We start from the raw sequence: 105,331 nt of genomic DNA, 5'->3' as shown, positions 1-105,331 counted from the left end.
TTCGCTACAAGAAACCTTTTGTTTAGACAAGATCCAATAAAAGCAAGTATTTAGAAGAGGCCAGTCAAATATAAAATTGATTCAATAATCGGATAAAATTATGTGGGCAGAACTAAAGGTTTTAGTTACGCAGCATTATTCAACGGAATAAAGAAATTGAGCAATTGGAACGATATTTCTCTTACGTTTTATTACGTTTTATTTATTTGACCTTCTTTCCTAAAACCTATTTTAGACTAAATCCAACAAAAGCAAGTATTTAAAACAAGCCAGTCAAGTAGAAAATTGATTCAACAATCGTATAAAATTATGTGGGCATGGCTAAATTTGCTATATAGCTGAGAATATTCCACGGAGATCAAAAACGAGGAATTTGTAAAATAGAATTTGAATTCGTCAGTATATTTACGGTATATTTTAAAAATGACACGGTATATTTTGATATATTTCTTAGGGTCGGACGGTATATTTTAACGATAAATCCGCGGTCACACTGCTCGGAACAAGAAAATAATTAATAAAAATATATTTATTTTTATTTATATATATATACGTTCTTGTTGCTAATTGCCGCATGTAAACTATTGCGCTATAACGAATTTCCGAAACGTCAATCTACAAGTTTCACGAAACAAAATAGAACATTTGGTTTGGCGAAGACAACAGTTTAACAAGGATAGGATGTTTTGATAGAGGAAGTTTATTTTTGAGCTATGAAGGTAAGTAAACTTGCAATTCCCCTTCTATGCAAAGCCGATTGAGCACCTATTTATTGGTTATTAAAACCATCATAGCATATGTTTACTTATCGTCAATACATACATACAAACACAAGCATGCCTATACATGCGGGTGTGTGCTTTATTTGATTGATTAAACCACATAGTATGTATGTATGTACATACATATCTTTGTTATTGTATCTTTAAAAGCGTTAACTTGCCTGGCAATAGTTATAAGCAGTGAAAAGTCCACATAATACTCAGGCCATGCCATCAACATGTTAATGGCTTCCGTAAATACCGAGAATAGATAGGAATAGGAATAGAATGAAAGTCGCTGGAATTGTTATGTCGTCATGCATGCACACAAGCGTACATGTGTTCGTGTGACGGTATAGAACATTAATTTAAGCAATTTAACCTTTATAAACCCTTAATAATCAATTTTCTCGTCTCGTTACAGTTGTATCCTGAAAGCACCTCGAAAGGAATTTAGAATTGAAAGCTACCTCAAAATATTACCACCATGATTGGGCCCAGTTCACAAGTCAGCAAGATACTATTAACGCTACTGTTTCTGTTGATAATATTCTACATTTTTATGGATGTGGAGCTTTATTTGCGGATTCATAACTATGTTATAGAACGGAATTACCATACGAACACCTCGACAATATCTGCACCATCGCCGCTTGCACCAGCAGCCACATCAGACCACAGTAGCAGCACAAAACTTCCCACCGCTGAGAAAGAGCCGTCCTATGAAGATCACACATGGATATCTTGTGATATTAATCCGCTCTGCCATGTAACTGTCAAAGCTATATTGCTGGACCACACGAACCACTACCTGTTTGCACCACTGGCCACTATGTTCGACAATGTCATTGGATTCTCCCGTTCCACGTTCATCACGCCCAATATGATATCATTTTTCCATGTGGGTGTGGCTTGTTTGTCCGGAAAACTGGTGGCATCCGATAGCCTGGGATACAGACGACTGGGCGTGCTCCTCTTCCAGATACGCACCTTCTTGGATGATTTGGATGGACATGTGGCCCGAGTGAGGAAGCATATTCGGGGGGAGCGCTCCGAAATTGGCACGTCGGGCTACTATGTGGACGGCCTCTGCGATGGACTCGGCTGCATTGCCCTACTGCTGGGCATATTCTTTTACCTGAAAAACAACCCGCCTCGACGGGGCTACTCGATCATACCAATGAGTGACCCCAAAACACCTGAGCCGACAATGATTCCAAAAATGAAGGCAACCACGCGAAAAGTGGCCAAAAATGTGATCAGCTTTACGGGACAACTCTTGCTCAGTTCGACTGCTTGGAATCGCTATATAGCCGTCTACCAGAACATGTTGGAGCGTGAAGACGTTAGCAGCAGTCAGTACCTTCATTGCCAGAACTACGTATTCAAGTCCAATTGGTTCTTTTGTGTGGCGTGGATGTGGCGCATTGTTAATGTACACTCATTGCTCCACCTCGTGCTACTCAGCATTTTTTGCGACAAGCTGTGGGACTTTTTGAGAACGATACGTTATAGCGGTTACATTATATTGTTAGTTGCAATTTGCTTAACTGAAATGCACATTTTGGAGGCACAGAACTACATTTTTAATTCGACAGCGTGCAGTAATATTTCACTGTGATTTTATTAATATTACGAGAAAATACAATAATATTTCTGTAGTGGAATACAACGATGCCTTTTTTATTATTTATATGTATATAATGATTGATGTCTGTGTATTTTAACCATATTTCTTAAACATCAATATTTCAAAACACAAAACAACTAATGCATCTTTTCATACAGAGATACTTTTTGTTAAGGCCGACTACAAGAGCATGTCTTCAGCTGTGATAACAATGTTATTGATCAATAAATCTATAATAAATTGTTATAAAATCTTATCAAATCTTAATTCTTGGGGCCTTGTAGCTTGTAGATATGGTATCAAAGATCTGGGTCCTTAGAGGAATATTAACACTATTTAGTTCTGTAACATAAGCAGGAAAACCCCTGATATAATTATATTCTTAACATTTTTCTTGGCTACAATAAATGAAGCAAAATTAAGTAATTTCCACTCTGAGTGATATATGTACATATATACTTAAAAAAATAAACGAAACGTAAATAGACAGTGAGCGTACATTCTTGACGTTTTTTTGTTGTTCACCAATTATTTAATTATAATGTAATAATGTACAATTTTATTATTTATCTTTCAGGAACACTATAATTATTTATTTTATTGCAAGAAAAACCATATCAATGTTTAAAAATTCTTGTTTCGTTTCGACTGTTCCAAAAGAACGCATTTTAAGGGAGGTGAAGGTATGGTAGGAGGTTATGGTATATTGGTATATTATGGTATATTTTGCCAGTTTCATCAATCTATTAAATTTCATTTTCAACGTTATATAGAAATCCATTAAAAGCAAGTATTTAGAATAAACCAGTTAAGTAGAAAAATTTTCATAAATTGTATAAAACTATGTGGGCATGGCTAATTGTGCTATATAGCTGGTAATATTCGACGGAATATCAAAAACGAGGAATATGTATAACAGAACTTGAATTCGTCAGTATATTTACGGTATATTTTTGAAATGCGACCGTATATTTTGGTATTTATTTGAATCGGGTAGAATCTGTAATAACCTGGGGGAAATGGATGTTATAGAATTGTGAATATGTTTGTCATCCCATGCAAAAACAATTTATTTTCAATATATTTTAATATTATTCAATATTATTTAATATTATTTTCAATATTTCAACGATATTTTAAAGCTTATTGTCTTCTTGCAGAGACCAAGAATAGGTATCAGGATCGAGATATATATACAAAACACTCATCATATACATGAATATGTCTAAAAAATCTAAATTTGAGAAAAGGTCTTTATTAGTTACGTTTTATCTTCATATCAATATTTATACTCTCATATAAAATTAACAAAATAGGGTATACAAAGGCCTATACTACGGCTTACACGCAATATAGCGACTCTTTTTGTGTTGAACTTTTTCGTTTAAACCTTTTTTTACAATAAATACAATAAAAGCAAGGATTAAAAACTATCCAGTCTAGTAGAAAATTTATTCATCAATGGGATAAAACTATGTGGGCATTGCTGAGAGATTTAGTTAGTCAGCATTATTCAATGGAATATCACAATTGAGCAATTTCCTTTTTCGTTTGTCTTGATTGACCTATTTCGCTACTTGTTTTTTGTTTGACCTTCTTCGCTAAAACCTTTTTTTACGCAAAATGCAATAAAATCAAGTATTAAGAATACACCAGTTAAATAGAAAATTGATTCATCAATCGTATAAAATTATGATGGCGGGGCTAAATGTTCTATATAGCTAGTAATATTCGACGGAATATCAAAAACGAGGAATATGTACAACAGAACTTGACTTCGTCAGCATATTTTCGGTATATTTTTAAAACGAGACGGTATATTTTTGAGGGTCTTATCCATAAGCGGCGGCCATAGTGATATACATACAAGAAAATTTTTTCAGCAAATCAAAGGAAATATGGTGTTATTTACTAAATCAAAGTCATTAACAATGAAATTGTAAATATTCTTTGTATTTATTACGCACTAATTGAAAGTGGATGTGCATATTTAAATGGCGTGTGTTGTGTCGAAAAACTAGCGTGAAAAGAATGCCTAATGAATGAATAAATGCAAATTCATACCATATAAAACATTACGTGTGCAAGTGCTACCAGAAATCAGATATTACAGGCACTACGTCTGTGGTGTTACGTTACATCTAACCCCTATCAATAGTGTAAGAATTGTTGTGTAACCAAACCACCATTTAGGATGCGCTATATGTACATATGTATGTACCCACATGTCATATGTACATAATGCTTCCTCTAGGCCACAATCCCCTTCCCACAATTTTCCCATTGAAATGTTGAGTTTAGAGAGATGTTTGCTTTTTTCATATACATATAACCTCCTAGGACTCTTCAACTAATCATCGTATTTAAATACCCTTTATTTATTAAATCAGTTATGCCAATTTGTTTTTATCTAATTCAATTTTCATGAATCGATATTTTCATTTTTTTTTGTCGAATAGAAAACATGCTAGCGTTTATTGTCATAGAGAGATCTTACAAAAAGTACACTTTTTCTAAGGCATTTATAATTCCTTTTCTTTGATTTGAATCTCTGAGCATTAAATGGTTTGTTTGTTTGTTTGTTTGGTTTATTTTGAAAGAAAGTATGAGACGAATCGAATGAGTGCATTTCGTGTAATGTATGTAGCATAGATAGAGTCTGATCTGAATATGTACGAGTATATTACCAAGTGGGATGCTTCAGTTGATTGAATGATGGATCAAGAATAGAGCGACAAGTGAACCGCTTACGCAGAATGTTGGATTAACTTTCTTGTCATTTTAGAGTTACTCAAAGAAGCCATAGTTATTATGGATTTTGTTCAAGTGTCGGAGGAGGAGGGTGACGAGCCCATCGAGCTGCCGGCTGAGGAAGATGGCACATTACTTCTGTCGACCCTGCAGGCACAGTTTCCAGGCTCCTGCGGCCTCAAGTATCGCAACATGGACACCAAAGCCGTGCGAGGCGTACGGTCAAACGAGGGCCGACTATTTCCGCCAAGTGTCGATTCCGGGTGGGGAGAATACATTTATTTTTGTGTGTTCCCCAAAGGTAAACCAAATACAACATTGTATTCGTTAAAACTAGCTTTTATCGGAGCCAATTCCCTCTCACAGAAAATAAACGCAAAAGCGACGACAATTTAGAAAATTCAACAGCCAAAACGAAACGCATTGAAACGCGACTACGGTGCACTGACCTCATTGTTCTGGGACTCCCGTGGAAAACAACTGAGGATAGCTTGAGAGAATACTTTGAGAGCTATGGAGAAGTGCTAATGGCGCAGATAAAGAAGGATGTCAAGTCGGGACAGTCAAAAGGCTTTGGATTTGTACGTTTCGGTTCGTACGACGCCCAGATGCGCGTACTCTCTAATCGTCACCTCATCGATGGGCGCTGGTGTGAGGTGAAAGTTCCAAATTCAAAGGTATATACAGATCCAGACATACACTACTGGCCAAAAAAATAAGTACATCGGTGTCGTGCTAGTTTGTTATGGAATAGCTCGAATGTTTGTAAATGTATTGATGCCAATTGTTTATATTCGGAAGTGTTACAGTCTTGCCAATTATTTAAATCAAAAATTAAAGTGGGGAACCATCTTAGTAAAGTCTATGCATACATTTTTGCTGAATGGGCATTTTTGGTCTGGCCAAAATAATAAGTACACTGGTGTTATTTATAAATTTTGAAGGATTAGATAAGGATTTGGTCAAAGGATTGTTGGTTTTTATTGAGTTCTCTCATATTTAAGTACATGAGAGTTTAAAAAAATTCTTTAGTTAGGCCCTACTCCTGAAGAAAAGAAGTTTTCCATAAGTCTTCAAAAAGAAAGGAAAATTCTCCGGGAAATTGCGAAAAGTCTTGGACGCTCGGAATTTTTTGTTCAGAATGCTTTAATATCTAAAGTGGTTATTGAAAATCGAGGATGGAAGAAGAAATCTTTACAAACAACGGACACCCGCATAATCAGTCTTGCAAAAAAGGATCAGTTCATGTCTTCCAAGGCCATATCCGCTCAAATTGGCAAAGAAAAATCAGGTCTGATGGTTCGTCGGAGACTTCAATATATAGACATAACAGGACGTATAGTCCGAAAAGTTCCCTTACTCCGAGTAAAAATTTTGAAGATGATGCAAAAAGTCGTTGAAAATCATTTCGCATGGTCTGGGTCAGATGGGTCTTAGAAGTGGAATAATATATTATTGAGAGATGAAACAAAAATAAATCTTTTTGATAATGACTCCAAAAGATGTATACAACGACCCAAAGGCAAAGAATTCGACTTCCGGTACACAAAGAAAATGGTTAAGAACGGAGACCGATGTATAGGTATCTGAGGCCATTTTTCTTGGCATGGCGTTGAGCCGGTACATCGCATAACTGATCATGTGATCCAATTCGGGTATAAAAACATATTGACAGTCATTATACAACCTTAAGCTGAGGAAAACATGCCCTTAAGATGGGTCTTTCTAACGGAAAATTACCCAAAGCACACCTCAAAGGTGGTGAACGCTTGGTTTACGGGAAAAAATGTAAACGTTCTGGCTTGGCTAAGTCAGTTTCCTGACTTAAACCCATTTTAAAACCTTTGGGGTGACTTAAAACGTCGAATTGGTAAAAATTCTTTTCGAAAAGAAAAATAATTGTGGAGAATTTGTGCAAAAAACGTGGTATGAGATTCCAGTGGAGACTTGCCGCAAACTTATTGCTAGTATGCCAAGAAGAATGGCCAAAATCATTCAAAATAAGTGTGGCTATATAGGATACTATTAAAAGATTGTAAATTATAAGAAAAAAGTGTAAAAAATTTGAAACGCTTTTAGTTTTTCGCTTTGGAGAATTGCTGTACTTATTATTTTGGCCAGCCCTTATTTATGATTTTAAGGTTTAATCGATCATAAAATATATATTTGAAATGAAAAATGCTTATGATAAACATTTTTATAGTCTATTGTAGGTTAGAAAACTAAAAGTAATTTTGATTTTTTAATTATGTTTATTAGAAAAGTTTTATAGGAGATGAAAGAAAGCTTATAAGCGTGTACTATATACTAGCTGGGTCGAGTTTTAAACTAAAAAAAATTATCTTCTAGGGGGTAGGTCACCAGGTGCCATGCAAAGTCTTCGTTGGTCGCTGTACAGAGGACATCAACTCAGATGACTTGCGCGAATATTTTTCAAAGTTTGGAGAGGTTACCGATGTGTTTATACCCCGACCATTTCGGGCCTTTAGCTTTGTCACATTTTTCGATCCGGATGTAGCCCAATCGCTGTGTGGAGAGGATCATATAATTAAAGGTAAGAGCAACGTTTGCGCGAGGCAAAGACAACTATTGCGATAACAGAAAAGCTTTGTGACTTCTATAGGTGTATCAGTTCATGTTTCGAATGCCGCCCCTAAAGCCGAGCAGAGCAGAAGCCATCAAGGACAGAACTACAACTACAGCTCTGGCAACAGTTATGGCATGCATTCGTATCATCCTCAAGGCAATCACATGTCATCACATCCTGGCCGAAGTGGGCAACACAGAGGTAATAATCAACACAATGCACACGGTGGTGAGAACCCGATTATCGCCAATAGTCACAGTCACAGTCACAGCAACAATGCCAGTGGTGGTTACGGAATGGGCGGACATTACGGAATGGGTGGCAATGCGGGTGGGGGCTACCATAATAACAGTAGTAATCACGCTAGTGGTGGGCACCGTCAGGATGGTGGCGCTCCCTACAATAGAAACTTTCATGGAATGAACCAGCCCCACAATGGAAACGTAGGCAGTGGCGGCTGGATGAACAGGGGACCCTTGGACATGCCTAACTTACAAGCATTAGGCATTAATTCGCAAGGATCGAGCTCGTCCAACCAAGGACAGAACATGAACAACCCTTTGGGGGTCGGACTTAATTTAAACTCATTGCCGATCAACCCTGCTTTGGTTGCTGCTGCGTTGAATCAGTGGAGCCTTGTGGGCAATCAGCTGCAAAATCAAAACCAGGACCAGCAGGCAAGCCTTCTACACTCTATCATTGTTTCAAACAAAAAACTCTCTCAGTTACTTTTCAGGGTGGAAATTTTTTATCGTGGATGGCTCAAAACGGCGGCCACAACGCCAACAACTATGGCGGTCGAAAAGGATCAAATAACCCAAATAATCCAGGACCTGGTGGAATGATTAAAGCCGACAACTCTACTTGTAACGACCAACAGGTTAGTTTCCCATTCAAATGATATCCACAAATACAAATAATTTATTTTTATTCTCTATATTACAGAATGGCTGTGCACCTGGTAACGCTGGTTGGTCAAATCAAAGCAGCTCCCAGAATTCTGTGGAGAAATCCAATTTTCTTTGAGTATATTTACCAATTAGGTTTGGTAACAACCAATTATTATTTAAGAAGTAAATTTTTGATTAAACCATAACTTGTGTAGCTTATTTAAATGTCTATTCTATTCTTTTATTAAAAATTCAGGAAATATGACATCGGCGCGCCGAAGTTTATACACCCTTTGCGGTTCAACGACCCATAAATAATGGTTTATCTACTTAGATCTGAAAATCTGTTACCATTGGATTATTTCCTTGTTTTGCCAGACCTACATGGCTAAATCCATCAGGGTTGTTGTTTAGGGAATGCTTCCTTCTGTGGGGTACCAAATTTAAACACCCTGCAAGGGTGCAGTATTTGTTTAAGCATGCATATGAAAAATGTGCACTAGAACTTTGATATAATGTCGAAGAAATAAAGAATAAATCAGTGTAAATTACAATTATCACTTGATATAGAGTTCAAAAAACAAAAAAAATTAGAAACTTATTGATAAATAAAATCAATACAAGCAAAAGCCAATTTAAATTTGTTTAACTGGGATAATTCGGAGAATAGCTCTTATAGTCTCTGAGCACTAGGCGCTCATAGGGACTGACAGAAGGGACGGTTGGACAGACAGACAGGACTCAATCGACTCGGCTATTGATGCTAATCAAGAATATGTATACTTTATAGGGTCGGAAACGATTCCTTCTGGACCTTACACACATCCATTTTCATCACAAATCTAAAATACCCCAATACTCATTTTGAGTATCGGGTATAAATATATTAAAATAATAAACATATCCGAATATGTACACATATACAGAGGAACACAGAGGCAAGGAACAGCCAGGCAAGCTGCAGTCAAGGCTGGCTGAAAAGTGGCTTGTCCTTACTTCATTAGTCCCAAATCATCATCGAAATCGCCCATTAATCCCAATGCCCATTTTATTTCTTGTCAAATCGTGTTTTGGTTAAATTTTAGGAAAAAGTTTTCTCGAACGCAAGAGGATAAATCGCGAACGCTCACATACATACGTGCTCAATGATCAAACTATAATCCAAATGATCGAACGGAACTAATGGTACACGAATATTTATTTATTGAAAAAATTAAAAAAAAAAAAACAACAGAAAAAACCTGTAGTTTTATTTATTTTCCTTAGTAATGATTCCTATAGGGATCGCCTATGTTTTGTGAGTGGCTAATGTTAGTCCCCTCCTGGATAGCCATGTTCTGGCTCGCTCTACTTTGTATGTATGTCTATACGATGATGGCTCCCCGGTCGGCTTATTTCCCTCACGTATACGAACTAGTCGCTTCATATAGTTTTTTTTCTTGGACGTTGACATGCAATGACTGCATCTTTCAAGAGGCGATGCAGTTACTGCACCGTCAAGTGGCCCGTGTGAAACCAGCAGAAGGCTGTTACGCGCGGATCCCAGGCAAAACGCAGCCCTCCTCCCGCCCAACCGACCGAGGGGCGCTGCCGCATGACGAACGGTGCGAACGAGATATTTATACGAACAGGAAACTAATCATAAGCGTAATTAGGTCTAAAACATGTCAATCTAAGAAAATGTCAATACTTTTGTTTTAAATCTGATTGGAAAACATAATTTTTATTAATTGAAGGAACTAGGGTATTGAGGTATCCATACCACCGGTTGACAAGCAACAAGTGCCCAAGTGACGTATCAATTCATGCTGACTTACTTTTTATGTTTTCACCTTTTTTGTTCAAACCTTGGTTTAGACACAATCCAATAAAACGGGGTCCTTAAAATTAGCCAATCTTATAGACCAAATGATTCATCAGTCGGGTAAAATTATGTGTACAGGTCTCAGGACCCTAGCTTTTTAATAATATCAAAGCGAATATCAAAATCGAGGAATGCGATTTCCGAACATTTGAACAATTAACCCAATGTCGACCCAATGTTTATACCCTCCACGAAAATTATGAATCTTGAAGAATTTAAGCGCAGTTCAGGTAGAAGATATCGGTTAAAAATGGGATGGATCTACAAGAAGTATTATCATTATTATTATTAGTATTATTTTCCGCGACTTAGCTCAAGTTATTATCCTTTTTAAAAAAGGGGCCTTAAGTGGGCTAAGTTCGTTTCTTCATCAGTACATGAGACGGTATATTTCGGTGTACTTCGGTATATTTCTGAGGGTCAGCCACACTGATTGACGCGCACAAAATTTGACATCAACGGTATTTACGGTAAATCGGTATATAATGGTATATTTTGTCGATTTCATCAATCTATTAAATTTAATTTTCAACGTTATATAGATATCCAATAAAAGCAAGTAATAAGAATAAGCCAGTTAAGTAGAAAATTGATTCATTGATCGGATAAAATGATGTAGGCAAAGCTAAGGGCTCTATTTAGCTAGTAATATTCAACGGAATATCAAAATCGAGTATTTATTGGTGAATAACCGGTTGACAACAATAATTACCGGCAACACTAGTTCTCATACCCTAGTGAAAAGAATATTATAGAATTGAGAAAATGTGTCTCTATTATTTAACAGCAACATTGCGACTGTTTTTTTTGTAGAACTCTTTTGTTTAAACCTTGTTTTAGTCAAAATACTATAAAAGCAAGGATTAAAAACTAGCCAATCTTGAAGAAAATTTATTCATTGGTCTTAGTTAGCCAGAATTATTCAACGGAATCTCTAAATTGAGCAATATGAACGACTATCCTCTTTCGTTTTTTTGTCTTGACCTATTTCGCTAAAACCTTTTTTTACGAAAAATCCAATAAAAGAAATTATTTAGAATAAGCCAGTTAATCGGTTGAAATTATGTGGGCATGGCTAAATATTCTATATAGCTGAGAATATTCGACAGAATATCAAAATTGAGGAATATTTATAGAACTTGAGCTCTTCAGTATATTTACGGTATATTTTTAAAGTAAGACGGTATGTTTCGGTATATTTCTGAGGGTCACACTGGTCACACTTGACGCGCACTAAATTTGACATCAACGGAAAGCGCCGCCATTTGCTATTGTGTGAAAAAAGTTTCAGTTTTGTAAAATCGTTTGATCAAAATGAACGAAATTATTAAAGATAAGTTTATTCCGCAGCAACTGCTGTACTTTATGGCTGGCCGGCGATGCTGCCAACAATTCCCATGCACATTTCGGTCGTCAGAGCACGAAATTTTCATGCGATTCGCCAGCTCTTTGGGCTTGCGGGCGCAGTTCGTGTTTAATAATGGCGAAATTGTCAAAGTATTCAAGCAAGCTTGCCGCCATTATTTGGAGGAGCCAAAAATAATGACATTCTCGCCTTCAACGGCAATGAACATTCTAACCATGTTGGGACGATCAAGCAACTTGGGAAAAGATGAACTAATATTGAGCTCAGATTACATTCCACAGCGTGGGTTTGTTGCTGAAATTTCGGGGCGTCATCTACCATTTCCGACAATCATGGCGCCTACGCCGCGTGTCAAGGACGTTACGCAGCGCAATTTAATGAAAAAATTTCCCGGCTATCCGATTATCGACAACGTCATACAGACCCTGTATAAACAGCGGGTAATGGTGTTCAGTGCAGATCTCTCGTGGGACAAATCGCTATATATGCCAATTATCATTTTTGAAGATTGCGCATCTAAAAAAACAAAGGCGAAGATAATTTGCATCGAGAATGAAAACGTTTTGGCAATGTACAATAGCAAGCGCCTGGCTCATTACTTCGCCGAGGATTTGGGTGAGACTGTGGGAGTTCAACTGCCGCATACCAGCAACATCAGCTCGGGAACGCACATTATATGCTCCACGGCGCAGTATGTGTTACGTTCTCTGACAAGCCAGAAATGCCTGAACATCAGCCACTTCATTGTTAACGATGTGCACCGGCATGATCCCTATATCGACGTTTTGCTCAGTGAATTGCGAAATGCCCTGACCTTGCACCAAAATCTTCGAGTCATACTGCTATGTCAAATGGCCGACGTGAAGAAATTTACCGACTATTTTGGAGAAGGGACAGAATTGATGCCGAAAGGAGCCCAAAAACCGGAGCTCCGCATTTCGTATTTGGGTGATATTCACAGCCGTATTTCAGAGGCTGGCATTCACAAGGGGCAGGACATTTACAAGGAGACTCCAGAGGTGTACAGAACCAAAACCGCCAGAAATGAGCAAATGGATAAATGTTTGGATGCCTACGAGGAGCTCGGCACTGATCTTTCTATTCGTCCATTTCTGTATGCCGTCAATTACGACTTGGTGCCCGTCAACTATCGCCATTCGACCAGCGGCAAGACTGCTGTGCTCATTGCGTCGCAGCAGAACAATGCTAACCACCTACGCATCTTGCTGTATATGGGTGCTGATCCGTACGTTGTGGATGAGCAGCACCAGAACGCGATCACAGTGGCCGCATCAATGGAAAACAATGAGTGCATTGACGTCCTGAACAATTGGAGCCTGCGGGGCAATGCAATTAAAAGCACCAAGCCCGATTTTGTGGACTACGATCTTATCATAGATTTGTTTTACTTGTTGCGAACCAAGCCGGAATATCCGTCAGGTAAGACAACTACTATTTTATTCTCTACTTATAAAAAGACGGTATCCAGCGAGGGGTATTTCCATTCCCTGCTGTTTAGTTAACGGTAGTATATTCCATATAATAATGGTTATATGATTAATCGTGAGCTGTGATAGTTCGCAATAGTTCCATCTCCAATGTGCCTATGTATCGCATCCATCGATACATATCGCCCTTTGCCATTTAGCATTGTTTTTTTTTTTGGAATATAGAACCAGGGTAGCAGGCTTTGGTTGAAACGTAAAAAATGAGCACTTACCAGCAAAGCAGCGAGGGGAAATTTATCCCGGCCACAAAGCGTCCAGATGGCACTTGGCGCAAGGCGCGTCGTGTAAAAGATGGGTACGTGCCGCAGGAGGAGGTGCCGCTGTACGAGAGCAAGGGCAAGCAGTTTGTCGCCCAAAGACAGACTGGAGTGCCGCCTGGCATGTGTCCCATTCTGGCGGCAGAGTCAAAGAAAGAGCGCGAGAAGCAGGAGAGGACGAGAACAAAGAAGCTGGACAAGGACAAGGAAGGAGTTGCAGTTGCCCTAAGTGGCCCCAGTGGTTCCAGTGGCGGGTCGCCGCTTAAGGTTTGCCAACCTTCGTCTGACAGCAAGACGAACGTCAATGTGATATCAAACGCTCTGGCGGATAAATTGAAGCTTAACGTACCCGAAGATGTCGATACTGAGAAACAATTAAAAAAGCTTCGCAAGAAAATCCGCGAAATCGAACAAATCGAGAGCAGAATTCAGGCCGGCGAGCATAAAAAGTTGGACAAAGACCAGCTCGACAAGGTGAAAAAGAAAACCGAAATCCTAAAGCAGCTATCGGCATTGGAAAACAGCGACGCAGTGCAGCCAAAGCCACAATCATAGCGAAATATCGAGCTCAACTCAACTCTGCCTCAGCCACCAGGCATTTCTAATGCTTACACTTAAATTTAAAGAGAGCACACTGACCTGAAGATGTCGCGCCGCTCTGCCCGGAAACACACAAACCAGCACACCACACCACACTCACTTATGCCTGTTAAATAGTTCTACATATTAGTTATAGCTTAAGAAATGCCATTTTAGAATTATGTATCAGATAATTGTATCATTGTGCATCTGTCTTGTAACGTTGTTCATTTGATTTGATTGGAGGAATCGCCGGGTGTATTTGTCTAGGAAACAGCATTGTAAATCAGATTTAATAAATCAACTCTCTTTTATGGATACAACTAAATATTTGATATGGCTATGTTTAGGTATCGCTAATCTATTTTAATGAATCTCCATCTCTTTTCAGGCAACATTTTGGTCATTTTGCCCACCTATTATCATATTGTTAAACTGAACTATATGCTTCTCAGTCATTACATGAGCGGCAAACTGCAAGAATTTTCAATATTCTTGCTGCACGAAAATATGGGCGGAGAGTACATTGACGATGTGGTTAATGCTCGCGACGACACTGACAAAGTGGTGTTGGCCACAGATATAATTGAGTCGTTGGCTCTTCAGGTGCCGTTCAAGTACCTGATCGACACTGCTTGCAAACAGTATACCATTTACAATAGCGGCAGCTACTGCGCTGAGAATCGATACGAATGGGTGGCCAAAGACTGTCTCTTGAGAAGGGAATCCATCGTCGACGGTAAAGGTTCCCCGTTCTTTCAGAACATAACTCTTGATTTACATTCTGTTTTTTTGCAGGAGCTGCTGCTGATTCACAATGCTTTAGATTGTTATCCAAATGCGCATACAATTCGCTCAGTGAAAATAGCACACACCTGCTTCAAAGAATACAGCTGGACAAGATCTGTTTGACGGTGAAAGCATTGTCGCCGAACATGATGGTCAGTGAATACCTAGGCTATACCATTGCCCCACCGCCATTCATTAATGTGCACCATGCCGTGCAGTTCCTGAAAAAAATTGAGGCCTTGAACGAGGTCGAAGATCTCACATGGCTTGGCTGCCGGCTCCTAGATATACCAGTCCCTTGCCAACTCGGACGCCTTTTAATTTTTGGGATTCGTCTTCAATGCCTGGATCCAATACTGACCATAGTGACCTCGCTCTCGACGACGGATCCGCTGAGTATTCCCTTCACTGAGGACATTGACAACTTGTGGGATCGATTCACGATTTATATTCAAAATCTCATCAAGAATGAACGTAGTCGCCTGGCAGACAATCAGTTTTCGGACCACTTTATGTTCCTGAGATTGTTTCAGGAGTGGCAGAATCGGCAAAAGAGCAAGATGCCGATTCTGTATTTAACCAACGAATACGACTTTATTCTGAACGGACTGATGGAGCAGCTGAGTTTCATCCGCTCCTATATTGTGTCCTCCCTACGAGCGGCACAAATGATTCATTTCCGTGGCATGCTTAGCATTCCAAATCTTAATTTGTTGTCGGGAAATTGGCACGTGGTAAAGGCGGCCCTAACCGGCGGCATGTATCCAAATATCTGCGTGCTAGATGTGGGAAAATCGTGTCTCAAGTCGGCTTATTCAGAGAAAGTACACTTGCATCCCAACACAGTGCTGCGGGACTTTCTAGAGCCATTTAGCAGCTCGGCTCTTAATTTTCGCAGTCCCTGGATTGTCTGCACCAAGCAGAAGAACTACATTTTATACGCCACCGTGGTTCTTCCCCTAGCAGTGGCTATGTTTACTGGTAAGTTGGCGTGTCACGTCTTAGAGTAACTGATTATTTAAATGTATTCTTATTTTAGGTCCGAGCAGAATGAGGTCTTCCCAAATGAGTCTAAGCCAAAATGATAACGTCAATGTCTATATAGATGAATGGATCTGGATGGTTATGCCAAAAACTGTAGCCGAGTTGGTCATAAAAGTACGTCAGTGTTTCTTTAGTGGATATCATGAATTTTTAAAGCACTGTAGAGATCAGGACAAATGGAACGCCGACGCAACCATTATGGCCAACCAGGTCTTGCTGAATGAAACATTGGCCAAAATATTTGAACACGAAGATGTGGCTGCCGGATTTTCAAAGACTCCGCCTATTTATTATCAGCCCATTATAAAGCTGCCAACCTCTTATCTGCTGACTGTAAATCGCCACTTTAGCTGGAATAAAGAAGTAGAAGATAGCAAAGAAGATCTGCTGAAACGACGGACATTACTACATTTCGATATCAATTCGCACTTTGTTGAGCGACAGTTCTTCGTTCTGCACACCAAAGAATCCTGTGAGGATTTCTACAAGAGCACCAGTACTCCCTACATCGAATCCGTACTAGGAAAGTTTGCCAGACCCATCGAGACGCCCAATCGACACATTTTCGTGATTCTGTATAAAAAGAATGAGGATGAAATGCTAAGCATAAGCCGAGCAAAAACTACTAACGGAGAATTTACATTGAAGGAATACTTTCGAAATGTTATTCCAGTGTATGAAATTATGTGAGTATATAAATGAATTTGACGACTCGACCTAATGTATACCATCATCTCTTCTAGCGATGCTTGCCGATCGTTAAGTGTTAGCATGCCAAACTTTGACGGCCGTTTAATATCCAGTCTAATTGACAAAAGAGTTGGAAATTTAATTATGGACTTGTTCGCTTTTCGCAATCATTGGATTCATAAGCGATAAATTTAATCTTTGTTCCTTATGGGATGTATCGGATGTACTGCCGACCCTCAAAATCAAATAATCATTTAATGATGTACTCCTTTTGTTAAACTTTAAGAAAGTTGAAGTGCTATTTTTTTTAGTTAATGCCAATGAATTATAACATCTCCAAATAAACATCTCCATCACTCCAAATGAATGTGAAGTCGAATTTAATAAAGAGATCCTGCAGAATCAATGCTCCGAGGTTTTAAGAAATATATACTACAACACGACACACTGTTAGTTAGGCACTGCGTTTAATATTTCTATAAAAATATTCGAGATTAGTACAGACATCTACACAGAAATGCTTTAAAATGCTTAGGTTAGATTACAAATTGGATTCAATGGCACCCGCAGGATTTCACAATCATATTTCTATACTTCTTGAGGTTGACATTCTCGTCATTGAGATGATACAGCACAGGCAAGGCCCCCAGCCTCGTCGGGGCACAGCAAGGCTTTGGCACCTTCTTGGGCTCCAGCAGATGCACCAGTGTCTGCACAATGGCATGATTGGTGGCATTCATGTGTGCGTTGAGAGGGAAATTGCATTCGCCGCTGCAATAGAACGCCCCATAGCCCTCTGGGGCGATTATCCAATCGTGCCAGCCCAAATCCTTGAAGTCGATGTAGAGGGTCTGCATCTGGCAGCTGCGTGTATTCTCGATGGGTACATCCAAAAAGGGATGCACTGGCACCGACTTCTTTTTCTTGCGCTGATGCAGCGTGCTTCGCTTGCTTCTGTGGTGACTGCTGTGCGAGGTAGTCTTGATCAGTTCGGGCCCCCTAAAGAATCCAATCATAAATGGCTGGTATTCGTCATCCACTTTGCGATGGATCAGTCCAACGTCGTCCAGTTTGACTTCTCGATCGGGTCGGTTAACAGCGTGTGCCCCGATATATATGCCGTGGTTCTCCTTGGAATGTACCAGCCACTCGTGCAGGCCCTCAGTCACGTTCAGTTCCAGCCAGCCGACGTAGTCGCCAGTGGTATTCACCGAGGACAGTGATTCCATCGTATTCTGACCCGACTCTCCCAGTCCCATTGAGTACACAGTGATCGTGAATTGCTTGTTTGCTGTGAGCCATTTGCCTTCGTTGGAGTTCTGGTAGATACGCAACTCCGCCATCACCAGATAGTTGTCGCTCGGCACCTTTGAGACGTCAAACCACAGGCGGCGGCCGTGTTCGTGACGTAGCTCCTCCACGTTGTGATTGCGTTTGTTCAAAAAAGTCATTATAATATCGCTCTCATCAATGGCGCGCTTGTCGAGGTCCGTAATGAAATTTTCCTCTCCATCTACGTTTCTTTCATCGGACATGTCGGCGTTGCGCTTTGAGCGATGGCTGTGCACAGTTTCATCGTCGGTATGGCCGCCTCCCAAGCCTTCCTCTTCCGTGATGCGGTGGTAGACGTCTAGCAAGAATTTCGGTGCAGACTTTCTCAAGGACAGCTGATGGCTGCTGTGGTGGGTAGGACGCTCGGCTATGCCCAGGAACTCTAGGATCTCGTACGAAACATCCAGCTTGTCATCGTCGCTTAGCACGCGGTGCATGATCGTCTGATCTTTGCCATTGTCTATATAGATCCCTGACTGGGTGGCGTCAATCACAGTTGGCGTCGTAGAAACGAATATAATCAGAACAAGTCCCAGTCCCAGTGAAGCGAGAGCCGCTACAGCTTCCGAAGTATTCCTCACACTCGAAAACATGATGCTCATGCTCCGGAAGGATCACAGTAATTGGTTAATGTGTACTGGAGCTATCTCGTGCACGGTGGCATTTAGTTGTCCATAAACATTTATTAGTTTTTAATCGTTTTTTAATGAGCAGAAGATGTGGAAAATTCTGACGCACTTGTATACAGAATCAGATTGTTGTGTGTATCTTAATCTTGAAGATGCATTTTTCTTTACGTTTTGAATCAGTTGGCAGGGCGATCTTCAGGGCTGGACAGACATTGAACAATGCCATTTTTAGCAGTTCTTTTCAACTTCTTTTATTTTCCTAATACGCTTTAAAAACGACACATGAATCTGCATAATATAGTTTGTTTGATGAAAACAAGAGACAAATATTTAAAAACGAATGCCAGTTAAATAAATTGAGTGTTTTTAGCTGCCAGGGCTGAAGTAGAAGCACACTGCAGCCCTTGGAGTCAGCTGATTACTGTACTGCCTCCACACACATGCAAAAATAAATATTTTAAGATACGCTTCGCTTCGGTACGTTTCGTTTCCAACCGTCGTATTGTTTGGTGAAAGATTCAAATCGTTCTTCGGAGAAAATCAAGGTCCATTATAAATAAGAGAATATGTTTATTGTAACAAAATAGTTTATGTGAATGTAGTGTCTCCTGCCACAAGAATGCTGGTCACAAGAATGAGCCAGGCACAAAAAATGTATTAATTACTAAACCTGTTTCGATTTCGCAGTAGAATTTCCAATGCTTTTATATATTACATACATATGTATTCAAGCATACGTACGTACATATATGTAGCCATTAAGGAACAGATCTATGCATACATCAACTAGCATATTGTGTTCGATTAAAGCGACATTTTATTATTACGACAGGCTGTTCAAGTTCAATGTCAGTGCAATCAAAGGATAGGAGTGGGCATCCAGGTGCACTGGTCGAATGGCACACACCCTTTGAGTCACTAGAGGCATCTCATGCTTCCGAATGATGTCACACAAACTAGCATATATGTATGTCGACATACAAGCAGAGAGACATTATATATATATGTACATATATTTATATCCGTATAAATTATATTTGGCTGGGAGCTGCGAATGAGCTCTTGCTCTCCAAAGAATACACCTAATGCTCGTTGCGTGAATTGAAGTAATGTAATTGAAGCCCCTCACCATGTTGGGAATTTATATCACTTTTGGAAAGTGGTTAACCCATATTCGCATTTACGTGGGTGTGTTGCTGGGCTGGGCTATCATGTGAGGGCAAAACTAATGGCCAAAATTAATAACTGTAAATAACTAGATAAAAATGTGGATTTTTCTGTGTCTACGAATCGTTTTTTAATCTTTTGCACACTGCTATTTAAAATCAAATTTAAGTCCCTTTCTAAGATTTCTCTGTCAATACTTGCTCCTACTACTAGATCACTAAAAAGGAAAGATGGACGATCTAAAGGGATTCTTGAGACAAGCCGGTCAGGAATTTCTGAATGCCGCTGGTGATGCTGCAATGGGGGCCGCCAAAGATGTGGTTGGCTCTGTGATAAACGAGATATTTATCAAAAAGGAAGCGGACACCAAGCGCGTGCTTCCCAGCATCAAGAACATGAGAGTCGTAAGTTCAAATCCTTAGATTAAATCAAATAGAAGTACATATGTATGTTCTGAATAGAGATAACCACATACACATACACGTTGAAATCCACATGCATGTATTCACACTCTTAACTCTTAAATAAATACATTCCATTCAATCGTTCGTTACGGGCGTTAGCAACCATTGCAATCATCTCCAACTGTGTTCTATGGGAACGTAAGTACATGTTGAAGCTACTGCCATGGCATTGACACAATTCCATTTGAAGGATAATGTGCTGCCAAATTGTTGTAATGTGTCCGTGTGTGTTCTTGTTGCAACTATCTTGATGTGTGTAGTTACATGTAAAGTCTACTTGTATCCTCGAATTAAACATAATTACACTGTACATACATTGTATTAATTATTTTTTATCAAAATCTAAATTATGGTACATACTAAAATGAGTCAAAGGATAATGGAAATATGTGATTTTCTAGTTGGGGGAAACAAGCTCGAATCTGGGACCCTACTCTGAGGTGCAGGACTATGAAACAATCTTGAACAGCTGTCTGTCCAGCGGATCACTCTTTGAAGACCCCATCTTCCCGGCTGGTAATGAGTCCCTAATGTTTTCTCGTCGCCCAGATCGTCACATCGAGTGGTTGCGGCCCCATGTAAGTGATCGGAAATACAATGATAATTTCCTATTAATTACTAATATGATTGGATAAATATGTATATATGTTTTTTTTAGGAAATCGCAGACAACCCACAGTTTTTTGTAGAGGGTTTCTCCCGATTTGATGTCCAACAGGGAGAGCTCGGAGATTGCTGGCTCCTGGCTGCCACCGCCAACTTAACGCAGGAACCGAATCTATTCTTTCGCGTTATTCCACCGGAGCAGAGTTTCGAGGAGAACTATGCTGGCATATTTCACTTCCGTTTCTGGCAATACGGTAATTTTAATCATACAACCACTACGTATCGGATTAAAAGTCAACTAATAATTATTTATGAACCAATTAAAACAGGTAAATGGGTAGATGTGACTATTGATGACCGTTTGCCAACCTCTCGGGGGGAGCTGGTGTATATGCATTCTACCGAGAAAAACGAATTCTGGAGTGCCCTCTTGGAGAAAGCCTATGCCAAGTATGAGAAATCGTATAACTTTACCCCTGCCAGCGTTTATTTATTTATTCAATTCTCAGACTTCATGGTTCTTATGAGGCTCTGAAAGGCGGTAGCACGTGTGAAGCCATGGAAGACTTTACTGGCGGTGTCAGCGAGTGGTACGACCTGAAGGAAGCGCCCGGTAATCTCTTTACCATATTACAAAAGGCAGCCGAGCGAAATTCAATGATGGGCTGTTCAATTGAGCCGGATCCCAATGTGCTAGAGGCGGAAACTCCTCAGGGGTTAATTCGTGGACACGCATACTCCATTACCAAGGTAGTAAATGATGATAAAAAGGTTATTTGTGGGAAAGCAAATTTCATCTTTGGAATATGTATTTGCAGGTCTGCTTCATAGATATAGTAACACCGAATCGGCAGGGTAAGATCCCAATGATACGCATGCGCAACCCATGGGGCAACGAAGCCGAGTGGAATGGTCCTTGGAGTGACAGTTCCGCTGAGTGGCGATATATTCCTGAAGATCAGAAGCAGGAAATTGGTCTCACTTTCGATAGAGATGGCGAGTTCTGGATGTCATTCCAAGATTTCCTTCACCATTTCGATCGAGTCGAGGTAGGAACTTACTCTGTCTATGATTCTTTTGAATTGTAAAATATGTTTGTTAATCCTTTTCCAGATTTGCAATTTGTCCCCGGACTCTTTAACGGAGGACCAACAGCAAAGTGGCAAGCGCAAGTGGGAGATGTCCATGTACGAGGGAGAATGGACACCAGGAGTTACAGCTGGAGGGTGCCGAAACTTCCTGGATACTTTCTGGCACAATCCCCAATATATTATTACTTTGGTGGACCCTGATGAGGACGACGAGGAGGGACACTGCACAGTTATTGTTGGTCTAATGCAGAAAAATCGCAGATCAAAGCGCAACATGGGAATGGAATGTCTGACCATTGGTTTTGCCATTTACAACCTAAACGAACGTGAACTGGAGAGCCGGCCACAAGGCCTCAACTTCTTTCGGTATAAGTCGTCGGTGGGACGTTCTCCCCATTTCATTAATACCAGAGAAGTATGTATTCTATTATTTATTATATATCTAACTCCAGTAATTTCGGTTTGTCTTAGGTGTGTGCTCGCTTCAAGTTGCCTCCCGGACACTATCTAATTGTGCCTTCCACTTTTGATCCGAACGAGGAGGGGGAGTTCATCCTTCGAGTGTTCTCCGAAACCCAAAATAACATGGAGTGCGTACATGTAGAAAATGAGTTTGTATATTAGAAATAATGTGGGTTGCTACATTTGCGGGGTTTTCTATTTTAAAAGCAACTAATGTGCAATATGGGTATGTGAAGACACAATATATATAAAACAAATATTTGTTTTTAGTGCAAGTAGTTGTAGCTCCCCAATTAGTTTATTTTTATTTTGGTTTAACCTCAACTGAACACATTCCCCTTGGCCTTGACATAACCTTTATATTTCCATATATTTCAATTGTAGCGTAGCTTATCTCTGGCCCCCAATGCTCACACAGTATTCATTACAGAATAATAAATAAAAACCACTGATTAAAGCACGTCTGTCCGAACCCCTTAAAAAACTTTATCTCAGATCTAGACTGATTTAAAGGAGTATTCAGACTCTCATTATAGTAACAAAGTATTAAAAATAGTGCAATTTCCAATATAATTATAGAGCGTTGAACTATACGTTAGCCTTATCGTGTGGCTACCGCAATATATTGAACTATTATCGGAGTAATACATATATTGATTCCAGAAAACTTGTAATAGAAGTGCTTTAACTTTTTCAATTACTGAGATTACCGTACCTGTCTATATTTAATCCTGTCTTTAATGTATTTTTTCATGTACCTATATAAATATTAAATACGGTAATAAACAGAGCGGCAAAGAACCCCTCAACAACGTCTTGTGATTTAAACCAAACCCTTTTATCTTTAGAACATAAGTCCAAATTTCCCGTGAAAAATCATCAATTTGGAATTCTTAGATCTTATGATATTGCATTTACAACAGCCATTACATTTTTAATGACCAATTCCGTTTCATTTTCATCAATCATTTCACTTTCTACCTCCATTTAGAGAGAATGATGATCATGTAGGATACGGTGGCATCGGCCCTGCCACGGTAAGTAAATAGTCCTAAACAAGATCACTGGATAATGTTTTGCTTTGGTTTAAAGATAACACCAGGATACCCAACACCAAAGCCATTGGATCCACAGAAAGAGAGCTTGCGACGCTTGTTTGACAGCATCGCCGGCAAGGATATGGAAGTGGATTGGATGGAACTGAAACGAATACTGGACCACTCGATGAGGGATGGTAAGATTACATTTATTTGCACAAAGACTAAACTTTGTATATATACTAATTTGTGCTGTACTTTTCCCTTAGACTTGCCAAAGCCAATTGTTTATAATCGAATTTCCAATAACAATGCATTTGAGACTCAGGCAGGCCCAGGCGAAGACGGCGGCGGCGCGTGTGGACTTTTGTCGTTGATATGTGGCCCATTCTTAAAAGGCACGCCATTCGAAGAAACGCTGGGATCCAATGATCCGTCGAGTAAGAGGCTGATGGGGGATAACCCATCGGATGGTGTCGCCATTACATCAGGTGGTAAGAAAACTGGCAAGCAACCTGAAAGCAAATTTAAATTATATTATCAAATTATCACAGCAATTGTCGATGAGACTCACGGCTTTTCCAAGGACGTTTGTCGCTCCATGGTGGCTATGTTGGATGCTGATAAATCTGGAAAGCTGGGATTCGAAGAGTTTGAGACTTTGCTCTCGGACATTGCCAAATGGAAGGCCATCTTCAAGGTCTACGACGTTGAAAACACAGGAAGGGTCTCAGGTTTTCAGCTTCGGGAGGCACTTAATTCAGCTGGCTATCACTTAAACAATCGGGTTCTGAACGTTTTGGGACATCGATATGGCTCCAGAGACGGACAAATTGCCTTTGATGATTTCATCATGTGTGCAGTTAAAATAAAAACATACATAGGTAACAGATTCCCCATAAAAAATTCCTTTATATCAATGCTCATTCCAATTAATTTCTTGCAGAAATATTCAAGGAGAGGGATACTGAGAAAAATGAAACAGCCACGTTTACATTGGAGGAATGGATCGAACGTACAATATATTCTTAAGCCGTTTGCGATTTAAGCCTAGCTAGCGAATTTTTTCGAGCACATATTTACATGTAATCTCATTCAGTTTGAATCGTACTCAATTTTTTACAATACTTGGCATTATATGTATACATAGTACAAAGCACTTTTCATACCAATAATTCATACCAATTGCCGCCCGAAATTGTAAATTGTTCTCCTGTTCAATAACTATTGTCAAACTCCCGAGATATTTTCAAATATTTATATCTTTCCGAATTATAAATTAGGTATATAAATTGACACGGTGTTAACTTATTAAATTTGAAAAGGTGATGCACCCGTATTTTATATGTATACGGATTCATATATTAAATCAGCATTTAAAATCAACCACCGTACTCAGATGTTAGCTGTATTTTAATTTGTCATTCTGTTATTTATGTATTATGTTAGGGCAGTGTAAGGAAGTTCTCAGGCCGAGGTACAGCTTATCAGTCTGTCCAGGGCCCGGTCCTTCCCCACAGCAAAATTTGTTGTGTGAGGACCTAAGGGGAGAGCCGCTCGTGGCGAAAGCGCGCCCGTGGGGTGGATCGTGGGACGGTCGGGCCTGGCCCGGCCACGAGGCGTAGGTGAAGCCGTGCTTGGGAGCTGCAGAGACGGGCGTTGGGGGTCATGTGTGGCGGGAGACGGGGTTTGGGTCAGGGATCGGAAAGGTGTGGGAGAGGGGAGCCCAGCCTAGCAGATGCCGCATGATCCACGACTCACATCTGCGTCGCCGGGTCCCCCGGGCGAGGGTGTAGAAGAGGGAACCCAGCTTTGCGAATGCCGCGTGAATCCACGACTCACATCCAGCATCGCCGGGTCCCCAGGGGAGAAAGGTATAGGAGAGGGAAAACCCAGCTTGGTGAATGCCGCATGAATCCACGACTCACATCCACTTCGCCGGGCCTCCCGGGAAAAGTGAAGAGAGGGGGAGGGGGGTGAGTGACTCCTACGGGCGAATGTTCTGACGCAGAGATTGGGTTGAGGTTGGTGTCTTTATTGTTTTCGGATCACTTCCCTACTTAAAATCCCGAGCCTGCAGCGGGGAAATAAACCCCAAAAAAAATATCATAAACAACATGTGGGCATGGATATGTAAAGAAACTGCGGGAATGTTCTGCTTATACCTGCCTACTGCACCGATCTATCCCCCCCAGAGCTCACATACGTGAGGTGGCTCACCCTTGTGTCCCTTCTTTGGGTCCTGTTCCCCCACGGCGGGTCCTCGTCACTTCGGTGGCTTCCTTTGCACACCGCGTGGGTGCGGTCACAGCTGGTTTCATTCACCGCGTGCGGGCGAACCCGGCTTATTGCGTACACGGCGCGGTCACGGCTAGTTTTCACACGGCGCGGTCCCGGCTCACTTTTCACATCTATTTTGGCTTCCGCCGCACAACCGGTCTGGCTCAGCCCGAGATCACTCCCGAGCTTGGCTCGCGCTGGACCGTGCCAGGCCTCGGCTTTTCTTTTTCGCAGCTTCTCTGCCGCTTCGCTGCTGCGCCGCCTTCGGCTGCCGGCCTCGGCTGCGTGGGTGTATGGCTGCGTGGGTGTATTGTCTGCTTCGCCGTCGGCTCTTTTCCTCGGCTGCGTGGGCGTAAGACCGATCGGCGGCTTCTCTGACGCTTCGCTCTCTTTCATGTTGTCTCTTTTCGTCTGCGTATAGCCGTTCTCTTCCTTGCGTTGGCTGCGTGGGCGTAAGAGCGTATCTCTTTCGTGTTGGTTCTCTTCGCCTTCGTATAGCCGTGGTGTGCGTCTCTCTTCGCTGCGTGGCCGTAGTGTGCGTCTCTCTTACGTGTTGGTTCTCTTAGTTCTAATAAGTAACGAGGGGGAACGTTGTGAGTTGCTGCGGACACCGCAACTCTACAGTTATACCCGATACTAAGTCAGTATGGCTCTCCTCCGGCAGACGCAGCTAATGTTAAACGACACGACAAAGAGTGCGTGCGAGAGAGACAGAAAATCAGTCTGAGCGTGACGTCGGGCGCTGCGAAGCCAGTGCAATTTGATTTGTTCCTTTTGGCTATAAAAATTATCTGATCTGGTCCAGATTCAGCAATCTGATAGATATGGTCATTATCTATGATTCTGCGTTTTTAGTTTTCTCAAATGTGCAATATTGTGGATGCAACAGATTTTCGTCCTTTGTGGGGGCGGAAGGGGGTGGGGCGAAATTCTGAGATATACGTTTTATAGTGAAATTTAACAGAAGTGCGGATACCAAATTTGGTTACTCTAGCCTTAATAGTCTCTGAGATTTGTGGATGCCCCAGTTTTTCGTCCTTTGCGGGGGCGGAAGGGGGTGTGGCGAAATTTGGACACGAAACGGTCAGGGTCCGATATCACAGGAGTGTGGATACCAAATTTGGTTGCTCTGGCTCTTATAGGTTCTGAGATCCTTCAACTCATATTTTGCAATTGGCAAAGCCGACCATGAAACCTGTGTGTTAGAGAGAGACAGAGCGAGAAAGAATGAAATTGTTTTCTTGATTCTGGCTATAATAATTATACGATCTGGTTGAGATCTTACATTCTAAAACATATAGTCATACTCTACGATTCTGCGTTTTTGGTTTTATCGTATCTTTAAAAATGTGGATGCCACAGATTTTCGTCCTTTGTGGGGGCGGAAGTGGGCGGGGCGAAGTTTTGAAATATTTTTGTAGCAGTGACATATCACAGAAGTCTGGATCCAAAACATCGTTGCTCTAGCTCTTATTGTCTTTGAGCACTAGGCGCTGAAGGGGACGGACAGACGGACGGACGGACAGACGGACAGACAGACAGGGCTCAATCGACTCGGCTATTGATGCTGATCAAGAATATATATACTTTATGGGGTCGGAAACGATTCCTTCTGGACGTTACACACATCCACTTTTACCACAAATCTAATATACCCCAATACTCATTTTGAGTATCGGGTATAAAAAAGGCCTACTGTTTTCGGGTTTCTTAGCCTATTTCTTACTTTAATGGGTGAAAATAAGGATTCATTGTTGCTTGTTTTGGTAATACTAATAATAATAGAAGTAATAAAATCGGATAATAGTGATAATGAACTGAGATAATAATGAAATTAGATAACAAGCCGTCGGGGCGGTCCCTTCAGGGGATGGTGTCGTGGTCAGTGTTGTGGAGGCTTATGCCTTCACACTCCCTTCCTACTTCGGGGTGGGGCGCGGTGAAATGCGCACCAAATTTCCGCTGATGCATACGCGAAAGCGTTGGCCGTGGTGGTGTTCTAGGCTGCGGATCCGGCTGCGCCCGTGACGCGCCGCGTTTGCCTGAGCGCTGGCGCCTTCCAGCAGGCTTTGCGGGATGCGGCGGTCAGGCGTGCTTACCCGCCAGGCGACTGGGGCGATTGGCCATTCCTGCTCCTCCTGCAGCGCGTTTAGCTCGGGCATCCCCTCGAACGCTGTGAGCAGTCCGCCCGCCTCTGCCTCTTCCAAGCCCAATGACAGGTCGCTGTCCTCCTTTGGTTGGCTCGGGTTTCCTGGTTCGGCCTCTCGGGCCGTGCAGTTCGTCGGTTCCGGGTTCGGGGCGTTGTGGTCGGTGGGAACTGGCGATAGCCACTTCATTGGTGCGTGGTCCAGCGGCTGCCAATCGGGATTCTCCCCTCTTTCCGGGGCTGCCGCCTCCTCCTGCGCGTCCCACTCCTGCAGTCTGGTGTGCCACCCGTCGTCCCAGCTGGTGTCCGGGATCGGGCCGTTTGGGTTCTTCTGTTGATGGTCCATGCTGCGTGATGTTGCCCGGTTCTGCTTGCGGGGTCGGGGAGTGGTGCCTTGCTTGTGGTTGGCTGGTCGTGGACCGTGGTTGCCTTGAGCTGGGCGGCGACGCACCCCTAGGATGCCCTTCCGTGCCATCCTCTGCCTCTAGAGGCTGTGCGTCGCTCGTCCTTGGGTTGTCCATGTCGGATCTGGTGGGGGGAAGAAACCTTGTTTGGTTAGAACCTGACCTGTGCCACTGATGTGCCCTGTGCCCTGGGTTTCCCTGATCGGTGCATTTTCTAGTTTCTGGCTATTTCTTACTCTAATCCCCTAAGGGGAGTTAAGCTATCTTACTGCGTGTGTACGCGGTTGCCCCTTGTGGGGCGAGGACATTACGGCAGCGCACTACCATAAGTGGCCCTCATGAACTCGCGGTTTTCCTGGTGCTGGGGTCGTCCTCATCGTTGTCTTCGTTGTCTTCTTCGTTTTCGCTGGTGAGGGTGTGCTCGACGTCGTCGCTGGTGAGGGTGTGCTCGTGGTCGTGGTAGGCCTTGAGGTCGGCTAGTCCGGCCGTTCGTCGTTGTCTTCGCGGATGCTTCTGGAGTCGTGCTATGGTGGGGGAAATAAATTTTACTACTTTGTAAGGCCCCTCATATTTGAGAGCCAGTTTGGCAGCGAAGTTGTCCGCCGCTTTGGACAGGTGATGTTGGCGTAGCATCACGAGCGTCCCGATCGTGGGTCTCCATTCGCGTCGACGTAGGTTGTAGTTCCTGCTCTGCGTCTGTGATGCCTGCTGGGTATTTTCCTGTACGATGGCGAAGATTTCCTTGAGTCGCTTGGCCTTGTCGGTTGGGATCTCTGTCACTTCGCCTAGTCCTGGGGTCGCCTCTTCGTACAAGGCTCCAGGCAACCGAGGTTCCCGGCCGAGTACGATGAATGCTGGGCTGAAGCCTGTGGTGTCCGATGTGCTGCTGTTGATGGCTAGGCTGAGTTCGGGCAGCAGCTCGTCCCATGTCCGCTGGTCTCCATCGATGTACTGGGTGATCATGGTTTTGATCGTCCTGTTGGCTCGTTCCGTGGGGTTTTGTTGTGGGGTATAGGGCTTGCTTCCACGGCGATAGGTCCTCCAGTTCCAGGGCGGTAATGGTGGCCAAGATCGCGTTCTCGTAGTCATCCGAGTCGGCTGGGCGAAACGGGTTGCGTTCCCGAGCTATCTCGGCGTCGGCTAATGGCTCCAGTTGGTAGTCCGTCGTCGGGGTTTCTGTGATCTCGTCCTGTGGTATCGGGGTTCGTGGCTTGCGTGATGTCTGTCGTGTTGGGTGACTACGTGGTGACTCCCGGTTCGATGAGCTGGCCCTGGATTGATCCCGCGGGGCCGCAGCTATCTTTGCTGGAGTATCCTGGTGATTCCTGGGTCCTGTTGCTGACTCCCGGTTCGACGAGCTGGCCCTGGATTGATCCAGTGGAGCCGTAGCTGTCTCTGCCAAAGTCCCTTGCTTCCTGCTGTGTCCTGTTGGTGACTCCTGGTTCGACGAGCTGGTCCTGGATTGATCCAGTGGAGCCGTAGCTGTCTCTGCCAAAGTCCCTTGCTTCCTGCTGTGTCCTGTTGGTGACTCCTGGTTCGACGACCTGGCCCTGGACTGATCCAGTGGAGCCGTAGCTGTCTCTGCCAAAGTCTTCGTTTTGTTGCGTTGTCCTGTTGGTGTCGGGTTTCGTGCTGGGGAACTGGCCATGGTTGGTTCCATCGGTGTCGCAGTTCTTTCCGTCGTAGCTTTCTTCGTGTCCTGTTGTGGTGGGGTAGTCCTGGGGTTGTTGCTTGATCTTGTCTGGTAGGGCTTTGTTGTCACTGCGGTTGGATGGTTCGTGGTTGGCTGTGGGGTGTTGGTCTGCGGCTGGTCTCGGATGGCAGTGGAGTCCGCAAACGTGACAGACCGTGGGCGTGGCTGGGCGGTGCATGATGGTATCGTCCCGGCGGGTTTCTGCTGCAACTTCAGCTGTAGATATGCCCGTCCGCAGTGGATCCTTGCGCGGATGCCACAGAGGAAGTCGAGCCCCAAGATGAAGTCGTCTAATACCGTGGGGACTATAAGAAGAGATACCTGTGTTTCTTGCTGATCCAGGCGCACTGTGACTGCTATCGCTTGGTTGATCTCCTTCCTGGTTCCATCTGCCAGGCGGATCCTGGTCCTCACCTCTCGCCTGTTCTCGGTCGTCCCTATCTCCTTCGCCAGCCGCTCACTGATGAAGGATCGTGTGGCTCCAGTGTCGAGGGTGGCCGCAAATGCTCTCCCATTGATGTCCACCAGGGCAGCGATCCTTCCTCCGGTCATGCTTAATGGGTGGGTTTCTCCTGTTCCGGGGTGCGCGCCTCCGTCCATGTCCCAGTTGGGCGGAGACCCGATCCGTTTCCCGACGCTGGCTTCCGGCAGCAGTTGATGGTCCGGACCCCTCGGTGGCCACATTCCCAACAGAACAGCTTCTGTCGGTTTGTGCACGCACCACTGAAATGGCCGTTTTCCCCGCAGTTCCGGCAGGCTCGTTGTACATCGATCGCCTGCTCTTGCTCCTGGCCGATTCCTCGGTTGGTGATCTCGGTTCTCCCGGGTGTCTCGTGTGTGTTGCCTCGTTGTGGGTTGGTTCCGTTGCCGGGATAGGCGGCACGGGGTCGATGGTTCTGCGTGGTCCCGATGCTGCGGAGTGCGTCTCGGTCCCGCGCGGTTTCGTAGGCCGAGACGAGCTGGGTCAATTCCGTGAGTGATCGGAAATCTTGTCTGCGCGTGTACATTTGATACTCCGGACGGAGATTTTCGTAGATCCGCTCGAGTTCCTGTTCCCGAGTATACTGGGCTCGCTGCATTATCAGACGCAACTCGATAAGGTAATCCCGGAAGGATTCCTTGGGCTTCTGTTCCCGACTTCGTATGGTATCTTCCAGCCGCTGGAAGTATCTGGGGGGCAGGAAGAATTCTAGGAATTCTTTCCGAAAGTCTGTCCAATTCTGTCCCTGCATCTGAAAAGTTCGGAACCATCCTTCGGCCTTACCTGTAAGGAGACCGGAGATGGCTCGCGGCAACTGCTCTGGGCTCCCGCCGTATGATTCCACTCGCTCCTCGAGCCTTTCGATGAACGCTAGTGGGTCCGCGTGGCCGTCGAAAGTAAATCCCCATTTCCGGAGTTTGTCCGCCAGTAACGAGTACGAGATCTCACCCCCTCCGGGGCGTGAGACCCGATGTCCCTGAGGAAGACGTGGATGTTCTCCTTCCGTGGTTGTCTGGTGGCTAGGCGTGGCCAGGGGTCCAGCGGTAGTGGGTACTGGCGCGTGGTTCTTGCTGGACGCCTCTGGTCTGGTTCCTTGGAGTGGTCCTTGGGCAGCTCGTTGTGGTTGCTCGTCCTGGGCGGCCGGTGTCTCGGATGCTGACTCGCGGTATCCGTGGGTGGATCCTTGGCTCGTGCTGGGCAGCTCGGGTACAATTAATCGCAGTTTTGGTCCCTCCTTGCTGTCTTCCATCTTCGTCCGGCTCTCTGGCCCGGCTGACGTGGCTGGACTCCGGTGGTCCCTGGGGCTCGGTATGTTCCCAAAGTGCGTAGCCAATTCGTCCAGACTTGCCTGCACGGCTTCGGGGTGCCCAGGGCGTGCGATGAATGCGGTGATCCGGCTCCGTAGGTCCTCTACAGTCCCAGTTTCTCCTAGTCCAAACTCCTTAGCTAGGCTCTGCAGCTCGTCCTTCCTGCGGGACGCTATCCAGCGGATGTTCATCCTGATCCTGGTACACTAATCGGGGCACCGGTACGAGTCCTTATCAGCACGGTACTGGGTCTGGGGCTTCTGTACTAGGATACACGGCACTGGGTGGAGAGTCCTGTCCGAAGGACACGCGGCACGGTACTGGATCGGTGATCCTATACTAGGATACACGGCACTGGGGTGGGGGATCCTGTCGAAGGATACGTGGCGAGGTACTGGATCGGTGATCCTATACTAGGATACACGGCACTGGAGTGAAGGATCCTGTTCGAAGGACACGCGGCACTGTACTAGATCGGTGATCCTGTACTAGGATACACAGCACTGGGTTGGATGATCCTGTCGAAGGATACGTGGCACTGTACTAGATCGGTGATCCTGTACTAGGATACGCAGCACTGGGTTGGATGATCCTGTCGAAGGGTACGTGGCGCGGTACAGGGAGAGGTTCTGTCTGACTGCCCGGTGGTAACTGTGTGACTGCCCGGTAACAACTGTCTGACTGCCCGGTAATGACTGTCTGACTGCTCGGCAACAACTGTCTGACTGCCCGGTAATGACTGTCTGACTGCTCGGTAACAACTGTCCTGACCGGTGTTCCTGCTCCGCCTTATATTGGCCGTGGCCATGGCCTTGTGGCCGAGGGCTCCTCTGCCATGTAGCTGCTCCTCTGCGATCGCCGGCTGTCCCTCGCTGCTCCGTTGTTCTACCGCTGCTTAGCTGCTTGGCTGCTCTGTCACTGCTTGGCTGCTCTGTCACTGTCTCGCTGCTCTGTCACTGCCTCGCTGCTCTGTCACTGCTTGGCTGCTCTGTCACTGTCTCGCTGCTCTGTCACTGCCTCGCTGCTCTGTCGCTGCGCCTTTTCCGCTCTGCCGCTGCCACGTTGCTCTGTCGCTGCTGCTTCTCCGCTCTGCCGCTGCCTCGTTGCTCTGTCGCTGCTGCTTTGCTGCTCTGCCGCTGCGCCGCTGCTGCTGCTTTGCTACTCTGTCGCTGGTGCCGCTTTGTCGCCGTCGCGTGCCAAAGTTTTAGGCGCCGTCCGCGGCCATTTTCTCCCGGCACGCGGTGCTGTGTCTTCGGCGTCTCTCCCCGTCTCTTTCTGTCGCGTAGGTGGCTGGCCGCGTGGTTTTTCGCGTCTCTCCCCGTCTCTTTCTGCCTCGTAGGTAACTGGCTGCGTGGTTTTTTTTTTTTTTCCCGCGTGGTTTTCGCCGGCGCGTCTGGGACACGTGCCGGCGGCTGTTGCTTGGGGGGTATTAGAGAAACCAGCCTCAGCTGTACATAAGTCGAGGGATCAAAGATTGGTGCTGGCTATTCGCCTGGACTCTGATTTTTGGCTGCTAATCACTGATTTTAAGTTTTCCTTCCTTTTCTCCTGCTGCTTTTTCTGATCCGTGGCTCCTAAGCATCGTTTGCTGTTTTGCTTTTGTGGGTCTTGCCTTTTAATTGTTGGCTGCTGCTTGGTTCCCTTTTCACTTTTAACTGCTTTTCACTTATTCCCTGTGCTCACCGACTCTCCCCTCGTGAGTCCCTGCTCGGGCGCCATCTGTAAGGAAGTTCTCAGGCCGAGGTACAGCTTATCAGTCTGTCCAGGGCCCGGTCCTTCCCCACAGCAAAATTTGTTGTGTGAGGACCTAAGGGGAGAGCCGCTCGTGGCGAAAGCGCGCCCGTGGGGTGGATCGTGGGACGGTCGGGCCTGGCCCGGCCACGAGGCGTGGGTGAAGCCGTGCTTGGGAGCTGCAGAGACGGGCGTTGGGGGTCATGTGTGGCGGGAGACGGGGTTTGGGTCAGGGATCGGAAAGGTGTGGGAGAGGGGAGCCCAGCCTAGCAGATGCCGCATGATCCACGACTCACATCTGCGTCGCCGGGTCCCCCGGGCGAGGGTGTAGAAGAGGGAACCCAGCTTTGCGAATGCCGCGTGAATCCACGACTCACATCCAGCATCGCCGGGTCCCCAGGGGAGAAAGGTATAGGAGAGGGAAAACCCAGCTTGGTGAATGCCGCATGAATCCACGACTCACATCCACTTCGCCGGGCCTCCCGGGAAAAGTGAAGAGAGGGGGAGGGGGGTGAGTGACTCCTACGGGCGAATGTTCTGACGCAGAGATTGGGTTGAGGTTGGTGTCTTTATTGTTTTCGGATCACTTCCCTACTTAAAATCCCGAGCCTGCAGCGGGGAAATAAACGCCAAAAAAAATATCATAAACAACATGTGGGCATGGATATGTAAAGAAACTGCGGGAATGTTCTGCTTATACCTGCCTACTGCACCGATCTATCCCCCCAGAGCTCACATACGTGAGGTGGCTCACCCTTGTGTCCCTTCTTTGGGTCCTGTTCCCCCACGGCGGGTCCTCGTCACTTCGGTGGCTTCCTTTGCACACCGCGTGGGTGCGGTCACAGCTGGTTTCATTCACCGCGTGCGGGCGAACCCGGCTTATTGCGTACACGGCGCGGTCACGGCTAGTTTTCACACGGCGCGGTCCCGGCTCACTTTTCACATCTATTTTGGCTTCCGCCGCACAACCGGTCTGGCTCAGCCCGAGATCACTCCCGAGCTTGGCTCGCGCTGGACCGTGCCAGGCCTCGGCTTTTCTTTTTCGCAGCTTCTCTGCCGCTTCGCTGCTGCGCCGCCTTCGGCTGCCGGCCTCGGCTGCGTGGGTGTATGGCTGCGTGGGTGTATTGCCTGCTTCGCCGTCGGCTCTTTTCCTCGGCTGCGTGGGCGTAAGACCGATCGGCGGCCTCTCTGCCGCTTCGCTCTCTTTCATGTTGTCTCTTTTCGTCTGCGTATAGCCGTTCTCTTCCTTGCGTTGGCTGCGTGGGCGTAAGAGCGTATCTCTTTCGTGTTGGTTCTCTTCGCCTTCGTACAGCCGTGGTGTGCGTCTCTCTTCGCTGCGTGGCCGTAGTGTGCGTCTCTCTTACATGTTGGTTCTCTTAGTTCTAATAAGTAAAAAAGGCCTACTGTTTTCGGGTTTCTTAGCCTATTTCTTACTTTAATGGGTGAAAATAAGGATTCATTGCTGCTAGTCTTGGTAATACTAATAATAATAGAAGTAATAAAATCGGATAATAGTGATAATGAACTGAGATAATAATGAAATTAGATAACAAGCCGTCGGGGCGGTCCCTTCAGGGGATGGTGTCGTGGTCAGTGTTGTGGAGGCTTATGCCTTCACAGCAGGGCTAATAGATTATTCACCAAGCAGATCCAATTTTTGTTTTATTTGCCAACGACGCTATCCACATCATTAATTAATCAAATTCAGCCACTATTCGCCAGCCATTTGTTTAGTAGTTCAGTTAAATATTTTATTTTTATACCCGATACTCAAAATGAGTATTGGGGTATATTAGATTTGTGGTAAAAGTGGATGTGTGTAACGTCCAGAAGGAATCGTTTCCGACCCCATAAAGTATATATATTCTTGATCAGCATCAATAGCCGAGTCGATTGAGCCCTGTCTGTCTGTCCGTCTGTCCGCCCGTCCGTCCGTCTGTCCGTCCCCTTCAGCGCCTAGTGCTCAAAGACAATAAGAGCTAGAGCAACGATGTTTTGGATCCAGACTTCTGTGATATGTCACTGCTACAAAAATATTTCAAAACTTTGCCCCGCCCACTTCCGCCCCCACAAAGGACGAAAATCTGTGGCATCCCCATTTTTAAAGATACGATAAAACCAAAAACGCAGAATCGTAGAGGATGACTATATGTTCTAGAGTGTAAAATCTCAACCAGATCGTATAATTATTATAGCCAGAATCAAGAAAACAATTTCATTCTTTCTCGCTCTTTCTCTCTCTAACACACAGGTTTCATGGTCGGCTTTGCCAAATGCAAAATATGAGTTGAAGGATCTCAGAACCTATAAGAGCCAGAGCAACCAAATTTGGTATCCACACTCCTGTGATATCGGACCTTGACCGTTTCGTGTCCAAATTTCGCCACACCCCCTTCCGCCCCCGCAAAGGACGAAAATCTGGGGCATCCACAAATCTCAGAGACTATTAAGGCTAGAGTAACCAAATTTGGTATCCGCACTTCTGTTAGATCTCACTATAAAACGTATATCTCAGAATTTCGCCTCACCCCCTTCCGCCCCCACAAAGGACGAAAATCTGTTGCATCCACAATATTGCACATTCGAGAAAACTAAAAACGCAGAATCATAGATAATGACTATATCTATCAGATTGCTGAATCTGGATCAGATCGGATCATTTTTGTAGCCAAAAGCAAGATATCAATTTGCAGTGGCTACGCAGCGCCCGACGTCACGCTCAGACTGATTTTCTGTCTCTCTCGCACGCACTCTTTGTCGTGTCGTTTAATATTAGCGGCGTCTGCCGGAGAAGAGCCATACTGACTAAGTATCGGGTATAAATGTAGAGTTGCGGTGTCCGCAGCAACTCACAACGTTCCCCCTCGTTTTTATTGAATCTAGCACCAACATAATGTGCAATGAGTGAAGCATTATCATTATATTGATCAAATTTAAATCACATTATATAAATATCTTAAAACACACCCGAAATAATTATTATAAAATGAACATTTAGTTGTATTAGATTGGGTTGATTATCTATAAATATCATTAATAGGCATCTAAAATCATAAACGCGTCTTTTGTTCTTAAATTATTTTGACTACATGACGAGGAGAGAATGCGGCCGGCCGAGTGAGGGTCTCGTCAATCTTGAGGGAGTACTATGTGAGTAACTATATTAGCAAATTTCTCGAATAGTTCGCGAATAGAAAAGTTATTTTAGTGTATACATATTTGGATTTATAATATATGTACATCAGTTTCATGCAGTCGTGCTGATTATAGATAGACACACACAGCGCTTAAGCACTTGAAATTACGCATGGCCATGGACAGTAGACGTGTTACAATACATGTGTTCTGTAGGGCTACTGAGAGCGTCCTCTACAATCCGTAGAGGTTCGTTTGCAGCCCTTGTCGTATCTAAGCCCATGCTCATTTCCCTCTGAAAGCTGCCCACAGCATTCCGATCTCCCACGGCGCTACTGTTTTGCAACTGCAATTGTGAGCTCAAACATAGATGTAAGTCATTATCATAAATTCCCGTACAGTTTCCTGCAGAGCTGTCTGCATTTTGGAGAGGTTCTCCAGACGTGCTTGCTTTGATATAGCCACTCAGCTCGTTTGTGGGCTCCGTTGCCATGGACATTGAATGCGCCTCAAAGCAGGATGAATTAGTCAATTCTTTTGGGGTGACTGGCGGGAATATGTGCTGATACCGCTGCCGAATCGAGTCAACGACATCAAAAAGGTTCTTGGCATCCATCGCCAATATGTGGGCGGCAGATAGCATACTCCTGAAATATGAATAGCAATTACTTGAATTTCACCAGTCTTGTGAAGGGCCAATTACACCTACTTTCGATATTCAGTGTCTAGAGTCGTATCGCTATATTGCTGAGCCAATCGCATCGCAGAAACGAGCTCGTGCATGTCTTTGGATAGAACTTTATGTGCCATTTGCACTTCCCTGTGAAGGTAAAGGAGTATTATGAATTGAATTAAGGGTTCTGGTGGACTGCAGCGCAGTGTAGGCTTACTTGAGAGCCTGCGCTGGGAACAGCACAGATATTTTGTCCACCGATGTGAGTAAGTTTCTTAGCTCAACGCCCACATTCTTAACCAAATCCAGATAACCTTCTGTATTGGCCTTTTCAACACCCTGCGATAGCACCATTATGGACTTGACCACCAAAGTTGTTGCGCAGTACACTTCGTCTTTTGCACGGTTGATTGGTCGACTGGAGGGCGAAGTGCCAAAGTTTCTGGAGTTTGAACCGGTCTGCTCTTCACCAGCAGCCAGTGTAGACAAGTGATCTGCGGATGAGTTGTTCGACTTTAGCGATAGCTGATTAGTGTTTGGCGTCATAGGTCGGGAATTTGCATTCGAGCAGTCGGGTAGGCTAGATGGTCCGGTTGACATTAAGTCTAGCTTAAACATGTGCGGCTGCTGCTCGTTGCTGGCCGCATGGGGAATAGAGCTGGATCGCCTCCGCTGAAACAGAGAGCAATTTGAGAGGGCTTATTGTTCGGAAGGTTCTGAAAGCTTACCAGCAACTCCTCCTGATATAACCATTCCCCATCGCTGTTGCTATCTTTGCGCTGCTGCCTTAGCTTCTCGCCCAAAACGTTTTGAATAGACTGAAAAGATAAATATTCGGCGGTTATCACTTGGCCTCAATTGCGTCCATCAAGTTAAATAATGAAAAACAAATCAAAGGTAACGCAAAAAGTCATATAGAATATTCCAAATAATATCGCAGCATAAGTACAGAATTACAAAAGAAAAATGTAATAAAATGCGAACGCCTTGCTGCCAACGTGTCCAAGATAAGTCCCAACCTGATTGCTCACAGCGTCAGCGTGCAAGGTCGCCATGCAAACTGCTCCCTCCAAACTGCCATCGAGTGTTACATTTTGAGGGCCAGTACGCATCCACTGACGATCCCATTCGCACTGATTTCGGCCTTCATCTATGCTATTATGATACACAAGGCCAAAAGGAGGGTCGACTGCCATGCCACTCATCATCTGTGGCTTTAATCCCATGCCATCTAAAGTTGTTGTTTGGCTGAAGTCCACTGGGCACACGTTCATCGATGGACTAAAATTCGGATTCTGCCGTACAGATACGCAGGTCTTGAGTCCGGCTCCTCCAAAATCGTAAATTTCCTCGGGAAGCGATTCACATTCAATTGAGTTCTTCATTTGTTGGCGATAGGCGTGAAAGTACGTGTTTCGCTCCATGCTCCTCGAACGCTCTGACGTGCTGCCGCAGTGTGGCGGTTTTGTGTTGTAGAAAACCAAATTTTGAGCCGACATCAATGATTTGTGACGCTCCAGACTGCCTCCTTTTGAATGGATGCCCTTACTAACGGCCGGTGCAGGTTGGTGTCTCTCAAGACTACCGTATAGGCTATAACCTGCTATTTTCGAAATTGCCGGATTAGACATATCCATTTGCATTTGCTCTTCCATGTGCGGTGGACAAACAACGAAACTACTCTTTGAGGGCAGACTTCCGGAAAATATTCCTTGCGGCGGTGGCCTAGCATAAGCAAGGGTATTTGCTACAGTGGATGGGTCAATGGCGGTTAGGGGGTTTGGTGTTTGAGTAGAATTTGCGTTAGTGGAATATTGCAATTTTTGCTTTTCAGATTCGGCGATAGGGTCAAGCTTCAACAGATCGGCTGCTGGAAGCTTGGTAGTCTTAAGTGAAACGTTCGATTTGCTGTCATCTATTCCTACAGCTAGAGTATTAAATACCGAAGCGGGCGTGGTGTAAGCTGCAGGATTGATCCCTCGCTTTTGGTTCTCCATCATCAGCCTGGCCAGCACCGCAGGATCCTGTGCAATGATATAGGTTTGAGGTATTCCCGTTGCCTCATCCACCTTAGACATCATGCTTGGCATATCTACAAATGTGGAAATAAAAACTCAGTACAGATCCCGCGACTTTTCTAATTTTTAGAACTGTGGCCTACCAGTGTCATGCATTGCTCTTGCTGGCTTCAACGGCGGAATGTCAGACTCCTCACTGCCCACCCAGGACATGGTTACCAATCTTCGGTGTTCCCGTTTCAGTGTCTCGGATGTGCTAATACTATCCTCCATCAGAATTTCACTGAAATAAACAATTAGCATTTCTAACTAGTTGGTGGTGATGGCCGTTGGGTATAAACTTACTTCAATGTCTCCTTGATGCGCTTAAAATTGGGTCTTTTTAATGGTTCGTAGGCCCAGCACTGCGACATTAGCGAGTACAATCGAGGGGGGCAGTTTGGCGGCAGAGGTAGCCGCTCTCCGTTTTCCAGCTTAGAAATCACGTCACCGTTCTTCACACCTTGAAACGGCTTTACGCCCAGCATAAGTATCTCCCATATGCAAACACCTAAACAACAGTTCATTCATATCTACAAATATTACAGATAAATAGATACGAAGGTACATACCAAACATCCACACATCGCTGGCAGTCGTAAATCTTCGAAAGTTGATCGATTCGGGAGACATCCACTTAATAGGCAGGGCAACTAAAAACAAATATATCCCATTAAATTATAATGAAAATGGCTAATGATAATGACTGTGGCTTACCTGTGGGAGTGGAGTGATAATAAGACTGGTCGGAAACCCACCGAGATAACCCAAAATCAGCCAGCTGGATGAGAGAGTTGGCACGGTTTAAGCTTTGACCGAAAGAATACCATATAATGTACCCACCTTAACACACGTGGGAGAGCTAACGAGTACATTGCGTGCCGCAATATCTCTGTGTACGAATTTTTTAGATTCCAAATAGCTAAGGGCCGTGGATAGCTGGTAGCAGTATTTAAGCAGGGTTCCATGCGTTAATCTAATGAATTTTATTAATTGTTAATAAAGGCAATCAAAGTTTGATTATGATTCAGTGTGGTTAAGCACCTGTCGCTGTTTGCCTTTAGATAGGCCCGCAGCTCGCCAAGCTTTGCCAGCTCCATGACTATCCAAATTGGCATTACGCTGCATATTCCAATCAAACGTATAATGTGTGGGTGGTCGAATTTCTGCATAATATCTAAAATCAAATACCAGGTTAAGGGACATGGAATATCAATGAATGAAGATGAATGCACGCACAAGCTTCGGCCAGGAAGTTCTCCGTCTTTTCTGGATCTTCGTTTGCTTTACAGGTTTTTATCGCAACTTGAATAACGTCTGGTCTGCCATTGCTCGATTTTGGATCGCCCCTATTATCTTTGCCATTTGCATCCGAGTGCTTGCCCTTGGCAGCCTTGGGGAGAGTGTAGGTGCCCACATAAACATCTCCAAACTGACCAACTCCAATCTTAGCACTCGGAGTAATATGGGCTCTATCCAGCTCGTAATTTCGTACAGTGGGAGTTGAGTAATCACCCTCTCCTTCCAATAAACCAATTTCAGCATAATCATCCGTCAGCATTGGTTTTCTCGGACTCGACGCGGCTTGGGCTTGGGCTGACTCGATCGGGAGATCATTGGTCTTTGTCGCTGTGCTGTCATCGTTCGATGTGCTCGTCTCTCGTTGCCAAATTGTAAATTCTAGGTCTTTTGAGAGCAACCTGCAATATCCGTCAATAAGGTCGGCAATGCTTTCGGCAGTCTGAAAGTAAGATATATAATAATCTACAATGACAGTGGTGCCAATAGTTAGCTCACATTAATTCCATTGCAGGTTATAACCAGATCTTCTACATTATTGGACGCAGAGATTTTGATTTGAGTTTTGATTTTCTGGCAATTGCAATTTAAATTATTTGACTCAGTTTCAGGGGTATGGTCCATGGGCTTGGGCAGCTTTTCCTTTGGTAGAGTGCAGGTTTTGATGGCAACGACATCTTTGAACTGAGCCACATTCGTCAAGCTTGCTTGTGGATGAGTCTGGTAAGAGATTCCTGCAATCGAACGAAGAAGATATGGAATATCTATGTGTGAATATATGTGTTAAACATTTACCAATGTGAGGACCAACGTGCAGAATACCAGATATATTCCAGGCCGAGCTCAGGGTAACCGCAAAGTGCTCATAGTTCGTTAAATAAATATTTTTCAAAAGATCGAAGAACCTGCAATATTTATTATATTATTATATTCTGATTAAGTATGTGTAAATTCTATTCAATACATACCGCGTCAAGTACTCAATGTCGTTATAGTTATAGACCTTTTTATATCCGACTTGTATCATTTTCTTAAGATTCTTTGGCTTTGTTGTGTTTATCACAGATTGCGGAAGAAAACTCTTAAATCCGATTTCCTTTTCAATGTAATCAATGTTTTGCTTCTTGTCCGGTGCTTTCATAGTAATGTTCTTAAAGAAGTGACGAATTCCCAAGCAACACAGCTGCACAGCCAGATCAGTATCCACCGACGTTAGATTGGCATGAATGAAGTCTTCTTTCACCTGCCACGGCCAAAAACGTTTTTAAAAAGGCTGAACTGTATTGATTGATATGTGAATTATGCACCTGATCGAAGTAGTAAAAGCATGTGGCTTTATCCTCGTCGAACAGATCTTGAATACTGTTTGGCACATAGCGGACTCTCAGTTCCACTCGCCACACTCTGTTGGTAATGACTCTTCTGCCATGGTCCTGATACTGCAGTTTGCCCTCGCCAAGCTCCGCTTTGGCAGCATCGTTGTTGGGACAGTCCACGTTTGAGCAGCCGGGAGACAAGATGTGTGTTAGAACCTTGCGCATTGGAGTTGTCCTGGCCAGCCACAGTTCCTCTTTAGTGATCATATTGAGCATTCGGCATGCGTATCGCTGAATACTTGGCACTCGGACATCCCTGCTAAGGTCCTCAACTGTCTTTTTGATGACATTGCACACGGTTTCGTTTTCGTTGAACCGAACTGCCTTGAAACTTTTGTTCGGCATATGCACATGAAGAACGTAGTCCTCGCAGACAGCTGCTCAAAAGAAAATCAATGACGTTGCACGAGCTTGGAGAAAATGCAGCAAAAAACTTACGCTCATTGCTGGTGGGCGGCGTCGCATGATGGCTTTGGTTGACGCTGGCTTCCGCAGTGTTCATGTCCACAGTTACCACGCAGTGGGCGATTCAAGAAACTCTTCAACCTGCAACAAATATAATTGATATACATATATGTACATATGTATTTGCGCGCATTGAATTGGATATTGATTTGACACAACAAACGCTATTCAGAAATTCGGCTAATGTTATTCGATCTTCACAGGTGGAAGAGAACAGAATTTCCTACCCCGTTAATGTTTTTGTCTCGAACCACACCTTACGAACGTTGGTTGAAACACCACTCTCTCTCGCTCTCTTTTAACTATAGCAGCAGCGCTTTCGATCCACGACAGATATAATCAAATGCCTTAATCTACTCGGGAAAACGAGACATTTTTTATTGCCAAACTCTCAGGTTATAGAAATACATAGTATATACTATGCACATAGCACATATGTATTCGCACATACATACATAAGTCTGCGCCAGATGTGAGGGGTTGATATAAATATTTAAGAACCTTTCGACACAACTGAATGTTATTTTGCCTTTTGCACAAAAGCACAGGTTCAATTTAATAAATCAATTGCAATTATTAACGTTAAAGAGCCCACAATTTGTTTTTAAACCATAATAATTACTTATACCGATGAAAAAACGAACTTAGCCCACTGAAGACCCCTCTATATAAACAGTTCAACGATTTGGGGCAATTGGCGGAAAATATTACTGAATGTAAATTCTTTTTGTAGATCCATTCCATCTTTTCTCTGAACTTAAAAAAACACGAAGTCTTTCATCTGAGCTGCGCTAAAATGATTCAATTTTCTTTCATTTCGGTGGAATATTAAAATACCCCCATGGTCTACATTGGGTTAATCGTTCGTCGCCAAGGATTAAAAACCATATTCCTCGATGTTTATATTCGATTTGATATAACTAGCTGGCCAGGACTTCCATACCTGAATACATAATTTGATCCGATTGATAGATCGATTTCCTACAAGACTAGTTAATTTGAATTACTCTTTGTTACTGGATTGTTTGTAAAATGAGGTTTAAACAAAAACGGTCAACAACCATTTGCACTAAAGTCATGTCCTTACAAGGTAAGTACACAGTAGCTACAAATTAACTACATGTTGATATTATAAAAAATTTTGCGTTTTATTTTCATATAAGTTCCTTAAAAGCGCCAGTGTGAAAAACCTCCGTTATCCACTTTTTGACATGCATTTTTCCGGACATGTTTGAACAAATTGAGATTTTGACGGGAAACGATCAGGAATTCGGTGCTGATCGGTGCGTTTCTACACGGTTTCTACATTGGTGCATTGGACAAGAGGGTTAGTCTTTAAAAAAAAACTGGACAATCCTAAAAAATACTTTTACGGACTTATCGATCAAGAATAGTGTCAGAGATATACCAAAGTATACTGTCTCATTTACAAAATATACCGTAAACTTAGCCCAATCAAACCCCCTTTATTTAAACAGGATATCAGCTTTATCTATAATAGCAAAAATAATACTAATTCTTCTTTTAGATTCATCCTATATTTTATATCCTTAAAAAAGATATCTTCTACCTGAACTCCGCTAAAATTCTTATTTCATGGTAAAACGTATTCAACAGCACTTTAATATCTTTATACGGTCACACTTCTGCACTGCTGCCATCTCTAGCGTGGCATCAAAAAATTTTGGAAAATTTAGATTTTATGAAAATTTCCGGGCGCAGATGCTGTAAAACTAAGTGTACCTACCGTAAGTCTATGTTTTTCTCTTGCCACGGCACACCATCGTCCAATATTTCAACGTTCAGATCCTCACGATTTGTTTTAAATATGTTTTCTCGCACACGTTTACAGATTTTATATAGAATGTCAGACTCCGAAGTCAGCAATATGTCGGACAGTGGTTCAGAAGATGGATCGATTTCAAACAAGTCGCAGCGCAGCGTCAGATCCAAGTCTGGCCAGCGTTCGAGGTCCAGGTCAAGGTCTATGTCCAGATCCTCCCGCTCAAGATCCCGATCTCGGTCGGCTCATTCGGGCTCTGGGTCCGACTCCCCACAGGGTCGTGGAAACCGGCCGAAAAGCGACGAGTCGGGGGAGGAAGAGGAGGAGCCGCCTGGAGAAGATATTGACTCCGAGGAGTACGAAGAAGAAGAGAATGACGAGCATCCACGAAAGAAAAAGAAAAAGGAACGTTTTGGTGGCTTCATCATAGACGAGGCGGAGGTGGACGACGAGGTTTGTACGCGAGTGCTTGCAAATTGAAATTTGTAGTCTAATCCTTGAATCTGGCTCTCACCATCAAAAGGTCGACGAGGATGACGAATGGGAGGAAGGTGCCAATGAGATAGGAATTGTTGGAAATGAGATTGATGAACTCGGTCCAACGGCCAGGGACATCGAAATAAGGCGGCGAGGTACAAATCTATGGGAGTAAGTATACCTGAAATTAAATATGGACAAATTGCATTATATATATTGTATTAAAGCACTCAAAAGGAAGATGAGATCGAAGAGTACCTGAGAAAAAAATATGCTGACGAATCCATTGCAAAACGACACTTTGGCGATGGCGGGGAAGAGATGTCCGATGAGATCACCCAGCAGACCCTACTGCCTGGCATTAAGTGAGTTGAATAGGATATACTATACATATACATACTCGATATTACTACGTATATTTCGAATCCGCATAGGGATCCCAATTTATGGATGGTTAAGTGCCGCATTGGAGAGGAGAAGGCCACCGCACTACTGTTGATGCGAAAGTTCTTAACATACCTAAATACGGACGACCCAATCCAGATCAAATCGATTATTGCTCCCGAGGGCGTTAAGGGATACATTTATCTGGAAGCCTATAAGCAGACCCACGTCAAAACCGCAATCGATAATGTGGGAAATCTTCGGATGGGCAAATGGAAACAAGAGATGGTGCCCATCAAGGAAATGACGGATGTTTTAAAGGTGGTCAAGGAACAGGTCGGCCTCAAGGTCAAGCAGTGGGTGCGCCTAAAGCGAGGACTCTACAAGGACGATATTGCGCAGGTTGACTACGTCGATCTGGCCCAAAATCAAGTTCATCTGAAACTCCTACCCCGCATCGACTATACAAGAATGCGTGGTGCCTTGAGGACAACAGCAACAGTAATTATAATGCAAATGGTTGAAATTGGGTGGTCCAACCTAATCCCAAAATTTACTAAATTCCTCTTGTAGGAAACTGACGATGGCAAGCGCAAGAAGAAACGCCGGCCTGTAGCAAAACCGTTTGATCCAGAAGCCGTGAGGTACAGAATCCCCAGCTGTCCATTCCAATCCTTATAAACGACTTGTTTTCTAGGGCAATTGGTGGTGAGGTTCACTCAGATGGCGATTTTCTACTCTTTGAGGGTAATCGGTATTCGCGAAAGGGCTTTCTCTACAAGAACTTCACCATGTCAGCCATTCTATCAGACGGCGTAAAGCCCACCTTAGCCGAGCTAGAGCGCTTCGAAGAATCTCCAGAAGGTAATTCATATCAAAAATCCAACGTCCTTTGTCACATAATAACATTACTGTGCCCTAACAGAGGTGAATCTGGAACTTTTGGGCAATGTCAAGGATGACCCCACTTCGACTCACTCGTTCTCCATGGGGGACAATGTTGAGGTCTGCGTGGGAGACTTGGAGAACTTGCAGGCAAAGATTGTGGCCATTGACGGCACCATGATCACGGTTATGCCCAAGCATCAGGATCTAAAGGTACGTCTTGCGATTCCTCATACTGTGTACACCACTAAATAATGGTTTTTTCTTTAGGATCCTTTAATTTTTAAAGCGAGTGAGCTGCGCAAGTATTTTAAAACTGGAGACCATGCCAGGGTGCTGGCAGGTCGATATGAAGGCGAAACTGGACTTATTATCCGTGTAGAGCCTTTGCGAGTGGTGCTCGTCTCTGATTTGACCAATCACGAATTGGAGGTTTTGCCACGGGATCTGCAGCTCTGCTCTGATGTGGCTACAGGCGTTGACTGTCTGGGCCAGTTCCAATGGGGCGATTTGGTGCAACTTGAGTAAGTTTAAGGTGCACTATTTTCCAACGCACATCAGACTCTAACAGGTACGGGAATAATGGGAATTTTTTAAATCAGCTCTCAGAATGTGGGTGTTATTGTGCGTTTGGAGCGTGAGAACTTTCATGTACTGGGCATGAATGGAAAGTGCATTGAATGCAAGCCAACCGCTTTGCATAAGCGACGAGAGAACCGCAATACTGTGGCCCTGGATGCTGACCAAAATCAGATTCGCCGTCGCGACATTGTTAAGGTTATGGAGGGTCCTCATGCTGTGAGTACCAACGAGTCCGTTGGAAGTATTTCTCATAACAATAATAATCGGATTATAATTCGCAGGGACGTTCCGGAGAAATCAAGCACTTGTATCGCAGCTTGGCGTTCCTTCATTGCCGCATGTATACAGAAAACGGAGGCATATTTGTGTGCAAGACACGGCACTTGCAGTTGGCTGGAGGCAGTAAGACCAACGTTAATCCTGCTGGTTCGATGGGCGGACTTGGATTCATGTCACCGCGTATTCAATCGCCCATGCATCCGTCTGGCGGACGAGGAGGAGCCCGCGGAGGGGCGCGCGGCGGTAGAGGTGGTTTCCGCGTGACTCGTGATCGCGAAATTCTGGGTAAAACCATCAAGATTAGTGGCGGACCCTATAAAGGTATTTTTCTTTGTTGAGAAGTACATTTATCATTATGTATATGACTTATTTGTGATCTCTGCAGGTGCTGTGGGAATTGTTAAGGACGCAACCGAGGCCACAGCTCGTGTGGAGCTCCATACTTCATGTCAAACGATATCGGTCGATCGCAATCATATTGCCATCGTTGGGGTTCCCGGCAAGGAGGGAAGCGTCTCCACATATGGGCGCACGCCAGCTCGTACGCCCGGCTACGGGGCACAAACGCCAAGCTACACTGCGGCAGGATCTAAGACCCCCTTGGTCGGAAGTCAAACGCCGAACTGGGACACAGATACTCGTACTCCTTATGGCACAATGACACCGTCGCACGATGGCAGCATGACGCCACGCCATGGTGCTTGGGATCCGACAGCAAACACAACACCGGCGCGAAACAACGATTTCGATTATTCGCTGGAGGAGCCCAGCCCAAGCCCCGGCTACAATCCAAGTACTCCCGGCTATCAGATGACATCTCAGTTCGCCCCCCAAACGCCTGGTACTCTATACGGATCGGATAGAAGCTACAGCCCATTCAATCCAAGTCCCAGTCCTGCTCCTTCGCCTTATCCAGTTGGCTACTTGAATACCCCATCGCCATCGACCTATTCACCAAACACTCCCGGTGGTATACCACAATCTCCGTACAATCCCCAGACACCGGGGGCCAGCCTGGACTCGTCGATGGGCGACTGGTGCACAACCGATATTGAAGTTCGGATTCATACGCACGACGACACCGATCTTGTTGGACAAACAGGCATTATCCGCACTGTTTCCAATGGTGTGTGCTCTGTATTCTTGCGCCAGGAAGACCGCAGCGTCTCCATTGTCAGCGAGCACTTGGCACCTGTGCCGCCCAACAGTGGCGATGAGTTTAAGGTGATCTATGGCGAGGAACGGGAGTCGGTTGGCCGGGTACTGTCCAAGCAGGAAGGCGACGTGCTCGTCTGCAAGATAAACGACGAGGTCAAGATGATACCAGTTAATCATCTCTGCAAGATGAAATCCATTGATTAAATCCTGAAAACTCTAAAAAAGTTAATGTTTATCCCCACAAGTGTAGCCATATTGTACAATGGAACACGAATTATTCAAAATGTTTCATATATAACAGAATATAATATAAAATATACTGGGAATAGCCGGTCTGTGCTTAGAGGGGTTTGGAACAGAACATAAATTCTTTCTAAAATAAAGTCTCCAATTCTGAATTCTTGTCTAAATAAAACCTCTAAAAGTTATACACAAATCTTTGCATCTCCTATTCTTCAATACAATATATGTACATTCATTTATAGACAACGGATCTGGTGGCTTTAATCGTAATCTGTGTTTATTATTCGATTGTAGCCGTAGCGACGATCCAGTTGACGAATTTCTTCTTTGCGAAAATCCCCTTTGATCAGTCGTCTGATTACTTTTGTCTATTATGCACCTTCAACATTTTGTAGCTGCTGTATTGGCGCTTGCCGGTGCCTTCGATGTCATTCTTGGCCTGGGCATAATTGTACCGGGCACGAAATGGTGTGGTCCAGGCAATATAGCGATCAATTACGATGATCTGGGCATCGAAAGGGAGCTGGACATATGCTGTCGCTCGCACGACAACTGCAAGGAAAAAATATCACCGCAGCAGGAAGACTATGGCCTGAGCAACGATGGGATCTTCCCCATGTAAGATTTAACACTCGGATCTATACGTTTTACCTCTCGCTAACGGATGCTTTTCTTTCCGCTTCCAGCTTCTCCTGTACCTGCGAATCAGCTTTTCGAAATTGCCTCACTTCCCTGCGCAACGGACATTCGTTGACATTGGGCCGCATATACTTTCGGACCAAAGAAGTCTGCTTTGCCTATGGTCATCCGACCGTCTCGTGTCGAGAGAATCAGGTGGAGATGTTCGAGAAGCGCTGCCTGAACTATAAAGTGGATGAAACACAGCCGAAACGCTGGCAGTTTTACGACCTGGCCTTCTACACACATGTTGATGCCCAGAGCAAATAAGATTGAACTATGGCATTAGCCAGCGATAAGGCCTCCGATTATTTACAAATACATAAGCCTGCGATTCTATTCAAATCAAAATTCCATTACTTCGAATTTCGAAAGCTTGAGTTTTGTATAATATGATATGAATGGAAAATGCAAATTTGTAATGGTATTTTTCCATTGTGGGGTCAACGTTTTTTCGACGCTGAAAGAAGCTGATGAAGTCTTGTTTAAGAGATACTTCCTTCTGAGTGCCAACGAAAATACTGCGAAAATAGACTAAAACGTTTTAAAATAGGTATTCATCTAAAAAAAAGGACTAAGGTAAGGTAAAAAAGGGACTAATATTAAAAAAAATTTAAGAAATATTTTGTTTACTAATATGCCTGCCGAGCAATCCCCCTCTGAGTACGCCCCTGATTTAGCTGGTTAAAACTTTTAAATTCTAACAAATGAACTTATCAGCTAACATTATCAGAACAATTATCATGGTCAGGACAGGTCAGGCTTTCGTGTGTTGGATTGTGTAAAATGGCATGTCATAGAACTGCCAGATCTTTGCCGAGGCCTTGTCAACATTATAGCGTATACAGCGCTTGCGGAACGTGCCTTCCTGGTATTGTTTGCAGCCGGTTTTGGGATATCCTTTGGCGAAGCAATTTCTCCGGCTGCCATAGTAGATTCGGCCCAATGTGTTGGAGGTGAGACTGTTGACCGCCTGAAGGCAGTTGATAAACTCTTGCTCGCAGGTACACTTGAGGCTGTAAAAAAAAGCAGTCAGGTCACGACATGATATCGATTTTCCACTGAGCCTACGGCGGCCCTCACATAGGAAACCAATCCGTGTTGGTGGGAAGTCCGTGCAGTGTGCTGTGCGACTCGATTATCTCCTCACAGTGGTCGTGGGTCCTACAGCACTTGTCCGTCTCCCGCTCTCTGCCCAGGTCATCGAAGTTGGCAGCCGTGTTGCCTGGCCCGCACCATTTGGTGCCTGGAGCCGTAATTCCCGTGTGTGGCACTGGCGGCAGCGCCTGGTTGTAAATGTCCTCGTCCTCGAAGATGGCCTCATCCGCAAAGGCCCAAGTGGTGGCCAGTACACAGCAAATAAATAGCCCCTGCAACAGCCACATGCTTCAGCTTTGTCGGACTCAATGAAACTAAGCATCGCACCGCGCAATGCAATAGCTTATCAGCTGCTGTTGAAAAGTCAAGCAACAACCCTAGTACACTATCCATGTGTGGAATTACATTTTATTTTGTCAACAAATCAAAATCCTAGCTTAGTATATCCTTAAACGCATCGGCTGCTGTCTTGGCTGGCTTCCGCTTTGTCTCGGGCTGCTCCGGATCCAACTGCTTTGACAAGCTCGCCTGCCACTGAGTGGGCGAGAGGTTGTAAGTTTCCAGGCGATACTTTGCGTAGATGAGGCGCCCAAAGGGCGAACCCTTCAGCATGTTAGCCTTCGTGATGAGCTCCTTAGCAATGCGCAGCTTCTGCGCCTCCTGCGAGGCTTTGAAGCACTGCTCCAGGACACGGGATCCGTGGCGGGTAATGGCCAAGTCTACATAGAAGCCATCTAGCTGACGGATCAGGCGCTCACGCGACTTCTCGCCAATGAACTTGCTCTGCATGAAGGCATCGACTATGTGGGAGCCGTTGGGCGTGTTAAAGATCTGGGCTAGTTGGGCGGCTGGCAGATCGAGGATGCAGTTGACCAGGAAAATGGGTTTGTTGAACTGCAGTACATGCTGAGCAATCAGCGAGCCATGCAGATGGACAAATCCCGACTCATCGCTGGCCAGAATCTCAGAGGGTTTCAGTTTAATAAGGCAGTTAAAGAACAGCTTAGACTTCTCTTTGTCGCCACTGACATGAAGCGAACTCTGTAGAATGGCTATCATCTGGGCCTGTTTGGACCCCAGCCGTAAGCAGGCGGCACTCAAGGCAGATACCACGCCAGTGTATCCCATTTTCAGGAGCTCTTCCACGTGGGGCTGAAGCTCTGCAAAAATAGACTCGAAGTCTGTTACCTCTTTCATGTTCTGAAGAAGTCGCTGGACGGAAAAGTTTGTCTGTTGCTGTTTGGCGAGGTAACCGACACGGCCACTGAACAGCATCGCATATAGCTGGGTCAGCAGCTTGGCACCCGCCACGCTCAGAATAGTCTCTAGAAGGATGACGGAGCTCTGATGGTGAAACACTTTCGGCAGGACAGGATCGTCCTTTTTCTCCTCCGCGCTCTTTTCTTTCTCTTCCGTCGGCTTCTCCTCCCCATCATTGTCTTCAATTTCAATTTTTGCGTCCGTCTTTTTCTCAACTGTATCGTCATTTTCTTCGTTAGCCTTCAATAGGCTTTGCAATAATATTTTCTTGCCGAAGTGCTTTAGAAAACTTTTGTCGGCCACACTCAAGGCTAGGCAGATGACGCCTAATAAGGCGGATGAGTGCTCCTGATAAGGGAACTCAACGAATTGTGGCCACATTTCCAGGCGTTGGGGAAACTCTTTCATCACCTCGTGCCAGTCCTCGGGCACTGTATACAGCTTGCGGTGCTTGGCCATCTCAGCCCCTCCTTTCTCGAATGCTATTTTCGGAACATGCATGCCCACTAGGCACAGTATCGCAGTTCTCATGATGTGACTGGCGCAGTTGTCCCACACAAAGTCCTCCAAGTTGTTGAGCATGAACTTCGAGATCCGCACCACGAACTGACGACACTTCTCTCTGTGGTCGTCGCTGAACTCAGTTTCCAAATTGTATTCCTCCTCGATTTGTGCGGCATCTGGCTTAGCTCGCTTTGTTGTGGTCGGACCATCGCTGACTTCCTGGGCAGCTGCCTTGCCCAGGCCGCGCAAAAAGGCAATTTCAAGCATCTTCTGCAGGACATGCGAAGCAAATCTATCCGAGCACAAGGGGCGCAGGCTGTCCCCAAATTTGTTGAAGTATCGCTCCAGCTGCTCGTTGTCCACAAATCCAATAAGCGATTCCAATGCCTTGGACACAATTTGATTGGAGGCCAAGTGGATCTCCTGATCTTTCGTCTGCTCAAACACATTGTTGGCCATGTTCACTGCACAGGAAGTAAATAAGTAATGCGACTCACAAAGAAACAATTTTTACTCACCGCGCTCCTCCACATCGTCGAACCCAGCCTTCATGGCATCCAGAATGTTGATGAAGTAACTAAACTGCTCATCGTCTATATGCGTCCCGCGGCCGAAGATTCCCTGTTTGGCAAAGCCCTTGGCGTTTCGCATGAAGCGATTGCCTTTCTTCTTTGGTCGTTTACGTTTTCCATTGCTTTCTGTTTGCATTTCGAATAAAAATGTGACGAATGGGAAAATCTTCAGCTTTTAAAACTAAAACGCGCACGCTACGATCAGCTGTACTCAGTGTGACTACGTCCGCGGCTTATTCGAGGTCCATCATATTCCTCGATTTTTATGTTCTGTTGAATATTACTAGCTAACTAGGAACCTCAGCTCTGAACAAATAGTTTTACCCGATAATCTAATCAATTTTATATAAAAGTGGCTAATTTTAAGTACCATTTTTATGGGAATTGTTTATAAAATGAGGTTTAAGTAAAAAAATGTTCACTAAATTAATTTCTTGATGATTCTTCATTCATGGTAACTACACGAAAATTACACATTTGCTACATATTAACTACATTTTTATGGTATCACCAAAAGCGACACCTGAAGGGGAAATGTGTAAGTTTTAAAAATGTTGTTCATTTTGTTTTTTCATAAAAGCCCCGACATTTTTGCACAAACTGAAATTAGTTGAAGTTTATATGTTAATTTTCTCCTCCCACACTTTGTCGGCACAGGACCATGCTGCTCCTTGGACTTCGGTGTGTGAGTAGAGTACGCGCTCGCGCCCGCTTCACTTTTTTACAGTTAAAATTTGATTTTGCAGCCCTAGTCAGCCTAGTAGACACGACACGCAACTATCTAAAAACGTAAACATAAAACGTAACGTACTACACTATTACTAATTAATATTAATCAATTAATTAAGAGTAATATAATTATTATTTTGCGTTTATTTAATAATTTATTAATATATAATATATATATATTTTATAAAAATATTATTTCGATACTATTGAATCAATTTTGCTAAAGATGGTTCTCTGAAGCTCTAGGCAAAGATCCGTTACGATCTTAACAAGAACATTAACATGACAGCAGAAGACAGCAGATATCTGGGGCGAAACATAAAGAGAGTCTTTCCGTTGAAGGCTGAAAATTGGGCGCATAATTGTTATAATTGTTATATATACATCTCCAAATGCTTCCGATAGTTGCTAAGATACCCATAATCTTGGACGTTGACATGCAATGACTGCATCTTACAAGAGGCGATGCAATTATTGCACCGTCAAATGGCCCGTCTGAAACCAGCAGAACTCTGTTACGCGCGGAGCGCGAGCATGCAGGAAAGTTAGCTATTAGACTAATATTCAAGGAAAATTAGTACTAAACTTACAAAGAGAACTAGGCATTCATTCAAAATACAAATACCACTACAATTACTTATTACTAGAAAGGTGTGTAAGGATTAGTAATTTAATACGAGGAAGAGAATTAGTGCTGGATATAATATGCTAGAGGGAATTATAGTCAGAGCATAAGACCCTAAACGGTTCATGCAAGGAATAATTCGACCTACAAAGTGGAAGGAACTACGGTATACAATTTTTAGTAAGTCTAATAGGAATCGTGAAGTTCATGCGGCTTAACAGATCAGGACTGTCTATGTCACCCCTGATCAAGTTTTGCATAAAAATCACACCAAGCATTTTTCTACGGTTAACTAAGGTTGGGAGGTTTACTAATAGCAGTCTACTAGAGTAAGATGGGAGTCTCACACCCGCCTCCCAGTTTGGGCCCCGCACAGCAAAGAGAAAAAGTTTTCCTGTACTGATTCTATACGGTCCTGGTGTACTTTGTACTGAGGGCACCACACACAGGAGCCGTATTCTAAGATCGGACGAACAAGCGAGGTATAGAGAGTTTTTGTTATATAGGGGTCGTCGAATTCCCTTGACCACCTCATTATAAACCCAAGCAGGCCCATGCCCTTATTTACCATGGTGGAAATATGTTCAGAAAACTTTAACTTGGCGTCTAACATAACACCAAGATCATCCACCAGGGTAATTCTCTCAAGAGAACCATCAAATAGGGTATAGGGAGCCAACAAGGGGCTAGAACGGTGAAATGTCATAACTTTGCATTTCGAGGCATTAAGATGTAACAAGTTTGCACAACACCACGACTGAAAGTTATTGAGATCGGATCGCAAGCGAGAATGAAATGAAATGTCCTTGTACTGGACACAGAGTCTAACATCATCCGCATGAGAGTGTGTTAATACCGAAGGCAGGTCATTAATAAAGAGTGTGAAGAGTAAGGGGCCTAGATGGCTGCCTTGTGGTACTCCCGAAGAAACCTTTACTGGTGAAGAGAGGGAGCTTTTGAAGAGGACTCTTTGAGACCTGGAACAAAGATAGCTAGAAATCCATCTCAGGAGGTTGGGCGGAAACCCTAAATGGTTTACAGAGTCGAATGTTTTACTTATTTACCGCAAACATTCAAAATTGTACAGCGAATTAAAACGAAGGGATGCAACAAAAAGGTAAATTTTCTAGACAAAAATGATGTTGCGCTTGGGCTTCAGTGAATCCATCCACCCAAAAAAGCGCAAAAAAAGGAAAAAAGTAATGTAACGATTTGAGCTATACTAAAAAATTAACATAGCCATAACCAATGAAACCTACAACTCTCGAGAATATGCATACTGTGTGTATTCCTAAGGTCTCCAGATCAATGAGGGTATTTTTCCAGCAATAGCATAAAAACGGTTGACAGATCATTGACAGCTCCATGGGATCATAATAAAAGGCACACAAGACGCACATGCATGTCCTGCATTATCAATACCCATTGTATCCGCATAAGCCCTTTAAGGCATTTCACAGATTTTCTTTGACCTAAGGGACCGGACAAATAAATGCTGATGGCATGTGGAACTCGGTTTAATTGTAATCCGTTTTGTATGCACATTTTCGGAGAAGAATCTTCAATGGAATCTTCAATGAAAGGTGCAAATGCCAAGGTTTCCTATTGCCGCCTCCAAATATCCTGTAGGCGGTCATTAAATTCATTTTCGACAAGGCAGAAGAACAAACACATTAAGGCCGTAATTAAATTATCGGCAAAAGCCGCCGCAAGATAAAAGAAGTCAAAATATTTTGTAACCAGATATGTGACCATCAATCTCAATCAGAGTCAGAGACAGTCTCAGCCCAGACACGTGTGTGCTGCTGCTGGTCTGGTGTCCTTTCTCCCTGGCAACGATACTGGGGGGTAAGGGCTTGGGCAAGGCCGATGTTGGGAAGGCTTTGTCTGGAAGCGAGGACGTCTGCAATATGTAAGTACAGTATCAATAAACAAATCAACCAGTCAGACAGCATCCACCCCCACAACCAGACATAGACACCCGGACACCCCTGCACACCGACACGGTTCGGTTGCCAAGCGCCGCCCCCGACAGTCCTGTCGTTGCCAAGTGCTGTTCAAACTTTACGAAGAGACTCATTACATGGGACGTGCTGTGATGAGCAAGATCTGTAAGAGGAAGAGGTCGCGTGTAAGAGGAACGCACGCGCCGACGACGCCCATTAGACATGGCCATTAGCATTAGCTGGCTTACCTGTCGCCGTGGATTAAGCCGGCTCGACCGGCTCTCGTTGTTGTGGTCAGTGTGGGTAATGCGCGCATACTATAGGTAACATACATACATACATAGGTACATAATATCGGTATATGTAGGCGTGGGAACAGGCAAAACTCTTTGATCTTGACAATCATTTAAAATAATTTAATAGAATTTATTGTTAACAAAAATATGATTACTAAAGGCTACAATTAAAAGTGTATAATTTATGCATTACGTAGATACAGATGTATATAATAATATATAATAGTCGTATATGTATAATTGTTTGCACATTTCGATTTGATTTGCATTTCGGTTGTACCTGCCTCCGTCTCCAACCGCTCTAAAACTAAAACCTAGCCTAGCTATTTACACAGATCGATGCAGTTTTCTTCCAAGTTTTCTCTCTAGGTTTTTTTGGGTTGCCAAAAGCTTGTGCTGCAGCGTGGTGCCTTTTTTAATCCCTATCCCTCCCCCTCTTTCTGTATATCTCCGTATCTCTCTCTTTCCATTGGTTGCAGAAAAATGCTAGCTTATGCAGAAAGTGTTGCTGTGTCTAACGATTAAATAGAATTTGTTGCTACGACAATGCGCTCTCTAAATATTGCTAAGGTTCCGCCCAGCTCCGCTCGAGGATCGGCTCGGATCGAATCAGAAGTAAAAGCTTTCCGACAGATCCTGCTGGCGCTGATAGTGCGCCGACGGCACTGACATTGACCATCCGTAGGCATTGCTGCTGTTGGCGGCGGCACTCGGACTCGTGCTTTCGTTTCCGCTTGCCTTCCCGCCTCCGCTTCCGCTCCCGCTGGTAGCGGCAGCAGCCGCCTCCAACTAGAATCATAAGTGCTGATACTCCCCCATGTCGTACATGGTCATGGGCATGGCGCCCATCACACTATGCAGGTGGGAGTAGGCAACGGCAGCGGAGAGGGGTGGCATTTGCATTTGTGTTGCTGTTGCGGCGCCACCGACACCGGCCCCGCCCCGCCACCACCTGCCCCGCTGTGACCTGTCTTGCTGACAACGCTTGTGGGCCCGGTGGCGGCGGGATGGTGTTGCTGATGGGGGTGATGTTGCAGGCTCTGTTCGGCGGCAGCATGCTGCAGTTGCTGTTGATGCAGGCCGTTGTTGTTGGGTGACTGCTGCTGCTGCTGCTGTTGTTGTTGTTGCTGTTGTGCGCTTTGACTGGGCAACATGCTGCCCTCCATCTCCGAGTCGCTGGAGGAGTCCAAGTGTTGCTTGTCCGTGGAGCCGCTGCAAGTAAAATAAATCGATGGATTAACATCTGCGGATTAACATACAAAAAAAAAATAACTAGAGACCACTATCTTCCAGTGGTTCGAAAACTGTAAAGCTGGCTGTCACACGAAGGTCATTCGGATATCAATGGGTATTTGATGTCCTTTTTTTGCTCATTGAAATCTTGAAAAACTCGTTGGCCTTACTTTCCCGATGGGGGACTCCGCTTGAATTGGAAGTGCCCTATTTTCACAGATGACGAAGCGTTGGTGCAACAGCAGCTCAACCACCAGGGATATGCCCAGAAATGTCAGCATCGTTTACATTAAAATGTGTCAATTGTTGCAACTAATTTACTGCTGTCAACACACCCACACCCACACCCTCACACCAACACACACTGGTGCATTCAGAGTGCATAATTTATTTATAAACAAATGACAAACGACAGGGCACCAGAGCAGGCACAGCAATTGCAATTGAAATTATTTTCCGGAAGGAAATCGTCTGCCTCTCTCTCATTTCTATAAATGGTCTCATGTTCGTTTTCCTGAGGTGTTGCCCCAGACAGTGACTGAGCAGAGGGATAGAGGGAGAGAGAGAGAGAGAGAGAGAGAGGGAGACATAGCATTATTGCATTCCCCAGAGCGTTCGGCGGCTGCGTGGCATCTGATTTCAGCTACAGTTATTTGAGCTGCGTCACGTCACTTTCGATTGGGGGATGTGGATGTTGCACACACCCCCGCCCGCCTTCAGCCTGTGGCACGGCACTTGTGGCCCAAAAGTTAAGTAGCTTGACTCGAATTATTTGTTTGTGACTGATGTGGCTGTAAATGGCATTCGAGTGGCAGTTGCCGCACTTTAGGGTTAATTTTAGATGCGACGCCCATTGGGGGATGACCTCTGACAATTGTTGAAATTACACTTTAATGGCTAACACCTAACACCTAACACCCCCCACCCAGCAAGCCATAACATGATTGAAGCTCGAACAATTGCCTTTCAGCGGATATCACTGGCATCATCGGCAAAGTGTTAATCTTGTCGCCAATTGCATGGCCAGCAGCCGCTTCGTGGAACCAGTTTGCACAGCAACAACAAAGAAAACCAGCAATGAGAATGGAAGTTTCCCCACAAAGTTTGAATACCCTTGTGGAAGATTAATATACCGATCAAGGGAATACTTATTGAGGATCGACCAAAGTTCGATTAAGGACTTGGAGAATAGAGAATATAACAGTTCGGAACCATCTTAAACCTTCTTCGAAGTAGGAAAGGACCATATTTAGCTGCAAATCCACTGACGCAGTGAATAAATCCTGTCCTGTCCAAGGGTATCGGGACAAGCAAGCAACCAGCCATCGCATCGTCCATGGCAATGCAAAACATTTAAGCGCACACTCGACAAATTTGCGATCAGCCCCAAACAGACAGAGACGGAGGACAGGGACCGATCTTTTTGCTGCGCCCCCCGTTTGGGGGGCCACTTATTTGCTGACTCCGCGGCGGCTGCAGATTCCGACGGAGGGGCCCACATACAGCGCGGGCTCCACTGGGCCCCAGCTGTATGATATCGGCAATCATGTAATTGTAGATTATATCCACAGAGGGACAGAGGAGAGGCGAGGAGAGGAGGATCAGGATCAGGATCAGTGCCACCAACAGCGTGACGATTATCATTGTCTTTCGTTTCTTTTGGGGCTTGAGCTTGAACTTGAACTTGGCCGGGTGTTCGGCGGCACATGTGACATTTGTCGGACAATAGGAAGGAGTGGAGGTGGAGTCCTCTTACTTCTTCACCAAACGAATTCCAGTTGCGGACGTAAAGTAGCGCTGCTCTAAACAAAAATCGATAGAACCCCGCAAATATGGGAAAACACAAACGCCCCCATCCATCCATCTATCCCATGCCGGGGACGGGACGGGGACGGGGACGGCGACGGGCCAAAGTGGGGAGCAAACAAAATACAGCAGAAGCCGATGGCAGGCAGAAGAAGGAGCAGCAGCATATAAACAATGATATCGAATTACCAGAATTTCATAGTTTCTGGTTCTCTCTCGTTTCCCTGTTCTCTCTTGGAGCACCACTGCAACACTTACCAAGCCCCCTCACAGACACAACAGCACACACACACACACACACAATTACACTCGAGCGGAAAGAGAACAGCCTCTACTTTTGCAGGGCCGTCCTTCGACCATAGAGTGAGTATACCTTCCAGTGATTGCATTTATAAAACAAATGTTCCAGTTCGATTTTTCCACACACACTCGATCGGGAACGGGGGGCAGAGGCAAAGCAGCTCAAGGACAATTCCCGCCACAAAAAGGGAATGTCACATAAAGTTTATAACAAAATCAAGAAGCAGGTTATGGGCCTCGTTCTCTGTGTGTGTGGTCCCCCCCCCCCCCCCCCCCCCTTCCACCTTAAAAAGGTTCTTCGGGCTTTTCTTTTATTATTTTTTTCGTTTTTGGGTCTGTGCTCATTGATGGGGAATTAATATTTTTGAACTTGTTTGCTCAATTGATTTTTTGTAGTTTTAAGCCATTTCTGTTGGACTCTGTCTTAAGCAGATTCATTAGCTTGGTAATAATGCTTGATCGGATTATGTTGAACTGTACGCAGGGCGGAGACAGTGGTCCAGTGGAGAAGTGAGGAAGAGAGACGAGGCTGTGTTTGTCACGTGAATAAAGTTGTTCTTGTTTCGGTTCACTTCGTTATGCAATGGAGTATAGAACTAACCACAGTCTCCTCAAAAACTAATACACGAGATGCTGAATCAGAAACAAAGGCATGGGGCAGACGGGGGATACGAAGAAAGAGAGAATAAAATCATATGGTTATGGTAGATGATGGCTGGTCCAAGGAAGGCTTCCAAGGAATTCCACTGCTAATAAAAATTATAAGCCAATAAATCCTAAAATGACAAACACACCAGAGAGGAGGCCACAAAATGAACGCTGTTTCGGAGCCCTAACCCGGCGCACAGGGAGATCCGGGAGAACTGGGAGATCTGGAAGATCGGGAGATCGCTGGGAAGTGAACGAACAGGTTGAGTTATCGCATTGCGCGATCGGTACACAAATCTCGGGACGTGTGCTCAGCAGGACACCCAACTAAACGGAGAACAGCGATCCATAAGTGGAATCTGAAAAGGTGTTGATCATAAATTATCATTTAATTTACGCATGTGTGTGGCTGTTGTTAATGCTCGTGGCGACTCTCTGACACTCCAGAGACCCCAAAGCAGGGGCCATGCAGCAGATGCAAAAGAGCCCGGGAACGAAAACGAAAACGAGAAGGAGTAGGAGGTAGAGGAAGAGGGTACCCTTGATCTGACTTGGAGTTTGGGGATTTTGTCTAGCCAGGCCAGCGTCTACCTAAGCATTGTGCCATTGTCTACAACTATGTAAGATCTTAACGATTAACCAGAGGTCTTCCAGCGGAACGCAACGCAACCCTGTCATCGTTATAAGATATTTTATTATCTGTCCGGGAAACGTTCCATTCCATGTTTGTTGTGTGGCGTGTGGCGCATTTTATGCTGGCTGTGGATTGTTTTGACAGTTTTTTAATAATTTTGTTGTCTTTTAATTGCCCTGCCCTGCCCTGCCCTGCCCTGCCCTGCCCTGCCCTGCCCTGCCCTGCCCTGCCCGAGGCGATACCATCCGCGGTGGACGCGGCTACAGCTGTAACTGCTTCTGCCCCCCGCGGTGCCTAACCAAACTTTTATGTAATCCTCACGACTTGGGAGAACTTTAAGCAGCTTAGAGTGTTTGATGGAAGCACCAAGAGGTTCGGTCCACTTGGGGAAACCATATCGAGCCCCTTGCAGAGGTCAAGATGATCTCTAATTGTAGGCGAGAGTGCAGATACTTGACGAACACCCACAGCACCCCACCCCACACCAGCACCACCACCACACCACCAGGAGTGTGGGATGTGGATGTGGATGTGGCTTTGGATGGTATGCCCCCAAGCGCCTCCAATCCATGGACTCTGGGGCCATCATCACCAACGACATCATTATCAACGCCATCAGAGTACTCAAAGAAAGGGATGGCAGAGGGATGCGAGCCAAAGAGAAAGAGAGAGCGAAAGAGCAGGGGAACGAAAACAGCACACAAAAGCGAATCAAGATGAGAGAGTGGTGAGAGGAGCGGAGAGGAGAGGAAAGAGACGGGCAAAAGCGCAAAATACATAATAATAAAACAGAATGTACAATAAAACGAATAAAAATGAATAACGCGCTGGAGACAGCAGATGGATGGAGGGAAGACGGTGGGGAGGGGGGGATGGCAGGGCGAACGAATAAAGAACACACGCACATTTTGTGGTAACCTGATACCCTGCCCAGCTACCCTCCAGCCAACCGTGGCATTCGACGAACGCAAAATGATGACGACGACGACGACGAGGAGAGAAAAACACATACCGTAGAAGAGGGAAGGGGAATGGGATGGGACTTGGGACTGGAACTGAAACTGGAAGTGGAACTCGGACTGGGTCGCTTCGGTAGTGTAGTGTATGAATAAGTATAGTATGATGGTTGCTCTGGCTGCTGTTGTCTGAGCAGGACAGGGCTTGGCTTGGGACCAGACTGCGTCTGGAAGGCAGAGAAGGGAAGGGAAGGAAATTCTCCTAGAAACTGCTGTTACGGCAAAATCGGATCAATCAAATCGAGATGAAAGATTCGCAAGATTCCCATAGAGAACGTTATGTGAAGTTTTCTTTTCGATTAATTTGAGAAAAATTGAAAACATGGCTCAAATATGTAAATTAGAAAATATCGAATGTCAGTAATGAAATGAATTCAATTAATGGCCTTTTTATACCCGATACTCAAAATGAGTATTGGGGTATATTAGATTTGTGGTAAAAGTGGATGTGTGTAACGTCCAGAAGGAATCGTTTCCGACCCCATAAAGTATATATATTCTTGATCAGCATCAATAGCCGAGTCGATTGAGCCATGTCAGTCTGTCCGTCTGTCCGTCCGTCCGTCCGTCCGTCTGTCCGTCTGTCCGTCTGTCCGTCCCCTTCAGCGCCTAGTGCTCAAAGACTATAAGAGCTAGAGCAACGATGTTTTGGATCCAGACTTCTGTGATATGTCACTGCTACAAAAATATTTCAAAACTTCGCCCCGCCCACTTCCGCCCCCACAAAGGACGAAAATCTGTGGCATCCACAATTTTAAAGATATGAGAAAACCAAAAACGTAGGGTTGTAGAGAATGACCATATCTTTAAGACTGCAGAATCTGAATTGGATCGTATTATTATTATAGCCAGCATCAAGAAAACAATTTCATTTTTTCTCGCCCTGTCTCTCTCTAACACACACGTAGCATAGGCGGCTTTGCTTAGAGTAAAACATTAGCGCCTAGGTCTCAGGGACTACAAAAGCTAGAGCAACCAAATTTGGTATCCACACTCCTAATATATCGCACCGAGACGAGTTTGTTTCAAAATTTCGCCCCACCCCCTTCCGCCCACACAAAGGACGAAAATCTGTTGCATCCACAATATTGCAGATTCGAGAAAACTAAAAACGCAGAATCATAGATAATCATAGATCATAGATCTATCAGATTGCTGAATCTGGATCAGATCAGATCATTATTATAGCCAATAGGAACAAATAAATTTGCAGTGGCTACGCAGCGCCCGACGTCACGCTCAGACTGATTTTCTGTCTCTCTCGCACGCACTCTTTGTCGTGTCGTTTAATATTAGCGGCGTCTGCCGGAGGAGAGCCATACTGACTTAGTATCGGGTATAACCGTAGAGTTGCGGTATCCGCAGCAACTCACAACGTTCCCCCTCGTTTTTTAGTTAATTTAAAATATTTTGAATGGTTTTTGGACGCCCAAAGCCAAAGAAAAGAAAAGCAACCCGATATTGTTGGGGGCTGAAGTGTCAAAAAAGCTATCACAAGTATAACAAGAACATTTATCAGTTCAAAATTTGTTAGCCTGATAGATGGGTCTGGAAAATTGCCAGTTCGAAAGTAGGAACATGCACAAGACCTGGAAAAAGCCGCTGCACAAGCGTAAAATAGTATGTCCGAACAGTAGGTACAGTAGGTCTCCATTCAATCTCTGAACCCCCGCATTCAATCCGCAGTGGAAGAAAACCTCGAAGATAGCGCGCCTGGTGTACTATATGCAGCCGTTGGTGGATCATCTCCAGGCTGTCTGGATGCAGCCGCTACCCTTCCCCACGATGCTGAAGATTGCATATACCTTCCTCCTGGGCTTCCTCATACTTATGCCGTTAATTTTTCAGTTAATTGTCGTACTCGTCTACTTCGGCATCTTCCAGTACGTGAGCGAGCGGCACTCTTGGTTCCAGTTTGGTGAGAACTGGGATCTCCTTGGCGGTCTGTCCAAGCTCTGGAGCTTCGAGGTGACCAACAAGAATTATCAGTTGTACGCAACCATGTGCTTCGACAGGTATCACGTGATTATAGCAGTCATATCCTCGACAGTGGACTATATCCGCCTGGCTCTTTTGTTCGTCTACACCTAAATATACGCTTTGATTTCTCCAAACTATGATGGGGCAAAAGTTTAATTAACGTATCAACCTCGTACTATACATTCTTTTCGCTGTCTCAGTGCTCGTATAATCTGTATTCTGGACCCGTTCTTAGAGAGAGAGGAGACGGCAATCGTCTGGTTGCACTTGCCCCTTGACATTGGCATTGCTTTCATTCAATCATCTATTCAAAGGCCATACTTACATACATATATACATATGTATCTATGTACTCCATCTACCTAGAGAGGGACTCTGTTCTATACCTATTCCAAGGTGGTGCCTATTTAAACAATAACCACTTTGCCAGTTGTTGGCCTGTTCAAAGTGCCGCTTTAGATTCAGATTTGGCGCCGTTGTGGTTTGCTGACTGCCACAAAGCTGCATGGCACATAGATACAGACAAACACAAGCACACACACATACACGGAGCGAGTGCACATGCAAAAAAAAGAAAAGGAGGAGAAGTGGAGAAGAGGAGGATGATGATGAGGAAAAAACAATATGGAAAAAAGTTAAAGTAGCAGCACAGCGAGTTGCTCATCGAGGCAACAGCCATAAACATATATCAAGTTACCAGCAACAACAGCAACAGCAGCAGCAGCAGCAGCAGCAGCAGCAGCAGCAGCGGCAACAACGGCGGCAGCGATGGAGATACGCAGCGACGAACTATCGCAGGGAGTGAATATGTATCTGTGAGATACTTTTGTGCACTGCCCGTGTATGAGTGCATTGCGGTTGCCACGGCATCCAATTTATAATATTTTGCAGCCTTACGTTTTCTTTTATTTTATTTTCATTTTGATTACGACAATTTCTCGCTCCGCGCTCCGCTCCTGCCGTCTGCTCGTCAGCGAGGAGCAGCCGTAAGTGATATACCATTTAGCATAATGGAACTACTAGTATCCTGGGGAAAGTCTCTGGGAATTTGCTAACTAATAATAGTTGGAAAAACAGATGCAGGAGAGACAGACGAGGAGACAACGCGGCCACTTCAAATATCCATTCGAAATTCTCTCTACTGTTTGCACTTCACATGACTTCTAACAGCAGAAACAGCAACAGCAGCAGCAGGATCGTAGCAGGAGCAGGACAAACAAAAGGATGCCGGCCAGAGAGGATGTTTAATATTTGAGAGACTGTTAATGTTTCCTATCAGCAGCCAGAGATCTCCGCCACCGGCACTCCCTCTCTCCTAGAGGAAAAGAAACTCCGAAAAGAGTTTGGAACTGCTCGCAAAGGCGAGTATTTGCTTAAGCGGAAATGCAGATGTTCCAAGGGCGAGGACGAGGGAAGGAAGGGGAAAGGAAGGGCAAGGGACGGGGAAAGGACTGGAGATTTTAATTAGTGACGAGGCCTGCCACACATATGTATGTACGTATGTTAAAGGTACGTCTGCGTCTGCCCATACCCAAAAGTAAACATCCACAAATCAAATAAAAATAAAACAAATACAAATACAATATATGGGAATAAGTATTTTGGAATTTGGAACAACATGTTAATGACTTTGTCAGCGACTCTTTCATTCGAATCTTTGATCGTTTTGTATCCATCCCCGCCACAGCGTGTGCCAGTTTTGGCTCTTGTCCTTGGCACTAATTAGCCAGAACAGAACCCGCCCCCCACCCACTCAATGACCTTGGAAGTATATGTCGCCAGGTTTTGTAATTGAAAATTTAAATGCAAATTAATATATAATCTGTATTTTTGTTGTGCTGACACTTGCCCGAGACATTTTAAATGAAACATAAACAATCGTACACTAGGTATACAATATATTATATACACATATCACTGATATACCCATGAATACCCATGATATAGAGATCTGCTTTTGAGCTGACTAACCGCCAGACAAATGTCTTTGAGGAAGGACACAAACTTCAAAGAAGACCCCTGAGAGACTCATTTAACACATGGTACGGTTCAGCTAATAATCCAATATGGTAATAGAACAGATATGTAAATGTATATATAGTATATTGGTATAAAACTCACTCTTTATGCTCGGCGGCTCGATCTCTTTGTCGTCGATTCTTGAACCAATTGGAAACCTGAAAAAGCATAAAAATAAACAGCATAGAGAGCACTTTTAGAAATACCATTTGCACAATGTTTCGCCAAATATCCACAGTTTGTGACATGATTAATGAGATGCAATTAACATGTGGAGGATGAGGATGGGGCATCTGTGAGGAATTGCAATTGAAATTTGTCAAGAGATGCGTTTGACATTTGGTTTCATTTTGCAGCTCCTCTCTTCGGCCATCGGCTCTTGGCAGCCATCAGCCAACATCGGGGGGATTGACTCACCTGCGTGGTGGTCAGTCCGGTGGCCTCGGCCAGATCGCGTTTCTCCCGGGGCGATGGATATGGATTGTGCGAGTACCAGTCTCTCAGTACGGAGCGGGATTTCTCCTAAAGAAGGGAGAAGCATAATTATGTAGATAAATCAGACTTAATCAATTGAAAGCCTGCACAGGAAGGATATACCCCGAATAAACAGAAGGCGTTAACCCTGCAGGATCAACCCGACCCAACCCAACCCCATCCCATCGTATGGAATCAGACAGGCGTGCAGACATTTCTACGATTTCTTTTTGGTCAGAGCCGAGCCCTGGCCTTGTCTTGCCAATGCCACTGCCACAATTAAAATGAAAAGTTGTGGAGTCGAGACTCACCTTAAAACAGTAGCTCGTCTCCTCGCCATCCCAGATGGTGCGGGGCAATGGAAATTTGCGACGAACCCGATATTTGCCAACAGCACCCAAGGGTCTTCCGCGCAGTTTTTCGGCTTCCACATAATGCGCTACAACCGGAGAGAAAGAATTTCGATTTTGTAGAGCTTTGGGGTTAAGCAAGGAGCAGGCAGGAGCAGGAGCAGCACACATGCACATGGCGGCAGTCATGGGGTCCGCAGTTGGAGGCTCACCTTTCAACCACAGGGCCTGGAGTTTGGCGTGATTTTGGGCCGAGAAGTGATGATGCTCGAGCAGGCGATACAGCTCCTTGTACTGGCCGCGATGGAATGCAACGACCGCCTTGGCCTTCAGCACGGACTCGTTCAGCTGCAGCTTATCACATTGTGGCAGCGACCAGAGGAAGCGGCCTAGTCTTTCGATGTTGCCGGCCTGCTGCAGGACCTGCGGCAGCGAATGGATTGTATCGGATTAGATCGATGCAGTATCGATGCAAGACTGGGATCCTCCAGACTCAATTCTGAAACTGAACTCACCTCGCAGACGCAGGCCACCTGCTCCTGGGTGAAGCCGAAGCTCGGCAGGTTCTCCCTTCCGCCGGAGGCACCACCTCCCGTCACTCCCCCATTGCTGCCACCCGTTAGGTGCAGTCCACCGGTGCCTACGCCGCCGCCCACTACCACTCCATTGTGCGTCATGATGTCCAGATTGTTATTGTTGTTGTTATTGCTGTTGCCGGTGCTGCTGTTGTTGTTGTTGTTGTTGAGGAGCGCCACCGAGCCACTCAGGCCTGTGGGGCTGTAGGGGGGTGTGTGGCGGGCGGTGAGGACAGCGGCCGCATTGGCCGCGGCCAGATCGTAGAAATCTGTGGCAGGATGCTGAAGCATTTTGGGCGGGAATCGGAGCTGGGGATGGGGCGGGAAGATGGGGGGTGGTGGGGGCAGCAGCAGGGAGTCCGTTCTATGTGCGTTCAATTAGCAATAACTGCGAAGGGAACAAGTTCAAGGCCAGACCAGCTGGGATAACGATAGCTTATCCGACTATGATTTTTTAGATTCTTTGGTAATTTGAGCGCTGCAAAGATAGAACAGAGAGACAATAATGTATCACTAGATTATACCAATATCACAAACAATTCAAAATGAGAATTTCGACACAATTATCAAACTAATTATCACACCGATTTCTCATCTTTTTATGGCCATTTTGGATGTGTAAGCAAACACATTAAACTGTTGAACTTAGCAAATTATTTTGGAAAAGTTGAACAATAGATTTGCCTCCATATTCATAAACCATTCATAAACCAATTCAAAAACTGAAATCAAAACAATTCCTCGATCCGATCAGATCAGATCCGATCCGATCGGATCCGGTTCAACACGACCCCATGTTGTCAAATAAAATTAACTAATCCGAGTGCAATTATAGGTCCAAGCTTTTTCGATTATCGGAAATATTGTTTGGCTATGGCTATGGGCAGGGGCTCTCTTCAACCTGATCTAACCCTAGCCGAGAGATCTCTTACAGAAATAAACTTTTTACACAATATAAGCATATGTGGCGCGTGGTGTTTCGGTTTGGTTTTCGGTTTTCCTCTGATTTCAGATTTCTGTATTCAGTTCTAAGAATATTTCTAAAATTACCAAACGACGGCGTCGCTGTCGCTGTCGCTGGTCTCTGCTTGCACACACAAGGAGAGAGAGGGAAAGAGAGCGGGAGAGAGGCAAGTGTATCCCCCAGATAGAATATCTCTGGCTATATTTTATAGTAACTTTGATATATGCAATCGATCTCTGGCTCGGCTAGATACACTTGTAGATATAGATACATATTCCCCGTGTGCCCTCCGACGCACAGATAGGCACACACACACACCTCTACTGTACGAGTATGTGTGAGAGTCGAGATATTCTTGGATCTGTTTTCAGTTCTCGTGTGTATGCGGGGCAGATTATATGTATACAAAACAAGAAAATAGAGAAGAGATTTCGTTTTGGCTGCTGTAACAAAAATACCAACGCCAAGTTGGATATGCTCTTGAGTCATCGGCCTAGTGAGATCCCCCCCGCCAGTAGCTTGCAGCCAGCAGCCAGCCAGTCCCTCTCCATAGATTTCTTTCTCTCGTTCGAATTGGATTCTCTTTCTTTTTCGATATCTTCTTGTTTCTTTCGGTTCTTTGGCTTGTTTCATGTTTGACGCAAGTAAACAAGCAGAATGCGAAAGTGAAACGAAATACGCGATAAATTTTCAATCTATAGGATCGCACACATGTGGTAGATTGCATCCCATGGATACACGACTGCAAATGCAACCGTAGGATGACACACTAACAGCCTTAAATGGTAGCTGAAAGATAGTATCCCAAATTGATAGCTTTATACCGTTACACCACAGCAGCAGCAGAAGCCACCTCATAGATACTCTATCTGATATCCAGCTGCATTTCTCGTCCAACATGTAAGCGGGAGATTTCTTATCGAGTGTGGGTCTCGTCTGGCTGCCTGCCCGCCTGACTTTTGTGGCATTCGAATAAAATTAATTTAATTTATTTTACAAATTTCGTTATTTATTTCCTACGTTCTGCTATCTGTCCACGAGTATCTATCGGACTTCGGTTCTTCTGTTTTCTGTTTGCTCTGCTGTTAAGTTTGACTTTTATAAGATTTTAATTTGAGTGTTATTGTGCGGCTGGACCTAGACTGTCTGCTTGCGGGGGAACTGACTGTCTCAGCCCGAAACTGAAAGCAGACACCTCTCCTCCCATCTGTATCTGGGGACGCGCGCACGCGTATCTACTCGAATGGCATTCTATTGGGTTGTTAATCAAATTGAATTGTTGTGGATGCTGCCGCTGGCGCTGCTGCGGCGTTTGCCTAATTAGTTTGTGATTAAAGTCGACTTACAATAAAACTGTTGTATTCTGCTGTGATTTTCCCTTTTGAGGCGATGGTTTGTAGATAGTTTTGGGCAACAAAGAAGGTGCATCTTCCCAGTCACTTCTGCCCCTTATCTCTGGTGCATTCCTTTCTGCTCTGCTCCCACTCTGAGCTCTGAAGGGGAACTGTTTGGAGGGACAACCTTGGCTGTGGAATAGACATCGAGTGGTCGTGCAAATGGTGTAGGCGGTGCAATCCAGAGAGGGCGACTGTTTTGGTTTTGCAGCTATACGAGTATTTAAAATCATCTGGGCCGATGTCTGTGTTTATAAAATGTAATCGCCTGGAGAGGACTGTGACGGACGGTGCCAACCTGTTGGGCACACCACCGGTTCCCGGAATGGCAAAACACTGCTCGCTGGCGTTGGCTGGCTTAGTAAGCAACTGTTATCTGCCCGATACAACTGTATTTATAGCAATGTCTGCTTAATTGTCACCCCACGGTAGACACGGTAGCCACGGTAGCCACTCAGAAATCAAATAGAACCCAACGTAATGAATGAAATTTGTCAATTTAATGGGTTGCATACGCAGATGTACATTCCCGTGTGTATCTTTAAAGCTGCATCTCCCGCTGCACCGCTCGCTCCCTCCCTGTCGCAGCTTCGCGCTACATTTGCCAAAGTTTTGAATGAAACCCAAATGAAATTTTTAAAACGTATGCACAGACCCCACTGCCTCATGCCAAATTACGACGGATTCTATACGGCAGTGCGTAAAATGATCAAAGCCAGATCGCTACGATTGCGTATCTGCATCTGTTCTGGGCGAATCCGAATCTTGGCGAGAGGAATGCGTTAATTTGTCAATTTGGCAACTTTTTGAGACCATTGATGGTTCGGAGATGGAGATGGTATCTTTGCGAAAAGTCTCTGGTAACATCATCATATCACACGTCTCGCAGATAGTATATAGTAAAACATCTGCTCCCATCTCCGCACCTCATTAATCATCGCGACTCCCGACGACAAACACGCGCTGGCCAATTCATTTAAACGGCTCCAATCCCATAAAGAATTTGCTATTTATACCAGCAATTTGCATGCCCAGACGGGCGGATGGAACTGGTCCACGCCCACTCATCCGAAACTTTCTCAAGAAAGTAGCATCTTGGCAAGAGCCCCGAAAAACCTCTCGATTAGTTAATAATTTTGTTCATATTTCTAGTCCCAAAGCGAATTTGCATGATGAAGCGAAACTGCTTTATAAATAAACACGCCCCGCGGAACAAATGTATCCGATGGCTACAAGACTACAAGAGATAATGCTCGTGCGAAGCGGTTCTTCAGTGATGAATGAATGACAACTGGAAATTGTTTTTCCTTCACTTCGGTGCCTACTTTTCCTCTAATTAATAAATTTGACTGTAGAAGAGTGTGTATCCGTGTATCCAATTTTCGGGGTAAAGGCAACCTTAGGCAACCTGAGGCAACCCGCCCACTCAACTGCTTAGCCGGAGAGATCAACCTCCGACCTCGTGGGCAAGAGGGCGGACAGAACAGCATTTTCTATGTAAACAATTACATTTCTAAACACGAATTCTGTTCTACCGTGCACTGCACTGAAATATTTATTTCGTTGGCGGTTCTCAAGTGCCTCAAGTTCTCAAGTAGCTGCGTTCCTGAAGGCAATGGAATGGCAATTTGGAATCCGCCAATGCCAGAGTCCGCCAAAAGCGAATTGCATCAAATTCGGAATCGATTTCCCCTTCACACTAACCCCAATTGGGAGATGGATGCCTAGTCATACAAGTTGTGAATCGATTGCAATGATAGATCGATCCATTAGAATGGAAATACTTCCCATTTGGCGTACTCGCTCTCGCAGTGTTCGATTGAGATCAGCGGTTCAGTATCTGCTATTTATACTTTACACGAGCATGGATCAGCCCTATAGATGGTTGGATCTGTGCTCAGTCTGCGGATCTAGTGCGTATATACAATGTTGTGTTTGGTTTTGTTTAAAAAGGAACGGTTTCGAATGTCATCGATTGTACCATTTACAATCGAAAGCTTCAGTAGTTGAAAGCACCTGTGTAGATCAGCTATCAGCTATTTATATTTCAGCTTTGTTTAAAGACCATCCTGGGGATGGTACGGACTGGAAACTATGGCTTACTCGCCAGCTGCGGTGACGTTAGCTTTGGTCTGCCGTCGGCAAGTTCGATTCCTAACGAAACCCAATCTGTGACTCACCTGTAGTTTGATTATTTATGGTTGATATCCGTGTTTCTCTTTTGCTTTAGTTTTGTGCTTTTGTTGTTTGATTACCAAATCAGATTCCGATTCCGCTTCGATGTATCCAAACAAAAGGTGATGTTTTGGAACTTGGCTTTTTATTTTCATCCAACTTTCCGCCGGGGGACCATGTGCCAGGCACTATCACACACACACACTTTCACACAGAAAAAAGTATTAACTCATTTGCTAGCACCACCGGCGCCACTGACACAGCACTGCCGCTCACTTGTGCAGGGCAGGGCCGCACATCTTTCATACGCACTGTGTCAACCGCAACACGTGTTGCGAATTATTTTCTCTTCTCGTGGAACTCTTTCGGTTCCTTCCTCGAACTGGGCCGTCACTCGGACCCGGACTCGGACTAATTGCCGTGCCCGACTATCACCACACGGCAAGTGCGACACTGAAACAGTGCCAGCAAAAAGATGGCCGCCAGCAGATTGATTAGATTAATTTATCTTTATTTTGTTGTCGTTTCGTGTGCGTTAATTTGTTGCATTTAATTTCATTTTTAAATTCATTCATTGAACATTTGGCGCAGATATTTTTGCGCGAGTCGAGCGAAAGGCCGCCGGATCCGTATCCGGATCGAAGTTGCGCGAGCGACGTGGACGACGTGAAACGTGGAGCAGCGGTACGACGAGCGAACGAACCGCAGCGAAGCAGCGCAAGAGGAAAACTGAAGGCACAAATTGAAAAAGGCCAAATGCAATGGCCAACAAATCTGGTTGGTGCCGCCGACATTGGTATTGGTGTGCGCGAGCGAGACGGGCAATGTAAATGTATCTTCGCTTTAAGGGGGTGAACGCACACAGATACTCGCCAACTGAGGGAGAGAGTACCCTACACTGAAGGCAAGGAATGATGATACATGTACGGAAATACATACATATGTGGAGTACAAAGCAACAGCTGATGCTTGATGCTTGATAATATTAATATAATATTATTCATGGGATTTTTTTTATTTTAGCATTGTTTTGTGTTATTCTAGTCAGGAAATCTATTTAATGCATTTGGTTTCATCTGCTATAACAATTATAGAATAATTAATTAATATTTAATATATTTTATATTTTAATTATTAATGTTTCTGATTCACCGTTCTATTGAAACTATATATACCGCTCTATAAATAGTATCTTTAATTGCTTGATTTGATAAATACCATGCCCAATATTTTTTGCCGCGACTGTGTTAATGCTCTCCCTCTCTCTCGCTCTCTTTTTGGCGCAGAGATCGGCGACAGTTTGAGAGCCACTGCGTTGTGCAAACGAGAGAGCAGATAAACAGGTTCGGTAAGAACAGGTAAGAACGCCCCTTCCAGGTTCCCGCACTCACACACGAACAGGCGCCGGCTGGCACAGATAATCACGCACACAGCCACACTGGAAGAGCAACAAATTTGTGATTGGTCGGCCACCAATCTGCGACTGCGCAATGGGCGCCATATTGAAAAGTGGGCAACATGTAACTGTAATTGCACACGCCCGCTCTGGATGGGATGCTTCATAGAGAACGATGATGCTATACATCCTCATACATACGGACACACTCGTATGTACTAATGGATATGTACTTTATATGCATTATGCTCAGTACCTGGGGGTCCTGCATCCCTTCTTTAATTATGTGCCGTATTTGTATCTCATATCAGTGCATCTTTGGGCTTGGTTTCCGTTAGCACTGCCGTAATTACAAATACGAGCACTGCTCGGGACTTGCCAGGATGCGTGTGGGTGCGTGCTGGCTTACACGGCCTGCTGTTTCCTCACCTGAACTAAATGGAAATTCAATTTTTTGATTGGGTTGCGACTGCATTGAGCTACTATTCTTCAATAACTGAATTATATTAGACTTTTGATTTAATAATCATATTGAGAATCATATTGTAATCGATTCATCAATTGAGAACGGCTGGGCCTAGTATAGATACATATATATCTTTTATATAACAATACCCAGACTACAGTAAAAACTCCTACAAGGTAATCTCCTTCCTAATTTCATATTTTTTGATCTCATGACTGGCTTTCATGAGACTATCAGTAGCCTCGATCTCAGCGCGTGCCATGGATCTCCACTACGACCACCCAAAATGAATGTATCGAAAAGGGAAGAAGGGAAATTTGATAGAAAACTCTATAAAGTTGATGGACTGATGGGGCGCCAGGCTGCTGCTCCTAATCAAGATCGACAACTGCCCACGCATACACGTCCTCTGTGGAGATCGGGCTCCCCCGCTGGCAATTTCCGTATCGCTTACAGCGTTGGATACACTTTTGGCGCCAGGCCACAACAGCCACAGAATAACCAAAAATAAGTGTTAAAAAATTAGAAAATCGTAAAATTTACATAATAACAGATCATATTTCAGTGGAATTAGGCAGAGAAAGACAACAACAGCAACGGCAACGACAACGAGAACAGTTGGAAATGTCAAAAGAACCAGAAAACACATAAAGCTGATCATAAAACAAAGTTGGAAGGTAGAAGGTAGAAGTGGGAATGTATCGTATCTTCGATCCCACAAAATGTTAATGAAAAAAGTGCGATAAAAATCTTGTCGAACATGAATGAGAAAAACGAGGCAGAGGCAGAGACACACACACAAACGCACACACAGGCAACAATCAACACCACAATTCCTTGGTGCAAGACGACCCATCGAATGGGGGAAAGAGAGAAAGTCCCATCATCCCGTCATCTGTCCGATGGGGGCCGGGGCCCCCGGATACCCTCTGTCGCTGGTGTTAAGAATGAAGATAATACTCGTAACGAGGCTGGCACACGCGCGCCTAAACTCTTCCCGAGTCACCTGCTGTGCGACCCTCCATGGGTAGACAATGGTCTCTGCGTCTGCCTCTGCCTCTGCCCCGCCCCGCAGGCGCCTGGGCCCGAACCGCATTATGAACCGCCTGGCATAGCCGCAGATGATTAGAAATGGTAAACAAACATTCAAATCGTGTAGAATTTTATGGTCCTCCATTTCGAAACGTGCGCACATTGTTAATCATCTGGAACTGGCCATAAAGCTGCCTTCATTGGCCATTATTAATTTAGTTGAAATTATTATTAATTTTGCACCATAAATCTACACGCTTGAAGATGTTGGGGTCTCTGCATGAATCGAACCCCTTTGTGGTCCGTGTGGGTAATTAGCTTTGAGTGCTTTGGGATTAGGCGTTCATTTGCTTGGTCAATCATAAACTAGTGGCGACTGATTTTTATTAAGATTTATACTCAATGCTGGAGGTTAAACAGCTGGGAAATAATGTTAATAAGCGACATGGAGCGGGTAACTAAATAATACCTGGGCCGTAGTGTCTGCTAGGATACCCTGCACTCGATCGATGTGCACTGACAACTCTCTAGATCTTTCTAGACCTTTCCAAATACCCAATTATGAATAGGTGCCATCGACCCGAAAGAAATGGTCTTCCCTGTGTGGCCATCCTAGTCCTAGCCCACCGGAAATTTAAAAGTTCTCTCACGCGCACTTCTCCTGAGCGGCCTACCGATAATTGGCCGCCAATTCAATTACCAACCTGCTTCATTCCCCGCTCGCTGGAGCAGTATCTGTAGCTGCAGCTGGAGCTGGATGAGAGGGGTCCGTCCGCGAATGTGCAATTGCCTTGTAATTTGCCACAATTATTCATATTAAAAATGAGTTAAGCGGTGCCTTGGGTGGCAAGTGGTGGAAGAAGTAAGTAATTTTCACGCGTAGGTAACATTAAACGATGTTGGTGCCTGGTCAACGGTCCCAGTCCCAGTCCCAGTCCCAAGGAGCGCGGATGGGGAGGAGGTAGTAATCGCCGACACATAAATATTACAAGCATCTGACAACTGAAAATTATCTCCTTCACTCACGAGCCATTTAAATCAATTTTACACTTCGGATTTCACAGGCGGCCCACAAGGATACGGATACGATATGGGTCTCGTGTCGAGCGAGGCGACTGGGGACTGGGGGACTGGGGGGACTGGGGGGACTGGAAACTGAAAATTGAAATTTATTGAAAAAATGATGACAAACGAACGAAAATAAGCGAATGCGGCAGCTGCAAGGTGGTCCCGGGGGTGTGACGTGAGAAGCTGAAGCTGAAATTTAAGGCCAGCACTTTTGAATATATGTATATGTTTATGGTTAAGATACAGGCTGATTAGGGTTGTCAGGTGGTAAAATTCTGTACTGAATGCGAATTGTGCAATACAATAAATATTTTCTAAACATTCTCTCACATATTCTGTTCCAGAGAGAGATGTCCCCACTTCGCAGGGATCTTTCAGGGATACAGATCTTTTTGGATAGGCTCGACAACCCTGGACATGCCTCACATTTCGTTGTGGTGTCATAAACGTCGTCCTCCCCGTGGCCCATTCCCATGCCCAGCCCCATCCCTGCCCCATTTTTCGAAAACGTTTAAACCAACAATTACGCGAGCATAAATCAAACAGTCGAGTAGAGTGTCGAGGAGCCAGGCGGGCGGTCCGGTCCGGTCCGGTCCGATCCAAGCTCTCGGGTCTCCGTCTCCTCCGTTCTGGGTTTGGTTCGGGCGTCGCTGTCGCGTGCAGAGACCCGTCGCTGCTGACGATGAGAAGGTGCCTGGCTGGAATGCCGACACCATCTGCTGTCACAAGCGGCAACGCCTTGGCCCGGCCGCCAATCCCGGCCTGGACTTGGACTGGCCGAGCGGCCGGCTCATCTTCCCCTTTGGTTTCAAGTGTCAATAAATAATAGCGCGCCCAGCCCCCAATGCCTGCTGATGCCGCATCACGCGGATGGTGGTGCGGAATTCGCTGATCTCGTTCTGATCGCTGCCCTCAGATTAGATTTTGATTTGCCATCTTCCAGAGTTTGCTGGGAGCCCGGTCCGGTCCGGTCCGGTTCCTGCTGCGAATATTTAAATAATTTTCATATTAATTAAACAGTTAAAAACAATTTGCACTTGCATTGGGGTCTGCTCTTTGTATATCAACGCAGTGGGAGGTTGTCCAATTTACAGACATCCCCAAGGAGTTGGCATATTGAATGGTAAGGATCAGAAAGTGCTAATGCCCCGACTTCAATTGGAGTGGGGATTCCGTGCCACCATTCCATCTAGGGGCCAATTTAATCATCGCTGACACTTATAAATAACCAATTTCCTCTCGCTACCAGAATTGGTGTCGAGAGGCGAAAGGAAACCCACACACGCAGGAGAATTGGAACCGAATTGGAACCGTTGAATAAATCAATGCCACAAAGACACACAAAAATTGAATTGTGTGCAACGCTTGGGGCACTTGACCATTGGCCCGCCCCGTCCGACACAGCAACGGTCTCTACCCCGCCCCAACCCCCGGCAATCGAACTCCCGCTTGGTCCAGGACGAAGCGTCTGCCAAAGGTGTTAATATTCAATTAAAATTCTAGGCACACAAGTCGAATGGCCAATAAATTAGCGGCCAACAAGCGCGGGATGCCAATTTCAATTTGTTTTCGTATCACTCTGGACTCGGGCTCGTAGTCGGAGTCGGAGTCGAAGTAGGAGTCCGGGAGTTGCGGAGTCTCGAGAGAAGCCAGAGAGGAGTCTGGGACGTGTGGTCCAGCTTGCTGGAGTATTTATTCAGCCGCGCAGGTGGCAAGAGGTTGGTTGGTGTTGCAGATTTGTTTGCCTTGGTGACCCTAGGAGCCAGAGCCTGAGCCAATGAAGAGCTTTCGCCTGTGTCCTGGGTGTGGGAAAGACTCCAATACAAACTAATCAGATCGGAAACGGAGACTCCTGGCCGAGGTATTCATATCAAGCCATCGTCTCAATCATTGGCTATCCCCCAGACCGACGCCTCGTGCTTCGCTCCGCATGGGATCTTGTAATCGATGTTGTACTTGGACATTTCTGCTTACACCAATGCTCGACATGATATCGCTTTAATGGTTCCACAGACGACCGATTGACTCCGCGACAGCAGCAGGAGGAAGGGGGCCGGAGGAGTAGAAGTAGAAGCTGATCCAAGTCGAAGACTTGTAGCTACAACAGCGAGATATTTATCGCCCCAGATTGAGATGAGGTGGGGAGACGAGACGGGACGGGACGGGACGAGACGAGACCCATGGGGTCGAGTGCGCGCTCATTTGTTGTGATTGCTCGCTGGCATTCCTGATCTTCCTCCGTTTCAAAAGATGTCCACTGCATGCGGTCCGGGACCGTAGTGCCAATTGGCATTGTGGGGGGATCTATCTCGAATCGATTGGGGTCCGTTGATATATGATCACTGATTGAGCTTTAGCCACAATTAGACGCGATTGTTTCCGATCTGTGGAAGGCCAGAATTTGGGGGAAGCCTCAGAGGCTTCAATGAAGTTAACATTCTCATTATTTATGTACAAGTGTACAAGTCTCGTTGCGGCGACGCGTGTGGGTGCCCCGGATAGCTGCCAGGAGGGGGAGTTCCATTAGAGACATTAAAATAATTTCAAAAGACATAAATTTTGAATTATGGCCACACAACGTGGACACGGACATGATCGTGTGCATGTGGTCCCGGCACGATGCTGGCAAAAATATTTTAAATCAATTTTGCTGCCTGCCTTGTCTAGTCCTCAGATGTGCAGTGCTAGAGGGGCACGGGGCTGGGCTGGGTACGACTATGGGAGCTGTGTGCCAAGTGTTTTCACTATAATTACAGACAATTTCAAACATTCACCGTCGTGCCGGGCGATCCACCTCCTTCTCCTCCTCCTCCTCCGCTCCCACTCCACTCTTCCGCCTGGTGAGATGGCCATTTAAATTGATTTATGAGCGCCTGATCGGGCGCATTTGTCCAGGGGGGGGGGGGACTAGGCGGGGGCCTAACCATACATCACGGTCTCCTTTTGCGCCCAGTTGATGCTAATTAAATTTGCATAAATGGGCGCACTCATTTGCCATCAGTGGGCGTGGCACAATGGACAGCTGCCACTTCCCATTGTTCCTGGCCATCAGCATCAGGTAGCCGGCAGGATTGTTGATTGCTGAACCCTTGTCAGTGACTGGAAGAGGATGAAGACGAAGACATGGCCCAATTTCACTTTGCCCCTCAAACGGACAAGGCCAAAGGGTCAAGGGGTCAGTAGTAGTGGTTCGGTAGTCCCGAAAAACAATGCAATCTTTAATTGATTCCAGATCTCCCGAACGCAGAACGAATGAAGAGGCATTTGTCAGCGATCTTCGGGTACTTTTGATTGCCACGGAGATGCCTGGGAACTTGTAATTTAATCAGCGTGACATTGTCCTTTCGCAACTATAACAATTGCGTTTTGACGTTGTTAATTCTTTTCTTTGATCCGGACCCATCCTAATTAGGCTACCGATTCAAAGCCTCAAAACTTACCTCAAGTATAGGGGCACAAAGTGAAGAACAGGAATAGGTCAATGCTTTTGTGATCCGATCTTCATAATAATCTTGAATTTGCTAGAAATCGCTATAAAGCGAGCCAATATTGGAGGCTTCGATCTAGATGCTGATCATAGTATAACCCTGCTTGAATCCACAATATGTAGGGTATACCTTCAGTGCATTTCACAGCTGAACAAAATCAGAATACCCTCTGCAAGGGTATAATAATCGAAGCAATAATGGGAAATAACTTTGGACAGAAATTTGCATTGAACGAATCCGCCAACAAATGAGAAACTTTGCTGAAACGAAAGTGTCGATAGGCGGGTCAAAGGATGATACAGAGAGAGAGAGTGGGAGAGAGAGAGAAATAGCGACAGCGGAATGAAATGTAGAAAGGAAGGAAGTGCCATAAAAATGCAATTTTAGATTCCATCAACTGATAAGAAAAGTTTTTAAATTAGCCACCAAAACGGAATAGGAATACAATACGGTGGTCTGTGTCTGTGTGTGTGTTTGAATATTGCGAATGGAAACTGTAAAGTGAGCAACAGCCAGCAGAAATGTTTGATTAGAAAACCCTCAAACAAGGACACCAGCGGAACAGTGCGGTGAGCGGGGGATATAGAGCGGCAGCACCGTATTCTGAACGAAAAGGCCAGAGTCGGCCTACAAATGGCCTGCGTCACGCCAAAATACCGTTAGAAAGTTTGTGCAGTTTGCCCTATGGCCTGGCTGGAAGACTGGTGGACCACCCACCTGCCTGCCCCGGCCCCGGCCCCACCATTTTCCTGCCGCCCGGCGGAACAATGCCGGAGGGGAGGGAGGAGGAACACGCATACCATACCATCATACAATACTGTACTGCAGTACCTAAGGAGAGCAAAAGTATCAGTTTCAGTTGGTTTATCAAATGCCAGCCATCGCAAGTGGCACAGATTATGAAAATAATCAAAAAGGATGCCAAGCGAAGGGAAAGGAAATACAGGGGGGCAAAGAGTGAAACAAAGTGAATTCTAAATGGAAATGGGAATGGGCATGCGAATGGAAATGGAAATGTAAATAGAAATGGAAATGCATTGTAGCGCAGACTTTCGGCATCGGCGGAATCTTAAAGTGCAGATCTAGACGGGCAGACGCAGACGCAGACGGACAGGGTAGGGCAGGGCAAAGACAACGCTCAAGTAATTAACGCCCCGATAATGGAAAGCGGAGCAAACTGACAGCCGCATCCTTCTCGAGGCTAGGGCCTAACAGTAGCCGCGGCGACGGCGCCTCGAGGATTTGCGCAAATGTTAATGATGATCTTCCAAGGGATGATGCTCCTGTGTGTGTTGGCTGTGCTACTGTTGCTGGTTTGCTGTTGTTTCCCTGTCCTGTAACCGATCTCATCTGGTGTTAATCCTGAGGGCGGCTCGTTGTTTGTTCTGTTTTGTTTCGATAACTGCTGAAGCAATTTTAATTAATGCTAGTTGTTTGTCGGCTGATTAGCTAGTGGAGACCCAAAATGCAGACTTTATATGGCAATCCTGCAAACAAAGAACGAAGAATGAAAATTTCACTTTTCAATTGACATTTGAATAGACATCCAGGATCCAGGATCTAACTGCAATTTTTAAAACTCAGAGGCGCCATCTCACGGACTTTTGCTCCATGTCCATGCGTATAACATTCTCTTCGTAAATAGGACATGAAGCAAAAGTCCGTGAGATGGCGCTACAAAGTTTGAAATAACGAAGAGATTGTTATACGAATGTTATGATATAAACGTATCATGTTAATCGCAGTGTTAAGGTAGTACATGTAACTATCAACAGATGGCGCAATAAAACAGTGAAAAATATATCGGCGAAATATGTAATTCACATGGTACTATTCACAGGTTTTTTTTTTTAATTTTCGCTCCCTCAAATCGTACTTCCGTTCATCATTTATACCAATGGATTTCATTTAAATCCTTGTCGTTCACATTCAAAAAAGTTAGATTTGGCGCGCACCACTCGTAACCAGTCGATAGTATCGATAACCGAACTTGAATCGGGTAAGGACCTCTTTTACCCGAATGACAACAATGAGTCTCATACACAATGCTGCGCATTCCATATGTTGCGGGCAACATTAACTTGTAAACCGTGTTTTAGTCAAAATACAATAAATAAAAACAATTAAAAGTAGATAATTTTGTAGAAAATGTATTCTTTAATGGGATAAAATTAAGTAGGCAAAGCTGAAAGATCTATATAGCTTGAAATATTCGACGGGAGATATTTTTGGCAATACCCGGTTCACAACAAATGAGTCCCATTCCATGCTGCTAATTCCATGTTCACATACCCTGGGGGAAATGGATGATATAGAATTGCGGAAATGTGTGTCATTCCAGGCTCTAATTAATACAGAAACTAGATAGTCTCTGTTTTAAACGATATTTTGCAGCTCATCGTCTGTCTACAGAGACCAAGAACTGGTACTGGGATCACGATTTATTTACCCAATCAAATGCATGAATAGACCAAAAAATGCAATCTAAGACAAGGTCTTTATCAATTAAGTGTGAAAGCAGGTTGGAAAACAGTATCTTTATATAATATTCATGAAATAGGGTATACAAACGACGACACTATTGAACATTTTTGCTGAAATCGTGTTTTTGTCAAAACAAAAAACGTGCAAGTACTTAAAAGTAGTTCATCTTGATCAAAATTGATTCATTAATCATATAAAATTATCTGGTCAAAACTGAGAGATCTATATAGCTGGGAATATTTGACGGAAGAAAGATTAACCAAGAATTAGTCGTCATAACCGGTTGACAACAATGAGTCCCATTCCATACACACATACCCTGGGGGAAATGGATGTTATAGAATTGTGAATATGTTTGTCATCTCAGGCAAAAACAATTTATTTTCAATATATTTTAATATTATTCAATATTATTTAATATTATTCAATATTATTTAATATTATTTTCAATATTTCAACGATATTTTAAAGCTTATTGTCTTCTTGCAGAGACCAAGAATAGGTATCAGGATCGAGATCATATACTCATCACTCATCATATACATGAATATGTCTAAAAAATGTAAATTTGAGAAAAGGTCCTTATTAGTTACGTTTTATCATCATATACAAAATTAACAAAATAGGGTATACAAAGGCCTATACTACGGCTTGCACGCAATATAGCGACTCTTTTTTTGTTGAACTTTTTCGTTTAATCCTTTTTTTACAATAAATACAATAAAAGCAAGGATTAAAAACTATCCAGTCTTGTAGAAAATGTATTCATCAATGGGATAAAACTATGTGGGCATTGCTGAGAGATTTAGTTAGTCAGCATTATTCAATGGAATATCACAATTGAGCAATTTCCTTTTTCATTTGTCTTGATTGACCTATTTCGCTACTTGTTTTTCGTTTGACTTATTTCGCTAAAACTTTTTTTTACGCAAAATGCAATAGAAGCAATTATTTAGAATAAGCCAGTTAAGTAGAAAATTGATTCATTAATCGGATAAAACTATGTGGGCATGGCTAAATGTTTTATATAGCTGAGAATATTCCACGGAATATCAAAAACGTGGAATATTGATGGAACTTGGATAAATCGTCAGTATATTTACGGTAGATTTTGAAATTTGTGACGTTGTTTCGGTATATTTCTGATATATTTTGTCGATAAGTCCGATAGCTCGCCAGCACTGTTTCGTTTCCACAATAACATCCGCGGTTGGTTTTTGGACGTAAAAATTATTCTTAAATCAACACCACCCCCTTTGTGAAAACAACAAGCATCTGACTGGGCTCACCTAATTTCGATACAGTTAAAGCTAAAAAGTTGTGACAGAAATTTCTTCAAGTTGTGGAGCGGAGTGGAAACGCAGCATTACGCACACACGGGCGTAAATACATATGCAGTGCGTACATATAGACGACGGTATTTTTCGTCTACGTTTCAATTCGATTTTCGGAAATTTCACCTTCGCGTTGCTGTTTTTCGGCTATTTCAAACTTGTTTTCAGTTGTGTTGCCACTCTGCCACAGATCCGCCCACCCCCTCTTCCACGACCCATTTGCAGCCGCTCACTTTTTTAATTTTTTGCTTACGTATTACATGTGGCAGTGTGCGTGTGTGTTCGCGTTTGTATTTTTCAACGAAAATGAGTGCTAATTTATACTAAACATGGAATGTAAAATGCAGAAAGTGGCATAATTTCACGCACATTCAACCCCCTGAAATCCAGTTCTTTTTTTTGTTCGTATAGAAGCCAGAGATCAGCTGTAATTTACATAAAGAAACCGTCTCTTCGTCGAGAGGCACGTGCATGTGTTGTGTATGTGTGAAAGCGTTGAATGGGCTTGAAAATGCTTTATGCTCGCTAAAAATAATACACATGGCTCGGTAGAATTTGTGAATAATATATAGTATATAAGTACGTAGTTCTCAAATGTGTGTCAATATGAATACCAAAGCAGCAGGTGTAAATGCAGTGTTATAAAGCGTTGCAATATGGTGTGACTGTGTGTGTGTGTGGGTGTTTCGCAAACATATGGAAAATATATTGCTTTGAAATAATAATCAATGTTTCTTCCGTCTTCCCTTCAAAGATAATCCCACATCACATGATGCGAAGAGCTAAGCTTAGCTGAACTTCAATAAATAAAAAAAGAGAACAGTCCAAATAACAATCCAACGACAACGAGAAAATCCAATGTTAAATAATATCACAAAAACGCATAAACCGCCCTGAGGAAGGAGGAGAGGACCTTTAAACTCTCCTAACTTCTTTTATTTTTTTTTTGTTTATTGTTATTTTTTTTTTGTTTTGTTTTGAGAACGTGCCTTCTTTTTTTTGGCGTGCAACACTTTTTTCGCGTCTCTGTGGAAAAGTTTTGCATCGTTTCAAAAAAAAAGATACACGTCGACACATACGGCCGCTAAGATTCCAAAACCCACGGGTACTAAACTGCAGCGTCTCAAAGCCAAGGCGGCTGCCAGTCAACATTACGGCGGTGGCAATCATCACAAGTCCGGGAGCAGCAGCAGCAGCAGCAACACCAACAGTAGAGGCGTCGACATAAATTTTGGAACTCAAGGCGTGTACAACTATCAGCGCGGTGGCGCTGCCGAGGAGCGTAGCTTTGCTCCGACGTCGGCGTTGGCGGCGGGAGCGGTTGCAGCAGCCACAGGTTCAGCCACAGATGTTGGACAGAAGTCATATCAATACAACAGCAACAACAACAATTATCAAAAGTCAAGCCACACCAGTGCCAATTACAACAATAATAATAATAATCAAGAAACCTCAACAAACCTGCCTTATCAGCCACATCAGCCTCCACAACAGCAGCACAACCACACGATGATGATGACCAAACAAAAGAACACGCTGGCCGAACGCCTCAACATCGGGGACGAGGTGCGCGAGCTGAAGCTGGGCTCCACCTTCAATCCGAAGAACACCTCCACCGCATTTCACACAATCAAATGTAAGATTTGATGCGCCCGGCGCATTAGAGTCGCTTCTCTCTCACACACACACATTTCCCTCTACGCCATTCCAGATGACTTCAAGCCAGCTAGTGTGGATACGAGCCGTATGGCAACAGTGGATGTTGGCTCAAATAATCAAGTTACTGTTATCGTGCCAAATTCAGGTGAGTCATCAATAAGTGCATTAGAAAAAATAAGCGTCCCCTAATTAAGGTCCTGGAACTGAAACCCAAAGCAACTACATAACTACATAATAACCCCTATGTGAGCACTGGCATTACAATAAATTATGAAGGCAACTCAGATAATTTAATAGCATGCTTCGAACACACAATACTCGAATTCGAAGAACGAGTCGTATTCAAATTGGAGCGGGAGGGACGAGCCGCTGACAAGCTATCTTTGAGCAGTTATCGGCTTATTTCCAAAGCGATACAAAGGATAGACAGAGTAGTACAGTAGGACTAATAGTAAGAGTAAATTAGAGTAATAGACACCCATGGGTGGCCCCTACTCAGATTTCTCTCGAAACTGCGCAAATGAGGAAGAGGATGAGACGGTATAACACCCCTTCCGCTCCCGAACAACTCTAAGGAGAAGAAAGCTGTAAGATTGAGCTCTACCTTTCATCAATCAAAGATGTATTGGAACATTCAATGAATACATGTAATATTAATGGGGCCTTCCACTTCGCTAGTGGAAAGCATCGGGTAAAATGGAATAAGCATAGATTCCGTAGACTTTAAACAGGCTTGTGGTTGGGCTCGGCTTGGCTTCAGTGGCTGGCTGATGACATAATTTCGCCGCATTATGCGATAGAGTAAGTTGCACGGCGACTCACACTCAACTTACGGAGCACTTATGTACATCCATAGATACAAATTAATGGATTGCCCTGTGTGTTATTTTGTTTAGACAAAAGACCGCAGCCCCAGCAGCAAAGGGTAGCCAGAGATGGAGGAAAAGGCTGAAAACCAAATTACATCAAGTCAGGTAAAATGCAACCAAGCGTTCAAGTTTTTCTCTCATTTTTTTTTTTGCCTTACCAGTACTATTTCGCTATGCTCTTTGTGGCCAGACAGTGTCTCTAGGTTGTCGACGGTCGATCGTCTGTTGTTGTTGTTGGTGGTGGTACACTCATTGCGGCCGAGACTTGGCTTGTTAACGCTTCGTTGATTGCGGGGCGACGAGTCGCCAAAAGAGTTTCGGCGGCAACGACTATACGATGTACTCGTACCGCTGGCATTTGGTCAAGTGTGGGTTGGCTCTCGAAGCATTACATTAAAGCGCTGCTGTAACTGTTCAATTTCCCGTTCTCCTGCCGTTCCCGGGTGAACTAGTTTATAGTTTGGCATCAAGACACTCGCGAACATTCTGCAGAATCTTTTGTACGTTTAAGTACTGAAAATGACATTGATTCGATGGAAAAATTTCCCATAAATGACAAGAACAGAGATCATTCGCCACAGCCGATGTTCTCGGCTACAATACCAATATTGAAAGCTTTCTCTTAACATAATACAAATTGTAGTACATTTAAAGAGCGACATCTGTGAAAATCGATCCCACAGCGCATTAGCCAGGTATTAATATAGAACTCTTCCTTCCATATGGGACTTTCTTTCATTTACGTCAATCTTTCCATTTTGGAGACGGCTTTTTGTACCCTTGTTGTATTTAAAAACAAAAACAATCAATAATTTATTAAAATTGTAGTTTTTGGATTATCCGCAATGTGCTCCGGGATAACTTGGTCCCACGGAAGCAGTTGATTCTACGAGAGGATTAGTCTCTTTGGGACCTACCTGGAGGACAGTAGACACCTCCCTCACAGTAGGCTTCTACTGGTGCTGGGCAATTGGTTCCGGACGGCAGTGTAAAGGGATAGTTTGGTCCGCCCGGAGCACCAATTCCGGGTCCTCCAGGACTGACTCCTTGAACACAGAGACTTAGGAGCTAACAGTGCCACCTTTTGGGGACTCTGCTCGGCTTTCGATAAGATTTTCACAGATTTTCTCAGCTCTGAATCCGTTGGTGGATCGATTTGTTTGTTTTCATATATTGTCAGGGTATTTTGTAAAAGATTCTTAAGCTGCAGGACATGGGGCCAGCTAGTGGCTATTGCATTGTGAAAAAGCGTAGCCGCCACGACACCTAGAGACACTATTTGTAATCCAGTCAGTTTGGTCAACGCAGATCATTAGTCGTTGGTCATATTATACCGTAAAGTATTCTCTCGCAATGCTTCATGCTCCCATTTGTTGTTGGACGGCATACAGTCGGAGAGGATTTCCGATCAAGTTCTGATTTGACGCGGACTGTTCTGTAACGAATTGTTTTGCGTTTTAACTAAAGAGCTGATCTGCTTACATGAAACAATTTTCCACAAATATCAAGGTCAACGAAGCTTACATTTAGGCAAGCGTTTTTCTACCGTTGCCACATCTCTGATCATCCTTGTGCCCAACGAACAATGGTAGTGCTATAAATGTATCTGTTGCTGACTCTACATTGGGACAAGCTGAGCTAGAGATTTTGGCATATCCATATCAGTCTGTTTCCTCGCTTGAAGATTCACAGCCATCATGCTGTATGGCTGTCACGAATCTACCCATTCCGCTCTAATGGGTGTGGCAGGAAAATAGATATTACACACTAAAAACCATATGTATGTGAGTCAAATTAGCCAATTGCACTCAATACTGAATGATACAGATTTATTTACCAAATAAATTGTTGAAAATGGCTAATTCTTCGGCTCTATCTCGCTTAAATTGAGATTGATTGGCTCTATCAGCTTACCGTCCGCATAAATCTCAATAAGTGTGCCAATGTTGTACAGAGAGGAACTGCCCTTCTTTAGCTTCGCTCCGGTTTCATTTAAGAAATTCGAAAATACTTCCGTCATTTTCGATATTATTGCAAAAGTATCTTTGGGTAGCTGAAGGCAGAGTGCAGCTGCTCAAGCGAGTGAGAAAGGATTATAATGAGTCTATCATCGATAGATTCTAGCCACTTACCGATAAACAGCAACGACAGCCTCATTGTAGTCGTCGTTGCATGGGCAATGTGCCTCGGATAGCTGAAATTTGACTCGTAACTTTAGAATTTTAACTGGGGAGCAGCATGACAATTGGTATTAGATAAGCGTTGGCAAGTACATATCCAATCCCATGACCACTGGCTCAAATAAAATGAACATATTTATAGTACTACCTGGTACTCAGTTTCTACATATCCTCCCTATGAATGAAATAAACTTGTGAATGAATGAAGATGTCTCAGTGACTATAAGACCATTATCTTGCCTAGCAGTAAATAATGTGACTTGTAATTCACAATATTCAAGCAATATTTTTGATTTAATTGAAAATTTATTGCCCTAGAGATCAGTTGTTTTCCAGTTCGTCGAGCTTCATACGTATACAGTCCTTTACACTGGAATCTACAGTTTCATGAACCTTATCGTTATCATTCTCCGTGCGTCCTAATAGACGCTTGCTTTGGTAATTAGCCCGACGTCGAGGCTTGGAGGAGTTCTCGTTCTCGATAACAATCCGGTATTCTCTCTGCCATCTATATTTTCTCCTTAAAATGTGCATTTTCCCTCTCCTCTTGTGGGGGGGCAGCGGCTTAGGCCGAGAATCGGTATCACCGTTCGTTATGATAATGGTAAAGGGCGGCTGTTGGACTGTTGGGCTTTGAATAATGTTCTCTATGTTGTTTATGTTGTTGTTATTGTTACTGTTACTGTTTGTGTTCTGACCAGCTTCTATTTTTCTATTCGCCAGTTTTTTTTGGCACAGCTGAAGTAAAATATCCATCACTACGATTTCGCTCTTCGTCCCTGACGTGGTGTTGGTAATCGATTGAAGTACCTGGGTTCCTTTTTCAATCAATTTGTCGAACAGGGAGTGCAGATTAGAGAAATTAAAGGCCATACATTGCAGCTCCAGCCCATAAAATAGGGCTTTGGAAAACAACGATTTTTTTTATCAATCCGTTCGCTTACAATTCACTGAATAGCAAAAAACTCACCAGCGAAGATCAGAAAATGCCGCTTACTTAGACACCTTTGATCTTTCACTATTCTCGAAACATCATGCATCGATTGTCGGACCGGAACAACACCGATTATAAGGATCAAATTCTGGAACTGTTACTAGTCTTTGATTTCATGCTCGAAGCTAAGGGTATTATCCACAGTCGTGTCATAGCCATGCTTGGTGGTCTGTTTGAAGCTATTCTTATTCAACCTTTTCGTTCTTCTCTTTCTTTTCAATTAGCAAAAGAAAGAAAAAAATTCTTTCTCTGAATCATTTATTTATTTACATTTCTGTGTCTCGTTTTCGCAAGCGGAAGCATTTCTTCTCGCACATCGTGGAGTTTGCGTGTATGCGGATTTACTGGCTTATCCAGAGTGTGGAAGAGAGAGAGAGAGATTAATCGCCCCTCCGTCTGGCGGCACTCGTATTCTGTCACATGTGTGATCGCGCAAGGGCACTACTGTATGCTCTACTGTTCTTTCGCACGCATTCTGAACTTCTTGCCACCGTTATCTCTCCGACTTTGTCTGGTGTGGGCGTGGTGTGAATGCGACAGCGATACATCTGATCAAGGTGTACTGCAGACAAGAACAGCTTGTATTTCATTTACTTGTACTATTGTACAAGGCTAATTATTCACACCATACTTTTATTTCCCGCACTAGCCTCAGCTGATGTACCTTGAGAGAGTAGTGTAGACTTATTGTTGTTGGAGCATTTCGCCTGCACGCAGTCTGCAGTCTTTCGGCGAATTCTACGCTATATTTTACGTCTGCCTGTTGGCTTCACTCTGACCACCAGGAAATGTGGGTGGTAGGATTTTTGATCTTGGTTGACACGGCTTGGGCATTTTACAGATCCCATTCCAGTTACTTACAATCATTGCCACAAGCCACAATTTAAAGATGTGTGGCGTGTTTTGATCCTCCCCACGGTATTTGGGATTTGGGTGGGATATTTCCAGCTCAATCAGAAAGAGCACAGGTAGCCATCCGCCTCGTCTTGAAAAATATTTAGCCTCGAAGCAGTGAAAACTTCTAACCAGTGAAACAGAATATTTTTCAGGGATTCTCCTTTAATCTTTGATCTTACCAGCATGAGCTGGTTAGAGCGCGTTCTAAAACGATTCGTGCTACGTTTATTGGCCGTAATAGTCACCACCGATTCGTTTTACGAGAATGCACTTCCCGTCCACTTCGCACTTGGATATACACCCAAGTGGGCCGCAATGAGCGTTGAGTCTTTCGACCAAGTCGTCGGCGTCAATTCTGGACTCTTGGACTCCATCGTTGACTGCCTGAGGAATCACGGCTTCGAGCTGGCCCCGTAACCGGGTGTATTTTGCACCATCCCTATCGGACGATCCTTTTCTTTTTAAGGCTTGAAGCAATTCCTTGGCCATGGTTAACAGCTCAGACTTGTCGATAGTGATGACAATTGTTTTCTCAGGAATTTCCGACCCACACGGTCCACTTGGGTGGTCTCCAGTACAAGTTGGTAGCAACTCATTCGGGGGCAGGTATGGTGGTTGATATGGTGGCAAGGTCGGCGATGGGTGATATTCTGGCCACCTAATCGATGGCCGACTGGCTTCGTCCTCTTCCTGTGTTTCATCCTCATCATTACAATTCCACTTTGGATTTAAAAGTGTTGCAAATCCGCATACTAGGTTTGAAATTTTCCGTACAGAATTGGCGTTAAATGTGCGGCTGTTGATCTTCGGACTAACAGGTAATTGGTAATTATGTTGGGCCGAATACACGGCCAGGCCATTTTCCAGCGCCCTTTGGTATCGCAACACCTTGCATTCTTCATTGCAATCATCATTTCCGTAGACATTTGACGTGCCAAGCAACGCTATAGGTATAGAGGTATTTAGTAGTCATCCATTTGGGCAATCCATTTGATGTCCAACTCACCCAGAAAGAGCACTAGTAGCATTCGCATCGTCTTGGAAAGTATGATTTTTTTTTGCATTTCGGTCACTTTTATATTGTTTTCGATTAGTCAGGCGCATCCATGGCTAAAGGATTTTATTTCGAATTCGTTCAATTCTTTAAAAAGCCGTGTCGAGATAAGACTATAACCTTGGAACATTTCCAACCCGGAAAAAGACTTCGAAATCGACATCGGGCCTCTCCCGGCGGAGTATTCTGGTCCTGGTTAACTTCCCTAGAACTCGTTTAGCTTACTCATAAAATCATTGGGGATTGGGAGAGCTAAACCATACCATTTCACAGATACCAGCCGCATTGGCACGTGACGAACTACAGAACTGGTCGATGCCCCTCAACTTTGGTAGGGTTACCATATACGAAAATTCAACAAATTGACCAGGCCTTCTAGAAAAGAATGTTGTATTTCGATGGTCTGAGCAAAATGAGTGACTGATTGAGATCCCAGCACCACACAGGGCGGGAATGGCATTAGCAAAGAGCCAGACTCTTTGGGTTATTCTGAGTTTCTTGACTCCGTCGTTGATCTTAGGACTGATATGATATATATCTCTTAATCTCTTAGTATTCCTGCTATTCCCTAAGAGTTGGATCAATTTTCGATAAGGCAGCGCGCATCGCCACGGACTGGGAAAACAGTCCTAGTAGATTTATTTTCCCAATAAGATCCAGTAAGTATTCCAACAAAAGCTCTGAGTAGAATACTTAACATTTTTTGTGGACTACCCGTCTCCATCGCATCCAAAATCCTTCTGGCTGCACTTCTTCCAATCCCCATTCTCTAAGTATCTCTTACACTCATTTTTATGATCCAACCCCATTGCCTTGTAAATGTACGGTGGGAGCGCACGCCCAAGATCTCTTGAGCAATACTTATTGCTCGAACGGTCTGGAGGAATTGTGTCTTGGATTATCCAGTGGGGGCTTCCTATGCGGTCTCAGTTGTGTGTTCAAATTTCGCTAGCATCCCGGATATCATATCCCTTTTTTAAGTGGACTAGTCAAGCGCTTTACATAACACGCACAGCTAAAGCGTTTCGTTCCGCTTTTTAAATGTTAAGGAAAGCGTGCGAAAATAAATAAATATTTGTTGCTGAATATTCATATGCGGTGCCGGTAATCGATTTAAATGAATGAGCAAATACCTATTCTTACATATATTTATTGTAATGACAACGACCGGTAACGACCGGTAACGATAACAGTAACGTGAACCGGATTTGGGTTGATTTGGATGAACCGGTTAGTGCGTTCGCTGCATTCGAAGAGCGAAAGGTGTCAGGCAATGCATGCATACATTATTAGTGTGGAACGTTTCCAAATCTGAGTGTTTTCCCATTATTACTACATACTTGTGTACGATATACGAAAATATATATTATTTTGTTAGATTTGATCAATCGAATCGCTCTATTGGGAATAGAAAATGAGTTTCTTTCAGCTTAACTGTTCCCTGGGGCATTTCGTTCGGGTTCGGGTTCGGGTTCGGGATCGGCTTGCTCGGTATTGTACTTATCATTTGGATTTGCCTTGGGCGATATACAAATATTCTGATTTGGACGGGGGAGAGCTTGTCGGAGACTTGAAACAAACTCGGATTGCATTTCACCTTCATTCCCGGTGAAATATAACAAAAGCAAAACAGCACAAAAACAAATTCTCGTGCCAAAGCATGGTATTATCTGTCGTCATAAATTTACATTTACATTTCGGTGTGAGTTTTGCTGAACTCGCGTTTAACCAGTTTATAGTATAATATGTGCTGTATGTAACTGTAGGCTGAGTAATGCCAAAAACTTATAAGACACACTTTGTTTCTATTCCAGAAAGTTCCGGTGTGCCTCATACAGTTTATAAGGGTAATCAGAGAGAGTATGCGAAGGAATGCTTGATGATCTACGACAAGGAGACGGGTGCTATCACGATTGAGAAGCTAAATCATAACATACAAGTGAAGAAGACAAGGTGAGTGACAAGATGAGCCATTACATCTTTTATACTCGTATGTACATGGTTCCTAATCAGGATCGTATATCACCGAATATTATTATTATCTGAACTTTGCAGAACCGAAGTTACCAACAAACCAGTACAGCTGCCGGCACAGAGTGTGCCCATGAACATGGGCCACCAAGGACAGGTCCTAGGCACGAACGGATCCGTGCCCCCACCCATGGCCCAATTGGCACAAGGGCCTTTGTCCGGGCCCGGAGGCAAACTGGAGAACAGCACCATGCGGGTTTCATCGAAGACAAAGGTCTCAACGGGCAGTCGTCGGAATAATATAAGTACGTATCCATTGCGGTTGTAAGCGGTCCGATTGGAAACACTCATTTGCATTCATTGCCTTCCAGTTGACTTCAAGCCGCGCAATTCGCCCATGCAGCAGAGCTCCCCTTCGCGACCAGTGGTCACCCATCGGAGTCCGCAGTCCGCGCCAGCGTAAGTTCTCCACCTTGGGCATCTTTCCGAAGCCATCTAATGCTCTGGATCTTTCAGTTGGGATGCAAACAATGCCCAACAAACGTTGCCCAGCATTCCCATGATAACGGACGATGACGACTTTGGATTGAGGGCCGCTTTGCACAATGGCGGTCAGGCGAATATCTCCGGTTCCTCGACAGGCTCGTCGTCAGGCCAGCCCGACCTATATGGATCCTCGTCTTCGTCGCACATGGGGAAACAGCGGCAGGCTCATGGCAAGCGTCAGCAGATGCATCAACGTTCCAGTCCACCCATGCAACAACAGCCACACTACCAACAGCAACAGCAGCCGAACTACGGGCGGGCCTATAATGGCGCCAGTAACTACGCACAACAACAGCAACCACAGCCCCAGCAACAACGACACTCTCCGCACCAACAGCCGCATCAGCAGCAGCATCAGCGGCACTCCCCACAGCAGCAGCAACAGCGGCACTCTCCACAGCAGTTGCAACAGCAACGCCCCACGTCTTACGGGCATAGCAATAATATGCCCATGGACTTGGACTCATCCAGAGAACATGATCTGGCCTCACAGTCTGTTGCGCAAGCGGCTGCCGCTCTCGAACAGGTTGGTTCTGGGATCAATCAGTTTGAGAATATATATCAATTTGTTTATGTGTTTATTCATTCGTAGCAAATTGGCGGTGCTCTAAGTACCTCTAGCTCCAGTTCCGAATCGGATTCCAGCGACAGTGATAGCGGCAGCGACTCCGATGACAGCACCGAGGATGATCGTTCTATGAAAGAGCAGCAAGAACAACAGCAGCAGCAGCAGCTGCTGCAGCATCAACAACTGCAGCTTCAGCAGCTGCAGCATCAGCAGATCCAACAGCCAGCCCCACACCATCAACGCCATCAACAGCAACAGTCCCAACAGCACATGAATCAGCTGCCCAACCTGGGCTTGGGTTCCATATCACCATCCTACAACAACCATCATCACCACCAGCAGCCGCAGCCGCAGCAGCAACAAATGTCCGGCGCGTATGCGTCCAATGGTGGCTTTCCAAATGACTTGCTGCAAAACGATCTGCAGTTGTCCTCCAATTCGTCCGACGATGACGATTAGCTGCATTTAAGTTTCCATATAATTTACCTTTTTTGACTAACAAAAAACAAAACAAAAACTAAAAGAAAAACAACATCAATTGATATTCTGTCTATATGCGTGTAATTAAGATGTAATTATTGAGGAGAGAATTTAATTGCTAGTGAAATTTTTTATAAATAAATTCTTAGTTCTATATACCACGATATACACGAGCATACATATATTAATTAATTTTTAACACTATACTTAGAACTTCCAAATGTGCGGAAAACATTCAATACGAACACAATACAACACAACGCAAACACTACTTTGCCAATACATATTTCAATGTATGTACATTAATTTTAAATACGAAATCTAATACAAAGGTTATGTGAAATTGGTTGGGAGTGGAGTCCTAAGGGAGTCCTACTCGTACACCAACAAGAACTACAACACAATTACAACAAGAAACGAAGGGAAACTACAAGAATTATTTAGTTTCTAATGCAAATGCTGCAAAGCTTAATCTTAATTGTTAAGTTACCGACAAACATACATACTGCAAACATAGAACAGAACATGACCACAGCGGATTTTTGCCATTAATTACGCATTTTAATCTAAGCCTTAAATCATTCGGATACCAAAAGTGAAAAAAAATTTCATGCAGATTAGATTTGGAAATGGAAATGGAGACCCTTATTTGAAATACCTTTTGTTTGGCTCATTTTTTAGTCATATGTATTTAATTATGTAATTCTCCATTAATCTGGGCATTTTTATGGAAGCGATAATCCCTATATGTTGCTGGATAAATTTAAATTGACTTGTTTGCTATTGCCCTCTTATCTTTATTAGTTAACTATTCGCGCGGTATGAAGACATATGTGTTTTTAGCTCATGTTTTATTTGAATTTATTTGTAGTTCTTTAATTAATTTTTAATAGCTATTATTATGATTTTGTTATTTGCTTGCAATAGTTTAAAGCAATGAGAAAAGAAATAAATGTGAAACAAAAAAGACGCCCTGCGTGAACCGCTTTTTTTGTTGGCTCCTTCCACACCCTGATACCAAAACTATCGACGGACTATGAGCATTATTGTGGTGCACTAATACTTTACTTACTCAAAATACAACTCCTTCCAATTGGGCGAGCGTGCGTGCCATGCCGTGCCGTTCCGTGCCCCAAAGTCCAGACACACACTTACTAATATTAACACTATTTCATTTGCCAACACAATAATAAATTGTATTTATAAAGTACCATCCATCAGGAAAAACGACCAATAGAAGAGGAAACGCCAGAGAGGAGGAGATAGAGAGATAGCGATATGAGATGATAGGAATTATTTTTTGTACATGCTATTTATGATAGTAATCAGGCCTTGAATAGTAGTAGAACTCCCTCTCTCGTTGGCAGACTGCAGAAGCAAATCACCAATAACTACAAATACAACTAAATAATGACAAAATGATTCAGATAATCATAAGCACAATATACATATGCAAAGAAACTAGAACTAATTATAGAATCCACAAATGCCTACGATCACAATGAAACAATGAGAGTATCTTAGTCTAATTGGTAAGCAAATATATATATATATATACATATATTATATACACACATGCATGTACACGACTTTATATACAACAAACATACATACCTAAATACTCTCAGTTGAATTAGTTTTAATAACGACAATTAAACAGTCAACAAGCAAAATAAATTATAACCGATTTGGTCGTGTGGTTCTACTTATTAGAGGGAGGAAGTTTGGGACATGTTTGCGGGTCGGATCGGATCCCTCCGCCAGAGGGCGCTAACCTTAAACGACAAAGGGTGTGTGAGAGAGAGAGAGAGAGAGGGAGAGAGAGATAGAATATCAGTCGGATCGTGTAGGGCGCTGTGTTGCCACTGCAAATTGATTTGTTCCTCTTGTCTATAAAAATAATCCGATCAGATCCAGATTCGGCAATCTGGTAGATATGGTCATTCTTTATGATTGTGCGTTTTTAGTTTTCTCGTATCTTTAATATTGTGGATGCCACAGATTTTCGTCCTTTGTGGGGACGGAAAGGGGTGGAGCAAAATTTTGAAATACACTTGCAACAGTGACATATCACAGAAGTCTGGATACAAAATGTCGTTGCTCTTATAGTCTCTGAGCACTGAGCGCTCATAGGGACGGACAGACAGACAGGGCTCAATCGACTCGGCTATTTATGCGTATCAAGAATGTATATACTTTATGGGGTCGGAAACGACTTTCCTTCTGCACGATACACATATCCATTTTCACCACAAATCTAATACACCCCTATACTCATTTTGAGTATCGGGTATAAAAATGTATGTGCCTTTTATAACATCATTGCACAAGTATAGAGCGGGCCTATCAAAACCCCTAATGAGGGTATTATTATGCTTCGCCAAAGTCGGATTGGGATGACTTGTAAGAGTTATACGGGGCATATTCTTTTTCTTAGCCTTGATTTCCTCCACCACCACCTGCTCTGGACAGAGCAAATGGTATCAAATTGAGTCGGGGAGAAGTTTATTTTAAAGAAGGCTATCTCCCTGGCATAAGAGAAGTTGAATTTAACAGCATAAAAACAGCTAAAGCATAAAAGCTGTCAGATCTGGGGCCAACCGTGAGACGAAAACTAGTCACTTTGGTGGAACACCCACCAGTGGTTTTGTCACCACAGGCCTGGTACCTGTGATGGTCCCGGTGGTCCGGGAAGTCTGTTTACTAGTGGGATCAGACGGGATAGGTAATGAGCCAATAGCTTATTTATAAGCCCTGAAAAAATAAACACTGCACCGGTGCAAGTGCACACATTGCGGTAAACCCGGTCGTGGGGAATAAGCTGGATACAAATTATTAGGATCGTGTAATTTTGGAAAATACCTGGAAGGCGCTCTCAGATAACTTGGGGAAAACAGGTAAGTTTTATTATTGATCTTTGTATATTCATTTATCTATATGTATACATATGTATGTACTCAAATATGTATGCATACAAACGTCTAAATGAGGAGAGAGAAAGATGCGCAAGAAGAAAAGAAGAATAGACAGTGGGGTCAAAATGTATTTGAGATCTTTTTTATTTAGGTAGATAAATTTTTGTAAAGTCAAGTTTAGAATAATAGAGTAAAATAGTAAAGTAATAATAATTATAATGTTACCATGAAATTTATGTTTTATTTAGAAAACATGACAATAATGTCTAATCTCCTTAGACTAATTTTTGTACCTATTATTATTTTTGGAAAAGTCTTTGTTTGAGTTGTGTGTTGAAGTCTCGCTCTCAAAGGTATAAAAATAATCATAAATGTTTTCATCATAAATTATTATATAATGTAGAAGGAACATTGCATTTATTAATATGATGGCCGTTTTTGGAGTCCCATCTACATGTTTCCCTTTTCTTCAAGTGCCACTTTTCTGTTCAAATGCCCAATGCGCATTCGACACATCGCCGGACTGAAGGAAGTCTTTCATTAAAAGCAGATCATGGTTCACTTAATCAACGTCTTGGGTAGGTCCTTCATCTCCAGTTAAAACAAAGGGAGCTTTTATATCTGAGTTTTGCAATACTTATTCTGAAGGAATGTCCAACTCATTTCGAATGATGGCCTGTTGAAATCTTGATGCAGAAAATATTTCTCCTTCTCTTTGACTAAATTTACCCCACCTCAATAAACATAAATTTACAGTTAGAAACGGCAATGTCTTGAACAATTGAAAAAAAAATTGTTTAAAATGAAAATAATCCGAGCCAGATTTTTTTGAGCATTTTAATCGGCAGTGATGGGAAGTCATACTCTGTACAGTCTGGTGGGATCAAGTAAGTCGAATTTAATTCTTCCCAAATTGGAATTGGAAAGTGCTATTTGAAAGCTAAATGCAAGTGGTCTCATCGAAATTCCAGTGGACAAATATCTAAAACATTTCATATTTAGCGGAGCTGTGCAAAAACAAATTTAAATATTTAAAGGACGAATATCGCAAGGCTCAGCGACATGTGCCAAAACACGACTTAGGAGCAACAGCAGCGGAGCCTCACCATTCGAAATTTAAATATTTACATTTTATGCATTTTTTGAATTACCGATTTTCAGGGAGGCTTCCATAATGGAGGCGACCTAGGCAACAATCCGGCTGCTCCGCGCAGCACCGCACCGAAGCCCCAAGAACAACAGACGCAGCTGGCGCCCGGGATGAACTATGTGGCGAGTATCTTGGTCCCACAGAAGGACAGGCAGCTCCACAGGGCCAGAATACCGTGGGAGCGGGACAAGGACCTAGAGATGAGACGCGAACAACAGCAGCACAGCATCAGCCCAAGAACCTACTTAAGCTTAACCGCTACTTAAGCCCCCTCCTCGCCATCCAAGACACGACTACTCCTCCTGTAAAGTCCATCGAGAGAAAATTGTAAAGCTCTTTCCTGCGGAACTGCGGGAGTCGTCCAAGCTGGATTCCTGTACAATTGATATAGAAGAATGGATATAGAATATAGAAGATGGATTCTCCACCGTTTACCTCATGTTTCTCTCCCTCTCGCCCAAGAGCGACACCGGCGGGAATCGGAGCAACAGTCGGGGCTGCAAACCACCTTAACGGGGGAGAAACCATAGTATTATTCTCTAGTCCACACTGTACATAGTGGAAAGCTTAAATGTTTAAATATGCAACTTGTGTATAAGACTCGCACGAGTTGCTTTTCCTTAATCTTCTCCAAATCCATGTTCTCCTCGTATTTCATGGGGTTGGCAAGTGGAAGGGTTGCCTGGCCTATCGGACATCTATAATGACAATTACTTTTCATATCACTCAACTGCAGCTCACGGAGCGCAGGAGCTGGGCGTTGAGCCGGAAGGCAACCATTGAGTCGACCCAGTTAGTGTTCCGTTTGAGCTACACGGTGTGGATTAGGGAGTGGATATGGCTTTCTCTAATTGTAGCGACGGCAACATGCCTGCCCTGTGGATTCCAAGAACAGGGAGCCGAGCTCGTCAGAAACCCAGACGATGACCGCATGAAACGATTGGCCTTCATCAACGATCCCGGCGGCTACTGTATTGTATTGAGATTTTCAATGCCTACACCATTCGGCAATAGAATGGAAACGAGACGTTAGTTTTATTAAATGTACATGTGCTACCGTTCCTTAACCCAACCTTTTAAAAGGAGAATTAGGGAATGTCCAACTGTCGCACTATTGTATTTCATTCAGAAACGAAACTGTTCGCTCACCTGCCACACAGCTGTCAGCGCGGGCATTTTGCTCCAGATAATTGGCTCCTGTGTCCTTGCGTATTGGTATTTTCACACGCTAATTACTATTTACAGCTACAACAGAACGGACAACAGAACCGCCGAACCTTTTGATAAGCAAATTTGTTACTTATTTGCAACAGTCTGCAGTCTGGCAGCTGGCGAGTGGGGGACATTCACTATTAATAGTCAAATATTAGAGCGGAGCGCAGTATTTGCATAGCGTTTTCAATTTAAGACCCATGCCTTTGGAACTTTTCGACCAGTTATCGCCGAGAAGTTGTCCGGTAAAAGTGTCTCTTGGATCCAAGATGGAAATATCGCAGCCCAGCATTGGCATATTCTACATTAGCAAAATGCTGGCCCTGGCCCCATATGCAACGCGAAAGAACTCCAAGGGTCAGTTTGAGATACGTCGCAGTTGGATATTCACGGTGTATTCGGCCTCCTTGACCGTCACATTGGGTGAGCAGGGTAAAACGGAGACTAAAGTTGTGGCTTATCTGATCTGATCTGAATTGTTTAGTTTTTCTGACCTATCGGGGACTACTGTTCGATGCCAATTCCAAAATACCCGTGCGGTAAGTACATGGCCCTGTCTCTAGTTCATTTTTACTTAATTATTTTCTGCACTAATCTGCGTGAGCGTCCCACTTGTGCGTAACTCTTGCTTTACTTCACTTCATCTTTCTCTATCTAATCATCACCTCTGGCCACTTCGATTCAATTCCCACCTGATCTTGACTAATTAATACTCTAACCAACTGCAACTACAACTGCAACTGCAACCGAAACCGAAACCCACAAAACAAATCAAAAGTGCATCTTTTAGAATGAAGTCGGCAACGTCAAAGGTGGTAACGGCCCTGGATGTGTCTGTTGTTGTGCTGGCCGTTGTATCGGGCGTTTACTGTGGTCTCTTCAGTCTGAGCGAAACCCTCGAACTAAATGCTCGCTTATATAGGGTAAGAGATCGAGAGATCCCCCTGATCCCCATTTCTTTAGACACGACGCCCTTCCACCCGCTTTTGTAGATCGACAACACTTTAAATGCCTGCAACTACTCCAGAAGGGACCGCTGGCGGGCCCTGGGGATGGCCAGTGTTTCTCTGGTGACTATATCGGTGCTTCTCGGTTTGGATGTGGGCTCATGGATGCGCAAAGCCGAGGAGATGAATATCGAAGAATCCGATACGGGTAGGTTGCGCCTTGATTACCTCGATTGATCTGTGCTCACATCCCTCACCCTCCCTTTGCTATGGGTCCAGAGCTCAATGTGCACTGGTATATACCCTTCTATAGTCTCTACTTTATTCTCACCGGCCTGCACATCAACTTTGCCAACACCGCCTATGGCCTGGGAAGGCGGTTTAGACGCCTCAACCAGATGCTCAGCAGCAGCTTCCTGAGCGGTAAGTGGAGTACGTACTCGTATGATTGATCCCACTACTCGATCTGTATTCTCCCCAGAGCCGAAGGAGGCCAGTGCCCTGAAGCTGCTCAAGATGAGCACAGTCAAGACAGTGAGCACGAATACAACGATGACACCTACCGCACTCCACTCGAATCTGACCAAACTAAGCAGCGAAATGCTGCCGAATGAATCCGCAGGTGACAAAAACGGAGGGAAAGAGTCCGTGGCTATGGCCGTGCTCTAACTGCTCTTTCTTTTCCAGCCAAGAACAAGGGTCTGCTCATCCAGACCATGGCCGACAACCACGAATCGCTGACCAAGTGTGTGCTGCTCTTGTCCAAGTCTGTATCAAAATCCATCCGTTATGTGCTCACATTTGAGATACTCATCCTCACTGGTTATCATTCGCAGTTCCTTCGGCATAGCCGTGCTCTTTATTCTTGTGTCCTGTCTGCTGCATTTGGTGGCCACCGCCTACTTTTTGTTTCTGGAGCTGCTCAGTACGCGAGACAACGGCTATCTGTGGGTGCAAGCGTTGTGGATATTATTGCACTCCTTTCGCCTGCTAATGGTGGTCGAGCCCTGCCACCTGGCTGCCCGCGAGTCCCGGAAAACCATTCAAATTGTCTGCGCAATTGAGCGGAAGGTGCACGAGCCCATTCTGGCCGAGGCGGTGAAGAAGTTCTGGCAGCAGCTACTGGTGGTCGACTCAGATTTCTCAGCCTCTGGTCTGTGCCGCGTAAACCGCACCATTCTGACATCGGTAAGAACAAGGAGTAGAGCAAGTGCTTGCATCAAGAGTTCTCTATCCTCTTGATCTGTTACAGTTCGCCTCGGCCATAGCCACATATCTGGTCATACTCATACAGTTCCAGAAGACAAACGGCTGAGCACGGGAATAAGTAGATATAAAAATTTGCTTCTTTTATTAACACTATTCACTAAACGGAGTTGGTGGATATCTGAAACTGGTTAATGCGAAGTGTGCTAAGTTTAAATGTATCAAACCAAACAATAAAAAGCAAACGGTTTACTTCTTTCCGCAGCAGTACTCAAACAATTACTTCACGACCTGTCCGGGCACATTACGCACACACCATAGCCAATATCTCCTCCATAGGTTGCTTACATCTAAAGGCAGCGCGGACAGAAGGGAGCAGCCTTAAAATCCCTTCTGGTACTGCTTGGTTTCCATTCGCTGCTGCAGCAACTCCAACTGACGCTTCGCCTCGCATTGAGGGAAGTTGTTCAGGTCGTAGTATTGCGGGGCCAGGCTGATCAGCCATTCAGCTATATGGAAAAAAGCAGAGATGAAGAAGGGCATGGTTAAAGCAATGAAGTATCTACTTACGCTTTACATCTGTGACCGTGCGTATGTAGTTCTTGGTGGTTAGCACAAACTCATTGTAGATGACCCAATCGGGCTTGTGGTCCAGACAGGTCGAGGGGTGCAGCTGCACATTCTGGTTATCCTTGATAGTCAGATAGTGACCGGTGCGCTCCAGGTGGGCCACCTGCATGAAGAAGCCCTGGACGAGGGCCTTGCGTATGTTCACATAGTAGTCCTTTGAGGTGAACTCCGTGCTGGTGCGCCTCAAGTTGAAGCGATCCATAATCCGGGCCAGCTGCTGGCGCACGTTGTCAGCGCTCTTCAGCGACCGGAAGTTTATAAAGTTTTCATAGCACCAGTTGGGGTCCTCACTGCCTAAAATTACCGTAGAGCCACAGATTGCCGTCAGGTTCACGGACTGAAGACGGTATTTAATGGCCTGTACTCACTCTGTTTGAAGGCATGGTAGACATTCAGCAACGTTAAATGATCCCCATCGATGTGTGCGAACCGCATCTTGGCCTCGTCGGCCGCCTTCTTGGCCTCATTGGGACGCACGAAACATTGTGGAACTTTGGTTGTTTGACACGTTCAAATTGGTTTTTGTTTTTGGTCGATTAAGCACATGTTTAAAGCATTGTTTCTTATACATATTAACAAATAGATTCGATTTTGCTTACTTTTTGTCAGCTACGCAATCTAGAGGCTTGATTCAAAGATTGATTGCATTTGTGAGTTGCAAGTACGTTTTGATTGGGCGAGAGAGAACCAACAAATAGGAGGTTGGACAAGGCCCGCTCTCATCATTCCATTCGAATGATGGCCACGCGGGCAGAGGCATAGCAACGCACGTGCAACTTTGCTTTTCGTGTTGAATGCAAAGAACAAATAAATTGAAAAAACTTTTTTCTTTGCACTTTAGCTTAACAAAATATTAAGAGCCGTCCACGTAGCGTACGAGTCGTCCGTTTAAGATCGAAAAGAACACCCCCTCTAGCTTGATGTATCTTTCAATTTTAATAGAACAAAGGATCAGCCCACCCTTGAGGCTACGGCTAATCTTTGGAGCGAATCGCATTCCCCCTTAATACCTCCTGGATGCCTCTACTTAAGCGCGGAATTGGTTGATTTGGTTGCTAGTTTTTCTCACCCGACAGCATGGCCGTTATGGAAAGTATCTCGTTGGAGCAGTTGTGCTGGCAGCTGGCTATCAGCATCTTGGCGAGCTGCGGATCCAGGGGGAACTCGGACATGACTGCCCCCAAGTCTGTCAGGTTGCCATCGTCGTCCAGGGCGGCCAGATAGTTGAGCAGCTCCAGCGCTCGCATGAGGGTCTCCGGTGCAGGGGGATCCATAAAGTCAAAGTGCACCAAGTCGTCGATGCCTAGCTTTTTAAGCTGGAGAACCACAGTGCCTGATCGAAATAGATAAGAGATAAATAAGGAAAAACAGAGACTATTCAAGAATTTCCTCCATTACCCAAATTGGACCTGAGAATCTCGGGATAGGTGTTGTCTTGCATCTCGTTCTTGAAGGCCTTCTCCGTGTACAGTCGGAAGCACTTGCCCGGACGAGTACGACCTGCTCGACCAGCCCGCTGCTGGGCCGAGGCCTTGGAAATGGGCGAGACCAGTAAGCTCTCAACGCGGATGCGAGGATTGTAGACCTTCTGTTTCGCAAAGCCCGGGTCAATCACAAATACCACACCATCGATGGTCAGCGAGGTTTCCGCAATGTTGGTGGACACCACAACTTTGCGGCCAATGGCTCCGTTGGCATTCGGCGGGGGCGCCGCCTCGAAGATGCGCTGCTGCAGATTGGGCGGCAGCGTAGAGTACAGGGGAATGCACTTCAGCTCGCCAATCTCTGAGCCCAGGTTGTCGATTTCCCGTTTGATGCGCTTGCAGGCCTCCTCAATCTCCTCCTGACCCGTGAGGAACATGAGAATGTCACCTGAGGGACAAAGGGCAGTCAGAATCTGAAGATTTGAATTGCAGTTTTGATTTTCACTTACCCTCAATCTCCTCGCACATATGTATCTGGATGACCGTGCGAATGGCTGCCTCCAAGTAGTCCCTCTCCGGCTCCGGCGTATAGAATATCTCTACGGGATGCGTGCGACCGGGCACGTTCATAAGGGGAGCGTTGTCGAAGTACTGCTGGAACTTGCCAGCATCGAGAGTGGCCGACATGACAATCAGCTTAAGATCGTTGCGCTGCCGGATGACCTCCTTGAGCACGCCCATCAGGATGTCAGTTGCGAGGGTGCGCTCGTGAGCCTCGTCGAGCAGGATCACCTGGTACTGCTCCAGCATGGGGTCGGACATAGCCTCGCGGAGCAGCATACCGTCCGTCATGTACTTCAGCAGGGTCTTGGCCGAAGAGCAGTCCTCAAAACGAATGGAGTAGCCAACCTCCTCGCCCAGATTCACATCCATTTCCTCGGACACGCGCTGGGCCACAGACATAGCGGCCACACGACGGGGCTGCGTACACGAGACACCCTTTCGTCCTTTGGACACGGCAAAGTCCACACACCATTGTGGTATCTGGGTGGTCTTCCCCGAGCCTGTCTCGCCCACCAGCACAATGCACTGGTGCTGGCTCAGCAGGCGCATGAAGTCCGCCTGGTACTCGAATACCGGCAACGCGATACGCTTCTTGTACAGGTTCTGGAATCGCTGCGAGTACGTCTTCCCAGTCAGGGCATTCGTCGTAGGTGGCTGCTTGCTGGGCACAAATCCGCCCAGGATCTGTGCAACAGTGCCGGCGGCCGCTGCCACCGTCGATGCCGATGCCGATGCCGATGCCGAAGTGGACGACGCATCCGCAACCCTGCTATTTTCCCCAGATAAACATACTTAGGCGAGCCAAACAGTGATGGATTGATTTGTGTACTCACTTCTTGGACTTGCTGACGTAGGTCTCACCGACTTCAATCCGGCGCTTGGACATTTTACTTTTAATTTTACTTTAATTTTTAATGCGAAAAACGTTTTCTTACCACCACGCGTATACCGTCCAACCCTCAGAAATATACCAAAATATACGGTCTCATTTTCAAAATATACCGTAAATATACTGACGAGTGCAAGTTCTACTATACATATTCCTCGATTTTGATATTCCTTTGAATATTACTAGCTATGTAGATCTCTTAGCCCTGCCCACATAATTCTATCAAATTAATGAACCTATTTTCTACTTGAATGGCGTATTTAAAATACTTGACTTTGATGGTTTTTGCT

At 44.5% G+C, this 105,331-nt stretch overlaps 18 protein-coding genes and 1 long non-coding RNA gene across 31 annotated transcripts; 10 read left to right on the top strand and 9 right to left on the bottom strand.

The window, feature by feature from the left end:
* Window positions 1–510: 510 nt before the first annotated feature.
* Window positions 511–2,523, top strand: LOC108160581 (ceramide phosphoethanolamine synthase). Its single transcript, XM_017294675.2, has 2 exons — window positions 511–719; window positions 1,186–2,523. The coding sequence occupies exon 2, from the start codon at window positions 1,249–1,251 to the stop codon at window positions 2,380–2,382; it is 1,134 nt and encodes a 377-aa protein (XP_017150164.1). The 5' UTR covers window positions 511–719; window positions 1,186–1,248; the 3' UTR covers window positions 2,383–2,523.
* A 1,703-nt stretch (window positions 2,524–4,226) lies between these two features.
* LOC108160250 (TAR DNA-binding protein 43) lies at window positions 4,227–9,173 on the top strand. Of its 4 annotated transcripts, XM_017294113.2 has the most exons (8): window positions 4,228–4,550; window positions 5,177–5,443; window positions 5,509–5,819; window positions 7,492–7,696; window positions 7,766–8,406; window positions 8,466–8,609; window positions 8,675–8,802; window positions 8,876–9,173. In XM_017294113.2, the coding sequence occupies exons 2-7, from the start codon at window positions 5,203–5,205 to the stop codon at window positions 8,753–8,755; spliced, it is 1,623 nt and encodes a 540-aa protein (XP_017149602.1). In that variant the 5' UTR covers window positions 4,228–4,550; window positions 5,177–5,202; the 3' UTR covers window positions 8,756–8,802; window positions 8,876–9,173. The 4 variants fall into 4 exon arrangements, with proteins under 4 accessions (XP_033247192.1, XP_017149602.1, XP_017149601.1 ...); XM_033391301.1 differs by lacking the exon at window positions 8,876–9,173 and having other exon boundaries at window positions 4,227–4,330; window positions 8,675–8,844; XM_017294112.2 differs by lacking the exon at window positions 8,876–9,173 and having other exon boundaries at window positions 8,675–8,844.
* A 2,578-nt stretch (window positions 9,174–11,751) lies between these two features.
* LOC108159320 (benign gonial cell neoplasm protein) lies at window positions 11,752–17,122 on the top strand. Its single transcript, XM_017292510.2, has 5 exons — window positions 11,752–13,289; window positions 14,585–14,932; window positions 14,992–15,963; window positions 16,022–16,712; window positions 16,770–17,122. Exons 1-5 carry the CDS (start codon window positions 11,798–11,800, stop codon window positions 16,903–16,905), a joined length of 3,639 nt encoding a protein of 1,212 aa, XP_017147999.1. The 5' UTR covers window positions 11,752–11,797; the 3' UTR covers window positions 16,906–17,122.
* Window positions 13,484–14,521, top strand: LOC108159323 (partner of Y14 and mago). Its single transcript, XM_017292514.2, has one exon. It carries the CDS (start codon window positions 13,558–13,560, stop codon window positions 14,167–14,169), a length of 612 nt encoding a protein of 203 aa, XP_017148003.1. The 5' UTR covers window positions 13,484–13,557; the 3' UTR covers window positions 14,170–14,521.
* A 42-nt stretch (window positions 17,123–17,164) lies between the features above and the next one.
* On the bottom strand, window positions 17,165–18,838 carry LOC108159322 (protein 60A). Its single transcript, XM_017292513.2, has one exon. The coding sequence runs from the start codon at window positions 18,648–18,650 to the stop codon at window positions 17,271–17,273; it is 1,380 nt and encodes a 459-aa protein (XP_017148002.1). The 5' UTR covers window positions 18,651–18,838; the 3' UTR covers window positions 17,165–17,270.
* Window positions 18,839–19,122: 284 nt separating this feature from the next.
* Window positions 19,123–24,890, top strand: LOC108159321 (calpain-A). Its single transcript, XM_017292512.1, has 14 exons — window positions 19,123–19,222; window positions 20,058–20,248; window positions 20,710–20,886; window positions 20,967–21,168; window positions 21,244–21,364; window positions 21,424–21,664; window positions 21,733–21,963; window positions 22,028–22,420; window positions 22,477–22,595; window positions 23,459–23,504; window positions 23,560–23,701; window positions 23,774–23,998; window positions 24,059–24,388; window positions 24,451–24,890. The coding sequence occupies exons 2-14, from the start codon at window positions 20,075–20,077 to the stop codon at window positions 24,534–24,536; spliced, it is 2,487 nt and encodes an 828-aa protein (XP_017148001.1). The 5' UTR covers window positions 19,123–19,222; window positions 20,058–20,074; the 3' UTR covers window positions 24,537–24,890.
* Window positions 24,891–27,482: 2,592 nt separating this feature from the next.
* Window positions 27,483–34,387, bottom strand: LOC117188164. Its single transcript, XM_033391606.1, has 2 exons — window positions 34,301–34,387; window positions 27,483–28,458 (listed from the first exon to the last, which is right to left on the bottom strand). Exon 2 carries the CDS (start codon window positions 28,403–28,405, stop codon window positions 27,704–27,706), a length of 702 nt encoding a protein of 233 aa, XP_033247497.1. The 5' UTR covers window positions 28,406–28,458; window positions 34,301–34,387; the 3' UTR covers window positions 27,483–27,703.
* A 2,050-nt stretch (window positions 34,388–36,437) lies between these two features.
* On the bottom strand, window positions 36,438–43,167 carry LOC108160000 (focal adhesion kinase 1). 5 transcript variants are annotated; one of them, XM_017293723.2, is made up of 18 exons: window positions 43,003–43,167; window positions 42,525–42,632; window positions 42,018–42,463; window positions 41,679–41,953; window positions 41,506–41,615; window positions 41,209–41,444; window positions 40,651–41,152; window positions 40,456–40,588; window positions 40,255–40,387; window positions 40,129–40,192; window positions 39,984–40,064; window positions 39,718–39,922; window positions 39,516–39,655; window positions 38,374–39,446; window positions 38,083–38,172; window positions 37,572–38,026; window positions 37,391–37,501; window positions 36,438–37,328 (listed from the first exon to the last, which is right to left on the bottom strand). In XM_017293723.2, exons 2-18 carry the CDS (start codon window positions 42,586–42,588, stop codon window positions 36,848–36,850), a joined length of 4,599 nt encoding a protein of 1,532 aa, XP_017149212.1. In that variant the 5' UTR covers window positions 42,589–42,632; window positions 43,003–43,167; the 3' UTR covers window positions 36,438–36,847. The 5 variants fall into 5 exon arrangements, with proteins under 5 accessions (XP_017149212.1, XP_017149209.1, XP_017149211.1 ...); XM_017293720.2 differs by having other exon boundaries at window positions 43,007–43,167; XM_017293722.2 differs by lacking the exon at window positions 43,003–43,167 and adding an exon at window positions 42,808–42,955.
* A 1,020-nt stretch (window positions 43,168–44,187) lies between these two features.
* LOC108159634 (transcription elongation factor SPT5) lies at window positions 44,188–48,527 on the top strand. The gene is made up of 12 exons (XM_017293094.2): window positions 44,188–44,299; window positions 44,404–44,787; window positions 44,858–44,982; window positions 45,039–45,176; window positions 45,246–45,696; window positions 45,769–45,839; window positions 45,893–46,059; window positions 46,121–46,293; window positions 46,351–46,604; window positions 46,683–46,878; window positions 46,944–47,262; window positions 47,327–48,527. Exons 2-12 carry the CDS (start codon window positions 44,416–44,418, stop codon window positions 48,301–48,303), a joined length of 3,243 nt encoding a protein of 1,080 aa, XP_017148583.1. The 5' UTR covers window positions 44,188–44,299; window positions 44,404–44,415; the 3' UTR covers window positions 48,304–48,527.
* A 96-nt stretch (window positions 48,528–48,623) lies between these two features.
* Window positions 48,624–49,386, top strand: LOC108159637 (phospholipase A2 large subunit). Its single transcript, XM_017293100.2, has 2 exons — window positions 48,624–48,960; window positions 49,029–49,386. Exons 1-2 carry the CDS (start codon window positions 48,716–48,718, stop codon window positions 49,288–49,290), a joined length of 507 nt encoding a protein of 168 aa, XP_017148589.1. The 5' UTR covers window positions 48,624–48,715; the 3' UTR covers window positions 49,291–49,386.
* Window positions 49,387–49,617: 231 nt separating this feature from the next.
* On the bottom strand, window positions 49,618–50,442 carry LOC108159636 (phospholipase A2). Its single transcript, XM_017293099.2, has 2 exons — window positions 50,104–50,442; window positions 49,618–50,036 (listed from the first exon to the last, which is right to left on the bottom strand). Exons 1-2 carry the CDS (start codon window positions 50,403–50,405, stop codon window positions 49,778–49,780), a joined length of 561 nt encoding a protein of 186 aa, XP_017148588.1. The 5' UTR covers window positions 50,406–50,442; the 3' UTR covers window positions 49,618–49,777.
* Window positions 50,443–50,499: 57 nt separating this feature from the next.
* LOC108159635 (nucleolar protein 9) lies at window positions 50,500–52,677 on the bottom strand. The gene is made up of 2 exons (XM_017293096.1): window positions 52,401–52,677; window positions 50,500–52,346 (listed from the first exon to the last, which is right to left on the bottom strand). The coding sequence occupies exons 1-2, from the start codon at window positions 52,588–52,590 to the stop codon at window positions 50,551–50,553; spliced, it is 1,986 nt and encodes a 661-aa protein (XP_017148585.1). The 5' UTR covers window positions 52,591–52,677; the 3' UTR covers window positions 50,500–50,550.
* Window positions 52,678–56,159: 3,482 nt separating this feature from the next.
* LOC108160595 (protein sine oculis) lies at window positions 56,160–72,334 on the bottom strand. The gene is given in 8 exon segments (XM_017294692.2): window positions 56,160–56,974; window positions 56,977–57,262; window positions 65,789–65,844; window positions 66,104–66,208; window positions 66,472–66,599; window positions 66,723–66,933; window positions 67,026–67,563; window positions 71,624–72,334. Coding segments are annotated over 7 exon segments (1,266 nt in total). The 5' UTR covers window positions 67,377–67,563; window positions 71,624–72,334; the 3' UTR covers window positions 56,160–56,845.
* Window positions 63,165–63,825, top strand: LOC108160596. The gene is made up of 2 exons (XM_017294693.2): window positions 63,165–63,307; window positions 63,374–63,825. The coding sequence occupies exons 1-2, from the start codon at window positions 63,230–63,232 to the stop codon at window positions 63,776–63,778; spliced, it is 483 nt and encodes a 160-aa protein (XP_017150182.1). The 5' UTR covers window positions 63,165–63,229; the 3' UTR covers window positions 63,779–63,825.
* A 10,371-nt stretch (window positions 72,335–82,705) lies between the features above and the next one.
* On the top strand, window positions 82,706–95,074 carry LOC108159956 (ell-associated factor Eaf). 4 transcript variants are annotated; one of them, XM_017293624.2, is made up of 8 exons: window positions 82,706–82,761; window positions 83,641–84,522; window positions 84,598–84,690; window positions 92,354–92,492; window positions 92,595–92,815; window positions 92,882–92,969; window positions 93,027–93,582; window positions 93,649–95,074. In XM_017293624.2, exons 2-8 carry the CDS (start codon window positions 84,396–84,398, stop codon window positions 94,081–94,083), a joined length of 1,659 nt encoding a protein of 552 aa, XP_017149113.1. In that variant the 5' UTR covers window positions 82,706–82,761; window positions 83,641–84,395; the 3' UTR covers window positions 94,084–95,074. The 4 variants fall into 4 exon arrangements, with proteins under 4 accessions (XP_017149113.1, XP_017149112.1, XP_017149111.1 ...); XM_017293623.2 differs by having other exon boundaries at window positions 82,725–82,949; XM_017293622.2 differs by having other exon boundaries at window positions 82,725–82,969.
* On the bottom strand, window positions 85,132–86,790 carry LOC117187976. Its single transcript, XR_004472402.1, has 3 exons — window positions 86,332–86,790; window positions 85,573–86,193; window positions 85,132–85,493 (listed from the first exon to the last, which is right to left on the bottom strand). It is a non-coding gene; the product is annotated as an uncharacterized LOC117187976 (long non-coding RNA).
* LOC117187975 lies at window positions 89,630–90,551 on the bottom strand. The gene is made up of 2 exons (XM_033391025.1): window positions 90,492–90,551; window positions 89,630–90,429 (listed from the first exon to the last, which is right to left on the bottom strand). Exons 1-2 carry the CDS (start codon window positions 90,547–90,549, stop codon window positions 89,711–89,713), a joined length of 777 nt encoding a protein of 258 aa, XP_033246916.1. The 5' UTR covers window positions 90,550–90,551; the 3' UTR covers window positions 89,630–89,710.
* A 4,357-nt stretch (window positions 95,075–99,431) lies between the features above and the next one.
* LOC108160290 (gustatory receptor for sugar taste 43a) lies at window positions 99,432–101,910 on the top strand. The gene is made up of 9 exons (XM_017294183.2): window positions 99,432–99,804; window positions 99,866–99,920; window positions 100,172–100,304; window positions 100,374–100,536; window positions 100,608–100,751; window positions 100,810–100,950; window positions 101,016–101,094; window positions 101,165–101,516; window positions 101,581–101,910. The coding sequence occupies exons 1-9, from the start codon at window positions 99,582–99,584 to the stop codon at window positions 101,641–101,643; spliced, it is 1,353 nt and encodes a 450-aa protein (XP_017149672.2). The 5' UTR covers window positions 99,432–99,581; the 3' UTR covers window positions 101,644–101,910.
* Window positions 101,657–105,118, bottom strand: LOC108160289 (putative pre-mRNA-splicing factor ATP-dependent RNA helicase PRP1). Of its 3 annotated transcripts, none has more exons than XM_017294180.2 (7): window positions 104,986–105,116; window positions 104,098–104,921; window positions 103,563–104,036; window positions 103,234–103,497; window positions 102,533–102,655; window positions 102,105–102,458; window positions 101,657–102,043 (listed from the first exon to the last, which is right to left on the bottom strand). In XM_017294180.2, exons 1-7 carry the CDS (start codon window positions 105,036–105,038, stop codon window positions 101,916–101,918), a joined length of 2,220 nt encoding a protein of 739 aa, XP_017149669.1. In that variant the 5' UTR covers window positions 105,039–105,116; the 3' UTR covers window positions 101,657–101,915. The 3 variants fall into 3 exon arrangements, with proteins under 3 accessions (XP_017149669.1, XP_017149670.1, XP_017149671.1); XM_017294181.2 differs by having other exon boundaries at window positions 104,098–104,918; XM_017294182.1 differs by lacking the exons at window positions 101,657–102,043; window positions 102,105–102,458; window positions 102,533–102,655 and adding an exon at window positions 102,676–102,789 and having other exon boundaries at window positions 104,986–105,118.
* Window positions 105,119–105,331: the final 213 nt, after the last annotated feature.

Source organism: Drosophila miranda, chromosome 3, assembly GCF_003369915.1.
Source record: "Drosophila miranda strain MSH22 chromosome 3, D.miranda_PacBio2.1, whole genome shotgun sequence".
NCBI lineage: Eukaryota > Metazoa > Arthropoda > Insecta > Diptera > Drosophilidae > Drosophila > Drosophila miranda.
This window is presented reverse-complemented; position numbering and strand designations above follow the sequence as displayed.

Coding starts and splice junctions, on each gene's coding strand:
- LOC108159635 (XM_017293096.1), bottom strand. CDS start 52,590: ATGCAAACAGAAAGCAATGGAAAACGTAAACGACCAAAGAAGAAAGGC. Junction 52,347..52,400: donor CGACGATGTGGAGGAGCGCG/GTGAGTAAAAAT, acceptor CTTCCTGTGCAG/TGAACATGGCCAACAATGTG.
- LOC108160000 (XM_017293723.2), bottom strand. CDS start 42,588: ATGAACACTGCGGAAGCCAGCGTCAACCAAAGCCATCATGCGACGCCG. Junction 42,464..42,524: donor GCCGCCCACCAGCAATGAGC/GTAAGTTTTTTG, acceptor TCTTTTGAGCAG/CTGTCTGCGAGGACTACGTT. Junction 39,447..39,515: donor AAGAGCAATGCATGACACTG/GTAGGCCACAGT, acceptor CCACATTTGTAG/ATATGCCAAGCATGATGTCT.
- LOC108159321 (XM_017292512.1), top strand. CDS start 20,075: ATGGACGATCTAAAGGGATTCTTGAGACAAGCCGGTCAGGAATTTCTG. Junction 20,249..20,709: donor GCATCAAGAACATGAGAGTC/GTAAGTTCAAAT, acceptor GTGATTTTCTAG/TTGGGGGAAACAAGCTCGAA. Junction 21,169..21,243: donor CTTCCGTTTCTGGCAATACG/GTAATTTTAATC, acceptor CAATTAAAACAG/GTAAATGGGTAGATGTGACT.
- LOC108159637 (XM_017293100.2), top strand. CDS start 48,716: ATGCACCTTCAACATTTTGTAGCTGCTGTATTGGCGCTTGCCGGTGCC. Junction 48,961..49,028: donor AACGATGGGATCTTCCCCAT/GTAAGATTTAAC, acceptor TTCCGCTTCCAG/CTTCTCCTGTACCTGCGAAT.
- LOC108160596 (XM_017294693.2), top strand. CDS start 63,230: ATGGGTCTGGAAAATTGCCAGTTCGAAAGTAGGAACATGCACAAGACC. Junction 63,308..63,373: donor CGCTGCACAAGCGTAAAATA/GTATGTCCGAAC, acceptor TTCAATCCGCAG/TGGAAGAAAACCTCGAAGAT.
- LOC108160289 (XM_017294180.2), bottom strand. CDS start 105,038: ATGTCCAAGCGCCGGATTGAAGTCGGTGAGACCTACGTCAGCAAGTCC. Junction 102,656..103,233: donor CATAACGGCCATGCTGTCGG/GTGAGAAAAACT, acceptor AAACAACCAAAG/TTCCACAATGTTTCGTGCGT. Junction 102,459..102,532: donor CTACCATGCCTTCAAACAGA/GTGAGTACAGGC, acceptor CGGTAATTTTAG/GCAGTGAGGACCCCAACTGG.
- LOC117187975 (XM_033391025.1), bottom strand. CDS start 90,549: ATGCAAAAAAAAATCATACTTTCCAAGACGATGCGAATGCTACTAGTG. Junction 90,430..90,491: donor GCTACTAGTGCTCTTTCTGG/GTGAGTTGGACA, acceptor CTATACCTATAG/CGTTGCTTGGCACGTCAAAT.
- LOC117188164 (XM_033391606.1), bottom strand. CDS start 28,405: ATGGCACGGAAGGGCATCCTAGGGGTGCGTCGCCGCCCAGCTCAAGGC.
- LOC108159956 (XM_017293624.2), top strand. CDS start 84,396: ATGATGATGACCAAACAAAAGAACACGCTGGCCGAACGCCTCAACATC. Junction 84,523..84,597: donor CGCATTTCACACAATCAAAT/GTAAGATTTGAT, acceptor ACGCCATTCCAG/ATGACTTCAAGCCAGCTAGT. Junction 92,816..92,881: donor CAGTCGTCGGAATAATATAA/GTACGTATCCAT, acceptor ATTGCCTTCCAG/TTGACTTCAAGCCGCGCAAT.
- LOC108159320 (XM_017292510.2), top strand. CDS start 11,798: ATGAACGAAATTATTAAAGATAAGTTTATTCCGCAGCAACTGCTGTAC. Junction 15,964..16,021: donor AGCAGTGGCTATGTTTACTG/GTAAGTTGGCGT, acceptor TTCTTATTTTAG/GTCCGAGCAGAATGAGGTCT. Junction 16,713..16,769: donor ATTCCAGTGTATGAAATTAT/GTGAGTATATAA, acceptor CATCTCTTCTAG/CGATGCTTGCCGATCGTTAA.
- LOC108160250 (XM_017294113.2), top strand. CDS start 5,203: ATGGATTTTGTTCAAGTGTCGGAGGAGGAGGGTGACGAGCCCATCGAG. Junction 5,444..5,508: donor TTTTTGTGTGTTCCCCAAAG/GTAAACCAAATA, acceptor TCCCTCTCACAG/AAAATAAACGCAAAAGCGAC. Junction 8,407..8,465: donor ATCAAAACCAGGACCAGCAG/GCAAGCCTTCTA, acceptor GTTACTTTTCAG/GGTGGAAATTTTTTATCGTG.
- LOC108159634 (XM_017293094.2), top strand. CDS start 44,416: ATGTCAGACTCCGAAGTCAGCAATATGTCGGACAGTGGTTCAGAAGAT. Junction 45,177..45,245: donor ACCCTACTGCCTGGCATTAA/GTGAGTTGAATA, acceptor GAATCCGCATAG/GGATCCCAATTTATGGATGG. Junction 45,697..45,768: donor CCTTGAGGACAACAGCAACA/GTAATTATAATG, acceptor TTCCTCTTGTAG/GAAACTGACGATGGCAAGCG.
- LOC108159322 (XM_017292513.2), bottom strand. CDS start 18,650: ATGAGCATCATGTTTTCGAGTGTGAGGAATACTTCGGAAGCTGTAGCG.
- LOC108160581 (XM_017294675.2), top strand. CDS start 1,249: ATGATTGGGCCCAGTTCACAAGTCAGCAAGATACTATTAACGCTACTG.
- LOC108159323 (XM_017292514.2), top strand. CDS start 13,558: ATGAGCACTTACCAGCAAAGCAGCGAGGGGAAATTTATCCCGGCCACA.
- LOC108159636 (XM_017293099.2), bottom strand. CDS start 50,405: ATGTGGCTGTTGCAGGGGCTATTTATTTGCTGTGTACTGGCCACCACT. Junction 50,037..50,103: donor AACACGGATTGGTTTCCTAT/GTGAGGGCCGCC, acceptor TTTTTTTTACAG/CCTCAAGTGTACCTGCGAGC.
- LOC108160290 (XM_017294183.2), top strand. CDS start 99,582: ATGCCTTTGGAACTTTTCGACCAGTTATCGCCGAGAAGTTGTCCGGTA. Junction 100,752..100,809: donor CAGCAGCAGCTTCCTGAGCG/GTAAGTGGAGTA, acceptor TATTCTCCCCAG/AGCCGAAGGAGGCCAGTGCC. Junction 101,517..101,580: donor ACCGCACCATTCTGACATCG/GTAAGAACAAGG, acceptor GATCTGTTACAG/TTCGCCTCGGCCATAGCCAC.